The 144,179-nt window shown below is 43.8% G+C and overlaps 3 protein-coding genes across 3 annotated transcripts in view; 1 reads left to right on the top strand and 2 right to left on the bottom strand.

Moving 5' to 3' along the window:
- The first annotated feature begins 36,954 nt into the window (after window positions 1-36,954).
- LOC116860696 (mitochondrial fission regulator 1-like) lies at window positions 36,955-117,459 on the top strand. The gene is given in 4 exon segments (XM_032846868.1): window positions 36,955-37,002; window positions 41,859-41,960; window positions 116,372-116,446; window positions 116,533-117,459. Coding segments are annotated over 4 exon segments (1,035 nt in total). The 3' UTR covers window positions 117,343-117,459.
- Window positions 117,460-131,893: 14,434 nt separating this feature from the next.
- On the bottom strand, window positions 131,894-132,852 carry LOC116860677 (52 kDa repressor of the inhibitor of the protein kinase-like). The gene has a single exon (XM_032846828.1). It carries the CDS (start codon window positions 132,656-132,658, stop codon window positions 131,945-131,947), a length of 714 nt encoding a protein of 237 aa, XP_032702719.1. The 5' UTR covers window positions 132,659-132,852; the 3' UTR covers window positions 131,894-131,944.
- Window positions 132,853-141,943: 9,091 nt separating this feature from the next.
- The window catches only part of PROP1 (PROP paired-like homeobox 1), a 2,624-nt gene continuing 388 nt past the window's right edge, over window positions 141,944-144,179 (bottom strand). Inside the window, exons 2-3 of the mRNA XM_032846867.1 lie at window positions 143,052-143,284; window positions 141,944-142,304 (exon numbers count right to left, since the gene is read on the bottom strand). Of these exons, the coding sequence (XP_032702758.1) occupies window positions 141,966-142,304; window positions 143,052-143,284 (572 nt within the window). The 3' untranslated portion in view covers window positions 141,944-141,965. The remainder of the gene's footprint in view (window positions 142,305-143,051; window positions 143,285-144,179) is intronic.

Below are 144,179 nucleotides of genomic sequence, written 5' to 3'. Positions count from 1 at the left end.
TTGGAGTAGATACTTAAAACACAAGTTGGAGGGAGATGATTCTGTGAACCTGGAAGACATCTCATGGCAATGGCAATGGCACTGAGTGGTCCCTGCTCCCCTGGGGAGAGCAGTGTCTGAGGAAATTTGGGAAGAGGGATGAGCCTCTCTTTCGACATTCTCTGCAAGTTGTTTCAACTGCCTGTGAAGAGTTGGCCCCTAGTGGCTCATTAGTGCTACATGGAAGTTGCCTATGAGGAAGGGGGATGGTGTCTGTTGGGAGCCCCAGCTGCAGAGAGCAGACCCTGGAGGGTGAATTCCCAGACACAGTCCTGATTTCCTCGTTGCTCCCAGGGAGGACTCTGCCAGCCTGGCCCTGCATTTGTTTCCATCGGGGAGAGGTCCCTAGAGGTCCCCAGTGATGCTGAGTTTTAATTTATGATCCGTTCATGTCCTGTTGAGTGCTTCATGTGCAAGAAAACACAACCAGAAATGAGTCACCAGTTCTCACCATGGAGCCTGTAGCAAATCTCAACATGCCTGTTTGTTTCTTTAGTTCAGCTCATTATAAGTTATCATTATCCATAGGAGCCCAGAACCTCCATCTTTATTATCTGCTTCTGTGCCCAATTTGGGATACCTTGATTTTTTATTTTTTTGCTTCCCCTCCCCCCAATTTCTTTTATTGTGGTAAAATACACATGACATGAAATTTACATCTTGACCATTTTGAAGTATACATTTCAGTGGAATTAAATATATTAAATATATTCATTGTGTTGTGCAGCCGTCCACACCATCATCTCCACACTGCTTTTCATCTTGTATCATTGAAATTCCAACCATTAAACACTAACTGCATTTTCCCTCCCCCATCCCATTTCACTTTCGTCTCTATGATTTTGATTTCTTGAAGTCTTTCATAAAAGTGAAATCATACAGTGTTTGTTTTCTTATGACTGGTTTACTAGCATAATGTCCTAAAAGTTCATCCATGTTGTAGCATGCTGCAGAATTTTCTCCCATAAGTCTGAATGATATTCCATTGTATATGTATGTGCATAATTTTGCTTATGCATTCATCCTTTGATGGACACTTGCATTGCTTCCATGATTTAGCTGTTCTGAATGAGGTTGTTGCTGTGAACCCAGGTGTACAAATATCTCTCTGAGTCCTTATTTTTCAAATCTTTTGGGTAAACACCCAGAAGCAGAATTGCTGAATCATATGGTAGTTATGTTTTTAGTTCTGTACAGTGGCTGCACCATTTTACCTTCCCACCAATGGTGCCCAAGTGTTCCAGTATCTCCATATTCTTGCCAATGCTTATTTTTTTTAAAGATTTTGTTTATTCATTTGACAGAGAGAGATAACGAGAGCAGGAACAGAAGCAGGGGGAGTGAGAGAGGGAGAAGCAGGTTCCCCACTGAGTAGGGAGCCAAGGCAATGCAGGGCTCCATCCCAGGACCCTGGGATCATGACTGAGCTGAAGGCAGATGCCCAACCAACTGAGCCACCCAGGTGCCCCTATGCTATTGTTTTCTGTGTGTTTGTTTCTGTTTCGTTTTGTTATTTTGGATAGTAGCCATCCTAACTGGTATAAAGTGGTATCTTACGTTTTTTTTTTTCCCCTAATGATTAGGGATGTTGAACCTCTTTTCATGTGCTTATTAGCCATTTGTGTAAGCTCTTTGGAAAAATGTCTGTTCAAGTCACCTGTCCATTTTTGAATGGGCTTGTTTGGGCTGGTTTCTCCCAGAGCTTGCAGAGGGCCAGTCAGGGGGGGTCTGTGGTTCTTCCCTGCTCTGTAGCCCCTTAGAGTCAGTCCTCAACTCTTTGCACCTAATAGGAATTCAGACTGTCCCATTCCCCTCCTGGCCTTTTTACATAGCTGCTCTGTTTCCTTCTCTATGACCAGCATTAGAATAGCCTGTGAAGCCAACCATGAGGTTCTAGGGCAGCGCTCCCTGGTGCTGAACATCAGCAACCCTCCCATCCCCTGCTAAGCCTCTGGACTCCGTGCTGGGGTGCTGGGCGGCAGGAGGGGAGCCAGCTGCTGGGTGATGACTGTTGTGGGCAGCCGTATGTAAAGTCACATGCAGATGGCTTACCTCATTCCTTCCGGGTGGTGAAAGGATCTGATTATAATGGTGTTTATTGACTTGCATGGAGTAGGCTAGGATCAGTCTGTGTTGCTAGCCCAGCTTCTGATGATAAAGGTGTGGTGTTGTGATGTAGAGTAGGAAATATATGTTTGGTCTTCCTCCCAGTTTCTGGCAAAGAGCTCTTAAAATACTTGGAATTTCCTGTGAGGAGGGAGTTATGAACAGACGTTTCTGCAAAGAAGACATCCAGATGGCTAATAGACACATGAAAAAGTACTCAATATCACTCGGCATCAGGGAAATACAAATCAAAAGCACAGTGAGATATCACCTCACACCAGTCAGAATGGCTAAAATTAAGTCAGGAAATGACAGGTGTTGGAGAGGATGCGGAGAAAGGGGAACCCTCCTACACTGTTGGTGGGAACGAAAGCTGGTGCAGATACTTTGGAAAACAGCATGGAGGTTCCTCAAAGAGTTGTAAATAGAGCTACCCTATGACCCCGCAATCGCACTACCTGGGTATTTACCCTAAAGATACAAATGTAGGGATCCGAAGGGGCACGTGTACCTGAATGTTTATAGCAGCAATGTCCACAATAGCCAAACTATGGAAAGAGCCTAAATGTCCATCAACAGATGAATGGATAAAGAAGATGTGGTATATATATACAATGGAATACTATGCAGCCACCAAAAGAAATGAAATCTTGCCATTTGCAATGATGTGGATGGAACTAGAGGGTGTTATGATAAGTGAAATAAGTCAGAGAAAGAGAATTATCATATGATCTCACTGATAAGAGGAATTTGAGAAACAAGACAGAGGATCAAAGGGGACGGGAGGGAAATATGAAACAAGACAAAACCAGAGAGGGAGACAAACCGTAAGAGACTCTCAATCTCAGGAAACAAACTGAGGGTTTCAGGAGGGGAAAGGGGTGGAGGGATGGGGTAACTGGGTGATGGACACTGGGGAGGGTATGTGTTGTAATGTGTATATAAGACTGATGAATCACAGACCTGCACTTCTGAAACAAATAATATATGTTAATTAATTGAATTTAAATTAAAAAAATCCTTGGAATTTCCTGTGAGGAGGGAGCTATAAAGATGTCTTTTGTTATGTTAATGAATGGCTTTGGGATAGCACCTGAGGGTGGGGTGATGGGTACCTTTGGAGCCTAACAAGTGATTAAAGGGTTGGAAATTTTAGCCTCACCCTCTCCCTCTAACTGATCTGGGGAGGGGGAGCAGAGTGCTGGAGATTGAGTCCAGTCACTAATGGCCAGTGAGTTAATCAAACATGCCTATGTCACGAAACCTCCCTAAAAACCCCAAAAGGCGGGGCTTGGAGACCTTCCAGGCCAGCGAACACGTGGAGGTATGGGGAGAGTGCAGGAAAGGTCTATGCCTTTTTCCCATCTTGCCCCTACATCTGTCCACCAAATAAAGAGGTAAACCGAGACAAGCTCCAGAAATCGAGTTTGTTCAAGAACAGCAGAGGGACTGCAATTCAGGAAATGCAAGCCGCAGGTGAGTCTGCTGAGGGTTTGGGTGGGCGGTGTTTATGGGCAAGGAGCGCCAAGAAGGGGGAGACCTGTCAGAGTCCCACCAGGGAGTCCACTGGCTTGAGGATGGGGAGAGAGTCTTGGCAGAGAGTCATCCGTCAAGGAGGTAAGTTTCAGTCTTCTCTAAACCAGGCATTTACAGCAAATCAGTGTCTCGGTTAAGTTTTGTTATGCTGAGGGCACCTGTATGAGATTCTCCATTTCATACCTCCTTTTAGACTGAAATCCTTACACACCTGTCTTCCAGTTGGCACCACCTGAGTTCTATCCTATTACAATTAGCTGGTGATCTACTAAGTAAAATGTTCTCCGAGTTCTTCGAGCTGCTCTGGCAAATGAACAGAACCTGAGGAGGGCGTCCTCACAACCTCCAGTTTAAAGCTGATTAGTCAGGAGCATAGGGAGCAACCTGGATTTATCACTGGTGGCTCAAGGAGGGAGAGTCTTGTAGGACGAGGTCCTTACCCTGGGGGTTCTGATGCTACCTCCGGGTAGAAGGTGTCAGAATTGAGTTGAATTGTAGAAACATCCAGCCGGTGTTGGATTAAACCCTTGCATTGGCATTGGGTAGTGAGTTGGAAAGGGGCAGGCGCATTTGGCTGTGGCTCGGCCCAGTTGCTAATCACCACTGTTGAGGTAAAAGACTTGCCAGTTATTTGCTGAGTAATTTTGACATGTTGGGGCGTGAACACTGTGTAAACCTGGTGGAGAGGATGGATGGGCCTCCAGGATGGATGGGGAGGCCAGCAGAGAAGGGGTGGACATGGTAGTGATGGAAAGAGAGAGAACCCTGCTGTCTGCCGATGGTTATGCCTCTCCCTTAGACCCTCTCTGGCTGCGGGAGTGTCTTCCCAGCCCTCTGTATTTCCTCAATCTTTTCTTTTTTTCCTTTTTTTTTTTTTTAAGATTTATTTATTTGAGAGAGAGTGTGTGTGTGTGTGTGTGTGCGCGCACGTGCGCGTGCGGGGGAAAGGGCAGAGGGAGAGAATTTCAAGCCGACTCTCCACTGAGCATAGATTCCTGACATGGGGCTTGATCCCAAGACCCTGAGATCTTGACTTGAGCTGGAATCAAGAGTGGTACACTCAAGCAGCTGAGCCACCTATGCGCCCCTCCTCAATTTTCTGTCATTATAGTTTTAACTTGATATCTATACCTGTTGATTTAATATACCTATTAATGTATATGTTAATATATGTATTTCTCTAATATTTAATATATTTAATCATTACTTAATGAGTCAATAAATCAATATTTTATCTATTATATAACTTGTTATATAATAATTTTTAGTATTTTTATATTTATAAGTACTTATAATGGTCTTCATAGTTTATGTTCATATTTTAATGTAATTATAATTATATAATATGTTACATAATATATAAATATATAACTTATTTATTATTAAAAATGTTATAATAAGGGTGCCTGGGTGGCTCAGTGGGTTAAAGCCTCTGCCTTTGGCTCAGGTCATGATCCCAGGATCCTGGGATCGAGCACTGCATCAGGCTCTCTGCTCAGCGGGGAGCCTGCTTCCTCCTCTCTCTCTCTGCACCTGCCTCTCTGCCTACTTGTGATCTCTGTCTGTCAAATAAATAAATAAATAACTAATATTTTAAAAATGTTATAATAAATTATTATAAATATATTTATAAATTATGCTATATATTTATATTATGTAACAAATTATTAATAGTAATAAATCAATACAAATCAGTTAATAATAAATCAAATAAATATTATAAATATATTATAATTGACTTATAATAATAATAAACACATAAAATAAATTAATTATATGTATATAATTAATTAGTTCCCCTAATATTTATTGGAAAGCAGCATAGCTGAATGGTGAAGGCTGTGCATTCTACCCCCATCTTGCCTGGGTTCAACTCCTGTCTTTTGCGCTTATTCTGTAAATTACACTGCGTACCTCTTCATTACTGAACTTCCGTGCCTCCGTGTACTCGTCTGTAATGTGGAAATAATAATACTGCCCACTAGGAGTAGTTGCAAGGATTAAGGGTTTTATGTACACACAGGAACTTAGAACTATGTCTGGCGTGCGAATCCTCTGCAAGCGTTTGTTGTTTACGTCTACAGCATCCCCTCTCCAGGTACAATCTATGTGGTTAGAATTTTTAGCATTTTCATATTTTCTTCATCTTAACGAATTAGGATGGCAGTTCGGTTTGCAGCGTAACAGAGGGGAGGGAGAAACATGGGACTGCAGGCTCCTAGTCTCCTAGAACAGAAGGTGGGGGAGAAATGAGGAAAAAGATCTGGCGCCTAGGGCTAAGAGAGGCTTACGAGTCAAACCAACATGGTAAGGATTCTGGAACATAATTAGAGCCTGTGATCTAAGACAGTTCAAAACTTCTGGTAGGTTGATTACTCATTTTCTGGTCCAGGTGCCATTCTCAGGTATGGAAAAGGCAGAAGGAGGTTTCACAATTGACCTTGAACAAGTGCAAGAGCAAGTCACCCCAAAACACGTCACTGTGGCATATGGACTATTTTGGGCTGAAGATAGTTGAGACCCTGTGTGGTTAAGAGAAATTTTTGCCCCTCTCTTAACTACTTAGAAGAAAGTTAATGGGGTCCTTTGCAGAATTAGAGTTATTACAGGAGATAACTTTTATCTGAATGAATTGTCTATATGACAGGGCAAATATCTAATTACCAGACATCTGTTCTTCTTATTGCCCTGTGAATTGCTCTCTTCCCCTTTGAAGCCCCAGGCCCCAGTCCCATTCTTAGACCAGGATGGCATATACCTCATTTTAGCCTTTCTGCTTTGGAATTTCTCATGTATGTGGGGTTCCCATACATAGGAAATTAAATGCCAATTTATTTTTTTTATTTTTTAATCTAAATTCAATTAGCCAATATATAGTACATCATTAGTGTCAGATGTAGTATTCAACAGTTTATCAGTTGTGTATAACACCTAGCGCTCATTACATCAGATGCCCTCCTTAATGCTCATCATCCAATTACCCCCTCCCCCAACCCCCTCCCCTCCAGCAATCCTATTTGTTTCCTATAGTTAAGAATCTCTCATGGTTTTTCTCTCTCTGATGACTTCCCATTCAGTTTTCCCTCCCTTCCCCTATGATCCTATGTGCTGTTTCCTATATTCCACATATGAGTGAAACCATATGATAGTTGTCTTTCTCCAAATGACTTATTTCACTCAGCATAATCCCCTCCAGTTCCATGCACGTTGATGCAAAAGGTAAGTATTCATCCTTTCTAATGGCTGAGTAATATTCCATTGTATATATGGACCACATCTTCTTTATCCATTCATCGGTTGATAGATATCTTGGCTCTTTCCATAGTTTGCCTGTTGTGGACATTGCTGCTATGAACATTGTGGTGTAGGTGTTCTTTTGGATCACTATGTATATATCTCTGGGGTAAATACATAGTAGTGCAATTGCTGGGTCATAGAGTAGCTCTATTTTTAACGTCTTGAGGAACTTCCATACTATTTTCCAGAGTGACTGCACCAGCTTGCATTCCCACCAACAATGTAGGAGGGTTCCCCTGTCTCTGCATCCTCGCCAACATCTGTCGTTTCCTGACTTGTTAATTTTAGCCATTCTGACTGGTGTGAGGTGGCATCTCATTGTGGTTTTGATTTGTATTTCTCTGATGCCAAATGATGTTGAGCATCTTTTTTGTGTGTGTTGGCCATTTGTATGTCTTTGGAGAAAAGTCTGTTCATGTCTTCTGCCCATTTTTTGACTGGATTATTTGTTTTTTGAGTGTTGAGTTTGAGAAGTTCTTTATAGATCTTGGATACTAGCCCTTTATCTGATAGGTCATTTGAAAATATCTTCTCCCATTCCATAGGTTGCCTTCTAGTTTTGTTGACTATCTCTTTTGCTGTGCAGAAACTTTTTATTTTGACGAAGTCCCAATAGTTCATTTTTGCTTTTGTTCCCTTGCCTTTGGAGATGTGCCTAGCAAGAAGTTGTTGTGGCTGAGGTCCAGCAATTCTTTTCTTACATCTCAGGTTGAATTCATAGGTGTTTGGAATGCTTTGATAGTTATCTAGCTAAATTCAGAGCACCAGATGAAACAAGGTCCTCTACTCTTCTGCCATCTTGCTCCTGTCTCATGCCAATTTAATTCTTAAGACAGCCACAAGAACATTTTGAAAGACAGAGGAAAACTTTTCCTCCCCAACAACCTTGATTTGAAAGCACAAATAGAAAACCAGGACAATAGAAGATTTTACATGCCTGTGTTCCTCCCCCCACCCCATTCTCCTCCTCTCTCTTCTCTGTCAACATCCTGTTTCTCCATTCCCATCTTCCATATCTCTATCTATTATTAGGTTCCTGGAATCCCTATTTCAATGAGGACTCAGTCATTCAGCAAAAAATTTGTTTCCATTTTTTCCCGTGTTATGGACATGTGCAAGACTGTGATTAATCTATTATATGCTCCCAGATTTCCAAAAAGAAAAAAAGTGAAAAAGGGGGGCAGTAATTTCAGTTGGGTTGAGGTAGATTAAAAGTCTTATTTCAGTAGGGTTGAGAAAATGATAAGAGATCAGGTTATAGAGAAAGTGGAAATGATGATTTCTAAAAGTTTGGGTCTTCAGAGAATGAGAGCAGAGGCTCCTGGGTGACTTAGTCAGTTAATCATCTGCCTTCAGCTGAGGTAATAATCTCAGATCCCTGGGATCGAGGCCCACACTGGGCTCCCTTCTCAGTGGGGAGTCTGCTTCTCCCTCTGTCTCTCCTTGTGCTTGAGCTCTCTCTCTCTAGCAAAAATTAATTTAAAAAAACTTAAAAAAAGAATGAGAGCAAATATGATAGCAAATAGAATCTTATTATTTTCAAGATTGGAGAGTTGTGTCCATGTTTATAATAGTGAAATAATACTGAAGGGAGGAGGGCAGTGAGGAGAAAGAGGGAAGGTTATGGCTGGTGCAGCCAGGTCAGTGGGATATTGGGATAAAATGAGATGCAAAGTGTCCAGGGAGGAACAGCAGTGCTTCTGTCTTCAAACAGGCAAGATATTAGTTGAGAGCACAGCGAGGGAAGTCTGTGTGGATATGGAGTGAATTCTTTCTACCAGCCTGCATTTTCTTTTCCTTTTTTTTTTTTAAGATTTTATTTATTTGTCAGAGAGAGAGCACAATCAGGCAGAGGCAGAGAGAGAAGCAGGCTCCCTGCTGAGCAAGGAGCCTGATGTGGGGTTTGATCCCAGGACCCTGGGATCATGACCTGAGCTGAAGGCAGCAGCTTAACCACTGAGCCACCCAGGCATCCCCAGCCTGCTTGTTCTTAATGAAGCAAGGGGAAAGTGATATGCTAAGAGGGTGGGGATGCAGAAGGTACAGGGTCTAAAAAAGGTAATGAAGGTTTCAGAAAAAATGCCACTAAAGGAAGCGAAGCTTACCATGTGTCTGTGAAATGCAGTTACGAGGGCTGGCCTGATGCTAGGGAACTTGCATTTTGACAGTGTGGTGAATTGCTCCAGTAGCAGTGAGCATCTCAACATGATTGAATGAATGGAGGAGGAATACAGATGTCATCTAGACATCTAGAATCTGGGCAAGATTCAACAGGGATGTTGGGACATTTTTGAAGTTAGCGGGTAATCCTTCAGTTTTCTTCTGTGAGAGACTACCAATATAAACAGGAAGCAATAAAAAAATAAATAAGCAGGTAGGAATAAATAGATGAATGGCTTTTCTTTTTGTCAGTACTCCTCTAATCCATCCTCCTCTGCAATCACCTATGGCTCCATGATTGAATTAGTCTGTGCATTCATCAGCTGATTCATATTTCTTTTCACTTGAGTGTCCTGCTTTTAATGGCTTCCATCTCTTGTAACAAGCCTGTGGTATGTTTGGGGGTGTAAGGGAGGAAGAAGCAGTCTTTAGACCTAAGTCATATGCTCTATCCCAGTAGAAACCAGAGAGTTTCTTCATTATAGTTGGGAGTACAAATCTCCTGAACAGTAAAATGCTATTTTTTCTTCCCTTCGTCATTGTTCCTTCCTTGTATGTGATCTAGACCTTGAACTCTCCTCTCTTTACTCCACAGTCTTTACTCAGAAACTCTGTTGTGAGGCTGTATATGATCACTGCATTGAAGGGTGTTTCCATTTAAAACATTCCTTCTTTCATTCATTCAGACCTATTTACCGAGCATGGATGACATGCCAGCCTCTCACTGCATGCCAGATGCACAACAATGGGTGGAAGAAGCATGTTTCCTACTCACAAGTGCCTCCCATATTTGGGGTTCATAGGTGAGATAACACGGGTTCCTGGGTGGAGGTGATTGAGGATCTGAGTGAGAATTCTGCTCTCAGGTGAGCCTTATGTGGATGCCTCTCATGGTTCATCCATCAATGCTGGGCCAGTTACGTCATAAAGCACACCATCAGAAGCACAGATGAAGGTGTGTCCCAGTTCAGACAATAAGATTCCATCATCAGAAGAGACTCAAGCATATGAGTCTACTTAATTATGGCATATGGGTCCACTTAATTCTTAGAAGTCAGGGGTCATCACTACCCTGCAAGGATCAACAGATGAGCAGCAGGGGGAATAACTGGTTATTTCTTATCACCATGAACTAGACACTAACTCTTTTGAGAGTCTTACAAATATTAACTAATTTCATTCTCACCAAGTATTATTATTATTCCTGTTTTACAGATGAGGAAACAGAGAGGCACCCTGAAATTAGGAGGCTTGATAAGGACAGACATGTGAGCCACACAGCAGCAGAATGCTTCAAACCCATGTTCTTAACCACCACTGTCCTGCTTCTTTATTCCCTGCTTTCTACATTGTACCAGCATCTCTGACTCTCTGTAGAGTAGATTATGGCTCCAGATGAGTGCATGAAGGTAGTCCATGTGAGAAACATCACTACAATGATCTGTTTAAGAGGGAACCATTCTAAAACTCATTAAAAACACAGAACATACAATTCACCATTGTAACTAGTTTTATTTTATTTTATTTTAAAAAATTTTTAAAGAAATTTTTAAAAAGATTTTGTTTATTTATTTGACACACACACACACACAGAGATCACCAGTAGGCAGAGAGGCAGGCAGACAGAGCGGGGGAAGCAGGTTCCCTGCTGAGCAGAGAGCCTGATGTGGGGCTTGATCCCAGAACTCTGAGACCATAACCTGAGACGAAGGCAGAGGCTTAACCCACTGAGCCACCCAGGCACCCTGTAACTAGTTTTAAGTGTGATTCATGTTGTGTGGTCATCCCCACCATCCATCTCAGAACTCTCTTCATCTTGCAGACCAGAAACTCTATAGATCTGTTAAACAGTAACTCCCTGTTTCCCCTCCTCCAGCCTCTGGCGACCTACATTCTGCTTTCTGGCACTATGAATTTGACTACTTGAGTTATCGCATGTAAGTGGAATCATATAGTATTTGTCTGTGACTGGCTGATTTCACTTAGCAGATATCTTCAGGCTTCATCCATATTACAGCATGTGTCAGAATGTCCTTTAAAAAAAAAAAAGAAAAGATTTTATTTATTTCAGAGGGAGAAAGAATACTCACAAGCATGAGTGTGGGGAGAGGGAGAGGGAAAAGCAGACTCCCTGCTGAGCAGGGAGCCTGATGTGGGGCTTGATGCCAGTTACCCCAGAATGTTCTTCTTTTTAGGGTGAATAATGCTCCCTTGTATGTATTTACACATTTTGTTTATCCCTTCATCCACCTTTGGCCATTGTGAATAATGCTGCTATGAACATGGGTGTACAGATATCTCTTTGAGACCCTGCTCTCAATTCTTTTGAATATATACCCAGAAGTGGAATTGCTGAATTGTACGATAATTCTACACTTAATTTTTGAGGAATCACCATGCTGTTTCCATAGGGGCTGCACCACTCTGCATTCCCACCAACAATACTTAAGCATTCTAATAAATGGAGTTTTTAATTTCCCATTTGAATCACTGTGTAAGTTATCTCCATTGTCCTAATATTCACTGAAATCATAAAGGACCTTACCTAGTTCATGGTGGTCTGGCAGCTTACTGAGGACATATGAACACATGGAAGTGTGTTGCAGTAGCAAGAGAATTAAGTGGACCCATATGACCATAAGGGTACTGGGGAGGCTGTCGCTCACATTAGAGACCCCCTGAACTATGGCCAGAGATTTGGTCTAACTAGAAGTTACAGTCCCTTGAAAGTTCAGAGCGGATTTATGATTCTCTCCTCTTCCTGCAGGAGGCTCCACAGACAGTTCCAATAGGTCCTGGCTCTAGCCTTTGCTCTGGAGATCAACTGGGACCCTGTCTTTGCCCAACAATGTCTACCACAGGGATAAGACTCTGGAAAGCTCCGTGTTTGGAAGGGATAGGACTATGTCAAATCACAACTCTCAGAGGTGACCATGAGTCAGCATCTGTTATCAGAGGTGCCGTCTCACTCACATCTGTCCAGATGGGGTGCTTCTTGAGCTCTGAAGTTTTTCCCAGGTGATGCAGAGTTCATGGACCCGTTTGGCATGTGTTGCGGTAGAGATTCCAAGGATGCCGGAAGATTCTGTACCTCAGCATTTGACTTTCAAGAAAGGAAGGGTGGGTCCATGACCCTTAGGCTGATTATATTGCTCTCCTCTTTTGAACCCAGTAATATCGAATTTAAAATGAGTTTCACAGTATTTTAAATCTGTTTATAGGAAGATCCAAGAAGGGCTGTTTTATTTTTATTTATTTTTATTTTTATTTTTTTAAAAGATTTTATTTATTTATTTGACAGACAGAGATCACAAGTAGGCAGAGAAGCAGGCAGAGAGAAAGGAGGAAGCAGGCTCCCCGCTGAGCAGAGAGCACGATGTAGGGCTCCATTCCAGGACCCTGGTATCATGACCCGAGCTAAAGGCAGAGGCTTTAACCCACTGAGCCACCCAGGTGCCCCAGAAGGGCTGTTTTAATGTCATTGCAATAATTATTTCATTGCAATTACGTTCTACTTATTTAAAACCCAGCATGGCTTTTCTTTCTTTTCCATTCAGATCATATATGGCCCCCCTGAGCCCGTGCTCAATAAAGAAGTCCAATACGCATCCCTCTATCATATGGCCCCCAAAGATGACTCCTTGCCCCTGGCCATGGCCCAGATGATGCTCCATTTTAGATGGGCCTGGATGGAACTTGCCACCTCAGATGACATGAGAGATGAACAGTTTCTCTCAGCTTGGGGAGAAGAAATGGCCAGGAAAGTGATTGGGGTTGCCTTTTCAGAGACTGTATCTGTGAGTGCGAAAGGCCGTGAGGAGGCATTTGATAATTCATCAGTCGTAGCAACACAACCAGGAGCTCTGGTGGTTGTCATTCATGGAGGTACCACTACCCTGGCGATCGTGAGCTCTTCACAGCTCCTCATGCAAGAACAGCAAAGGTGTGGGTTGTCTGCCCTCACTGGGATGTTGCTCCGAGGCCCACATTCAGAGTGGATTTGGTTTTCATGGGACTCTGCTGTTTGCTCATCAGAGAGGAGGTATGCTGGAATCAGAAACATTGCTTGGGAGATTCCATTCTTCTAAATACCCAGAGAACATTTTTTCAGAAGAGTTTCCGGTATGCAGCTCTTAAGTCCTCGGAGGTGGTGGCACCCCTTGAGGAATATGAGTGCTCCCTGAATGATTCTTTGGACAGGATTCCAGTACAGTATTTTGAAGTGACCACATCTACGCATGGTTATATTGTCTACAGCACTGTGCATGCCATGGCCCAGGCCTGGCATCTTCCTGATCAGATCGGAAGTAAGATCAGTAGAAGACCAAGTGAAGGATCCAATCCCCGGAAAGTAAGATTGGCTCAGAAATGGTGGGCCAGGCACCAGACCTAGTTGGCTTACAACTGCATGAGTTCTTGTGGTTCATGATTTTTATTGTGGCAAAAGACATATAGCCTACATTGACCATGTGAACCATTTTAAAGCATGCAGTTCAGTAACATTAAATACATTTATGTTGATACGCAGGTCACGTGGCTCAGTGGTGTAAGTGCATTTATACTCTTGCATACACATCACCACCATCCGTCTCCAGAACTTTTTCATCTTCCCCAGCTGAAACACTAACTCTCCATTGCTCTTCCTCCAGTCCCTGGAAACCACCATTATACTTTTAATTCTTGGGGGGATATGCCCAGAAGTGAAATTGGTAGGCCATATAGTAGTCTTATATTTAATTTTTTGAGGACCCACTATACCATTTTCCATGGGAATCATACCATTTTCCCAAGGCATCTGCCCCGCTTTATGTTCTATCAGCAAAGGACAAGAGTTTTCGATGTCTACATAACTTCATCAACAATTGTTATATTCTGTTTTTTTGTTCCTGTTTTTGGTAATAGCCATCTCTATTGGCCAGTGTTGCCAGAGAGGCAGAATCAACAAACCATATCCATAAAGAAGGATGTACTGTATGTAAAAAGATTTATTAAAAGGATCAGATCCTACCATCTTAACCATCTATAAGATGGAGATCCGGGAAAGCCATTAGTGTAATTCTGAGAACAAGAGGGCTGATTCATGCATTCCCAAAAGACATAATTATTCACATCTACTATGTGCCAAGCACTGTGCTAAGTTCAGGGGACAATATGGGATGAAATGAGGTATGATGTCTAAGTTTAGGTACTTTCCCCTTTTGTAGAGATTGGTGTTTATCAAAGAACGCCACAGGTATGTAACCATAATGCTGTGATGAGGGACATGAAGTGAATTACTGTACAGGGTATGATGAGGCCATAAAATAACACAGGTAAAATCACATGGATGTGTCTCTCTTGGTAGGGAATGCTTTTCTTTTAGGAAGTAACATTAAAATGAACTAATGGGAGCTACCTAAGTGAACCTTCTAGCTTCCCCGGGAGTGTTCCCAGCACAGGGATTAGCAGGTGTAAAAATCTGAAGGGTAGGTGGTGCGACTCTTCCAAGGAACTAGAAGCCTCCTCTGCTGCAATAGAGGGAGGGCTGGAGAGTGGTACAGGGTGAGGCGGAAGAGACAGGCCCGTCCATGTCATTTAGGGCCCTGGAGGGCATTATTAAGGCTTGGGAACTTTTTTCTAAAAGTCTGAAAGCCTCAGCTTTTTCTTTATGTAATTGGGATAATGGCGTTTAATGTTAAAAAAAAAAAAAAAACTAGGTGTGAGGGTTCAGGGAGTTAGTAAGTGTTTGACTCAAAGCCTGTTAGAGAAGAGCTCGTATAAAACTCATCAGGTCATGAAGTTTAGGAAAGTTGGCAAATCGATGGATTCATCTCCCTATGGAAAGCCATAAGAACAAATCGTTTTTGTAATTATTATTTATTTATTTAGAGTGCATGAGTGGGGGGAGGGGCAGAGGCTAGGGAGAAGCAGACTCTATGCTGAGCAGGGAGCCCGATGCAGGACTTGATCCCATAACCCTGGAATTGTGACCTGAGCTGAAGGCAGACACCTAACCTACTGAGCCACCCAGGCGCCCTGAACCCATTCCTGCTGTACACCCTCCTGTCCCTTTCAGACTTGGACCAGTACCCAAACAGGGGGAGAGACGTCTGCTTCCCCTGGGCTACCACCTTCCTGGCCATGGCAGAACCCCTGGGAATGACCTGGGCCCGCACAGTTCTTTTCTTCTCTCTCCTCACAGCTCTGGTTCTGGGGGTCTTTGGTGAAAGCCAACCATCAGTCTCTCAGCTTTATTCTCCTCATCGTCCTGAACCTTGGCTTCCTCTTCTTGCTCCTTGCTCTTTGCTGGCTGTCCTTCCACAGTGACCTGCCTCCTCCGACAAACAGAGGACTATAATTGGAGTTGTGTTCACGGTAGCTCTTCCCATCATTTTGGCAAAGACCCTCACCATGGATCTGGCCTTCATGGCCACGGGGCCGGGGAGCAGGGCCAGGCAGTGCATGGGGCCTGGAGCCTCTAACTCCTTTCTCATCTGCTCGCTGGTCCCAGGGATGCTCTGTGGAGTGTGACTGGTGGACTCTCCTTGCTTCCCAGACACAGACCTGTACCCGAGCCTGGATTTGTCAGTGTAAAGTGTAACAAGGGCTCAGCCACCACCTTCTACTGGGTCCCAAGCTACATGAGCATCCTGACCTTGATCAGCTTTTCTATGTTTTGGCAGCCAGGGACCTCCCTGACACCTTCAGTGAGGCCAAGTCCTCACGTGCAGGACGCTGGTGTGTTACAGTATCTGGGTGTCCTTCCGAGTATTTTGGGTGTAGCTAGAGGGATGGGTTTCTGTGTCGCCCGGATCTAAGAGTGGACAGAATGTGGATTCCAGTTTGGAGATAGAATTTTGGTCGAGCACCAGAGTGTGCAGTACCACCAAAGGACACTAGGTGGAGCTCCAGTCCCAAGGCTTACGGCAGCAACGGGGAGGCCGCAGTATCGCGGACAGACACCAGGGGCGGGGGCCCTGAGCAGAGGCTGGCTATCCTCTTCAGGTAGCTTGCTGGTTAGGAGCCCAGAGAGGATGCGAAGGGAGAAAGGCTTGAGAGGGTTTCAGAATCTCTAGCTGGGCTGGTTGGAGAAAGCACTCACACCATGAAACAGTACCACAAAGACTGGGGGAGAGGTCTGATTTTTTTCAGATGCACAGTCTACCCTCCCACACTTCCAAGACACAGAAACATAGCCTATCCAAAGGAACAAATTAAAGCTCCAGAAACCAATCCCAAAGAAATGGAAATATATAAATCCCCAGAGAATTCAAAATAACAGTCCTAAGGAGGCTCAGTTCATGAAAAAGAGAGCAGAGATAAACAACTAAACAAAATTAGGAAAATTGTCTGTCCAGGTCAAATTATTTTACAAAATATTTGCAGAGTACTTTCTTTTTCCTTTTTCTTTTTTTTAGGAAAGAAAGTGAAGGCTAGGGTTGGATGCAGATGTTGGGATGTGAAGGTTCAGCTCTCTACCACAGACCCATTAATCTATCCACTCTTCAATTCATTTAACAAATGCTTGCGGAGGCCCTACTGTGTGCCAGGTACTGTGTTAGGCAGTGGATTACAGCATGGACTAGTTACCATTCCTGAGCACTCTCAGAGCTCCGTGTCCTCCATGTCTGTAATCTAGGTTTAGGTTAGACATCTTGGCTAGCAAGATATTTAGGATTTACAGGAGGAAGGGAAGGAATGTATTACAAACCTTTTTCCATGATCCACTTTACCTGGCACAGGGCAGCTCATGGGGACTTGCTCAAAAAGCACTTATGGGGGTGGAAGAACGCCTGGGTGGCTCAGTCAGTTAAGTGTCTGCCTTTGGCTCAGGTCATCATCCCAGGGTCTTGGGATCGAGCCCTGTTTTGGGCTCCCTGTTTGGTGGGGAGTCTGCTTCTGCTTTTGATCCTCCCCTCTGCTCGTGCTTTCTCCCTCTCTCTCTCAAATGCATCAATATTTTTAAAAAGCACTTATTGAATAGAAGTTACTGTAGTAATGGAGGCCAGCTAAATGGACCACTTATTTTGCTGGGGTGATTTAACTGCCTGGCTAGAATTTAGATTAGATTTGCTTGCTTCTGAAGGGCTTATACTGTCCATGTCCAGAAAAAACGAAGTGAGAGCTAAAATTGCAGACAGTCCAATGATCCGTGGCCATCTCTTGGGTTGTGGTCTTAATCTGTTTAATTCTTCCAATAGTGTGGAACTTTTTAAATGTTTAATGTCATCTGCCCACTGGGTTGTAGGTTATTTATATCTGGTGTTCAGTAAATGTGAGCTGGTTGCCTGAAAATGACTGATATTTCTGGTCCCAGCTCTCCTGCTCCATCTTTAAGGAGTGAGTTTATTTTGAACGAATTCTTCAGTTTTTTCCCCCCACCCTGACATTTTCCTCTTGATTGCATCACAGCTGTGCTTTTGTATTATGTATTAGTATTTCTGTGCCCATTATGGGAGGGAACCCTGTAGACTAAAAGAATCTCAAGGGACATGGGAACTGCATCACAGTATGTTGACGTTATTTGGATTCTCATCCCCACAGGCATGTGAAAATAAAACAAAACATATTTATGAGACCATGGAAAATGTGATCATTGATGTGATAATTGAGGAAATGAAGGACTTACTGTCCATTTCTTTTAGGTGTGACATGGTGTTGTGGTTAGGTTTCTTTTTTTAACATCACATTTAAGTATTGAAATACTTCAAATAGTCGATAAAAACAATACTGATAATACTCAATAATAGTCAATAATACAACACTGCATAAAAATAAAATAGTTGTGGTTAGGAAAAACTACCCAGTAGAGTCAAAAGATAACAGAGAAAAAATATTTTCAATTAAATTAAAAAAAAAACTGCTCCTCTCTAGATATAAAAAATTAAGAAAAGGACCAGCCTAATAGAAACCTAGACAAAGATTTGATCAGGAAGGTAAGTCTAACTGGCCCTGCAACATAGAAAAAGAAGCCAATGGTAATACAAATGCAAATTAGCTCTGCTCACAGGGGGATTCAGGGAAGATGACAGTTGTGGCATAACTTTTGAATTATTCCAATTTCCTACCTGAAAACAGCAACTAGAAAGTAAAGCCAAATAGGCGTGGTAACACACAACCCCATTAACCCAGAAGATCCTATCAATATTTGCAGAATACTTCAATCAACAATAGCAGAATCCACGTTCTTTTCAAGTCCTGACAGAACACAAACTAAGATAGACCAGCTCCTGGGCCATAAAACAAACTTCAACACACTTAAAGAACTGAATCATATATACATAGAGTGTGTTCTCTAACCTCAGTGAAATCAAACTACAGATCAGTAACAGACAACATAAGAATCGCCAACTCTTAGAAACTCAAAAACACGTTTCTAAATGCCCCATTGGTCACAGAACAAGTCTCAAGGAAAGTAGAACATACATGAAGTAAAATTAAAATGCAACATAAGAGAATTTTTGAAGCACAACCACAGCATTGGTGACAAGGAAATTTATAGCACTAAATTCATTCATTAGAAAAAGGGAAAATTCTCCAAATGATAATCTGCCACTTTAAGAATCTAGAATAAGAATAGCAGACTGAACCCAAAGGAAGCAGAAGAAATGGATAATAATGATAGGAGCAGAAATAGGGGCGCCTGAGTAACTCAGTCCATTGAGCATCTGCCTTTGGCTTAGATCATGATCTCCAGGTCCTGGGATCAAGCTCTGCATTGGGCTTCCTGCTCCATGGGAAGCCTGTTTCTCCCTCTCCCTCTGCTGCTCCCCCTGTTTGTGCTCTCTCCTCTCTTTCTCAACTAAGTAAATAAATAAAATATTTTTAACTTGAAGAGGCTGAAAAGACAAGCCGCAAAAAGGGGGAAAATATTTTCACAAGACATATCCTATAGTGGACTAGTATTTACAATACATAAAGAACTCTCAGCTTGTAAGAGTGAAAGCAAACACACCAGCTAGAAAATGGGCAAAAAACCTGAAGAGACATGTCACTGAAGAAGATATACACATGGCAAATTAGCACATGAACAGATGTTCAACATCATTAGCTGGTTAGGACTGCAAACTGAAACAGCCGTGAGCTCTCACTACTTTGGGCTGATGCACAGAGGAGACCTCCGGCCAGAGGCCAGACCTGTCATGCAAAGCTCTGCTCAGGGCACATGGTCATGGCCTGGGCCAGCTGATGGCACCCACTGAAAAACTATCAGAAGCACTAAACTACAGACAGAGACAGCACAAAATGCTGGTGAGGACTCCGAGAAAGAGATTCACTCACGTACTGCTGGTGGGAACATAAAATGTTACAGCCATCTGGAAAGCAGTTGGCAGTTTCTTTACAAAATTAAGCATGCAATTACCATACACTTAGGTGTTTCATTTCTGGGCATTTATCCTACATGACAACTTGTGTTTACACCAAAACCTGTAAGTGAATGTTTATAGCAGTTTTATTCATAAGAGCCCTAAGCTGCAAACAACCCAGATGTCCCAATGGGCAAAGTGTTGAACTGTGGCCCATCCATGCAGAAGAACAGTACTCAGCAATAAAAAGGAACAAATTAATGAGACACGCAAAAATCTCAGTGGCTCCTGAGATTAAGGCTAGCGAAAAAAGCCAGCCCCCAGAAACTACATTCTGTATGATTATATATATATATTTCATATATATGTATATATGCATATGTATATATGCATATGTATATGCATATGTATATGTGTGTATGTATATGTACATATATGTACATATATGCATATATATGTACGCATATATATGCATATATATGTACGCATATATATGCATATATATATATATATATATATAATATACTATTCTTGAAATGACAGAGAGAAATAGAGACTATCTCAGTGGTTGCCAGGGGTTAAGGAGATAGTGTGTGTGAGAGGGTCGTGCATATGCCCAGAAAAGGACAATACAAAGGATTCTAATGGTGATTCCAGATCCTGTTTGTAACCATGTCAACATCCCAGTTATGCTATTGTACTTTGGTTTTCTGAGATACTACCATTGTGGAAACCTGGATAAGGGCATGAAGGGTCTCTCTGGGACCCCTCTGTAGTAGTATTTGTCACAAGTACATGTGGAACTATAATAATCTCAAAGTTTCCCTCAAGAAAAAGGAACACAAGAAATGTGGGGAAACAAATTGCACATACACAGTGATTATGCTCTGTGTGTGTGTGTGTGTTTGTGATATCCTAAAAATATCTCCTGAAGTAAGGAACATCAGCCTCCATTTATAATGGGAGGAACTTAAAGCTTAGAAGCAAAGGAAAGTTCTGTGCTGAAAGTGTGATGGAGAGCATGGGGAGAGGATGATGGGTCCCAAGTCACTGGGCTGCCAACCTCCCTCCCTGCCCCTTGGCTTCTGTAATTCTGGGTCCCATCCAAGCCCCAAGCATAAGGCAGAGAGGGACAAGGTTCACAGTCATGCATTTAATTTGACATTTTATTTTTGTTACGTTGGTCTGGGAAAGGAAGGAGTCATGAATGTAGAGAGTTGTGCTATTCCATTGTCTTTCCAATAAAATTGGGATCCAGGTTCAATTATCTTTAATTTTGAATCTGAATCCATGTCAAGGGAGTCCAGCCACAGTTGCTGGGTGCTGGGGGCTGCAGGAAGAAAGGCAGGAAACAGGCATGGACTTGACCATGAAGGTTCATATTTTAGGGCTCCCATCTGGGTACCTGAGGGTCCTTGACCGGGATCCCTTGTATGGGGTGGAAGGACACAGCGTCCTCTCAGAGGGATCCAGGATGGCACAGGTGTTGGGCTGGTACTTGGAGGTGGGAGGTCAACCACATCAGCACAGGGAGGAGGACCAGGAAGAGAAAAAGGCACATGGAGAACTCATGAGGATATCATCTACCATCTCCCTGAATCTTTGCCTCTGACCTAGCCATGTCCAGAAGCCATGTCCACTCCGAACAAGTCTAGGAGAAAAGTCACCCAGGCCACAGCTTTAGGCACATTGTTGAGCAAATAGGAGAGAGAAGCAGGTGGACGCTCCAAGCATTGAGTCCTTTGTCCTGTGTATAGAGGGAACACATATGCGCAGGGCTGGTCTCCTTGTTCTGCCCTGCTCGGGACAGTGTGAGCGCTGAGCCAGCCGATTCCACTCATGAAAGGACCATGAAGATGCAAATAGAAGAGACAAACCTGGGAAGACATTGTCTTCCCTTCTGTGTCCTGGGATCCGGTGAAGGGGCTCTCCATCAGAGCAGGACAAAGATTGGCTCCGTGGACTCTGGTTGGCTTCACAAACGATCCAGTAGGACATCCCACATGCTTAGGAACATCTGGAGACCTCATCACCAGCTTTTCTCTGGGCCCCTGTGCTTGGTACACTAGACAGTTGCTATCCGTGCAACGTGATTCTTCCCCAACTCTTTGCATTCAAGGAATCCCTGTTCTTTTTTTTTTTTTAATGATTTTTAAAATTAATTATTTCTATTAACATATAATGTATTATTAGCCCCAGGGGTACAGGTCTGTGAATCGCCAGGTTTACACACTTCACAGCACTCACCATAGCACATACCCTCCCCAATGTCCATAACACAACCACCCTCTCCCTACTCCCCACTCCCCAGCAACCCTCAGTTTGTTTTGTGAGATTAAGAGTCTCTTATGGTTTGTCTCCCTCCTGATCCCATCTTGTTTCATTTTTTTCCTTCCTTACCCCCCAAGTCCCCTGCCCTGCCTCTCAAATTCCTCATATCAGAGAGATCATATGATAATTGTCTTTCTCTGATTGACTTATTTTGCTCAGCATAATACCCTCTAGTTCCATCCACATCATTGCAAATAGCAAGATTTCATTTCTTTTGAGGGCTGCATAGTAAGGGAATCCCCGTTCTTTTTTTTTTTTTTTTTAAGATTTTATTTATTTATTTGACACAGAGAGAGAGAGGAGAAGCAGGCTCCCTACTGAGCAGAGAGCCTGTTGCGGGCCTGATCCCAGGACCCTGAGATCATGACCTGAGCCGAAGGCAGAGGCTTAACCTGCTGAGCCACCCAGGCACCCCGGGAATCCCCATTCTTAAAGGAAAGTGAATCTCATGGTCAACTCCAGGATCTGGCAAGGAGAGAGGGATGTAGAGGCACTTGGGCACAGCTGGGATGCACTTTTGAGGGTTTCCCAAAGACCCTCCCTGTATACCGACAAGCCCAAACAGGACTTTGTTCAGTTAGAGGGAGATATAAAACCTTAGGTGAGAAGTTCAGGGATTCAGCATCTGCTGGCATATGAAGGACCAAGCCACACCATCCCAGAGTCAGGTCAGGGAGTTTCTGAGAATCTGGTGGTTATTCACTTCCATAAATCATATGTCAGAGAATACTGGCAGGGCTTCGATGGTTCATTTACTGTCTGTGAGGGCTCTGCCCATGTGGGGTTCACCTCCCACCCCTAATGGGGCCTCCCACCTCAAGATGCCTCCATCATTGCTGGAGCTGTCCCCATCTGGGGCTTGGGGTGAGCACAGCAGGCTGGGGAAGATGAAGGAGGTGGATAGAAGGTTTTCTCTAGGGGCTCCAGGGTGGCTCAGTCCGTTGAGCATCTGATTCTTGGTTTTGGCTCAGGTCATGATCTCCCAGCCGTGAGATCGAGCCCCATGTTGGGCTCAGCATGGAGCCTGCTTTTCCTTCTCCCTTCTGCTCCTCCCCCAGCTTATGCTCTTTTTCTGTCTCTAAAATCAATCAATCAATCAATCTCAAAAAAAAATGTTTTCTCTAAACGTGAACGAGAACATTGTAGCTGAGGGCTTTCCTGCTCTCTCAGTTTCTTTTTCATCCTTTACTTCCTGTTGTAATTTTCTAGTAAATTTTCTAGTAATTTCCATTGGAAGTCACTTTCCAGATAAAAACAAAAGAGGACTATTTACATAGTCAATCATCACTTAACGAATCAGGTGTTATTGATTCAATAATTAGCCAGTCACGGAATTAAAAATGAAAATCATTCTCAACTCCTAAGAACTGATCTAGAAAAAAATATATTCTACAATAATGAAGAATATCAGTTGCTATTAACCAAAACATTACTTCTAAACAAAGCAGAGTGCTCCCTTTTGTCACCCTTGCATTGAACACGTAAAAAGCCAGGGGAGTAGACCATGGACAACAGGACCATAGGACAGTGGTCTGGAAGGAGAAAAGTTCTACAATTACCCGGCTCAGAGCCTGTGGAGTTTCCAGACCTTAGAGCAAGGAGCAGGAATCCCAACAGAGTCTTGGGGTCCTGAGTTGAGAACTTGGCATGAAGATTCTGGAAATCAGTGGCACGTACAGGGTAAGAAAGCAACACAGAGAAAGGGAGAGAGAGCATGTGAGCTCTGGAGATCTACATGGAAGCCCCCCATGCAAGAACGGGTGAGCCCATGAGAGGGTGGGAAAAGCTTCGGCTCAAAAAGAACCAGGAAAGGAAGCAGGTTGGAAAATCCTGGGGTCACTCCAGACTTGGAAAAATCTGTGCTGATAGCAGCTAGAGTGGAAAGACCCCTAATCCCAGGGGATTGAAACAGAGTGCTCAGAAAGCTATTGCCTCAGCTGTGGGGCCAAATTATCCACAGCCCGAAGCCAATTCTGGTGTCAACAAAGATTTCAGAGCCATCCCCGAAAGGATCTGTACCTTTAGGGCACAGAACAAAGCCCGATCTTAGTTAAAGAAATACAGAATATCCAGCACCCACAAAACACGACAAAACAGAAATACAAATCACCACCAGCAGAAGAAAATCGGTTGGTAGACCCAGAAATGACACAGACAGTTGGATTAGTGGATAAAAAGTATAAAACAGGCATGAGAAATGGACCCCCTATGGTGGAGCACAGAGAGGAAGCGGAAACATAAATAGAGATAACAGGAAGACACACAAGTTGAATGGAACTTCTAGAGATCAACTCCCAAAGCCGATGCACGATCCCCTTAAAATCGGGAATTTGAGAGCAATGCCATCAGACAGGGAGAAGCACCGTTGAGGTCAGGAGCCACACTGCTGGGTTCTTACTCCCAGCTTAGAAAATAAGACCGTGGGTCCCTCCTCAAAGCGGTTACTGTACCATGGCTGGGGTGCCTTCTCTGTCAAAGGAGTAACATCGGCCTTCTGCTTTGCAATGAGATGAATTAGATTAATTAATACTTGCATAGAATGGAGAAGCAGGTGGGCAGACGTTTTAATGCTCAGGAAAGAAAATGAGGTCCAACAATCCAGCCCTCCTCCCAGAAACACACCAGACCTGGGGTCTGTCCCAACTTACCTCCACTTTTGTTCCTGAGTTCTGTGACTCATTTTGCTGTAGCCACACGACCTCATCCAGGGCTTGCTGACAACCAGCCCTTACCCTGTGCTGCTGGAATTCAGGAGAGCAGGAAGGCCCCGAGTATAGAAATGGGTGTGTTCCTCTAAGCTCCTGGGGGGCAGGCTCTGAACCCCATGGAGGTTCCGCCTTTACTGAAGGTCCTGGATGTGATCAAGTCAGATTCACCTGACCCACTCTTTTTAGATTAACGGAAGATTTCGTACTTCTTGGCATCTGCAGAAAAGGTCCTCCTTGGATCAGCTATACTGGGGTTTGATTGATTAACTGGGACCAGGCTTAACTAGAGATCAAGAGGGCTGTGATTCGAAGGATCTGTAGACCCTCATGACCCCAAATGCAAAGTGAGAAGCTGTGACATTGCCACAGATGAGCCACCCTCCCCTCCACGAGTCAGTATTAGGACTCAGCGAGGACCTTTGGGTTCGGCAGGAGGACTCTTGGGTTTGACTTTGGAGGGTGTTTGAATGGAGGGTTGGGGAGTCAGGCAGGCTTCAGCTGTTTGGGGGAGCACCAATTGTGGAGGCAGTGTGGGACCCACTTTGCAGATCTTTCAACCTTAGGTTGAAGAGCTTCTGGAGGCAAGGAGAAGGGGGTCAAAGCTTTTTTCTTTCTTTCTTTTTTTTTTTTAAAGATTTTATTTATTTGACAGACAGAGATCACAAGTAGGCAGAGAGGCAGGCAGAGAGAGAGGGAGGAAGCAGGCTCCCTGCTGAGCAGAGAGCCCGATGCGGGACTCGATCCTGGGACTCCAGGATCATGACCTGAGCCGAAGGCAGAGGCTTTAACCCACTGAGCCACCCAGGTGCCCCCAAAGCTTTTTTCTTAACAGGAGAACCGACTTGAGATTTGAACATGCCGCATGACGGACATAGTGGGGGAGAGAGTGAAAGGAGTGAAGAGATGCCCAGGGCTGGTGGGGAAGACACAGGATGGTCAGGAACACAAGCAGTATGATCCTGGCCTTGTCTTTCGACTTCAGGAACTCAGCTGCCTGGGAGGTTTCTGGACCCCACTCAGAATAAAAGTTGAGTCTTGGAGACCATCCACTCCAGTTGCCCATAGTCCTTCAGATTTCTGGCATCTATCTCAGGACGGCGTCTTGAGGAGGCAGGGAAGGGGGCTTTATAAGGAGGGGCAACTTCTTAAGTTCAGGGTTTTCCAGCTCAAGAGGAATCCTGAAAACATCACGGGCTCTTCATTTCCATAGACAGATTCCAGGTCACCCTTTCCTGATGCCCAGATGACCAGGGAATCCCCTAATGAGACACCGAGGCTCCCCCTCCAGGCCCGTCCTATCCACCCCACCCAGACTGCCGAAGGGACCATGTTAGACTAAACCCTGACCATGTTACCCCCAGCCCCTCCCCAGATGCTCCCAACAACCAAGTTTCCCTCTCCAGCTTAGCGCCCCTGTCATGCAGCAGGAAATCCAACTTTCAGGATCCCCTTGGGCTCCAAGCTCGGCGGGACCCCACTCCGAGTATCCTCCCCCGGCGTCACCCTCGTCCCCTGTGATAGAGCCGAACCCCTGTTCAGGGCCCCTCCCTTTGGGTCGATGGGGACCTTCTGGGCTGTTTCCAGAGCAGAAATGCAGAAACAGCTCCTGGATTCTTCTGACCACCACACTCACCACTCTTCTCAAGCAGAAACGACGGACATCCCATCTTCTACTACATGTGCCATTAACTGTTTTGTTTTCCGACATGGGAATGAAAACTGTCCAGGCGCCAAGAGGATTGCCACAACCGCAGGCATTACATCCCCAGGCGATCCTGCTTCTGTTTGCCCCCGTGGGCCGCCCACCGTTCTGTGACTTTTCAGAACACCCTTCATTCCTTGTGCACCGGACAGCTTCAGGTCAGGCTGTGTGTCTTAATGCCGCGGCTCCGGCCACATTTAACTTCCCTGTTACTCTGTCCATGACTACCACTCTGTTTAGCAGAACTTCCTCGTCCGGTCTAGCTCAGCCCCAGCTTCTACAAAGTCAGCAAACTCATGGATCTTTGTGGGCAAGTGAATTCACGTGTAAAACAGTGGCCCAGGCCTGATTCTGCAATGGAATCAACTGAAGGCATTTCAAAGTAGATCCCTGTGGTTAAAAGTTAATCATCCTGGGCTGGGTTCCAGGCCTTGGTGTTTGGGGAGAGCTGCCTGGGGGAGTCCCACCTGCGGCCTGGGCTTCGATTTGCTGCCCCCTAGAGGAACATCGTGCCCTTTGCCGTGAGCCGAACCTGAGTCCTTGGTCCTTCCCACCTACCCGTGCTCCAAGAGACGGAGACTCTCCTAAAGTCTCAGGTGCTTCTAAGGTACTAGAGGGCAGGGAAACTCTTCTTAAAAAGGGTCGGGTGGACGGGGCCTTGCTGTTTGTTGTCGGAAAGGGGGCTAGCTGTTAGACGCTCTCTGGGGCAGGAGACTTGCGCTTAGTCTAGGAAAAATTTTCTGAGATTTCACGCTTTGAGGGGGCGGTGGGTGCTTTTGGACTTCTGAGGCATTGATTTCATAGAACTTTAGGCTTGCTTGTCTTTCTAAGGATAGGGAATCCTGAGTGTTGAATCCTAAACCTCTTACACCTTAGGGAAAATCTAATTTAGAGAAAACGGTCTCCTTGATCATGAAACATTGACTTATGAGCTCCCTGGATATATTTTTGAAAGGGGAAGGGCAATGAGGGGAAATGGCAGGAGGGAAAGTAGCTGAGGGTAATGGAAGGGTGAAGAGGGTAGCGGGTGTTGGCGGGTGGAGGACGGCCTCACCGCCTTCACCAAGGAGGGCAGAGATCGGGATGGCCAAGTAGGGCAGTGGGAGATAGTGTACCAAAGAAGAGACTGCCAAGTATTTTCACCTCAGGGACAAAACGGAGCCTCCTCTGGTTTGAGTGACAGGGAAAGTGGAAAAAAGCTCCCACATAGGAAACTAAAGAGAGCTTCGGTGTCCTGTGAGAAGGGAGATTGGGCAGCTGAGAAAAACGTGGGAGAATCTGGCAATTCTTACCTGAACAGTATCTTGGAAGGGTGAAGCAGGTGAAAGAAGTGCAAGGAGAGGGGGGAGAAAACAGTGGTTCTCACTGTGCGGGGCAACCTATGCTTCTCAGACTGAAGGGTCAGTGGGGTTGCAGGTACCGACATAAGTTCAGTAGGGGCCTCCCCATAAACATGGGGCCGAGCCTCCTGCCCTGGCCCAACGAAAGGGTCAACAGGAGTCCTGGAGAGGGAAGTGAGTTTCCCCAAGACTTAGCACTGCTGGCCTCCTCAAGGATCTGAGAAGACACTGTTTAGGGATAGAAAGCCACTGATTTTAAAATTCAAGACCAACATGAAGTACAGCTGAGGAAAACCGAGCTAAATCTTGGAGCTCTAGGGAATGGAAGTAAGGGAGAGGAACATGAGTAAAAGTGATGGGGGTTTCAGCGGGGATGGGGGGACAGCAGTGTGCCTGGGTGGAAAGTGCTGCCAACCAAAAGAAGTTGGAGAGAAAAAGAAGGGAATCGTGGGTGTGCATGGGATCCACCGGGGGCTTCTGCCGAGCTCTGGGCTGGAATGAGCCAGGCATCAGAAGCTAACAGGGAGTCCTGGAAGGGTCTCTTAGAGACAAATACTTGAGGGAGGACATCAAGGTGTTGGAAGCAGAGAACGGCAGGCCAGGAGAGGGCATTTGTGATACTATTATTACCCAAAACATGAGGGGAGAGGCCGATGGAATAGGTGAGACAGGAGAGTGCAGGGCAGAGGGATCCTCAACATGGTGGAGGAGGGGACCCCAGGTCCTCAGGCAGAAACTGGCCAACACCCACAAGTGGCTCTAGGTATCAAGCTCTGGTTTTCTGCGCAAGTACTAAGTTCAAGCATTTCCACTGGCTCTGAACTTAGGCGTATCCTGCATTGAGTCCTGGTGTCTTCCATTGAAAATGGGGCAGGAGGGGGGCGGTGTTCTGGGTGGATCAATCGACTAAGCATCTGACTGTTTTCTTGACGTGGGCTCAGGTGGTGGGGTTGAGCTCCCCACTCAGCGAGGAGTCTGTTGGAGATTCTCCATCCTTTTCCTTCTGCCCCTCCCTGCAGCTCACTCCCAGCCTTTCTCTAAATCAATCTTTTAAAAAAAAAGTGGGGGTGGGGGCTAGGTAAAAGGGGCTTAAATCTTACCTGTGACTGAGACCGACTAGTCCAGCGTTCTCCTTGGAATTCATGTTAGGACTGGGACATGGATTACATCTGCCAGATCTCTTTGGCTTAACCTGAACTAGTATCTGATTGGATAACTGGGAGAAGGTGTGTCTGGCCTCCACTAGGGCAGTGATTAGAAAGGATTCTGGGCCTTAGACCCTCACCTGCACTATATTATCTCTTCACAAATGGCCACCCCTCACTTCTGGATCATTCTGTTTCCTTGAATGTCCTTGAGAGCTCCCATCAAACCATGAAACCATGGAATGACCTGGGTTTTCTTCCTTCTGGAATTAAAATAATCTGGCATTAAGGGCCTTTCCCATGGACCACAGCAAAAATGCATCCTCAGGGGGCCACCCTGTCTTGATTGTCCTTGGTGTTCAGATCAAACCTTACAGGGGTTAACTGGATAGAGAAAGTAGCTTGGGGTGGGGGGGAGGAATGGGCCTCTGATGCTAGGCTTGGTGGTGCTACAGTCCCTAGCAAGTCTGTATGTGTCCACAACGGTCTGACTGAGGTGGGCTGTCCACCTCAGTGAGTCCTAGCTCTATCCCCCGTGCCCAGGGCTTAACACACAAAAAATGACTCTGCACAGATCCTGCCCCCTGTAGTCTGCCCAGGGGTGAGATGATGGGGCTTGCTAGTTGACCCATTCATAGACTGAGTTCTCCTAAAGCTCATATTCTCCATGGGAAAGCAATATTAGGCTAGTGGCTGCTGTACTCATAAATTTGGCTTATTTTAGTCCTTAGCAGAGATGTGAAGAATAAGTTTGCATGTATGTTAACTGACAAGAACTGTTAAAGAGAAAGATGGGCGAGATTTGGGTCTACATGATAGAGCAGTCATGGTTTTATAAACTTGACCCAGGAAGTGTGGAGAAACAGGTTTGAGACCTGAGCCATTGGATCCTACTCACAAAAGGAAGTTCTGAAGGGAGGAGGGCAAGAGGCCCAGACACAAGTAATAGGATTCAGCTCACACAGCCAGGAATGCTGATGGCAAGATACCACTCCACTGACTCCAATCTGCAAGATTGCCTTGAGGGTTAATTATCCTCAGGCAGCAAGGTTGTTGGGGTGGGGGGTTTGGGGGGGAGGTGTGTGTGATTACTAATCCCAAGTCACTAGGAAGCTCTGCTCTGTCCCTGCCCCTTGATGCTCTCCGTATTTTTGAGTTCCAGTCAAGCCCTAGCCACGAGCCAGAGCTAGGGGACCCTCCAGTTTTACATTTTACTATCCTTCCACTGGGTTTTGGGAAAAGGAGTCTTGACATCCCTTGTCTTTCAAGTGGGAGTGAAATCCAGTTACAGTTCTGAATCTAGATCCAAGTCCGAGGTGGGCTGTGTTGCTTGGGGCAGGGACTGCTTGGAGAAAGGCAGGAATTGAGCATGGAGATGCCATGGAAGGCTCAGGACTCCCATCTAGGTCTTGACGAAGCTCCATGTAGACCACATGTTAGGGAGGCCAATGGTAGCAATTCCTGGATCCTCTCCCCTCCTTACTGATAGCAGACACAGCGGTAGAACCTCTTGAAATCCTAACAGCTAAATGGATTACAGGGAATTCTCTTCACGCTGGATCTCAAACAGTCCAGGCACGTGGGATCTCTTCCATGGACAGCAGCCAGGGCACCATAATGGGGTCCCTGATGTTGCTGTGCATGGTACAGATCAAATCCCTTCCTAGGTTCAGGGCAGACACCCTTCATCCAATGTCTACTTGACTGCTTCAGATCAAGAGGACTTTCTCTTGATATCAAGGCTTCAGCCACACCTACCTTTTCTCATTGCCTGACTACAGTGGGTACAATTCTTTCTTGGGGACTCGGTTCCTCTGTGTGAAGTGCTCACTTTCAGTCATCCCCAACTGCCGCTTCCAGTCGGTGAACAGGAGAAGAATGAGGCACAAACAAGTCAGCTACAAGAGAAAGGGAGCAGGGGACAACAGTAGAAAAGGCTGTTGCCAGTATGTGTTTTTCTTAAGGCTATATCTAAATGTGCTTGGTAACTAGTAAAATTTCCCATGGGTTATATTTTAAGTAATACATTGTTCTGAGGGGCAGTTGCATTTCCCTCTTTTTGTTTGTGAAGAAGTAGAAAAGCCGATTTTGCAGCTTCTTGATTCTTCAGTCGTTGGAGGGATTTTCGCGTGCATCTGAGGACTAAGCATAAAAAGATTATAGCAATAAAAAATAATCATTCCCCCTATAACGACGAGACCAGTTTGTTTGATCCAAGTAAAAGGGTTTAAGTTAGACAGAATATCGTTAATTCTTTGAGTAAAACTCACTTCTGGAACTGACTGTAATTGTGAGTGAGTAATACTTTGAATAGTATCTTGAACTTGCCTAATATCTAAAGTTAGATTATCACCATAATGATTAGTAATATGCTGGCGAATTTTGTTCCAAGATATTTCTGATTCATTATGGGCATGGGGAGTAACACAGAAAGAAGAAACATTCCAGTCACATAAAATATGAAGTCTAAGCTTTATATTTTGAAGATCATCTCCTATATATATCACAGCTTCTTTTTTCTTTAATATATATTTTTTTATTTCTTTTCAGCGTAACAGAATTCATTGTTTTTGTACCACAGCCAGTGCTACATGCAATATGTGCCCTCCTTAATACCCAACACCTGGCTCCCCCAACCTCCCACCCCCCGTCCCTTCAAAACCCTCAGGCTGTTTTTCAGAGTCCATAGCCTCTCATGGTTCACCTCCCCTTCCAATTTCCCTCAACTCCCTTCTCTCCATCTCCCTATGTCCTCCATGTTATTTGTTATGCTCCACAAATAAGTGAAACCATATGATAATTGACTCTCTCTGCTTGACTTACTTCACTCAGCATAATCTCTTCCAGTCCCATCCATGTTGATACAAAAGTTGGGTATTCATCCTTTCTGATGGAGGCATAATACGCCATAGTGTATGTGGGCCACATCTTCCTTATCCACTCATCCGTTGAAGGGCATCTTGGTTCTTTCCACAGTTTGGTGACCGTGGCCATTGCTGCTATGAACATTGGGGTACAGATGGCCCTTCTTTTCACTACATCTGTATCTTTGGGGTAAATACCCAGTAGTGCAATTGCAGGGTCATAGGGAAGCTCTATTTTTAATTTCTTGAAGAATCTCCACATTGTTCTCCAAAGTGGCTGCACCAACGTGCATTCCCACCAACAGTGGAAGAGAGTTCCCCTTTCTCCACATCCTCTCCAACACACGTTGTTTCCTGTCTTGCTAATTTTGGCCATTCTAACTGGTGTAAGTTGGTATCTCAATGTGATTTTAATTTGAATCTCCCTGATGGCTAGTGATGATGAACATTTTTTCGTGTCTGATAGCCATTTGTATGTCTTCATTGGAGAAGTGTCTTCATATCTTCCCATTTTTTGATATGATTATCTGTTTTGGGTGTGTTGAGTTTGAGGAGTTCTTTATAGATCCTGGATATCAGTCTTTTGTCTGTACTGTCATTTGCAAATATCTTCTCCCATTCTGTGGGTTGCCTCTTTGTTTTGTTGACTGTTTACTTTGCTGTGCAGAAGCTTTTGATCTTGACGAAGTCCCAAAAGTTCATTTTCGCTTTTGTTTCCTTTGCCTTTGGAGACATATCTTGAAAGTTGCTGTGGCTGATATCGAAGAGGTTACTGCCTATGTTCTCCTCTAGGATTCTGTTGGATTCCTGTCTCACATTGAGGTCTTTTATCCATTTCAAGTTTAACTTTTTGTATGGTGTAAGAGAATGGTCTAGTTTCATTCTTCTACATATAGCTGTCCAATTTTCCCAGCACCATTTATTGAAGAGACTGTCTTTTTTCCACTGTATACTTTTTCCTGTTTTGTCGAAGATTATTTGACTATAGAGTTGAGGGTCCATATCTGGGCTCTCTACTCTGTTCCACTGGTCTATGTGTCTGTTTTTATGCCAGTACCATGCTGTCTTGGTGATCACAGCTTTGTAGTAAAGCTTGAAATCCGGTAACATGATACCGATCATGGCTGCTTCTAAATTAGAAATACTTTCATCTAATTTTTGACCTATGATCATTTGTTGATTCCAAGCTTTGCTAGCATTCTCATGCCACTTTTGTACAAATTGTGTGGTTTGTACAGTTCGATGTAAGGCTCTTCCTGCAGAGGTAGCTGTAACAGTAATGGCTATAATTTCTAAAATAGTTGTTATAAGCAACCCAAGAAATCTTTTTGTTCTATGGACCCAGTTTTTTAAAACTAAAAGTACATGCTTATCTGGAGAGCTTTCCCGAACACAGTGGTGTTTCACCAGAAACCAAATGCCTATTCTTCTTCTAGCTATGGGAATGAAAGAATTGTCTGTATAAACATTCTCATCCACACAGGTGAACATTTTACATTTGAGACAGTTTATTTCTCTATTGCTATGATTAAAAGTCATTTTTCCAATAACAAAAACAGGGATCTCTAACACAAGCTTTTACCCATTCTTCATCCATTAGGAAAAAAGAGAATGCATAGTCATTAGATTGATGAATGTAAGAGCCGTTCCAAACTCTTATGTGATTTAAAGCGGTGGTGACCTTTCACAAATTCTTTTGTCTTTTATGATAATTAGCAAAAGGGGATGGCATTGAAAGTCCTTGCCCAAGCCAGACCAGAGGTGCATCTCCTGAGGTTAAGGTTTGTGGTGAAATGAGATCATCAAAAACTTGCCATTTTAAATTTCAATGAGAGGAGCAGGATCTCCCAGTGCAATTGGTGACTGCCACCCCACTAGGGGACCAGTCCCATACAATTCCATAGTAATCATTAAAAACAATACTGGGTTGAGAAGCTCGACAATCCTCCCATAAAGGGCGAATTCCCTCATCAGACCACATTTGTGTTAGTTTGCATTTGGGAATAGAGGGTGCTGCTGTGTTATGGTTAGAACCCCGATATTCCTTGGCAAGGAATCCTTTAGTGGAGAGTAAATGTAACTGAACTTTAGTCAGATAATTATCAGTAGGAAAGTCCACCAACCATCTTTGATCATCAGGGATAAGACAACTGGAATGATTGCCAATACATATTGGTCTATTTTCATATCCTAAGGTAAGATTAATATTTGTGCCCTCCTCTAAGGGCAATAGTGGCAATCTAGGATCCAAAATTCCAGGTACCCATTTTGAGGCATTTAAATAAATTGGTATTATATTTTTTTCCCCACTCTACTGGATGGAGCAGGGGAGGATTGGGTATATAAGCCCAGTAAGTAAAGTTATTTATTTGTGCATAACATCCAGGAAGACTTACGGTTACTGTGATGAGGGTCATCATATTACATCAGATGTAGAAACAGTAGTAGTTTTGATATGCTATAAAACACATACTATATACAAAGAATCAGATAACAGATTAAATGCAGAAGAAACATCTTGAAACAATGCAATAACCGCCATTAATTCTGAGTTTTGTGCTGAGAGACTGGTAGTAGATATGACCTTTGAAGTAGGACCATAATAACAAGCTTTACCTTTGACAGAGCCATCAGAAAAGTAAGTAGGGGCATCTGTTATTAGATTTTTAGAAGTAATTTTAGGAAGGACAAAAGCAGTATGTTTTAAAAAGGAAACAACAGGTAAAGAGGGATAATCAGAAGAAGTGTTTCCAGTAAAGTCACTAAGGGCAATTTGCCAATTTAAATTATTTTGGAATGTCATTTCAATTTGTGTCTTATTTAAAGGCAGAACAATAACCTGTGGATCATACCCCTGTATTTGGCGAGTATTTTTTTTTCTTCCTAATTGAATAATACTGCCAATATGGTCTATATAGGTAGTGAATGTTTTAATAGTATTATTTGGGAGAAAAATCCACTCTATAATTAATTTTTCCTGAATAATTAACCCAGTGGGTGTATGTGGGGTATGAAAAATAAGAAGATCTAATGGTTTCTCAGGTTGGACTCTATCCATTTGCATTGAATGAATCTGGCTTTCAACAAATTGTAATTCTTTTAAAGCCTCTTTTGATAGGGTCCTAGGGCTGTTTAAATTAGAATCTCCCTTTAAAGAGGCAACTAGATGCTGTAAAGCATAAGGGGGAATTCCAACTTTAGGTCTTATCCAATTATGTCTCCCAATAATTTTTGCAAATCATTCAAGGTTGTCATTTTATCTCTATGGATTTGGACTTTTTGGGGTTTAACTGAGGTCCTGTCCATAATGAACCCCAAATATGAGAAAGATGTGGTGACTTGTATTTTTTCTGGAGCTATACTTTGTATTTTTCAAATTGCAATTGAAGCATTATGAATGCATCTTGCAATTGTACGTTGTCAGAGGCTGCACATAATATATCATCCATATAATGGAAAAGATAAACTTGTGGAAATTGATTTTTTTTTTTTTTTAAAGATTTTATTTATTTATTTGACAGACAGAGATCACAAGTAGACGGAGAGTCAGGCAGAGAGAGAGAGGGAAGCAAGCAGGCTTCTTGCTGAGCAGAGAGCCCGATGCGGGACTCGATCCCAGGACCCTGAGATCATGACCTGAGCCGAAGGCAGCGGCTTAACCCACTGAGCCACCCAGGCGCCCCTGGAAATTGATTTCTAACTGGCTGTATAACTTTTGCCACATACTCCTGACAGATAGTGGGGTCTATTTAACATCCGTTGTGGAAGAACTTTCCATTGATATCCTTTGGCTGGTTCTTTTAAATTTACACTGGGAAGAGTGAAAGCAAAACGGGGACAGTCTTCCTTAGCAAGTGGTGTAGTATAAAAGCAATCCTGTAAATCTATGATAATTATTGGCCATCCGCATGGGACTAGATTAGGCAAAGGCAATACAGGTTGGAGAGACCCCATGAGTTGGATAGCAGAATTAACCATACATAGGTCTGTTAAAAGTCTCCATTTTCCTGATTTTTTCTTAATAACAAAAACTAGTGAATTCCAAGGACTGTGAGATTCTTCAATATGTCCTTTTTTTTTTTAATCTGTTCCTCTAGTAGGGTTTGCAAGGTAAGTAATTTCTCTTGTGTTAAGGGCCACTGCTCCACCCAAATGGGTTTGTCATTCTTCCAGTTTAACTTAGTGGGTTCAGGAGCAGTTGGCCCGCAGTGAAAAATCTGGGAGTCCTCCTTAGGGGAAGGTATAACCAGAGACGCTTCCCATTGACTTAGTAAATCTCGCCCCCAAAGGTTAATGGGTAAGTCTACAATATATGGCTGTAGATAACCCTTTTGACCCTCAGGTCCTTCACAGAAAAGAATACTGGAGCTTTGACGCACATTGCCAGCCTGTCTGAATCCGGTAATAGTAACAGAAGAGGAAATATATGGCTATTTTTTAGGCCAATGTAATGAGCTTATGATAGAGACATCAGCTCCACTATCAATTAGACCTGAAAATTCCTTTCCTTGTATTTTAAGATGACAAATTGGTCTATCTTGATAAATTTTCTCAGTTAAATATGCTCCAGTTTTTCCAGTACTTCGAAACCCATTGGAGTTTGTTTTTAGATTGACCCTGGAGATAGGGTAAAAGTAACAACTGGGCAATGCAGTCTCCTTTTTGAAAATGGTATGGAGCCATAGTAGTTAACATCACTGAAATTTCACCAGTATAATCTGAATCAATAATGCCAGTGTGAACTAGTACTCCCTTTGAAGTAAGGCTAGATCTCCCCAAAAGTAACCCAGTGGTCGCCTTTGGTAAAGGGCCATAAATATTAGTTGGAATTTCAGCGGGAAGCTTGGTAGGCATTAAAAGATAATCTTTGGGAATGGGGATATCTAATCTAGCACTATCAGGATCTCAAACAACAACACTGGAGCTGTTCAATAGCTTGATCATTCATTAGTACCTGGTCTTGTATCCGGACCCATGGCCCAATACCCATGAGCTGCTCCATGGAAATAGAAACATTACGAACTCTGTTATGGGCCGCTGCTGTTTCTGCACGATCGTGCCTCCATGTTTTAGATTGTAAGAACTCAACTTGGAGATAGAACTGTTTTTGTTAACAATGACCAATCAATCGGAATAAGTCAATTGTCTTCTGCGAGGTCTTGAATGATTCCCGTTGTAAATGGAGAATTAACTCCATAGTTTTGCTCTGTTTGTTTTAGTTCCTTCAGTAATTTGAAGGGAAATGGCTCATGCTTGGCCTCATAGATACCATTAGGGTTGTTAGGATCATGTCCCGGAGGGCCATGTTCTCTAATAATAACCGGGAAATTAAAATGTAACGCATCTAGGTCTCCTGCTCGCTGTGCTTCAAGGAGGCCTTTTTGAATGGCTGATAGCGTGTATTTTTCATCTTTTTCATTAAATGGTGCTTTCTTACAGAATGATGAAGCTGATGGCGGCACCTTTTGCTCTGCTATTGGAGGAGGAGGTGAGATTCCTCCTTTATATATTCCTTTACGACGGCCTTAGTCATTTCTTTCTCCTCCTGGATGGCACGTTCAGGTTCCTCTTTTTTAGTTTCTCCTGAACATTCATTACTGCTCTCCGAATCAGGGGTTTGTAAAGGCTCCAAAACAGAGCAAATGAGGGTCCAAGTAGGCCATATAGTAACTGGAATTGGCTTTTCTTTAGTATATGAAAGTTTTAACTCATGACCTACTTTTTCCCATGTTTGTAAATCTAAAGTCCCTAATATAGGGAACCAGGAGCAAGGTTCTTTAATCACCTTTAAAAGCTCCATAAGTTGGCCCTCGCTGACTTTTGCTCCTCCCGCCTTTAGGAGCCGTCTCAGTAGGCAATCCTAAGGGCGATAATCGTTCGTGCTCTCTAGATTACCCATACCCTGCGATAAGTACCCACAACTCACCAGCGGGAAAATGGCACGGCTGTGCAAAAACTCACGTTGGGGCTTCTTTTCCTATTTCGTTTCTGGTCTCTGTTCAGGCACCACTTGCTGCTTCCAGTCGGTGAACGGGAGAAGAATGAGGCACAAACAAGTCAGCTACAAGAGAAAGGGAGGAGGGGACAACAGTCGAAAAGACTGTTGCCAGTATGTGTTTTTCTTAAGGCTATATCTAGATGTGCTTGGTAACTAGTAAAATTTCCCATGGGTTATATTTTAAGTAATACATTGTTCCAAGGGGCAGTAGCCTCTCCAGGGCCATTCATCAGGGTGGTTCCTGCTTCCACTCAGGTCTGTTATCACCTGTGCACAGAGGTCTGAGAGGGTGGGGACACTCCCCAGAGGTGCTGCCTGTCCTTCTGATGAGGTTCTAGAACCTAGGTGAGGTTCGGTGGGCTGAGGTCTGGAGCCGATGACCAAGAACGAATTCTTGAGACATCTTTGGTGCAAAATGGTGGTTTATTAAAGCACGCGGACAGGACCTGTGGGCAGGAAGAGCTGCTGCCCCAGGTTGTGAGAGATGGCAGGTTGGGGGAAGGTGAGGGGAAGGGAGGTTTCAACAAAACTTTCATATGCTAAAGAGGGCTTATAGGTGCCAGGATACCCGAGGCCTACCTGAGGCCTTGCCCTTGTGGCTTGATCAATGTTGTCTTTAGGCCAGCCATTAACATCAAGATAGTTGGGAGATTTTTTTTTTTTTGTCTTTGTTAGTGAGATTTAGGTTTAGAAGAGATTTAACCATATTTACATTTCCTTCTACCTCAGCCTCCTTCAGTTTTGTTTATGGTGGGGAGGGAGACATTAGGGCTTGAGGAACTGAGTTATTTGCCTCTGGAAATTGTGCTATTGATAAGGTAACTTCTTTGTTGGTAGATCTCTAGGACATTTGTAAACCAAGGGAGACTCCTGTCTTGCAGGATTGTGATCTCTGCAAGTTAACTATTTGTTTATCGTTTATGGCAGTCAGGGGTGCCTGAGGAATGCTATACATATTACTGAGGGGGAGCTGATGGAGAGGGGGTGCAAGGTGCCAGCTTTTGCTTTGTCTTCAGTTAGCCTCCTGCTCCCTCATCACTTCAGTCCTGAAAATGGCCTCCTACTTCATGGACTTCATGTTAACTTCTTGGCCAAGTCTAGCCCTCCCACTGGTCTCTAAGCTCCGTGAAATTGTGGATTGTGCCTAGAAGCAAAGTAGGCTGTAGAGCAGCTTCCCAGGACTGATGCTACAGTGGAATCAGTGGGAGGCCTTTATCAGAGGTCAATGCCAGTGATTCGGAGTTAATTATTCTGGGCCAAGGTCTGCAACTTTGTGGAAAGTTCCTCCGTTGATGCCAACAAGCAGCCTGGGTACAGCTGTCCTCCTAGAGGAATATCTTGCATTTGGCCATGAGCTGCACCTGATAGCAGGGGCCTCCTTGGCCTTCCCTACCTCACTGTGCTCCAGCAAGGTGGGGACTCGAGTAATGGAGTCACTCCCAGGCTGTGGATTAGAACTCCAAGGTTTCACAGTGCTGAGGGGACACCCTTCAGTGATTCTCTAGGGACGATCGGCAGGGCGGGGGGGGGGTCCAGAGTGTCCCCAGTTCTGAGGGTCTTAGGTCATTCTAACACCATCAGGGTGGAGAAGCTGCGCTTCAAGAGGGTCCAAATGGCCAGGTTTTTCCTGGTTTTTCTTGCTTTTTAGCCCTTGAGAAATTAGCTTAATGAGGACCTTGCAGCTTGAGGCAGAGGACTCCAGCCTGACCTCGAAGCTCTTCCTGACATTGCCTCTGGAGGGGGCTGCAGATCCCATCACGGGTTTGTCACGTATTTTTAGAGCTATTCGTCTTCTTGAGGGTCTATGAGGAAATGCTGTACTCAGCTTTAAAGCTTGGGGAAATCCATTGCTGTAAGACAAAATTGTTTCTTTGAGTGTAAAACACTGTTTTTCAGTGAAAGTGCCTCAGTTAAAAATGCTTCCTGTGTAGGGGCACCTGGGTGGCTCAGTCAGTTAAGCATCAATTCTTGGTTTTTGGCTTAGGTCAAGATCTCAGGCTCCTGGGATTGAGGCCCGAGGTGGGCTCCCTGCTCAGCAAGGGGGTCTGCTTAAGATTCTTTTTCTCCCTCTTCCCCTGCCCCCATTCACATGTTTTAACACAAACAGTGTGTAAATATCTTGAAATTCTTGGCTGCATATCTGAATACAAGGGACACGGTGTTAAGTACCTTATAGGAAAAAGTACTGTAAGTGGATGAACCTACTAGGTCTTCCTGGAAGGTGTTTAAATGTCGAACTAATGGGTGCTTGGGTGAGCCGAATGAGTCCAGGACAGAGTTCCTGATGTGCCATGGAAGTTAGTCAAAAGTATTTACAGGGATGCTTGAATGGCTCAGTTGGTTAAGTGTCTGCCTTTGGCTCAGGTCGTGATCCCAGGGTCCTGGGATCGAGTCCTACGTTGAGTCCCTTGCTCACTGGGGAGCTTGCTGCTCCCCCACCGCCTGCTTGTGCGCTCACTCACTCTCTCCAACAATAAAATCTAAAAAAAACAAAAACAAAAACAAAAAAACCTATTTATAGAGACAGTCATTACAGGTTCCTGAATGACAGAAGGGAAGTTTAATTCTTAGACTGTCGGGAAAGTAGAAGGGAGCAGAGAGGGGAAAAACCGCGGTAATGCTTGAGGTCATTTTAAGCTGTTGGGTGTGATAAGTCTGCCCGAGGCTGGGGACAGGGGATCAGACATACACATATAGTGTCAACATCTGGCTCAGGGTGAGGCCCACCCTGATCCTCCCATCCGTGGCAGCCCTGCCGCCGCCACCCCCCCCCCCACCACTATCAGCCCTCCGGCCCTGTGATGTCTTGGCTGCTCCTTGGTGGTGGCTGGCACCTCCCACAGGACTCAGGAAATGATGGGGACCAGGTGGTTTGACTTTTGCGTCATCCAGGTCCTCCCTGGATTGAGCAACATGTTGAGTCTTGACTCCGTGGGTGCAATCAGAAATCTCAGGGCAGCGAGTTGTTTCGGAAGCCTAGGGGAGATGGGTAGATAGATGGGGGTATCCAGCCTGCAGTCAGTGCAAGAACCCTAACCTCCCCACTCCATGAGTCAAGACTGGGGAACTTGATCTGATGGGCCTGGGGCAGCTGCTCCACTCCACCTCCCCACTGCCTCAAACCCCTCCCTTGGCTCTATGCCCTGAAGGGCAGAGTCTTTGAAAGGCCTCCAAGGTGAGCACATAGAATCCAGGTGTAAGGAGGCTTATTTCAGGCACCAGTGTCTATCTCCACTGAGATGCCCCGGGGAGGGTCTCCTAGAAGGGGTGACAGCACTCAGACCCAACAGATGTGCCTGCAGCCACATCTGTCTGACGGATCTGGGGGTGCACTGCCCCCATAGTACTAGTAGGGTCCTTCTGCCTGGGCTCTGACAGCCGGAGACCGGGGTCTGGATTCCCTGGAAGGTTCAGTCTTAGATCCGTGGCAGCTCACCAGCGCCCTCTGGTGACCATGAAATCCTCTCCTTTCTCACAAAGATCCTGTTCAGAGCAGGAAGGCAGTATTTGTCAAAGGACTGAATCCTAATGTTCTTGACTAATCTTATTCGTAATAGGAACGTGAATTGTTTTTGAGTGTAATGATGGTTTTCAAGAGAAAGCCTAGAGAAGCTGGGATATATATTGGGAAGAAAGTTCATTTACAGTTCTTCAAGGAATGTAGAGAAGCACGTTAAGACCACGTGACCTTGAAATACATGTATATCCGACACAAATACTGAGCTCCAGCTGCTTCGGTAGTCAGTATTAATATCGTAGGAGGATGAGGCCCAGAACTTCTAAGTGAAAGGACGATGCTGGCCTTCTGGAAAATGCTGAAGGCAGGATTGAAGGGCTGTCCTCTCCGATTTTCAAGTAGTTCCTTGAAGGTCAATGAGCCTCTGGGCACCAAGAATGAACAGGAAAGCAGAGGGAGAAAGGCGGTTGGTCTCAAGGTCCTAGGAAGCTTACCTGCTCCCAGATCCTTGGCTGCTTTGTGTCTCTTTTCTAATCCTGGCTACAGAGAGAAAGGGATGAATGTTGCTTTGTCATTCCAAAGTTTAATCATGACCTTGGCCTTGGGCAGGGAAGGGGTCATGGGTACAGGGGGTTGTACTAATTCCTTATCTCCCCACTGGAGTCAGGATCCATATTCCCAAGAATCTCAGAGCCTCCAGATCAGGTTCAGAGTGAGGAGAATTTGCATCTTGCTTCTGAGGAGAGCTGGTAGCTTCTTCTGGGTGACTGTTCAGGAGATGGGCTGGAAGGTGACTAAGGAAGACTCAGGCTCTGGGTGCCTGGAGGTTCTCATCACACGTCACTTACTTGGCCCCCTGCACTTCTGATGGCCCTGGTCATGGTTGAAGTTGACACTCCTGAGCAGTGTCTGTGTCAGAGTGGTCTCAGAGCAGCACCTGCATCTACTAGAGCTGGCGGTCCATGAATGTGACCCACCCCACAGGCTTCAGGTACGTGGCAAAGCAGCTGGTTCCAAAGATGGAAACACAGCCTGCATAGGTGACAGGCTTCAGATCTTTCATGACCTTGTTTTAGTGCCCCTTTGGTTGTGTGCTGACAGCCTTCTGGTTGTGACACAACCCTGGGATGTAGTGGGATTTCTGATGATGGACCTTGAATATGGGCCAGAGAGCTTCTATTTGCCTTTTGCCTTAGTGAGGCTCTGGATCCATTTGCCAACTCTTCACACCCAAGTCTCCCAGTGCCAGCTGCTCAGCCCCAGCCATGGTGTGGGAGGGGGAGTGTCCAGGCTGCTTCTCACTGGCCACAGGGAGGCTGCTTATGTGGGACTGAGCCCCAAGGTCCTGGGACATAGCTATGACTCAGCTCCCTTGCCCCTCAGCTGACAGCTGTTTCTGGAGATCCTGGAAGTGTTCTGGTGGGAAGATTCCAGGGCTATCTGTGGACTGAGTCAGACCCAACAAGGCCACTGTCCCATTTGGCTCATTCCAGATTTTGGGCCTTCATTCTCTTCTGGTATCCTCCTGCACATGAGCTGGGCTCTGAGTGGAATCCTGGGAGGGGAGTGGGCATGCTCTGGTCTAGAGGGAAGATCGAAGTTCCCAGAGTCAGGGGTTCAAACACCTTTCAATGAAACAATTCACAAACCAAGTCGAAATTCCGTGTCTGTATATGTGAGGAACCAAGCACATAATCTACAAGTGTTCTTAGTTTGTTTCTAGCCTCTTCCTTTGGCCAGAATTGTCTCTAATGGGCATAGAAACCTCACCCATGATTGGTCGAGATGTGTAAGCCCAGTGATATCTCCTCTGTGGTTTTCAAAACCACCAGAGAACTTCTAACTGCCCCACCTGATTGAGTCAACCCAATCCACTGATGCTGTAGTTAACTCAAGGACTTAGGATTTGCGGGTACATGTCTTTAATCACCGGTGCCCCTAAATGAGGGTTTCACTTGGTCCCCAAGAGAAGGTGTGCCTGATCACAAGGTGGGCAGAGACTGCAGTTCATCCTTGGGCTCCATGCCCCCCACTGTAGAATGAAAGGATGGGGCATTGTCACAGATGGACACACCTGATTTCAGAATCCTTTCCTTGGTGAGGGTTTCCAGGCAAGTGGGAAGTGCAGAAACACCGGTGTGTATAGAACAGTGAGATTAGATGGTGGTTCTTCACTCTGGAATTAGTTCTGGCATGAGGGGCTTTTTCCATGGACACTGGCAGTAGCATCCTCAATGGCAATGCTGTGCGTCTTGTCCTTGGTGTTGAGACCAATGCTCCTTCAGTGGGTAACTGGTCACAGGAGCTTGTCTCTGGAGGGAGGGCCTCTGATTAGGGTGATGGTGCTCTAGCTCATGGCACATGTGCCTGTACCCAAGGCTGTTGATGACTGATGTGTGGTATGTTGCCCAGGGCAGCAGATCCCAGTATGACCCCCAGCCTAGGATTTAACATACAGGTCAGAGGTTCTCAGCCAAAACCTTTCCCCATGTGCAGATGTTCCTTCCTGCCCCAGGGGTGAGCAGATCAATGCCCCATACGACCCATCAGGCAACTGAGTCCTCACCAAGCTTCTGTTCTCCACAGGGAAGGAAATTCTTGTAGATACTCTCATCCCATTTGTTTTGTTTTAGGTATTTTTAGGAAAGAGAGAAAAGGTATGTGCATAAATGGTTGTACCTGACAAATTGTCAAAGACGAACTTAGAATATATATCCCCTTGAGTAGGATAACTTTGGTCAACTTGTTAAAGGAGAAAGAGGCCTAAAATATTAAAAATCATGAAACTGTGCTATGGACTTGTACTGTAATGCAAGAATTGCCTACTGAAGTGAGAAGCAGCAGCTGCACAGGAAATGGAAGGAATTAGGTCCAGAAACAGGACAGAAGAGCCATCTGATCCTGCAGGCAGGTAAGGCTGAAGGCAGGATTCCAACTCCTTCTTCTTGGATGTGAAGGCCACCATGTTTGGTGTGGGGTCTCTGTGCAAGATGATTAATGAGGAGAGAGGGGAGAATAAAGGGTCCTAAGGCACCAGGAAGCTGAGTTTTCTCCCTGTCCCTTGGTCTCTGCCAGGGTCTCAGGCACTAAAAATAACTAGATGTGCTGTCATTCAATTACACAGCTTATTTTTATTCTGTTGGGTTTGGGAACAAGAAGGAGCCATGACCTCTTGTGTCAGGTGCTGTAGGCATCCACATTCCAAATGCCTTAAAGTTCAGGTCTCAGCCTAGCCAGCAAGGGTGACTCATTGCCTCTGGGGTTGGGTATCTGGGGAAGGGACAGGAAGTATACTTCCTCCATACAGGAAGTATGGAGGGCTCAGGTGTTGGGGTCTCACTGGGGACTTGAGGATGTTCATGTAGATCACAAAGTGGGTGAATGTGTTGAGGGAGCAGAAGTCTGGCTGAGGACAAAGCAAAAGGCTGACACCTCGCAATCTCCCCTCACCCCCACCACTCCTGGGTGGGACAAATGTGAAATTCATTAGGAATTTCTCAACTATCTTGATGTTAATGACTTGCCAAAAGGGAAAAGACAACATTGATCAAGCCATAAGACCTCCGGTATCCCGGCACCTTGTAGGCCCTCTTTAGCATATGAAATCTCCATTGAAACCTCCCTTTCCCTCACCTTCCCCCAACCTCAGGGTACATAACCTGCCATCCCTCACAACCCGGGGCAGCAGCTCTCCCTGCCCACCGGTCCTGTCCCTGTGCTTTAATAAACCACCATTTTGCACCAAAAATGTCTCAAGAATTCTTTCTTGGTCATCGGCTCCAGACCTTACCCCACCGAACCTCACCTAGATTCTAGAACTTCATCAAATGGACAGTGTCTCCTCCTAGGGAACATTTCCTGAATTCCCTTTAACCTTCACTCACAGCTTCAACTTGAGCAGGAATCTTGAAATCCTATATCATACATGTGGGACATGAATTAGATGTTCTTTCCACAGTAGATGTCAAAAGTCCAGGCAGGGAAGGTGCCTCCCAGGGTCAACAGCCGCAGTATTCTGATGAGGATCTGACTCTCACTGCCCCTTGTGTGCAGATCAAGTCTCCTTGTTTGGCTATTCAGGACAGCGACTTTCTCTGTGTCTACTTCACTGATCAGGCTGAATTTCCTCTGTTGTCTGGGTTGCAGAGACACTGATCTTGTGCAATGTGCTGTGTCCATCAAGCATGATTGGTCTCCGGAGCTCTGCTCCTGCCATGTTGGGTGCATGTGGCCTTCAAATGCTCTTCATCTGGCTGGCTCCTACTCCTGCTTGAGGTGTCCGTTGCCTTGTGCATAAAGGCCTGCCAGAGAGTGACCCTGCGGTAGGTGCTCTCGCCTTAGTCTGTCCTGGACCTCAGCTAACATCTAGCAAATCCCAGTGTTGGTCCTTGGTCAAGGCCCCCTCTCCCACTGCTGTCTCAGCTCTATGAGTTCATGGGTTGTGTGTGCAAGTGAATTCAGCAGCAGGCAGCTTCCCAGTCCTGAAGCTTCAGTGGACTCCTCTTTTCAAAGGTCAGTCCCGGTGTTGGAGACCTCAGCACACGTGAATGGAGGTCCAGGGATTTACATTTTTGAAGCCTCTGTGTGACTTCAGCACGCAGCCTGCGTAGAGATCTGCCATGGGAACAGCATGCATTTTCATAAGCTCCCCCTGAGAACGGAGGCCTCCTTGGCCTTCTCCTACTTCCGCTTGCTCCAGGGAGCTGGGATGTTCGTGTTGAATTGCTGCTTCCAGTCGGCAAATGGGAGAAGAATGAGGCACAAACAAGTCAGTGACAAGAGAATGGGAGCAGGGGACAACAGTCAAAAAGACTGCTGCACTGAGCAACTCCACAGTCTCACTTTTATTAGATAGAAACAGTAGCCAACAGAGGAACCAATGAAGGTCAAACATTGTGGACAAACAAGGAGGGTAAAGTTTATAGTTAAGCAAGCACATTCAAAGGACTCATCTAACTAACAACGGGCGCTTCTGGGAAGAGAAAGGAGAGACAGTGGAAAAGGGAAGCAGACGGTATTTTGTTCTGCCCTAAATGAGCCGGGCATCCCCAGCTGCTCAGCTTCATGGTCATATATCATCCTTTCCCCCTGTTGGGTCCCCAGTGTTGGATCCCCCAATAATGGGTCCATGGTCAAAGGAGCGAGACTGATATAAAGCGAAGGTCAAGCAAAGCTTTATTTCCCGCCAAGCATCAAGAATCAGACCAACCGCCAAACAGACTGGTCGGGGCCACCCCTTACAGAGAGGACGATGACCTCTCTCTGTTTCACAGACTAACTTTTATAGAGCAAAGGCCATGTGGTTGGGCCTGGCCACACACAGGTGGCCAATGAAATTGTAACGCACAGAGAGAGCTGCATAGTCATGCTAGGTGACCAGTTGAATTACAATTTACCCTAGTAGACATTTGAACCAGCCTATCACCTTGGTCAGAATTGGCGCCCAAAAGGTGCCCAAAGGGCGGGGCCCATACTCCTTGGTAACTAGGGAGACAGTATGCACGCCCCACTGATTGAATACCTCCACCTGGCCTGACCCACCCTTGTATTTGGACTTTGTTACCTGGGGCTGGTTTCTGGGACTTTTTTTTTTTTTTAAATTAAATTTTTTTTTGAAGATTTTATTTATTTATTTATTTGACAGGCAGAGAGGCAGGCAGAGAGAGAGGCAGGCAGAGAGAGAGAGGAGGAAGCAGGCTCCCTGCTGAGCAGAGAGCCCGACGTGGGACTCGATCCCAGGACCCTGAGATCATGACCTGAGTGGAAGGCAGAGGCTTGGGTCTAGGCAGGGCCCAAGTAGCAGCAGTTCTGAAGGTCCTTGGTGGTTCTAATGTGCGCTCTGGGTGGAGAAGCCATTATGCATTTGGAGAGATGGAGTCTCTCCATCTGGATGGAGATGGGGATGGATGGCGTGGGTTAAATGATATTGTGAGACTCTAATGGGAAAAGAAATTGAAGCAGAGAGAAATGGAGGAATGTGCTGGTCGTGTAAACTCAAGCGTCTAAGAGGCTGCCGGTAGGTGAGGTGGGCTGTGGTGGGGGAGCTCAGACACAAGGACCACCTTTGTGCTCAGGGACCACCCTGCCCACCCCCTTAATTGGAGCCATGCCTTCCCCACTAGAGACTCTTCAGCCCTTTGGTGTCTGTGCTGCCCCCTCCTGGCAGCTGTCTCCTCCTGCAGGTCTCAGAGGGAAGCATGGGGACGAGGGGACTCTGAGTGGTCATCTTGGTCCTACCTTGGTCAGGCCAGCATCATGTTCACTCCTGACTCCTTCACACTTCATGATTTCTGATGGCATCAAGTTATCTCTTGGGGCCTGGAGGTAGGTGGGGAATCCACCCAACAGGCTGCATATAGACATCCCTGGTACTAAGAAAAGGGACCCCTGGCTCTGGTGCACCTGCAGTATCTGTCTCCTATGACCTGAAGGGGAGTCTTTGAAAGGCTTCCTAGATGAGCACCTAGTCCTGGTTTAAGGAGGCTTATTGAGCACCAGTATCTTCCTCCAGAGATGCCCCAGGGGGAGGGGCTCCCAGATGGGGTGACAGTACTTAAACCCAGCAGATGTGTCTGCAGCTGTCACCTTCGTGAGGTGGGGATCCTGGTGATCGGAGCTGAAATGATGGGGGGACTACCGACTGAGGATCAGTAGAGGTCTTTCTTTCTTACGATCACTTCTTTTATACCTTCCACAAGATCTGATTACAAACAGGATATAGATTTATGTGCAGGGTGTGGGCTACGTGTGAGCTGTGATTTACATGCAGACGATCAAGTGAGACAAGGGAACAACAACAATTATCTCTTAGCTTTGAATGACAATGTCTCTTAGCTTTAAATGACAAGAGCAAGTTAAGGATTCTCCACACTTAAGAGCTCTATCTAAAGGAGGACATGAAAACCCTCCAGGGATCCTCCCATGTTTATTGCGGGCATCAGCCCAGGAATACTCCTGCCCTCCATCTCTTGGAATTTTCTCACAGGATTCCACCTGACCCCAGTCATATTGGCGAGGTTCCAGGTTGTGTCCAACAGGAGTGGAAGGAGATTATAGATAAGCAAGATATGCCTGATCAAGCAGTACAGGGTTTGTTAAGTTTACTTAACGTACAGTTGAGTACACACTGTTAAGAGTGGGTTAGCATAAGTACAGCCATCTCAGGCCCAAAGGCTGAACTTTCCCCTACTTTACTTTAGTTCCAGGGACCCCCACCTGCAACACCCCGGAAGCAGCTAATCAGCTTAAACCGCCAGGGCGGCTAGGCAGTTGTGCCACGGGGACCAGATGTTAAAGAGAGCTTATCTTAGTAACCACCAGGGTGGCGCAAGCCAAAAGTATGTATGGTCTCTGAAACAATGGAAAATTACTGTGAGTTGGATGTTTTGAAAATACTATATAAACCCTTGGCTTTGAGTGCTCGGGGTCCTTGTTGAAACCCGCTGCACCGGGTTTCAACTTGGGTTTCATACTTGGACCCCAGCTAGCTGGAAATAAACTTCGATGTGTGACTTGCATTATTGTGAGTGTCCTCTGTCCATTTGAGGGGCAGTAGACTCCGGATATAACAACACATTTAAAGGAATCATCTAATTAACTGCAGTGATCTCTGGGGAAGGGGAGATAACAGAAAAAAGAAGCAGGCGGTGTTCCACCCTGAGTGGGCTGGGCGTTCCCAGCTGCTTGGATTCAAGGCCGTCTATCATGCTCTCCCCCAGAGGCCTGTTGCTGGTACATGTTCAAGCTTGTTTGGTTCAGTCCATTGTTCTGAGGGACCGTGACAGTCTTTCTACTACTGCAGTGTTTTCATCATCACGCTTCAAAAAATTAAGAGTAAATAAAAGTTGTGCTAATATTTCTTGAGGAGGACCTTGTATTCCCCTTTTTGTTTGTTACATTGTGATTGTATTATTTGATTAGCCCACTCTACAGTTCCTTGTCCTTGAGGATTATATGGGATGCCAGTAGAATGTTTAATATTCCATGACTTAAGGAAGGATTGTAGCTTATTGGAAACATAAGCGGGTGCCTTCTCGGTTTTTATAGCTTTGGGTATTCCCATGACTGCAAAGGCAGAGTGGAGATGTCTGATAACATGTGCAGCAGTTTCTCCTATTGGGACTGGGCCCATATGAAGTGAGAATGCGTATCTATAGTAACATGAACAAAAGACTGTTTCCCAGATAAAGGGATAGAGCGACATCCCCCTGGCATATTTCATTGGCTCTTTTGCTTCGTGGGTTGATGCCCGCTGGCTGTGTAGGCAGATTGATGGCAGCACAAGGGCAGGAGTGAAGGATAGAATTTGCTTGTTCTTTAGTGATAGGGAATTTATGTCTAAGTCCTTTTTGGTTTGTGTGTGTGTGTAAGAGTGAAAATCGGATGCTTCCTGAAAACCTGAGAAAATGAGAGAGTTGGCTATTTCATTTCTTCGGTTAATGGGCCAGGAAGGCCACTATGACTTTGGATGTACGTGGCATAAAAAGGGGCAGAACGTTGATGAATAAGGGATTATAAATTGTGAAATAGTGAGTGAAGGGAGACATCAGATGTAGAAATAGTAGCAGTTTCAATATGCTGTAAGACATACACTGTATATAAAGAATCAGATAACTAATTAAATGCAGAAGGAACATCTTGAAACAATGTAATAACTGCCATTAATTCTGATTTTTGTGCTGAGCGGCCTTCTGTAGATATAATTTTTGAGGTAGGACCATAATAACAAGCTTTTCCTTTGATGGAGCCATCAGAAAAGTAAATAGGGGGGCGCCTGGGTGGCTCAGTGGGTTAAGGCCTCTGCCTTTGGCTCAGGTCATGATCCCAGTGTCCTTGCATCGAGCCCCGCATCAGACTCTCTGCTCAGCTGGGAGTCTGCTTCTCCCTCTCTCTCTGCCTGCCTCTCTGCCTACTTGTGATCTCTCTCTATCAAATAAATAAATAAAATCTTAAAAAAGAAAGAAAAGTAAATAGGAACCTCCATTAGTGGGTTTTTAGAGGTAATTTTAGGTAGCACAAAAGCAGTGTGCTTTGGTATACCCTGTCTGTCCACGATTAAAGCACTGGCCTTTAAACTTGTCTACAGTTAAAGCAACCATTGCTTGGGCTAACTTCAGCTTTGTAAGTCCCTGTTCCCACTCCTTGACATAACTTAATAGAATCTGTTAATGTTCCTTTGTGCTTAAAGGTGCTATCAGTTTTTTGCAATCAGAATTGGCATTTTCATATGCCAAGAGCTGAAGAATGGTGTTGTTGTACCTGAGTTTTTGCGTCCGAGAGACCACCAAGAGGCCAACACCAATGCAATCACACGAGGATTTATTTAACAAGCTTAAGCTTGGGCCCAAGTATACCCGACACAATGGAGTAGGGACTTGGACCCCGAGCTTAGTTAAGGCAGGGGTATTTATGGGTTCCTGTTACTAAAGCAGGGTGGGGCTTCCTGTTACTAAAGCAGGGTGGGGGTCCTTAGAACTAAAGTAAAGTAGGGGAAAGTTCAGCCCTTGGGCACAGGGGTCTGAGATGGCTGCCGGAGCTAAGATGGCTATACTTATGCTAAGGCTAAACCTGAGGTGGGATGGCCTTAATTTTCCTGGGCCTCCACACTGCCTGTTTTGACTCTTTCAGTAATTTAAAGGGAAATGGCCATGTATGGCTTCATAAACACCATTGGGATTGTTTGGATCACGTCCTGGAGCTATATATTCCCTAATAGTAACTGGGAAATTAAAATATAAGAGATCTAGATCTCCTGCTCATCCTGCCCTAATGAGGCCTTTTTGAATGGCATTTTTCCCTCTTTTCATTACATGGCACTCTCTCACAAGATGGTGGAGTGGATGGCCGTGGCACAGTAACAATTGCTCCCTCCTTTTGCTCTGTTATTGGAGGAGGTAGAGGAGGGAATTCCTCTTCTATAACTTCCTTTACAATAACCTTAGTAATCTCTCTTCCCTCTGGAATGGCATACTCAGTTTCTTCCTTCTTAGTTCCTCCTGAACATTCATTATCACTGTCTGAATCAAGGGTTGGTAAGGGCTCCAGAATGGAGTGAATAAGGGTCCAAGTGGACCATATAGTAATTGGAATTGGTTTTCCTTTACCATGTAAAAGTTTCAACTCATGATCTACTTTTTCCCATGTTTGTAAGTCCAAACTCCCTAATGTAGGGAACCAGGAGCAGTGCTCTTTGATTACCTTTAAAAGCTCCAAAAGTTGGCTCTCGCTGACTTTTGCTCCTCCTGACTTTAGGAGATGTCTCAATAAACATATGTAAGGGCAATATTGGTCTGTGCTCTTTAGATTTCCCATACCCTGAGAAAAGTACCCACGACTCAACAGCAGGAGTAAGACATGGCTGTGCAAAAACTCGCATCAGGGCTTCTTCTCCAGTTTTTTTTGTTTTGTTTTGTTTTTAAAGATTTTATTTATTTATTTGATAGAGATCACAAGCAGGCAGAGAGACAGGCAGAGAGAGAGGAGGAAGCAGACTCCCTGCTGAGCAGAGAGCCCGATATGGGGCTCGATCCCAGGACCCTGAGATCATGATCTGAGCCGAAGGCAATGGCTGAGCCACCCAGGCGCCACTTCTCCAGTTTTGATTCAGGTCCCTGTTCAGGCACCACTTGCTGCTTCCTGATGGCGCATGGGAGAAGATTGAAGCACAAACAAGTCAGCAGCAAGAGAAAGGGGAGCAGGGGTCGAGCGTTGAGAAGACTGTCTCCAGGAACAATTCCTCAGTCTCCTATTTATTGGAAAATAGATAACAATTAACAAAGAAGCCAAAGTAGTTTGTACACTAACCATAAGTCTTGTAGAAAAGAAGAAAGGGGGAATATACATTAACCATAAGTGTTATACATAGGTAAGAAGAAAGGCAAGACTATGCCATGTCACATAGTGCATAACTTATAGTTGAGGAAGTACATTCAAAGGGATTATCTGATTAACTGCAGTGATCTCTGGGGAAGGGCAGATAACAGAAAAATGAAGCAGGCAGCGTTCTGCCCTGAGCCGGCCGGGGATTCCCAGCTGCTGGGCTTCCATGACGTCTATCATCCTCTCCCCCAGAGGCCTGTTGCTAGTATGTTTTTCTTTCTTTCTTTCTTTCTTTCTTTTTCTTTCTTTCTTTTATTTTATTTATTTTTTTAAAAGATTTTATTTTATTTATTTGACAGAGAGAGATCACAGTAGACAGAGGCAGGCAGAGAGAGAGAGAGAGAGAGAGAGAGAGAGGAAGGGAAGCAGGCTCCCCACTGAGCAGAGAGCCCAATGCGGGACTCGATCCCAGGATCCTGAGATCATGACCTGAGCCGAAGGCAGCGGCTTAACCCACTGAGCCACCCAGGCGTCCCACTAGTATGTTTTTCTTAAGGCTGTATTTAAGCATGCTTGCCTGACTAGTACAATTTCTCATGGGTTATATTTTAAGAAGTACATTGTTCTGAGGGACCCTCTTCTTAACTTCTCAAACCCTTTCCCAGCCTGTGGACCCAGGGAACTCCCTATTGGATGAAGACACTCTTTATCCCCTCCATGGACTCCTTGTCTACTTGTGTTCTGAAAGGAGCTGCACACCAGTGTCTTACTTCTTGGTCCAGCACTAAATCCAGGTCTAGCTCCCTTTCCTGACATGTTATGTTCCTTGTCCTGTGGTATACTAGTTGTGGATGGCACACCATCTTTAATGACTTCTAGAATAATCTGCTTCTGGAGGTTTCTTTGCCAGATCCTTATTATCCTCCATGTTGACTTTCACGGAGCTGGGATCCTGCCTCATTGAAAGAAGGAATGTGGGTGAGCTGGCTGATGATGGTGTCACCTGTGTTCAGTGTGGACTAGGCCTCTGTCTTGGGGCAATTAGCCTTGCTGTAGATAGGGGCACTGGGGATGGCTGAGGAAGCACTCTCCTCGTCCTGGTCCACCATATGGCCCAGCAGGACCAGCTCATTCCTGTCCCCAGTGTGGCTCCTGGAGAGTAAACTCTGGGGCCCAGAAATGCTTTAAATTCCACCTTCTGTTCAGGATCCATATCTTACTGCATTTGCTCCTGTGGATTTTCCATCAGGTTCTCCCCACCCCCTACGCTCCTCATTCACTTTCCTAGAAATCCTACCTTAGACCATTGGAAGCAAAGCAAAATAGAATATTTTGAATTAATTGTGAAATGGGTCTCATTCACAGTCCTTAACTTCACCACAGAAGAAAGCCAGTGTTACTTAAAAAAACTACAGTGTCCAAGTCCCAACAAGCAAAAGGATAGATGGTGATTGTATCTAAATGAGCAGGCACATAACCCACTACAAGCAGGCAATGGGAAATGACAGAGGAGGAAATCCGAGAAGGACTTGAAAGCATCTGATAAACAGACTATCAACAGACTGCTGTGGTGAAGCATTTAGGGAGAGTCTGAGCACAGAACATATGAGAACCATAATCAGGACCTAAATTCAATATTGGAGATGCAAAATAGAATGAGGGAGCTCACAGATCAGAGCAGACACAAAGGCCCCTTAACATCAGGAATGTTGCCAGAACAGCCCAGGAAGGCTTTCAGGAGCATCATGTAGCAGCCCCCTGCACTGGAGCCTGAGTGCTAAGTCTATTCCCAGCTCAGAAGAGCAGCTGGATCAAGGACGCCACCACTCTGCTCTGCCAATACTATCTAGAAGGCCTGTCTCAAGGATCCAATACTTCCCTATCTGTAAAATAGAAAACTGTATGGCATGTATTTCTCAGCTGGGAAAATGCTCGTGTAATGAAATGAAAGACCGTCTACTTTCCATTGAGGCTCAAGAAGCTGCCTCCTGGACTGGCCTCCTTTTTCATTCTTGAGTCTGCTTTTTAATCCATCTCTTGGCAGCAACTAGGCTGCATCTAGGACTCAGAGGTGGCAGTTCTCTGTTTTGCTGGAAGTTTGGGAGTAAGAAGGTCCCAAGTGTAGAAATGAGTTTATGGTCTTCTGTGTCTGGCTGTTTCTGATGCAAATGGATGTCTTGCCACTACTGAAGGGCTTGGGTATGATTTAGACTTGTCCCACACAGAGTGGCCAATCAGCTCACAGGAGGACGATTCTCTCCAGAACCAGTGTCTTGTCCTGGGCATCAAGACCTCCATTCCAGTGAGAGGGTCTGCGATGAGTCTCAGCACTCCCACTTGCCCTGATCTGGGCTCTTCTTTACATTCTCCTGAGTCCTGGCATCTTGCACTGCAAAGGAAGAACACTTCTGTCTCACCCCCTTGATAGGGCAATCCAGGAATCATGTGGTTAACTTAAGGACTGGGGACTTGAGTTACATCTGAGGAAGAGATAGGAAATGGGTGTGGAAGTACCATGGAGGGCTGGGGGTGCAAGGGTCCTATTGGAGACCATAGGATGTTCCATGTGGATCACATTTCTGGGGCCCACAGCATCTCCTCCTAGGGAACAATTCCTGAATTCCCTTTATTCCTCACACACAGTTTCAGCTTAAGCAGAAATCTTAATTCTGGATTACAAATACACGGAATGAATGGGATGTTCTTTTCACACTAGAACAAAAAGTCCGAGCATGAAAGGTCACTCCCATGGAAAACCACTGTAGCATTCTGATGGGGAATCTATTTACATTGTCCTAGATGTGCAGACCAAACCTATTTGGTCAGAACAGAGGTTTCTTCCATGTCTACTTAGTAGATCAGATCAGGCTGATGCTCTCCCCACCCTGCCCAATTCATGCTCCAGCCACATTTCTCTTCACCATCCTGAGTAATGGAGCATGATTTTCTTAGGAGGCTGATCCTTCTGTGATTGTTGCACATTTCCCTTCAGTGCTACTCATCCAGCTGGCTCCTACCCCTTACTAAAGTGTTAGTCACTTTGTGCGTGAAGCCCTTCCAGACTGTGCCCCTTATAGGTGCTGTCCCCTTGGTCTGTCTTTGCCCTCAGCCAACACATGGTAAAGCCTAGTGTAAGTCCTTGGTCAAGACCCCTCTCCAAGCTCCAGTGAACTCATCCAGCTCATGGATCATGTGTGCAAGTGAATTCAGTTGGCAGAACACTTTCCTAGCCCTGATGCTACACTAAGCTTCTCTCAAAGGTCAGTCCCAGTGTTTGAGCTCTCAGAACATTTGGACAGAGGTCCAGGTTTTTTTTTTTTTTTTTAAGATTTATTTATTTATGTCGCAGCCGGTGTGACAAATAGACCAGGAAACGTGAGGGTAAGAGGATGGTGAAAAGAAATTAAGAGACAAAGAGATGGGGGCAGGAGGGACACTGAGGATGATGTCCAACAGTGCCGATTTTATTCCACATCTTACAAGCATTTATAAGGCAGACCACAATAGAAGGAGTAATACATCAGTATCTAGTCAGATGACTGCAAGTTCCTATAACAAGTTTACATTAACTACAAGCAAATCTCGTGATGTCAGGTAGTGTCAGCTAATGCCATTAGCAAGACAATCAACCAGGGAGTGGGTTATGGGAGGTACAGGAACAACAAGGACCAACTAAGAATTCATGAACCTGACTACATTGTTCCCTTCTGTAGGGAGAGCGTGTGGGAAGTCACATAGGCGAGCACATGACACATAGCACAGACCCTTTCTCAGTGTTACTCAACTTTCCCGTCCTTAACCCCTTGTCAAGGTGTCCGGACTTTAAAGGAGACACAAGTCAGGGCCTAGTTTGATCCACAACTCCAACTGTGCCATGGCCTCCAACATATTTATTTGACAGAGAGAGAGAGAGAGAGAGAGAGAGAGAGAGAACACAAGCAGGGGCAGAGAGAGAGGGAGAAGCAGGCTCCCCACTGATCAGGGAGCCCGATGCAGGGCTCGATCCCAGGACCCTGGGACCATGACCTGAGCTGAAGGCAGAGACTTAACAACTGAGCCATCCAGGTGCCCCTGGGGTTTTATATTTTTGATGTCTCTGGGTGATTTCAGTATTCAGCCTGGGTAGAGATCTACTCCCTTAGAGTAATAGCATACACTATCATAAGCTGCACCTGAGAATGGGGGCCTCTTGTCCTGATCTGCTTTCATGATTTTCTCTTTGTCTTTGAGACTTCTGAGTTTTATCATTAGATGATGGGGTGTTGACCTATTTTTATTGATTTTTGAGGGGGGTTATCTGTGCTTCCTGGATTTTGAAGCCTGTTTCCTTCCCCAAATTAAGGAAGTTCTCCTCCATCATTTGCTGCTCTGTACCTTCTGTCCCTCTCTCTTTCTTCTTCTGGGATCCCAATTATTCTAATAGTTCATCTTATGGTATCATTTATCTCTCCTTCTCCCCTCGTGATCCAGTAGTTGTTTCTTTTTCTCAGCCTCTTTATTCTCCATCATTTGGTCTTCTATATCACTAATTCTCTCTTCTGCCTCACTTATCCTAGCAGTAAGAGCCTCCATATTTGATTTCACCTTACTAATAGCCTTTTTGATTTAGACTTGGTTAGATTTTAGTTCTTTTATTTCTCCAGAAAGGGATTCTCTAGTATCTTTTACTAAGATTTTATTTATTGGACAGAGTTACAGTGAGAGAGGGAGCACAAGCAGGGAGAGCAGAAGAGGGAAAAGCAGGCTTCCTGCTGAGCAGGGAGCCTGATGCAGGACCTGAACCCAGGACCCTGGGATCGTGACCTAAGCCAAAGGCAGACACTTAACGACTGAGCCACCCAGGCACCCCCCAGTTAGTATCTTGATAATTGTCATTCTGAACTCTAGTTCCAACCTCTTACTAATGTCCATGTTGATTGGGTCCCTGGCAGTCCATACTGCCTCTTTTTCTTTTTTCTTTTCTTTTTTTTTGGACACAAGTTTCCATTTTGTCATTCTGTCCAGAGAAGAATAGATGAATGAGAGAACATAATGTTAAAAGGGTAACAATGAGACCAGAAAAATATACAGTAAGCAAACCAGAAGAGACCTGAAACCAGGAGGAAAAGAAAGGGGAAAAAAAAAAAGAAAGAATATGATCAGGCTGGTGAGCAGAACAAAGTCACACACTAGATTTTGGGTGTATTTTGTTAGAAGTACACCCAAATAACAATAGGTTATCCTGTTAGAAGAAACTGCCTCCCAAAATTTTAAAGAAAGAAAGAAAAAAACATATATGTACACATACACAAAAATAAGGGTAACTACAATGAAGGGATGGAATATGACTGTAAAGATGAAAATTAAAAGATTTTTAAAAAGTAATTGATAAGATGTTGGTTGAAAAAGGAAAGAGGAAAAATGAGAAAAAATAAGAAAAAAATTTAAAAAATTTAACTTTGAAAGGCTAAAGAATCATGGGGAAAAAGCCATGAATTCTATGTGCTACATTCCCCTGTCTCTGGAGTTCTGCAGTACTTTGATCAGTCAACTTGGTCTTGGCTGGATGTTCTTGCTGATCTTCTGGGTGAGGGGCCTGATGCCATTTTTCTCAAATGTGTTTGCCTGGGTGGGAATTGCACCGCCCTTGCCAGGGGCTGGGCTAAGTAATCCACTTGGGTTTGCTCTTAGAGCTTTTGTTCCCTGAACGCTTTCTGTAGAGCTCTGGATTATGGGAATGAAGATGGTGGCTTCCCAATCTCCGGCCCAGAGGAGCCAAGAGCTCAGGGCGCCCACTCCTCAGTGCACCCTCCGAGAAAAGCTCTCAATCCCTCCCGTCTCTCTGGTCTCCGGCCATGCTCTGAGCTCACCCAGCCTGTGACTAAGTGTTTCTGTCTCTGGCACATGGCCCCGCCTGGAGTCTCCAAACCCAGCAGATCCCTGCCACGCGCTCCTGCCACTCCTCCTAGGAGGAAGGTGAGTCTCCCAGATCTGCCACTTGTAGGGTCCCTGCTCGAAGAGCAGTGGCCTGACTTGCCTTGGATCACGGTTTAAGGTTACCCCAAGCCGAAACCCCCCTCCTCAGCTCCGTCTCTGTAGCCAGCTTCCCTGCTCTGATTCCTGGGAGCTCTGCTGCACTCAGGCACCTCCCATCTTTCTGTGACCCCGCAGGTCCTGAGACCACACTGTCCCTGCGAGGGTTCCACCCCCCCCCCCCAACTTAGCCTCTGGAGTGACGTCCCTCGGTGGAGCAGACTTTTAAAAGTTCTGATTTTGTGCTCTGCTGCTCCACTGCTTGCAGGGAGCTGGCCCCTCCCCCCACGGCCTATCTTCCCGTAGCCTTGGATTCACTTCCTGCACGTCCTACCTTCCCGAAAGTGGTTGCTTTTCTGTTCCAAGAATTGCTGCTCCTGTCTTCAATCTCTTGTTCAGTTTGTAGGTGTGCAGAATGGTTTGATAACTATCTAGCTGAACTCCTGTGACCCAATATTTAGGTCCCTTCTCCTCTGCCATCTTTCTCCTCCCCCTGCCATGGCATTCTGATGGGGACCCTGCTTATGTGGTTGCTGCTATGTGGACCACACCTTCTTGTTTAACTCTTCAGAACAGTGGTTTCTCCCACATCCACTTGACTGATCATGCTGGTCTTTGTGCATTACTTTATGCATTATATGTCCAGCCTTACTGATGTCCTACACCGTTGTGAGTATGCCAAGCACCTTCCTGCTCTCCTCCTTCTGTTAGTTGCATGTCACCCTCCGGTTCTGTTAATCCAGCTGGCTCCCTCCCCTGACAGAGGTGCCAGTCACCTTGCACAGGAAGGCCTTCCAGATGGTGCCACTTGTAGGTGTTGCCCCCTTAGTCTGTCCTTGACCTCAACCAACATTTAGTAAATCCCAGTGTGACTCCTTGATCAAGCCCCTGTCTCACTGCTGTCTAAGCTCCATGAGCTCATGGATCATGTACACAAGTGAATTCACTTGGCAGAATAACTTCCTAGCCCTGATGCTACAGTAGACTCCTCTTGTCCAAGGTCTGTCCCAGTGCTTCAAACATAAGAATATTGGATGGAGGTCCAGGGATTTGTATTATTGAAAAGTCTCTGGGTGATTTCTACATGTAGCCTGGGTAGAGATTTGCTCCCTAGAAACATTGTGATCCTGTCATGAGGTGAACCTGAGAGCAGGGACCTTGTTGGTCCTTCCCCACCTCCCCTTGCTCCAGGGGACTGGGATTTTCACACTGATGTTGTAGATTAGAACTAGTTGGAGAGGGACCTTCCTGTGCATTGGGAAATCCTTCTTCAGTGAGTCCAATGACCTGGTCTAGGTGGGGCCAAAATAGCAGCAGGGCCTGAAGGTCCTGGGTGGTTGTCATGTGCACTCTGAAGAGCTCTTTATAAAATACCAGAGCAGCTCAGGGAAAAGGACAAGGGTCTGTTCTAGAATCTTCCTGAGATGGACTCTGGAGGTATGTTGCATTTGATGAAGTGACATTTCAGATGTCTCTAAGGCTGTCTGTCTGCTTGAAGACATGTGAGGAAATCCTTGTGTTCGCCTTTTAAAGCTTATGGCACTTCCTCACTGTAAGGGAAACTGTGTATCTGCAATGTAAAACATTTTCAGTAGAAATAAAATACTTCTGTGTAAATACATCTAAGCTCTTGACTTAATGCTTGAATACAGGGAGCGCTGGTGCTATCTTATAGGCAAAGTGCTTGCAGTGAATGAACATACTAGGTTTTAGTGAAAGAGGGTCTTCGTGGGTGAGAACTCTAGGTGCCTGGGTGAGCCCACGACAGTTTCTGAAGTCCCTGGAAGTGACTGGAAGTGTTTAGAGAGGTTGTCACCTCAGATTCCTGGGTGGCATAAGGAAAACTGTATTTCAACAGAGGCTACAGTTTAGGGGAAATGCGATGAGAGCCGAGAGAATGAAACTGGTGCGGGCTAAAATGGCCTCAAACAGTGTCTCAGAGTGTGGTGAGAGCCTGAATGTAGGTGAGATGGGGCTGGGGACGGGGGGCCAGCCACAGTGACCACACTGAGCTCAGGGGGAGTCCCATCGTGATCTTCCACTAGAGACAGCTCTGCCTCCTCCAGTATTGGCCCTCCAGCCAATGTCTCTACTGCCCCCTGGTGGTGGCTGGTGCTTCCCACAGGTCTCTGGGAGAAGGGTGAGGAAGAACAGTCTGACATCTGGGTCACCCAGCTGTGAACTTGGGTCAGAGCTGCAGCATGTTCAGTCTTGACTCCTCGGATGCTTCCCAAAATCTAAGGGCAGCCAGTTGTCCCTGGAAGCTTCTGGGTGGGTGGTGGGTTGGGGACGGGTATCAGCCTGGAGCCACTGTAGGTACAAGACCTACCTATCAGCTAAGATAGAGGAATCTCTGTCCTAGTGTACCTGGGGCTGATGGTTCTTTTCTGTGCCATGGAGGAAAGTCTTTGAACAGCTTGGCAGGGCAAAAACTTGGCGCTCAGGGCTAGTCAGGTTAAGCCACCAATGCCTCCCCCTGTGTAGAGATGGTTCCATGTATCTGAGCCTGTGCTGATTGCTAACTGATCTGTGGGTGGGCTGCCCACTCTGGGTCCTAGAAGAGCCCTTCTCTGGCTTTGACACACAAGACCAAGGGGCCAAGTCCATGAGGATGTTCAGTTTTGGATCCTGGCCATTCAGAGGTGCCCTATAGCAACCACAGAGCCAGTTCGGTTCTCATGAAGCTTCTATTCTTGGCAGGAAGGCAATGCTTGTCAAAAGGCTGAATCCTGATAACTTTGACTAAGCTCCTTAATAACATGGGCAGCTTTTCAAGAGAAAGATTGGGGCAAGTCAGGATCTAAAATGGGAAAAAAGCTCATTCACTTATTGCCAGAAATTGTAGAAACTGATGCAAGACGCAGCATGACCCCGACCTATCCAAATTACAGGTATACATACATGACACAGAAATGTCCTAATAAGAGATTATTTATGAAACTTCAGCTCAATGTTAATGAGCCAGGAAAGTGTAATACTAGTAAATGAATTTATGATGCTGGCCAGCTGGGAAATGCCAAAGGCAGGATGTAAGAGCTGTCCCCTCTGACATGCAAGTTGTTCCTTGAAGGTCAGTGAGCCTCTGAGTGCTAATAATGAAAGAGAAAGCAGGGGAGAAGGGGGATAATCTCAAGGCCCCAGGATGTTGAGGCCCCTCCCAGGTCCTTGGTTTCCATGTCCCTCTCCTCCAATCATGGCCATCAAGGTGGAAATGTAAGGGCCTACTTAGCTGGAGCAGCCCCCCCTCGGTAGAACAGCCATTTTGTTGTTTATGCAGTGAACTTAGATTGACCCTGCCCCCCAGAGAAACTCACTTAGAAACGCGTCTGGGAAACCGGTAAAATATGGCCGACCAGCCCCTGATAAAGAGCCCATATCCCAGGACGTGTCAGGTCAGGGAGAGATAACAGAGCCCAGAATGCAAGGACGAGTCAGGCCAGGTGGAGACATCCAATCAGTAAAGCGCACATACTATCTCCCTGACTACCAAAGAATGTGGGCCCTGCCTTTTGGACACCAATTCTGACCAAGGTGATAGGCTAGTTCAAAAAGCTACTATAGGGTGAATTGCAATTCAATTGGCCACCTGTGTGTGACCTAGCATGACTGTGCAACTTTCTCTATGTGTTGCAATCTCATTGGCCACCTGTGTGTGGCCAGGCTCAACCACATGGCCTTTGCTCTATAAAAGTTAGTCTGGGGCGCCTGGGTGGCTCAGTGGGTTAAAGCCTCTGCTCAGGTCATGATCCCAGGGTTCTGGGTTGGAGCCCCACATCAGGCTCTCTGCTCAGCGGGGAGCCTGCTTCCTCCTCTCTCTGCCTGCCTCTCTGCCTACTTGTGATCTCTGTCTGTCCAATAAATAAATAAAAAATCTTAAAAAAAAAAAGTTAGTCTGTGAGGCTGGGAGGGTTCGCCTTCTCTGTAAGAGGCAGCCCCTGCCGGTCGGTTTGGTTCTCGATGCTTGGTGTGAAATAAAGCTTTGCTTTACCTTCGCTTTGTATCAATCTCGTCCTTTTGTCCACAGACCCTTCAGAAATGAAAGTAGTCTGCTTCCATTCCAGACTATCTTATGACACTGGCTTGGGGAAGGAATGCTTCGTGATGACAAAGGACTATGCTAAGGCCTTGTCTCTCTAGTGGAATTAGGGTCAGTATTCCAAGATTCTCAAAGCCTCTAGATCTGGTTCACAGGAGAATTTGGCTCCTGCTCCTGAGAGCTGGGAGCCTCTCTTGGGGGCAAACTTGGGAGATGGACCCGGGGAAGACTCAGGCCCTGGGTGCCTGGCTGGATCCTGGAGGTTCTCACCACACATCAATTGCCGGGTCCCCCTGAGCCCCTGAAGGGCCCTAGTCATGTCTGACGTTCATAGCCCAGAGCAAAGTACGAGCCAGGGCCAGAGTGCCCTCAGCCAGAGCAGCCCCTGCAGCCACAGGGCAAGGAATGCGACCCACCCCACTCACTTGGGGGAACTTGGAAAAGACAGCTGGTTTCAAAGTTGAAGTCTGGAATCTGAATACACTGCAGGTGACGTGCTAATAATCTTGTTTTTTCCATTTGGAAATCAGGTGTTACCTGCCCAACGTGTTTCCAGGCAGTGTTCATGGAGTTGTCTGCTAACGGCCTTCTGGGTGTGACAGAACTCTGGGATGTAGTGGGATTTCTGATGATGGACCTTGAACATGGGCCAGAGAGCTTCCACTTGCCTCTTAACCTTACTGAAGTTCTGGATCCCCTTGCTTCTTCAGCCTCAAGTCACCCAGTGTCAGCTCATCAGCTCCCAACCATGTGGGGAGAGGTTGGTAGTTTCCAGGCTGCTACTCACTTTCCAAAGGGAGGCTGCTTGCTTGAAGCTGAAATCAAAGGTTCTGGAATGCAGCCATGGCTTTCAGCCTCCCTTCCCCTCTGCTGAGAGCTATCTCTGGACCTCAGGGATGTGTCCTGGTAGGTTTCCATGGCTGCCTGTAGATTGAGTGCAGCCCAGCCAGGCCACTCTCCCTCTTGATTCACTCCAGGATGTGGACCGTTGTTCTCTGCAAGTCCTTGACCACCTGTATCTGAACGAGGCTTTGACTGGAATACTGGGAGTGCGTGTGCTGTGGCCCAAGAGGAAGATGGGGGAGTCCAGATTCACATGTTCAAACAACTTTCAATTAAATCATTTATAATCTTGCTTGAAACTCCATGTCTATATATTGGATGAAATAAGCACACTTTTGGAAAGTGTTTTCTTTTTTTTTTTTTTTTTAAGATTTTTAAAATTTATTTATTTGAGAGAGATCACAAGTAGACAGAGAGGCAGGCAGAGAGAGAGAGGGACGCAGTCTCCCTGCTGAGCAGAGAGCCTGATGTGGGACTCGATCCCAGGACCCCGAGATCATGACCTGAGCCGAAGGCAGCAGCCCAACCCACTGAGCCACCCAGGCACCCCTTGGAAAGTGTTTTCAAAGCTTGTTTATAGCCTCTTCCTTGGCCAGAGGAGTATCCTATTTTCTCTAATAGGATAGAAAGCTCACTCATGATTGGTCTAGCATGGGTGATCCCAGTGAGATATCTGTATTTATTTTTAAAGACTGGTCCTGTCGGCTTCCTGACCTTCTTGGGCGTTGCCCCTTCCAGAAGGTCCTCTAGTGTTTGTTCAGTAGGCCCCCCCCACCCTGATTGGGGAAGTAGGGTACCACACTGTGCATATGGTTTCGAAGAGCCCAGTTGGCATCCGCTCAGCCCCAGTGAGGGCTCATTTGCCAGGTCCACTGCCCTGGGATATCACATACATCCTGGCTGGTTTCGAGAAGAAGGTGGGTGAGAGGGTGTCACTGACTCTGACTCATCATGGAACACAGCACCATGGTGAACCTGTGATACTGTGGGCATGTTCCATGCTATTATACATGGTGCATAATTGTCCCTGGGGTCCAGTGGCAGGTAGAAGGAAAAAAGTAGTTCAGTGTCTCTCTGGATCCTAAACCCCACCCAGGATGCCCCAACATGCACAGGGGAACAGTTCTCGGGGAGGCGGTACCTGGATCCCCTGGTGGTGCCTGGATCCTCCGGTGGTGCCTGGGGCTGCTCCTTCTGTACAGCTTCTGCAGGAGAGTTTCAGACAGCTGCTCATGTTTGGGTACCTGGAGTCTGTGGGTATCTGCCCACAATGCCCCAGCCAGCCTGGATCCTGACTTCCCAGGAACCAGCCTCTAAGTCTAGGTCTAGTCTCACCAATTAAGGTGAAAGATGCCAAGCACGTTGTGGTCTGTAGCTAACCAGTAGGCCACCTTATCTATGTGGTTCTCTTTGGTAACTTATCTTTCAAGGAGCAAGAAGGATGGGGACAGGAATGGGAGAAGTATGACCCCAAGTCTGCCAGAGCCTGAGTTCCAAGTTGTACCTTGACCTTTGTCTTTTTAGAGATTCCTTGAACCTCAGGGTCCAAGTAGAGAGGAAGGTGATTCAAGTTCAAATCTTGTTTTCCCTGCACTGGGTTTGGGCGAGGAGTGGTGAGTTCATAACTCTGATATTTGTTTCTCTCTCAAGCTGAATCAAAGTCCTGTTTCCAGTGATAAATGCTTGATCAGGTTCTGGGTGGTGAAGGTTGCTGATGATTGTAAAGGAAGCTCTGTGCCAGAAGCATATGGACAGATAATGACAAGGTGATAGTGCCAAGGTCCCTCCATGTCTCTTGTCTTTATTTTTTGAATCCAAACTAAGCCCCTGCTACCACAGAACGAAAAGATAATCTAGTTACATTTCATTTTCTGTCATTTTACTGTTTTGAGGAAGAATGTGTTCATGGAAATCTTGCAAATGGAATTGGGATCTTGGTTCTAATTTTAAGTCCAAGATCTGGATGATGGACAGGGGAGGTGGACCATGCTGGACCTTGGCAGCTGCTGGGAGAAAGGCAGGACACAGGCACAGTGAGAACCATGCAGGGCTCCAGAACCAGGCTTTTCCTAAGAATTAGTGAGATTTTGGTTGGTGGCATCTGCATGGGAGGACCAGAGAAGATAGAGAGGCCTAGGGAAACCTCATGAAGACCTCACATATCTTCTTGCTGAATCTTTGCCTGAAGCCCAGGGCTGTATCCACTCTGAACAAGTCCAGGGGGAAAGTCCTTAAGGCTAATGCTTAATGGGCTGCTTACCCCATTTTAATGGAACTAAAATATAGTAAAATAAAATATTTATGCATGTTTACAAAACAACCCTAGCAACCTTTTAGGAATTGCAGAGAAAGTAGTGGGAACATTTTCTTGTGTAAACTGTTTTTGGACTTGGAACTCAAAACAAGCTATTTGGGCTTTTGACTTTAATTCCATCAGGTTCCTGGTCTCGACTTGCTTTAGTAGCCTTCCACCAGGGATCAAACATGGCCTTTTCCTTGAAGTGCCTGGTTCTCAGCCCTCCAGACATCTGGATGTCATACTGGCAATGCAGCCTTGGGCAAATTCCCTTGGTTGTTCATATACAGGCTGTACTCACCATGGGTATCCAATTCAGCAGCCGATGGGGTGCTTCCTGCGCTTCTGATTCACTCTACTATAATCCTCCTCCTTGTCACTCTCCATAGCCCAGTTCTCCATGGTGTCTGGCAGCATGCTGCTCAGCTGTTGGGCAGGCCAAAGAAATCTCTCAGCTGCTTCTCATCTTCTGGCTTCATCAGATAATTAGTGCCTTCTGTTGGTCCCAACCTACTTGGAATTTTACGGGTGTAATCTGAAGCAGTTCTCATATTTAGAGGGCAGAGAGAGATGGAGGAGGAGGCAGACCACTCCAGAAAGTAGGTGGCTGGTTTAATAAGACAAGCTTCATATATATGTATCTTTATTTAGATGGCCACAAGACAAAGATCTCCATACCCACTGACGAGTCCTGGAAGTTTATGGAATGGTCTTAACTTGGCTCAGACACACATGCCATTTAAGTGTTCTTGACACCTTATACTCCCAAAAATATGTCCTTAGAGCAGCCCCCACAGTGGGGACACTAGGCAGGCCAGACATTCGAAGGACAGGGGAGGAAGTGAGGACGATCTAACTGCCTGGGTGCTGGTGGAGGGTCAGCAGGGGGCCACCTCTCTAGATTATCTTCTCCATCTCATTCCCACTCAGGAGGCCCAGCCAACTTTTTTTGGATGGAATTGTTCAACTCCCTGGCAGACCATGGACTCTTGTCCATGGGCTCCTTGTCCACTTCATGCTTCCCGAAGGAGTTGTACCACCTATTTCCTCTTTTCTTTCTTGGTCCAGTTCTGGGTCTAGGTCTAGCTCCCTTTCCTCTGCTCTGTTCCACTCCAGTCCCAAGTCCTGTTGATCACAGAGGGCACATCATTTTCAATGACTTTGAAAATCTGTCAGCTTCTGGAGGTTTCTTCTTTTCCAGCTCTTCTTTACTCTTCATCTTGACTTTTTTTTCCCCTCGCTTGGTCCTAGGATCCTGTCTCAGGTAGTAAGAGATCTCTGTGAGCTTGCGGATTAGTGTGCCCTGTGTTCTGTGTGGACTGGGCTTCCATAGTGGGTCAGTCTGCCTTGCTGTGGCTCATGTGGCCCTGTGGGACCAACTCATTCCTGTCTTGAGTGTGGCTCCTAAAGAGTATATGGTAAACACTGGGGAGCTTTAAACTTAAATTCCACCTTCTATTCAAGATCCTTGTCTTTCTGCATTTGCTTCTATGGGTTTTCCATCAGTTCTTCCAGCTCTTTCACTGGAGATCCTAGCTCAGACCATCTGAAGCAAAGCAAAATATATAGTATTATATAAAAAAAGTATTATATATAAAAAATATACAGTTTTTAAAAATTGTGAAATCAGTCTCATTCACAGTCTTCACCTTCACCACAGAATGAAACCAGTATTTAAGGAGACCAAATTATCCAAGTTCCAGCAAGGAAAATGTCTGATTCTGACATATCTAAAATCAGCAGCCACAAAACCCACTACAAGCAGACAATGGGAAATGACAAGAGGGGGGAAATCAGAAGGATTTGAGAGCATCTCTGATAAACCGACTGCTGTGGTGAAGCATTTAGGGTGAGCCTGAGCACAGGACATAAGATAAGAACCATAATTAGGACCTAAATTCAACATTGGAGATGCACAACAGAATGAGGGAGCTCACAGATCAGAGCAGACACACAGTCTCCTTAACATCAGGAATGTTGCCGGAACAGCCCAGGAAGGCTTTCTGGAGGAGCATGTAGCAGCCCCCTGCACTGGAGCCTGAGTGCTGAGTCTATTCCCAGCTGAGAAGAGCAGTTGGATCAAGGAGGTCACCACCCTGCTCTGCCAAGGAGGGTAGTAATAGCACCACCCACCAGACATGCCTTGAGGATTGAAAATTTCCACACTTGTAAAATACATAACTGTGCATAGCACAGTTCAATGTAAAAATGCTTGCTTGATGAAGTGAGACAATCCTGCTATCTTCCCATAAACTCAAAGAACACTGCCTCCCTGGACTGACTTCCATTTTTATTTGAGTTTTTCCTGTGTTGCATCTCTGGGCAGCAACAGGGCTGCATTTAGGGCCCTTGCAGCTAGCACTTCTCCTGATTTTTTTCTGGAATTTGGGTAGTCAAGAATTCCCAAGTGTGGAAATGTGTTGTTGTCCTCAACATCTGGCTGTCCCTGTTCCAGGGGGAGCCCCAACCGGTGGCAAAGGACGTGGATGAGATTGAGCTTAATGCATCCCACATGCAGGCAGAGTAGCTGGTCAGCCCACAGTAGGACAGTTCCCTTCAGAGCTTGTGTCCTGGCCAGGGAGTGAGCCCTGGGCCTCAAGACCTCTGTTCCAGTGAGAAGGTCTGCGATAAGTCACGGCATTCCCTTGTGCCCTGATCTGGGTCCGTCTTCTGTTTTTCTGAGTCCTGGCATCTTGCACTGTGAAGAACTTCTGTCTCACCCACCTGATTGAGTCAGGCCAATCAGTGAATCCTGTGGTTAATTTAAGGATTTGGGGCTTGGGTTACATCTCCCAAATCACAGGAGCCCATAAACTAGCATCTGATTGGGTAACTGGGAGAGAGGGTGTACATGACCACGACGAAGGCAGTGATAGCATATCACTGGGCCCCATGTGCCAACTGCAAATATTTCTGAGGCAAAAGTGTGCTCAATGTACTTGGGAAGGCACCGCCTCAGAAACTTTGTTCCTTCTATGTTGTTCATCACTCCCCAATGCCGGTCATTGAGCTGGCTGCTCCTCCTGGCTCGGGTCACAGCTCCCTGTGCATAGAGACTCTCTCAGATGAGGACATCCTCTGAGGCACTGTGCCCTTAGTCCTTAACCTCAGCTAACTCTTAGCAAATTCCAGTGTTAGCCCTTTGGTCAAGTCCACCTCTCGCACTGGTTTCCAAGCTTGGTGAGATCGATCGTGTGTGTAAGTGAAACCAGCTGTAGAACAGCTCCCCAGCCTGATGCTTCAGTAGACTTCTCTATTTTAAAAGTTCATTCCAGTGATTCAGACGTAATTATCCTGGGCCTGAGGCCCAGGAATTTGTGTTTATAAAAAAGTGGGTGACCCAACACACAGTCTGGCTAAAGGTATACTCCTTTAGATCCACATTCCTTTTAGAGGAACATGGCATACCATGTCATGAGCCTACCCTGATGGAGGGCCCTCCTGGGTCCTTTCTGTCTCACTGTGTGGCAGGGGCTGGGGAATCTAGTAATGGAGTCCCATCCAGGCTGGAGACTAGAGATGCCTGGAGAGGCTTTCACAGCACCTTCTTCTTTTTTTAAATATAATTTTTATTTTTTATTAACATATATTCTTAGCCCCAGGGGTACAGGTCTGTGAATCGCCAGGTTTACACACTTCACAGCACTCACCATAGCACATACTTTCCCCAATGTCCATAACCCAGCCACCGTCTCCATATCCCCCTCCCTGCCAGCAACCCTCAGTTTGTTTTGTGAGATTAAGAGTCTCTTATGATTTGTTTCCCTCCCGATCCCATCTTGTTTCACTTATTCCTTTCTTCCCCCCTAAACCCCCCTGCCATGTTGCCTCTCAACTTCCTCATATCAGGGAGATCATATTGACAGTTGTCTTTCTCTGATTGACTTATTTCACTCAGCATAATACCCTCTAGTTCCATGTCATCACAAATGGCAAGATTTCATTTCTTTTGATGGCTGCATAGTTTCCATCGTGTATATATATACCACTTCTTCTTTATCCATTCATCTGTTGATGGACATCTAGGTTCCTTCCATAGTTTGGTTATTGTGGGCATTGTCACAGCATCTTCTTAAGTGATTCTGATGTGATGATCCAGGTGGGATCTGAAGGTCCCAAGTGGTTCCAGTCCACAATCAGGGTGGGAGAGTTCAGCTTAAAAGGGGTTCAGTTGGTCAGGTTTTTCTGTTTTTGTTTTTTTTCCCTTGAGAAATAGAAGAGGTTTAAGAATCTATGCAACTCGGGGCAGAGGACTAGGGCCTGACCTTAACTCAAGAGATTGAGAATGAACTGTCCCACCAGGAGGAGGAGCTCCAGCAGGTGGCTGCTCTCAGGTCCCAGCAGATGTGCCTACAGCCATGCCAGTCACTGACTAATCTGTGGGTGAACTGCCCACCTCATTAGTTTCTAGCAGAGAGTCTCTGTCTGGCCTTAGATACACTACACAGAGTGTCCTGTCCCCAAGGATGTTCCTTTGAAATGTTGCCATTCATGGGTACCCTCTAGCAACTCTTTGAAAGCTTATCATCTTCACGGAAAAGTGTATTTGTCAAAGGATTATAGTTTTAATTCATCTTCACTGACTTTTTAACTGGTAATAGAAGTGTGATGGGTTGTGTACAAGTTTTTCAACAGAAAGACTAGGTAAGCTGAGACCTATATAGGGGAAAAAGACATTCATTTTGATATGCTTCAAACAAGATAGGAGGGAGACAAGAATGGTAGATCTCAAGGCACCTGGAATCTGCACTCCGTCTATGTCCCTTGGTCTCTATCATTTTTTCTCAATATAATTCTGGGTTCCATCCAAGCCGCCATCACCAGGATGAAAGAAATGAGGGCCATCTTGTTCAATTTCACTTTTTTTTTTTTTATGACATTGGGTTATGGAAGGGAAGGAATCCTGTGTATATGGAACTGTGATTTTTCCACTGTCTTGAGTGCAGAAGAGATCACACTTAAATGGTCTCTAAATTCAAGACCAGAGTCAGCAGGGATCCACATCTTCTGCTGGGGCCTGAGGTTTGCCAGCAGAAGTACAGGAAATGGGTGCAGGGATGACCAGGCAGAACTCAAAGTTCATGAAACCCTTCTTAGTACTTGAGTGTCTTCAATACAGTTTACTTGTGGGGAGGACCCAGGGCTTGACCCTTGGGAACATGGATGGGCCAGTCCTGGAGCCAGTTCTGGGAAGTGGGAGGTGACTGTGTGCTCATGGAATTTCTGAGTGGAACAGACCCCTTCAGGACTGGCTTAAGTGGCCCAAACCCTCTCCCTGGATCACTGCCTCTGGACTTGCCTTCCGTGGGGGTCATGGCGCCTCTGAATAGGTTGGCAGCAAAGGTCCTCAGCACCATAGCTTTGGGCAAGCTCAGTGGGTTAAGTCCTGTCCAGTTTCCTGAAGACTGGACCATGGGCAATCTCTGGTCTCATAATTCTCCACTACTTAGGGCACAGTGTGGTGGCTGGGCCAGCCCTTGTTGGTCACTTAAAGTTGAATATAGAAGAGACCTACCTGAGGCCCAGAGTCTGCTGCAAGGCTTCTCCACAGGGATGGGCTAGGGTTTACTGTTGGCTGTGCGTATTGTCCAGAGTAAGTTCTGTAAAGTCATCAGCATCTGGGAACATTGTTCCCAGCTCTTTATGGCCCCGGGCTCAGGAGGGCAACTCTCCTTGTCAGGATGTGATGTTCTTCAAGATGAAACTCATTTCCAAGCATTCCCCAGTCTTGTAGGAAACTCTAGATTCCCTAGTCTCTTCCAAGGACTGGCCTGGAAAGGATAGAGAAATGTGGATACACCCTGGCATATCACCCTGTATATGTGAGTGGTTTTCAGAGACTCCTACACTGATAAGGCCCACATATGCCTTTATGTCTGCTGGTGGAAGATGAGAAATGCTTAAATAGGAAGACTGGAACCAGCATCACTAGAAGTAACATCCAATGTCTCTACTGCCTTGGTATTGTTTGTTCAATAATGAATGAATAGAATCTGAAAACCTTCAGAACAGTTTAAAGGATTTTAACTGATTACTGTTCAGGAAGGGATCTTCCTTGGTTTCAGGGAATATTAACAGTCCTTATGAGGGGCCTTGTTCACCTTTAGGTCACCAGGACTTTGTGTACCTGGAGCTCTGACTCTGCCCACAGTCACAGACTTGTCGTCCTCAGAGCTTCCCTGTGGGCTGGAAAGGGAACTTGGGGCTGCTGAAGGCCCAGAGGCTGGGACCGGAAATACTGAGAAAACCAAAAGTAGCTGCTAGTTTGTTGTAACCAGAAGGATCTTGGTTTTTTTTTTTTTTTCCCTTCCCTTCTGTTTTAGGTGACTCTTGACAGAAATATAAAAATTCTAACTTAAACATAATTTTGCACAAAATACCCTGTAATGCCTTGCCTATGAATCTGTTAAAATATAATACTGAGAATAATCTACCTTATGGATGCTAAGAACTAAGTGAGAAATGTATCATTTTAAAGTAGAAAAGAATCTAAGTCAAGTTAGGAATCAAGAATTGACCTCAAATTTTTTTCTGAGCATCCCCTTCTGCCTACGATGGAATAACAAGATCTAGACCCCCTCCAGCATCAAGTAAAAAGCCAGATGAATGTCTTAGACACTGGACAAAAGGAGGACAGACAGTGTCTGGAGGCAGGAAGCAGGCTGGGGTCCCTGCGACTGCCCGGCTCAGTCTGCAGAGCTTCCAGGATTCAGTGAGGTGGGGATCCAGGCAGAGAGTGGGGGTCCCCCTGAAGTAAGGAAACTGAGATGAGAACACAAGGAGTGGAAGTCAGCTGGGAGTCCTAGATCGGACTTTCAGAGAGGAGGAAAGCATGGCTGAATTGGGTGGGGTTTAATATTGAAGAGGAACTGGCAGAGGGGGGTCATTGAATCATCTTCAGGACTAAGGGTTAGCGCAGATTGAAAAATTAATTTTTTTCTGGTGTTAAAAGAAAAAGACACTACCTCTCCTTTTTCTTTCAGAGCATCTTTGTATCTTCAAATTGTTTGCCCATTGGCATATAATCTTTTTAAAAGCTAAATAACCTGTCAGTTTTTCGTAGATAGGTCTTTCTCTAGTGCCTGGGAACCATCTTTGTGAAATTGCTTTTCACACAGTGTCTAATTTCAAATACTCCATTGAGAAATTTTATAAATTATTCACACAGAACATCTCTTTAATTGTAATCAAGGAAGGTGAAACCCCTATGTCACAATCACTCTGGGAGGGTGGAGCTCCAGCAGGTGCTGGGCTGTAAGATACAAACCTACCTCCTTGTTTTAGAATATTAGGGATTATTTTTTTTCAGGAGAGGAAGATGGTGGTGAAGTTAGGAGGTCCCTAGGCTGGTCTTATCCCATGAACACAACTAGATAACTATCAAATCCTCCCAAATACCCCATTTGGCCTGAAAGTGGCCTGAAGACTGACAGAACAAACTCCATAACTAAAGGGAGAAAAGAGGCCACCTTGAAGGAGGCAGGGACGTAGACAAAAAGCCAAGATGGAGGAATTCATCTCAAATGAAAGAACAAGATAAAGCCATGACTGGAGATCTAAGCAAACAAGATATAGGAAACATGCTTGATGGAGAACTTAAAACAACAATCATAAGGATACTTGCTGGGCTTGAAAAAAGACATGAGTGAGACCCTTATCACAGATTTTTTAAAAAAAGATTTGAGATAGTGAGTACAAGCAGGGAGGAGGGGCAGAGGGAGAGGGAGAAGCAGACTCCCCACTGAGCAGGGAGCCCAGTATGGGGCTGGATCCCAGGACCTGAAGATCATGAACTGAGCTGAAAGCCGACACTTAACTGAGCCACCCGGGTGCCCCAGAAGATTGTGTGTGTGTGTGTGGCAAAAGTAATATGTTTTATAATGGATATCAAAACATGAAGTTCATTATGACCAGTGAACTTAAAGAATCTTACAAGATTCTTTATGGAACTCAAGTGCTGACAGAATGCCCTGATGTTACTAGTATTTGCTCAGGTCAACTTAATATCTTGGTTTCCTCCTTGTATTTTTATGTTTAATCTTCTCCACACTCTTCATCAAAAAGACTTATGATTATAGTCATGTCTTAACCATGCCATTGAATGGGGAATGTACCAATTCGATTTCTTTCTTTCACAGGCTGGAGACTCTGAACTGTTATTACCTGTGGGAACTTGTAGAGCTTAAATAGTGCTCCCATCTGGACAATAAGGGCAATGTGTCCCCTCCCATGACTGCTGCCAGTTTGGCCTGCCTTTGGCAGCTGTAATTGGGGATGGTTGGATTTCCCAGGGAAAACACCTGGGAGCTCTTCAAGGTCCTGCCAGCACTTCAGTAGACCTCATAAAATATGGAATCTCATAAATGTTGGGCAAAATATAAGGGTCTCTGTTGATGTCTTCCACAGCAAATTCTAGAACTAGAGCCCTGCTGGCAACATTTGTAAAGCTACCTTCAGGGAAAGAAAGGAGTCATCAATTCTCTCTGGACTTTCATGGGACTGTTGATTCCCACCACCCGCCCCCCCCACCCCAGAGCAGTTCTAGGTTTACAGCAAAGTTGAGTGGAAGGTACAGAGTTCCCATATGGCTTCTGTCCCCACACATGCAGAGCCTCCCCCAACTACCAACATCCCACACCAGAGTAGAACATTTGTTTATAATGAATGAACCTACAATCACATGCTTCTGTCACCCCAAGTCCAGAGTTTACATTAGGTGGTCACTCTTGGTGTTCCATTTGCTGGGTTTTGACAAATGTCTAATGACCTGTTTCCATCATTGTAGTATCATAGAGAATAATTACACTGCCTTAAAATTCCTCCATGCTCCACTATTCATTTCCCTGTCCTCCCAACCACTGATCATTTCTACTCTCTCCACAGTTTTACCTTTTTGAGAATGTCCTGTCCTTGGGAAAATACAGTATGTAGCTTTTTCAGGTTGGCTTCTTTAACTGAGGAATATGCACTGAAGCTTCTCCTGTCTCTGTTCGTGGCTTGATAGCTTGTTTCTTGTTAGTGCTGAAGAATATTCTGTTGTCTGGATATGCTACAGTTTATCCATTCACCTGCTGAAGGACATCTCTTATGCTTCCAAGCATAAGTCGGTGGTCTGGATTTTGGCCATCCTAATAGGTGTGTAGTGGTATCTCATTGTTTTGATTTGCAATTCCCTAAAGATGTGTGGAGCATCTTTTCAAATGCCCACGTGCCATCTGTGTGTCTTCTTTGGTGAGAGGTCTCTTCAGAGCTGCCAATTTTTGAATTGGATTGTTTTATTTTCTGGGGGCACTGTTGAGTTTTAAGCGTCTTTCATGCATTTTGGATAAAAGTGCTTTATCAGGTATATCTTTTGAAAATATTTTCTCCCAGTCTGTGGCTGTCTTCTATTATCTTGACAATGTATTTTGTAAGCATAAGTTTTTAATTTAAATGCAGCCCAGGGTATAGGTTATACCTACCTATATAGGTATAGGGTATAGGTGCTTTGGTGTTGTATCTTAAAAAGTCAAGACCACAGCCAAGGTCATCTAGATTTTCTCTGGTATTTTCTAGGTGTGTTACAGTTTGGCATTGTACATTTGGTCTAGATTTTACTTATTTGAGATAGAGAGCCCATGAGCATGGGGGGCAGGGCAGAGAGAGAGGGAGAAACAGACTCCCCACTGAGCAGGGAGTCTGACATGGGGCTAGATCCCAGGACTCGGGGATCATGACCTGAGCTGAAAGCAGACACTTAGCTGACTGAGCCACCTGGGTGCCCCAAGACCATCTTTTTTCTTTTGTCCTATTTTGTTGAAATTCAGTTAACATCTAGTATACCATTAGTTTCAGATATAGAGTTTAATTATTCATCAATTCAATTGTTTTTAACACCCAGTGCTCATAATATCATGTGTCTTCTTTAATGCCCATCATGCAGATACCCCATTCCCCCAACCCACCTTGCCTCCAGAAACCCTGTTTCCCAAGATTAAGAATCTCTTACGGTTTGTCTCCCTGATTTTGTCTTTTGTTTTTCCCTCCCTTCCCCTATGATCCTGTTTTGTTTCTTAAATTCCACAAAGGAGTGAAACCCTATAATTGTCTTTCTCTGACTTATTTTGCTTTGCATAATCCCCTCCAGTTCCATCCATGTCATTCCAAATAGTAAGATTTCATCCTTTTTGATGGCTGAGTAATACTCTATTTTGTATATCTACCACATCTTTATCCACTCATCTATCAATGGACATCTGGGTTCTTTCATAGTTTGGCTATTGTGGACATTACTGCTATAAATGCTGGGGTGCAGATGCCCCTTCAGATCACAATGTTTGTATCCTTTGGCTAAATGCCTACTAGTGCAATTGCTGGACCATAGGCTATCTCTATTCTTAACTTCTTGAGGAACCTCTGTACTGTTTTCCAGAGTGGCTAAACAAGTTTGCATTCCCACCAGCAATGTAAGAGTGTTCCTTTTTCTCTGCATCCTTGCCAACATTTGTTGTTTCCTGACTTGTTAATTTTAGCCATTCCGACTGGTGTGAGGTGGTATCTCCTTCCTTTTTTTTTTGTATTTTTGCTCCCATCTCAAATACAAATTCACTGTATTAGTGTAGATCTATTTCTGGACTGTTCTGTTTCATTGATGTATTTGTCTGCTCTTTTGCTAATACCAGTGTCCTGATAACTTTATAGTAAGTCTTGAAATCAGGTAGTGTCAGTTCAACTTTTCTCTTTTAATTGGTCTCAGCTATTGTAGATCTGTTTCCTCTCTGTATAAACCCTTCGAATAAGTTTGTTGATTTCCACAAAATAGTTTGCTGAAAACTTTATTGGGATTGCACTCAATCTATAGGTCAAGCTGGGAAGAGCTGGCCTCTTGACACTACTGAGTCCTCCTGTCCGTGAACAAGGGTTATCTCTCCATTTATTTAGTTCACTGATTTCTTTCATCAGAGTTTTACAGTTTTCCTCATGTAGATCTTCACACATACTTTGTTTTATAGCTAAGTATTTCACTTTGGGGGTTGCTAATGCAAGTGGTATTGTTTCTAATTTCAGAATCCATTTGTTCATTGCCGGGACATAAGGAAGTAATTGATTTTTGTGTATTAACCTTATATCCAGTAACCTTGCTTATTTAGTCCCAGGAGGTTTTGTTTGGGGAGGGTGAATTTTCTTCATATAGTCATGTCATCTGTGAACAAAGACAATTTTATTCATTCCCGATCTGTATTCGTTTCACTTCCTTTTCTTGTCCTATTGAATTATCTAGGACTGCTGGGATGATGTGGGAAGAGAGTGATGAGAAGATGAATCCATCTTCTTCCTGAGCTTAACAGGAAAACCTCTCATTTATCACTGTTTCAGTATGATGTGAGCTGTACTTTCTCTGTAGGTTTTCTTTGTCAAGTTGAAGTTCCTCTCTATTAGTATACTAAGTTTTTAAAAAAGACTTTATTTATTTATTTGACAGAGATCACAAGTAGGCAGAGAGGCAGGCAGAGAGAGAGAGGGAAGCAGGCTCCCCACTGAGCAGAGGGCCCGACACAGGGCTCGATCCCAGGACCCTGAGATCATGACCTGAGCTGAAGGCAGAGGCTTAACCCAGGTGCCCCAGGAATATCTTTACTGTAAGAAAAACATTTGATTATAAAACAAAAGGAATAAAAACTTAATATTAGAATTGATTTTTAAAATCACAACATGAACTTATGATTCCTTTTTCTTATTAAAAAAAAAAAAAGACATAGCCTAACTTTCTAATCTGAAAAGGCATGGAGACAATGATAGTTCAATATCAACAAGGACTCCTAGCATAGATTAAATCTTCTAAATATTATTCACTACTCAAAAGAGCCAAGGGTCCTTGGAGAAAAACAATCTAAGTATGAGGGAGCACATGTACAAGAAAAGGTCATACTAAAATTCTTGGGGATGACCTGGCATGTCAGCAAATTTACTTTAAAATACATCAGCAATGGGGGTGGGGGGATACCTGGGTGGGTCAGTGGGTTAAGCTTCTGCCTTCATTCAGCTCAAGTCATGATCCCAGGGTCCTGGGATAGAGCCCCTGAGCAGGGAACCTACTTCTCCCACTCCTTTCACCCGCTGCTCCCCCTCTCTTGTGTTCTCTGTCAAATAAATAAAATCTTTATATATATATATCTATATATCTATATCTATCTATCTATATAGAAAGATCTATATATAGATATGTATATATCTACATATATATAGATATGTATATATATATACATATATATACATATATATAGATATATATAGATATATGTATATATATGTACATATATATGCATATGTAGATATATACATATCTATAAATATATAGATATATATATGTAGATAGATATCTATCTATATATAGATACGTATATATGTAGATAATATATGTATGTAGATATGTAGTATATGTATGTATGTAGATAATATATATGTAGATAATCAGCAATGGAACATCTGGTTGGCTCAGTCAGTTAAGCATCTTAATTGTGGCTCAGGTCATTCTCTCTGGGTCATGAGACTGAACCCTTTGTCTGGGTCCCCACTCACTGGGGAGTCTGTTCTCTCATTCTCCCTCTACCCTTCTCCCTGCTCTCTCTCTCAAATTAAAAATAATAAAACACATTAGCAAAAAGAAAAGATAGGTGGGGATAATGGTGGCAAATGTTAATTGCTAAACTATGTGATAGGTCAATGAATTATGCCAGACAGATACATGGAGTACATCCAATTCTTTTGCTGTTTGAAAACTTTTTTAAAAATTAGTTTCAGAGGTGGAATTTAGTGACTTATCAGTTGCATGTAACACTCAGTTCTCATTACATCAAGTGCCCTCCTTTAATGTCCATCACCCAAGTACCCCATTCCCCACCACCTCCCCTCCAGCAACCCCCAGTTTATTTCCTATCGTTAAGAATCTCTTATGGTGGGGCACCTGTGTGGCTCAGTGGGTTAAAGCCTCTGCCTTTGGCTCCGGTCATGATCTTGGGGTCCTGGGATTGAGCCCTGAGTCGGGCTCCCTTCTCAGCCGGGAGCCTGCTTCCCCCTCTCTCTGCCTGCCTCTCTGCCTACTTGTGATCTCTGTCAAATAAATAAATAAAATCTTAAAAAAAATCTTATGGTTTGCCTCTCTTTCAATTTTCATTTTTCCTTCCCTTCCCCTATGTTCATCTGTTTTGTGCCTTAAATTCCATGTTATCAGTGAAATCATGTATTTCTTTCTCTGATTGACTTCTCTTAGCATAATACCTTCTAGTTCTATCCACAGTGTTGTAAATGGCAAGATTTCTTTCTTCTTGATGGCTGAGTAATATTCCAGCATGTGTAGACACCACATCTTCTTAATTCATTCACCTGTTGATGGACGTCTGTTCTCCTTCTATAGTTTGGCTATTGTGGACATCGCTGCTATGAACACAGTACAGGTGCCCCTTCAATCAGTATCTTTGCATCCTTCAGGTAGATGTACTCTACACCTGGTAGAGTAATTGCTGGGTTGTATGGTAGCTCTATTTTTAACTTTTTGAGGAATCTCCATACTGTTTTGAAACTTTTGTAATAAAATTTAAAATGAAAGATATTTCTCTAATTTGACTAGGAGTATCTGCAAAATCCTACTAAAAACATACCAAATGGTGAAATTTTGACTCCTTTTGAGATCTGAAGTGATACTTGGCTATTTGCTATGATAATTTCTGTTAAAAATTGGGGTAGGGGTTCTACTTCATCACGCAAGGCACTGTTGATCCTCTGTTTTTTCTTTTATTTCCTTATTCTATTTTTTAAAAAAAGATTTTTATTTATTTGACAGAGATCACAAGTAGGCAGAGAGGCAGGTGGGGGGCGGGGGGAAGCAGGCTCCCTGCTGAGCAGAGAGCCTGATGCGGGGCTCAATCCCAGGACCCTGAGATGATGACCTGAGCTGAAGGCAGAGGCTTAACCCACTGAGTGACCCAGGCACCCTTCCTTATTCTATTTTGAATTAAGTTCTTAATTTGGACACTTGACTAATATTCAACTTTTCAGTTATTTAAATACCATCATTTATTTCTAAATGCCTTTTATTTCCATTGATATCTTGTACCCATGCTACATATATATATACATGTATATATATATATAAATGTTTTACACACACACACACACACACACACACACACACAATTTGCTTATTTAACCTTTGTTTTTAGGAACTGCAGGACTGTTTACCAAAGCAGCTGTACCATTTCACATTCCCTCCAGAAATGTCTGAGGGTTCCAATCTCTCTACCTCTTCACCAACACTCTTTTTTTAAAAAAATATTTTGTGTGTCAGGAGAGAGAGAGAGACAGTAGTATGAGCACACAAACAGGGGGAGCAGCAGGCAGAGGGAGAAGCAAGCTCCCCACTCTGCTGGGAGCCAGATGCAGGGCTCCATCCCAGGACCCTGGGATTGTGACCTGAGCTGAAGGCAGATGTTTAACTGACGGAGCCACTCAGGTGTCCCGCCATCACTCATTGTGTCAGTCTTTTTAATTACACGCATCCTAGTGGGTGTGAAGGACATACCATTTTGGTCTTTCAGACCTTTAAAACTGCTCGTGGTTTGTGTCTTTGACCAAGAGGTATTGGTGCCCATCTTTCCGTAGCTTCCATCTTTGTCTCAGGTGACTAAGATTGAGTCCCAATTTTAGCTTTAGCTCTTATTCTTTTAACAGCCTGCCATTTCCAAAGCTCATTTTCATTATAGGGGCCAGGTACTCTGCAAACACACTACAGCTAATGTAATGCATTGGTCAGGCCATTTACATCAGCACATCCTTACACAAGCATTGCTTCACTAAGTCACGTAACATTCCTACGGATCAGCAAGAACTCTGCTCCCCATTTTCTCTGGGTGGATAAACTGAGACCCAAGGAAGATAATGTGCGTGCCCAAGGTCTTCAAAGTGAATCAAAATTTTTATAACCATTTTCTAAGTAGGGTGTGGTCAGAGAACACGGTATGTAGGCTAATTTTTTTTTTAAGGATTTTATTTATTTATTTGACAGAGGGAGATCACAAGTAGGCAGAGCAGCAGGCAGAGAGAGAGGAGGAAGTGGGCTCCCTGCTGAGCAGAGAGCCCAGTGTGGGGCTCGATCCCAGGACCCTGAGATCATGACCTGAGCCGAAGGCAGAGGCTTTAACCCACTGCGCCACCCAGGTGCCCCTGTAGGCTAATTTTTATACATATCCCAAATGGCCTTCTCAAGACTGTGTATTCTAATTGTTGATGGCCCAATTCTGTGTACTCATTTGCTCAAAGGTATTACCTGGGCTGTTTAAATGTTCTGTATCTTTGCTGATAATATTTGTGTGTTTGGCCAATCAGTAACAATGTTCAAAGATCCCAGTATGATAGATGATTTGTCACTTTCTTGTCAAAGTTCTATCAACTTCTGCTTTGTAGAATCCATGAACAGGAGGATGGTTAAAATAACTGAGGTTTTCATATCCTAATATGTAGCCAAAAAAATTGAACAAGACAACCTGTGTGAATATTAAAACCTAATACTGAACAAAAGCCAGATTTATAAAATGCCTCTGGTATGACTTAATAAAGTTTGGACAAATACAAGCTGTTATTAGATGCATACAGGTATAGAATTTTTATATCTTTAAATTCTTATATCTTTAATGCACATTTTTATTATACTGGAAGACCCTTAACTATTTAAGTCTTAAAAGTCTATTTCATCTGATAGCAGTATAAGTATACCAGATTTTTTTGGCTAGCATCTGCCTGATCTTTACATAGACTTTGAAACCTTCTATGCCCTTACATTTTAAATTTCTTTTTAAATGCATACAGCTGGATTGTTATCAATATTATCATTACTCAATCTGACAATCTTTTTACCTCTTATGTTTAGTGAATTAGCAATTGATTTTCATATATTTGGACTTTTTTTTTTATCTTAATTCTCTATGTGATTTTTTTTGCATATTTTTCCTTTCTTTCCTTTTTTTATATTCAGTTCACTATTTTTCCTGCTTCTGATTTTTTTCCCTCTAGTTTGGAATTTACATACTCTTAGTGGTTAACCATGATGTTTTAGCATGTACAGGTAATTACCAAAGAAAAATTAAACAAAAATGCAACAATAAGCTTTTAGCTTTAAAGTTTCATATCTATTTCTATGGCTCAATATTTCAAATACTTTTTGGCTTCACTAGACAAACACTATATTACAACTTAGGATACTTATTCATTTATTGTACCTTTCTATAAGCCACGCCGTGCTTCTGGGATCACTTGTCTTCTGCAGTACGGTTCCTGGAGTATTTTGATATTATGGTCTGCACTGGGCATTTTATGTTCTATAAGGACAATTGTAAAAACTACATATTGCTGAAACCTACAGGTACTTTCCTATCCATACCTTGTTTTATGTCTTTTGGACACCTTAAAAGTCACTCCAATTGTGGGAATCCACAAATATTTGGAATTAAACAGCACCTCTATAAATAATCCATGGGTCAGAAAGGAAATAACTAGGAAAGAATATTATGAATGACTCCAACACATTTGACAATGTAGATAAACTGGGTGAGTCACCGATTACCAACACCGACTTAAGCAAAATTCAATTTCTTGTTATAGGTCTACTCAGGTTATTAAATTTTTCTGCAAATTTTAAGAAAATTGAATAATTAAGCCCTTTGCCCACCACACAAAAATATTTGGAATAAAAATGTAGACTAACAATAAATGGGCATGAGGGATCTTATTAGGACATGAAAATGTTCTAGGGGTGCCTGGGTGGCTCAGTGGGTTAGGCGTCTGCCTTCCGCTCAGGTCATGATCGAGTCCCGCGTGGGGCTCCCTGCTCAGTGGGGCATCTGCTTCCCCCCTCTCCACTCATGCTCTCACAGTCTCTCTCCCTCTCTCAAACAAATAAAATCTTAAATGTTCTAAAATTGAGTTGTGGTCACACCACTTCATGAAGTTACTAAAACCCAGGGAGAGAGGGAGGCTGCCGGCCGGTGCTCTGCACCTGCTGTCTCCCGGCGCAGGCACCGAGGACCGCAAGTGCACCAGCACATTGGGTATGGACTTCTGCTCAGTCATGAGCAAGATGCTGCAGCAGCCCCCAGGAAGCCCATGACTTTTCTCCCTGTCTGGTGGCAGCCTATGGAAGCCGGGGCGCTGCCTGTCCACATCCCCAGGTGGTTGGTCTAAAAGCGCTGTGTCTGAGTGCCCAGGAGGTTTATGGCCTGCTGTTTATCCTCCCGCTCTGCTGTCCCCGCAGCAGAAGGCCGGGGCCCTGTGCCCTCTGATTCTTCTACCAGGTGCTCCTCCCAGGTAGCACGTGCAGTTGCCAGCTCAGCCTCACCCCAAATGTCCCCGGTGCCTCCTGTGCCCTCCACCTGTGCTATGGTCTGGCAGTGCCCACACCCCCTCAGAGAGAATGCTGAGCCTCACTGCTGGGTGCAGGAGGAGAGATTTCGCCGCCTCTGGGAGGAGGAACCTCTACTCTTTGATGCACATGCATGGAGTGTGTTTATCTGAAAATGGGTTTACCTTGCAAGAAGCAGAGATCACTTCTCCCACACTGGTCAAGATCATGAAGGCCAGGGAGGGTCACCAAGATGCAGCAGATCACGACTCTTCAGCAAGTGTCTCAGGTCGCTCATGTGAAATGGGAGAGGACTGTTGGGTAGAAAAGTGAAATTGTGGCCTTCAGAGCAGAAGATGACAAAACTTCAACTACCTCAGTTAAAATGAGAAAGAGTGAAGTGACCGAGGTCCAAACAGGTACCACATTTTAGATTTAATCCAGAAAAGAGTAAAATAGTCATCGAATAACTGTATTCATTGAAAATAACTGTACTCACGGAATCCATGGAAGTTGCTGGAAATGAGGACAGAAAAACAGTGCTGCTCGCCCAGCAAGCTCAGGCCCCCACCCAGGGAGACACCAAGGTTGCCCACCTCCAAACCGTGCTCTGGTCTCATAAGCCTGATAATATGAAATGTTAAGCAGGGTCTGTATTTCATGGGCCTAACAGCAACTCTGGAGTTTTATCTGTATGGATATAATAAACTATTTAAAGAAGAAAAAGAGGGACACCTGGGTGGCTCAGTTGGTTGGACGACTGCCTTCGGCTCGGGTCATGATCCCGGAGTCCCGGGATCGAGTCCCGCATCGGGCTCCCAGCTCCATGGGGAGTCCGTTTCTCCCTCTGACCTTCTCCTCGCTCATGCTCTCTCTCACTGCCTCTCTCTCAAATAAATAAATAAAATCTTTAAAAAAAAAAAAATAAAGAAGAAAAAGAAAGTTACTAAAAACCACTGATAAGAAAAAAGAAGTCACAATGAAAAACTTAACTCCATCCTCTGAATCACAGCTCCCAAGGGATTTTCTTCTGACTCCTCTGGTCACTCCTGAGTCTCCTACCCAGGTCCCTCTGTGCCCGTTGTTCCATAGATGTAAGGTTTTATAAAGCTCTATTCTGAGCCTTCTGTTCTTTACACTTAGCAAAGAGTAGTCTTTTTGTTCTCAAAAAATATCCATGACTTTACATATGGGTTTTATACTGAAAAACTGAAAATTTCATTGCCAGCCTAAATGTCTTGACTAAGGTCTAAAATGTTATTTGCAGCTAGCTATTGGACATATGTGTGATGCTGTATTGCTAATACAACAGATCTGCAAATAAAATGCTCATTTTAAACATACAAATAGAGAAGTCCTGGGGAAGATGCACAAACCTTCCCAGATTGCTTCTTGCCCTCCCACTGCTACTCCGCCCACCACCTGTGTGATAACCACTCAGATTCAGAGCCCGGTCTCTAGGCTTCACGCAAACTCATCTAAACCACTCAGGAACGGACTAACGAGTGGCTTCATAACCTTGGCCACTTTCTGGCTGTACAGTGATTGGCATCTCAGCCGGGATTCTCCGAAAGTGCAGCCCAACTGAGTGGTCCCACAGCTTGTGAACAGGAGGCAAGGGTCCCAGTCAGCATCTTCCTGTGAATAATGGGGTATCAAAAGAATTATTTTTATATCCTTAATAAGCCTGATGAAAATACCACATTCCAGCCATCTCCCTTTTGTGTTTTTAGCCACAGGAGGATTTTTTTGTTTGTTTAAACTGTAAGACTGACACTCCCTGACTCTATCCCAGAGAATTCAGGGCCAAGGAGAGCAACCAGATAGGGCACTCTAAAAGGGCCTCTTCTTAGAAGTTGGCTCTGATCCCAGGCCTCTCATCCTTGACCCTCCATGGAGAGGAGCACTGAGACTCTGGAAAGAGAAGGACCAGGCCTGCAGGTCATAGTTACGGGTTCAGGGCAGCCCAGATCCCTCCAGATAACCCCATCTCCCAGCAGTGCCCTGAGCCCAACTCAGTGGGTAGAGCCAGGGAAAAGCCTGAGAGGAGAAGTTGAAGAAGGTCCCCTGCCTGTGGCTTTGTTGACTGTCACTGTGACCACCCAGATCCTGCCTCTGCTTCTGAACTCAGGGCAGGACTGACCTTCAGTGCCCTGAAGTGCTGAGTTCACGGACTCGCAGCTCTTACCTCACAGCATCCCTCCCCTGATCTCCTTGGGAAGGCCCCGGAGGAGCTGGGATGGTTTGTACCTTCAGCTTTGTATCTCAGGGTCATGCAAAGATGGCTGTCACAGCCTACTGGGTACAGATGAAAGCAGTGTCCTGGATGCTTCTCCTACAAGCCCTAGGGAAAAAGCCAGTCCAGTCAGTAAAAATCCGAGACACACACTTAAAGTACACACACAGTGTCTGAACAATTCCCAGTCAGTGAAGCTGCTCACTTCAACAGTAAGACGGGGGAAATCCCACAATCACTAGGTGTCCATCCATGGAGAATCCAGGGCTGAGTTGCTGGAAGCAGGAGGGCTTCTCCCTTGCATACTCCGTGAGAGGGACCCACGGGCACAGTGACAAGAGGAACAGAGAGACCATCACGGCAGCTTCCTTTCCTTCCCAGATCCTGGCCTCCAGCTAGAAAATCAGGAGGGACTGACAGTAGCTCCAGCTGCCCCCGAGGAGAGAGCCTCCACTGGTGCTGGTCCCACTGGGCTCGTTACACTCAACTCTGTGATGTTGAACACAGCTGAGGAAATGGGGGCTTGCATTAGGCCCATGGGACTTAGACAGTGGTCAAGGGACAGAGGGCGGTTGTAAGACTCTGCTTGTGCTTACGGAACACTTCCAGGGGGGCGCTCAGTGGCTTAAGCCTCTGCCTTTGCTCAGGTCGTGATCTCAGGGTCCTGGGATCGAGTTCCGCATCGGGCTCTCTGCTCCGCGGGAAGCCAGCTTCTCCCTCTCTCTGTGCCTGCCTCTCTGCCTACTTGTGATTTCTCTGTCAAATAAATAAATAAAATCTTAAAAAAAAAAACCCCACCACTTCCAGGGCACTTGCTCTGGGGAGTAGGCGAGCCTGGTTCCCTCTGCCACCCACCGCTTAGTGCTTCTGTCTGGCCTGGGCAGAGCCACTCCTGGCTCTGGGATCGTCCTGCAAGAGCACTGCACCTGCAAGACATGCTCAGGAGTTCCTGGGAATCTCCTTTCTCCAGCCTGATCCTGGGGACGGAGGGGCAGGATGCTCCGTGCTCCCCACCCCACCCAAAGGAGGAACACCCTCACCCTTGCCTTCTTCAGCTTCAATGACTTTAGAGGTTATAAGAAACACCTATGGGGGTGACAAAGCCAAAGAGATTTCAGGGTGGCCTAGTCTGCCCCGATGGGACCCCCGAACATGGTGGACCACAGTCCTGCCCTTGGAGGCTAAACCATACGGGAACCCTCTGTCTTCCAAGACCACTTAGAAACACAAACCCAGGAAACCTCCAACCTGATGTGGACATCGTGACAAAGCCCTTCCTGAAGATTCTTCTAAGAGACCCAGCTGAGTTAGCAAAAGAGAACACAAGTTGTTTTTCCCAGTCTTAACGTGTCCCTTTCAGCCTAACATTCTTTTTTCTCTCCGCAATAGGACAGTTCCCTCACGGGATTGTGCAGCACCATCTTGAGCCTCAGCGCTTCTGGGTGACCACGGAGAAGTCTGTCAGCCCCTTCTGCCCAGCCCAGCTCTGCAACTTGGGAAGACACTCCAGAGACCATGAACCTGTTCTTATGGGAGACTGAGAGGTACATCCAGTATTCAAGATGTTTGTCTCATTCCCATAGCCTTTGAAAACAAAGTGTGCAACCATTTTATGCATTTTAATACTTACTAGTCAAGAGTTCAGTGGAAGGGATGAGGAAAAAAATCGTGAAATGTTTTCCCCAGTATCAAACACCATAATTTGGTTCAGGGTTTGTGACTGCTGAGTCCCCACACACAGCCCTGCAGTAATCTCAGGCCCTTCTCCAGCATGCAGGCTCCCTCTCTGAGATTTTGGGGCCGGGCTTTCTGATGCTCCACAGTGGTCACATCCTAGGGAACCCTGAGGATGAGCTCCTTTCCACTTGTTGTCTACTACTTGCTTTTTCCCGTGTTTTAAGGTAATAATACATTTGGGTTTTAGAAATTTAAGTTCATTAAATAATAATTTAAAACATCTTTTTAGAAAGGATAGAGTAGGATATAGCTAAATGGTAGGATTAGTATCACTGCTAATACAAAACATAGATACCAATGAACAATAAGCACAATCTGCAAGGTCAACATCATACTTGAAGTCAAACACCGAATGCTTTTCCCCTTGCCTCCCCCTAAGAACAGGAACAAAAAAAGTTAAGGGTATCCCCTTACTGCTTCTCATTAATATTATACTTAAGTTTCTGGCTAGAAAAAGGGGCAGGGAGGACATATAAAGAGAGGGAAAGGGTAGCATGGTGGGGAGAGAGAAAGAAAAAACAAAAAATCCAAGGCATTCAGGTTAGAAAGAAGTAAAATTATTTCTATTTGCAGATGGCATAATCTTGTGTAAAGTAAATCCAAAGGAATTTACTAAACGACTATGGGAACAGACGATTTCAAGCAAGGTTGGAAGATACAAGACTGTGTATAAAAATCAGTTGCATTTCTTTAACAGTAAGCAATATGCAAATGAAATTAAGAAAACATCTTGTTGACAGCAGCATTGAAAAGAACAAAATACTTAGGAATAAATTAACAAAAGTGTAAAACTTGTATATTATGAACTACAAAATGAAGCTAAAAAAATTAAAGAAAAAAATGATCTTAAAAGAACGAAGTTGGAGGACTCGTGCTTCCTGATCTCAAACTTACTATAAAACTATAATCATCAGGACAGTGTGGTGCTGGCATGAAGACAGATCACCGAAATAGTATTGAGAGTCTCCAAATAGACTCTTACAGTTACAGTCACTTGATTTTGGTGCCATGAAAATTCATTGAAGGAAAGAATTCTCTTTTCAACAAATGGTTCTAAAATAGAACCAGATATCCACATGCGGAAGAATGAAGTTGGACCCCTACCTCCTACCACCAGTGAGAATGAACTCAAAATAGGTTCTAGACTAGGGGCACCTGGCTGGCTCAGTTGGAAGAGCATGCGACTCTTGATCTTGAGGTTGTGAGTTCAAGCCCCACGTTGGGTGTAGGGATTACGTGAATAAACTTTAAAAATATGTCATAAACTTAAATGTTAAAGCTAAAGCTCTAGAATTCTTATAAGGAAACACAGAAGTAAATCTTTGTATCCTTTAGTCAATGGTTAACAGTTTCTTAGACATGACATTGAACCAAGTAAAAAGAGAGATGGGGGAAGAGAGGATAAACAAAATCTGATATATCCATATAATAGATTATTTACTAATAAAAAGAAATGAAATGCTGATTTATTTCATAACCACAGATGAACTGTGAAAACATTACAGTAAGAAGCCAGAAAATAAAAAAGACCACGTATTAGAATTGGGAAGATGGGGGAGTAGGACCCTAAGCTCACCTCATCCTATGGATACAACTAGAGAACACCCATATTAGCATAAATAACCCAGAAAAAGACCCGAAGACTGGAAGAACAAGCTCCATTACTAAAGGCAGGGCAGAGGCCACACTGAAGAAGGCAGGAAGGCAGAGATGCAGCCTGGGAGCCAAATGGACCATAGCTATCTGAGCTGCAGAGGGAGCCAGTGGCCTGGAGGAGGATGGAAAACAGACTCACTGGGGAGCCCACAAATAAGGACTGATTCTCTACAGTATTTGCTTGGAAAGTGAGTTCTAAAATCCGGCAGGACTTAAAACCTGGAATTTTTATTGTTGTTGTTCATACGTTTTTTTAATTATGTTCAGTTAGCATCATTAGTTTTAGATGTGGTGTTCAATGATTCAGTGGTTGCATATAACACCCAGTGCTCATCACAACGCTGCCCTCCTTAATGCCCGTGATCCAGCCTAGAATTTTAAATGCCAGCAGGCTCAGCTTCTGGAGAGCCCTGACAGCATTCAGAAGTGGAGCCCCCACTCTTAAAGAGACAGCACAACAGACAGCCCCTGCAGATACAGCTTAGAAAGAGCACTTTGAAAAATGCTAGGGGCAGACAGGAGAGTGATTTGCTCCACTCGGAGTGCTGCCTGGAGAGACAGAGATCATGGGTAGACCCCTCTAGGGAAAAAAAAAAAAAACAAAAAAAAACAGCTGCCAGGCACCCTTTCTCTCCCCTGCCTCACACCCCCATCCCCAGCATACACAAGAGCCACCCGCAGAAACCAGGGGAATGCTGGACACTCACTACCTAACTTGCTTGCACCAAGCCCCACCTCCCATGATTCAGTGGATCCCCCCTTCCCAGTCACATTCCCCTCCGTGAATGTGAGTGAATGTGAGCCCCTCCTTCTGGAACCCAGCGCAAGCCCTGCCACCACATCTCTTGACCCAGGTGTTCTGTAGGATGTTGGTTCTGGCAGTGGTGGGGGCAGGTCTCATTTTGCCGGCAGACCACCTCACACTTCACTGCCCGAATAGGCAAGCAGAGCCTTTGCATACGACTGCACTGAACAAAAAAGGGACCGAGACTCAAGAGCAGAGCATGTGCAACACACACAGGAGACACGCTCTGAAGACCAGGCCCTGGGGAACAGGGCACACTACACTTCAGAACAATACAGAGCCTCTTCTTCCTAAGGGCATTAAGAGCAAGAGAAGCAGCTGATTTGCCTAACACAGAGAGACACAGAAAGTCAGACAAAATGAGGAGACCGAGAAACATCTCCCAAGTGAAAGAACAGAACCAAACCACAGCAAGAGACCAAAGTGAAACAAACGTATGTAATAGGCGTGATAGAGAATTTAAAGTAATGATCATAAGCACACTCCTTGGACTTGAGAAAAGGGTAGACCTCATCAGTGAGACCCTTAGCAAAAAGATTTTAAAAAACCAATCTGAGATGAAGAACACAATTAATGAAATTAAAAATACACTGGATGGAATCAATTGCAGGCTAGAAGAAGCACAGAAATGAATTAATGACCTAGAAGACAGAGTAATGGAAAATAATTAACCTGAGCAAATGAGAGGGAAAAATTATGCAAATTGAGAATAGTCTTGGAGAACTCAGTGACTCCATCAAGCATAACAACATTCACATTAGAGGAATCCTGAAAAAAGAAAGGGGGGTGCAGGAAAATTGAAGGCATAATAGCCAAAAACTTTCCTAATGTGGGGAAGGAAACAGATATCGGGATCCAGGAGGCACAGAGATCCCCCACCCTCTCCCTCTCTCAGCCCAAGGAGGTCCACACCAAGACATACAGTAATTAAAATGGCAAAAGGTAGTGATAAAGATTTTTTTAAAAAAAGATTTTATTTCTTTGTCAGAGATCACAAGTAGACAGAGAGCCAGGTAGGGAGAGAAGGAAGCAGGCTCCCCGCTGAGCAGAGAGCCTGATGTGGGGCTCGATCCCAGGACCCTGGGATCATGACCTGAGCTGAAGTCAGAGGCTTTAACCCACTGAGCCACCCAGGCGCCCTGATAAAGAATTTTAAAAGCAGCAAAAGACGACTGTTACATACAAGGCAAACCCCAGTAAGGCTATCACTGGATTTTTCAGCAGAAACTTTGCAGAGTGAAAGAAAGTGGTATGATATATTCAAAGTGCTAAAAGGAAAAGAGATCTACAGACAAGAAAACTCTATCCAGCAAGGCTATCATTCAGAATAGAAGGAGAGCTATAGTTTCTCAGATGAAAGTAAAGGAATTCATGATCACTGAATCAGTCCTACAAGAAATATTAAAGGGGATTCTCTGAGTGGAAAGGAAAGACCATAAGCTAGAGTATGAAAAGTAAAAAAACACAAAGGCAGTAAAAATATTTCTATAAAAATCAGTCATGGGATTATAAAATAGAAGAATGAAAAAATAGGACACCCTACACCTAGAATGTGAGGAAGAGAGAAGAATGGGTGTAAAGTTAGGTGACCATCAATTTCATACAGACTGCTAGATGCAGAAGACATTACACACAAAACTAATGGTAACCACAAATCAAAAACCAGAAACAGATACATTTAGATCCTTCTGTTTTCTTTGCATATATCACTAAAGAAAGCCAATGAACCGTCAAAGAGAGCAAGAGAAGAAAGAATCATAGAAAATTTATAGAAACCACAAAACAAGTAAGAAAATGATCATGAACATATCTATTGAACATAAACGTCCTCACCACAGTCATCAAAAGACAGTGACAGCGTGGATTAAAAAACAAGAGCCATCTACATGCTGCCTGTAAGAGACTCTGCAGATTGAAAGTGAGGGGATGGAGAAGTACTTAGCATGCAAATAAATGCCAAAAGAAATCCACCCAAGTAATACTTACATTAGACAAAATACTTTTTAAAAAAGGACTGTAACAAGAACTAAAGCGGAACATTACATAATAACAAAGGGGACAATTCCACAAGAGGATATAACAACTTAAATACACATGCACCCAACATGGGAAAACCTAAATACAGAAAATAGTTAATAACAAATATAAAGAAACTAATCAATAGTAATACAGTAATAGTAGGGGGGTCTCACACCTCATCTACATTGACAAACAGATCAGCCAAACACAAAACACAAACAGTGGCTTTGAATGACACACGGGAACAGATGGATTTACCTGAAATAAAGCAGAGAAAGATAAATACCATCTAATCTCATCCATATGTGGGATTCAAGGAACAAATGAGCAAATGGAAGAGACAGAGAAACCAACAGACTCAACTCTAGAGAAAAACTGATGGTTACCAGATGGGAGGTGGGGGAGGGGTGGGTGAAATAGGCGAGGGAGGGGGTTAAAGAATACACTTAGCATGATGAATAAAATGCCTGAAATAAAATAAAAATAAATACCAAGAATTGTGAGGACTCACTGAGAGTGTCTGATCTGGAGAAGGCTACTCCTTGCTGACCTAAATAGCTCCCCAGAGATCTTGAGACCCGTGCCCCAGTGTTGGCCAGGCCATTCCCAGTGGGCAGTGCTGTTAAGCCACACAGAGTTTCAGAGGGAGAAGGGTACCTGTTCCTGCCCTGGCAAGGCTTCTCATGGGCCGTGGTGCAAGCCATGTAAGGGTCCCTGGAACACTAACCCTCAGAGCAGCCCTGCGTTCCTGTCACACTCATGCCGTCATCCCCTAGCTACTCACCCCAGCATCAAGGGACCCAAGCTCTCAGCTGATACCCAGCTTTCACTTGGAAGGACGGACTCCATGGAGAACCAACTTGTAGAAAGGTCCACCTCAACTAAATTTGTACTTTATTCTTATCAACCCTTTGCCTAGACAACAGTATACTTGATCATTGGTTTGTAGTAGGTAATTTCTTTAATTAGTGGGCTAATTAAGAGACATTCTCTTACATCCTATTGGCTTGTGAGATGTTACAGTTATAATTTATAATTCCTGCAGTGAACCTGTGTTAAATAAACTCTTGGCAAAGACAAAAAAAAAGAAGACCATGTGTTATGTAATTCCGTTTATACGAAATGCCAATAGACAAGTTTACAGAAGCAGGAAATAGATTAGTGACTACCTAGGCCTGGCAGGGGTGGTGAGTGGGATGAGAGTTCTGCTAATTGGTATAGGGTTTCTTTCTGAATATAAAAATATTCTGAAAATATTTTTTAAAGAAGATTGTGATCATAGTCAAATAACTCTGAATAGGGGTGCCAGGGTGGCTCAGTCCGTTTAATCCATCTGCCCCTCTCCCCACTCATTCTCTTTCTCTCAAATAAAATCTTTTAAAAAATTTAAACTTAAAAACTCAGAATATATGAAATTCCATTGAATTTTACATTTCAATGAGTTCATTTTATGGCATATGAATTATATCTTAAAGCTTTTTATTTATTATTTATTTATTTATTTTTGGGAAAGAGAAAATGGAAGGCCAAAGGGAAGGGCAGGGGACTGGGGGAAAGAGACTATTAAGCGTGGAGCCCAATGCACGGCTTGATCTCAGAATGCTGAGCTCATGACCTGAGCTGAAATCAAGAGTTGGATACTTTACCAGCTCAGTCACTCAGGTGCCCCATCGTAAAGCTTTTTAAGAAACACATAATTGCTTTTAAAATGTTCACCTAATTCAAAAGATGGCTTACAAGTTTCTATTAATATAAAATTGGGGGTAAATGGTAGAGAAGTAGGGGGACACTGGGCTTGCCTCATCCCTCAAACACAGCTAGATGAACATACAATCACTTGGAGCACCTAGGAAATCGACCTGAGGATTAGGAGAATGATACGCACAACTAGGGTGAGAGCATGAGTTCCTGGGGAGGAGGAGGGCAGAGGCCCAGGAGCTGACAGGGTGGTTCATTCTCTGGGTACACCCACTGGGAGAGAACGTTCCCTTTCCTGGAGTACATTTGGAAGAGGGTATATTGCTTCTTGAAGCGGCTGTTCATCGGCCAGGGACAGAGGCACACGGAGGGCAGGGAACCCGGATGCTGCTTTTCATGGTGCTTCACCATTGACTCTGGGCACCTGTGCAAGCATGCCACTGTTTTTCTGGGACAAAACACCACCAGACACAGCACAACCGGCTCTGCTCCAGAGGAGGGGAATGGGTCTGCACCATGCCAGGTCCTTTAAGATCTGGAGTTTTGAATACCAGCTGCATACATTCTTGCAGAAGAGGGGTGGCACCAGCGGTGCCGACGGCCCTGGGTACTGACAGGGTGAAGGCAGGGACCCGAGAGAGGCCTGGGACACATGAGCAAAGGTTGCTTGCTTTTCTGTGAGGGCTTCCCAAGCAGTAGTGGGTGGGAGATTCCCCCGTCTGGAGATGAGAGAGTGGAGCAGAGCTATTTTCCCTGCCACCAACGGGGCTGGACTTTGGTGAGCAACACAGCACACTAGTGGAGGCTGGAACCGCTTGCACAGAAACCCTCCCCCACTCACCAACGCACCCTGCCCCCATGCCCTGCAGGTGCATCTTTACTAGGGCCATGTCTGACTGTGAACCAGCGCAGAGCCTCTCCCCCAGAAGAGCCGTACAGGCACCTCACATGCACCAAGTCTACTGATCACAGAATGCTCCAAAGCATCTGCTTCAGTTCTGGTGGAAATAGGACCAGGATTTCTCACTCGCTCTCTTTTTTTTTTTTCTTTTTTTCCTCTTTCTTTCTTTTTCTTTTTAATAAGCCTTATAGTTTTTTATCGGTTTTCTTTTCTCTCTCTTTGGATCAGGTAGCTTCCTTTTTTTCTTTTCTTTTTCTATGGAGTCAGAATTATAGTTGTTTGTCTCTTTGTTACTGTTTCTTTTCCTTTTTTCTCTCTCTCTTTTTTAAAAACAGGCTTATTTTAACAAATCAAAGCACACCTAAAGGCCCAGACACTCTCCATTGCAAGCAAGGAGGAACTCTGCAGAGGACTGACCTGTGGGGAAGAGCAGCCAAACACCAGAACACAACAACACCAGAAACACTTCCTGAAGCACCAGACACTGGACAGTGCATGACCCCTTCTTAATATAGCATTACTCTCAGGAGCAAGAAACATAAAATGAGAAGACAGAGGAACTCCTGCCAAAAGAAAGATCAAGAAGAAATCATGACGAGGGATTTACTCAAAACATAAAAGCAATATATCTGACCAAGAATTTATTTTATATTTTTACTTTTTTTTTTTTTTTTTTAAAGAGAGAGCACATGCAAGCATGAGCCAGGAGAGAGATGGAGGGGGAAGGAGAGGGACAGTCAGACTCGAAACTGAACACAGAGCCAGATGTCTTTCCAGCAGAATTCTACCAAACATTTACAGAAGAGTTAATACCTATCCTTCTGAAAATGTTGCAAAAAAATAGAAAAGGAAGGAATACTTCCAAACTCATTCAATGAGGCCACATTACCTCAATCCTAAAACCAAAGACTCCACTAAAACTGAGAATTACAGACCAATATCCCTGATGAACATGGATGCAGAAATTCTCAACAAGATACTAGCAAATCGAATCCAATAGTACATTAAAGTAATTATTCACCACAATTAAGCAGGATTTATTCCTGGGCTTTAGGAGTGGTTCGACATCCACAGATCAATCAGTGTGATACACATTAATAAAAGAAGAGACGAGAACCATATGATCCTTTCAATAGATGCAGAAAAAGCATTTGACAAAATACAGTATCCTTTTTTTTTTTTTTAAAGATTTTATTTATTTATTTATCACAAGCAGGCAGAGAGGCAGGCAGAGAAAGAGAGGGAAGCAGGCTCCCCGCTGAGCAGAGAGCCTGATTCGGGGCTTGATCCCAGGACCCTGAGATCATGACCCGAGCCGAAGGCAGAGGCTTAACCCACTGAGCTACCCAGGTGCCCCTACAGTATCCTTTCTTGATAAAAACCCTCCACCACGTAGGGATACAGGGGATATACCTCAACATCATAAAAGCCATATACAAAAGACCCTCACCGAATACCATCCTCAATGAGGAAAAACAGCTCTTCCCCTAAGGTCAGGAACATGCATGTTCACTCTCACCAGTGTTGGTCAACATGGAACTAGAAGTCCTAGCCTCAATCAGACAACAAAAAGAAATAAAAGGCATCCAAATTGGAAATTGGAAAAGAAGAAATCAAACTTTCACTCTTTGCAGAAGACATGATATTCTGTAGAAAAAACAGAAAGACTTCAAAAAATTGCTAGAGCTGATACAGGAATTCAGCAAAGTGGCAGCATATAAAAATCAATGCACAAAAGTCAGCAGCTGCATTGCTACGCACTAACAATGAAGCAGAAGAAAAAGAAATCAATGACTCAATCCCATTTATGATTGCACCAAAAACCACAAGATACCTAGGAATAAGCCTAACCAGAGGCAAAGAATCTGTACTCTGAAAACTATTGAATACTTTTGAAAGAAATTGAAGAAGACACAAAGAAATGGAAAAACCTTCCATGCTCATGGATAGGAAGAACAAGTGTTGTTAAAATGTTGATACTACTGGAAGCAGTCTACACATTCAATGCAATATCTCTCAAAATTATATCAACATTTTTCAGAGTTAGAACAAACAATCCTAAAATTTACATGGAACCACAAAAGACCCAGAATAGCCAAAGTAATGTTGAAAAAGGAAAGCAAAGCTAGAGGCATCATGATTTCAGACTTCAAGCTCTATTTCAAAGCTGCAGCCATTAAGACAGGATGGTACTGGCACAAAAACAGACACATAGGCATGGAACAGAATAAAGAATCCAGAAAGGGACCCATAACAGAAATGGACTATAACACGGTCAACTAATCTGTGACAAAGCAGGAAAGACTAACCAATGACAAAAGGACAACCTCTTCAATAAATGGTACTGGGAAAGTTGGACAGCCAGATGTAGGAGAATGAAACTGGACCATTTTTTTTACACCACACACAAAAAATAAATTCAAAATGGATGAAAGACCTAAATGTAAGACAGGAGTCCATCAGAATTCTAGAGGAGAATACAGGCAGCAACCTTTTCAATTCTGGCCACAGTAACTTCTTGCTAGACACATCTCCAAAGGCAAGGGGAACAAAGCAAAATCAACTCTTGGGACTTCATCAAGATAAAAAGCTTTGGCACAGCAAAGGAAACAACAAAACTAAAAACAACCTACAGAATGGGAGAAGATATTTGCAAATGACTTATCAGATAAAGGACTACTACCCACAATCTATAAGGAATTTATCACACTCAGTACCCAAAAACCCAATAATCCAGTCAAGAAATGGGCAGAAGACATGAACGGACAACATACAAATTGTCAACAGACTCATGAAAAAAAAGGTCCACATTATTGGCATGAGGGAAATACAGATCAAAACCACAATGAGATATTAAATGGCTACAAGTAAGTTAGAAAACAACAAATCTTGGCAAGGATATGGAAAAAGGGGAACCCTCTTACACTGCTGGTAGCAATGTAAACTGGTGCAGCCACTCTGGAAAACAGTATGGAGGTTCCTCAAAAAGTTAAAAAGAGAGCTACCCTATGACCCAGCAATTGTCCTACTGGGTATTTACCCAGAGGATACAAACACTATGATCCGAAAGGGCACCTGCACCACAGTATTTATAGCAGCAATGTCCACAATAGCCAAACTATGGAAAGAGCCCAGATATCCACTGACAGATGAATGGATAAAGAAGATGTGGTGTGGGGGCACCTGGGTGGCTCAGTGGGTTAAAGCCTCTGCCTTCAGCTCAGGTCATGATCCCAGAGTCCTGGGATCGAGCCCCACATCAGACTCTCTGCTCAGCAGGGAGCCTGCTTCCTTTCCTCTCTCTGCCTGCCTCTCTGCCTACTTGTGATCTCTCTCTCTCTGTCAAATAAATAAAATCTTAAAAAAAAAGATGTGGTGTGTGTGTATGTATGTGTATGTGTGTGTGTATGTGTGTGTATATATATATATGTGTGTGTGTATATATATATAATGGAATATTATGTAGCCATCAAAAAGAATGAAATCTTACCGTTTGCAATGATGTGGATGGAACTACAGGGTATTATGCTGAGCGAACTAAGTCAATCAGAGAAAGTCCTATGATTTCACTCACGTGAAATTTAAGAAACAAAAAACAGAGGCTCATAGGGGAAGGGAGGGGAAAAATAAGACGAAATCAGAGAGGGAGACAAACCATAGAGACTTAATTCTAGGAAACAAACTGAGGGTGGCTGGAGGGGAGGAGGCAGGTGATGGGATGGGTGATGGGCATTAAGGAGGGCACTTAACGGAATAAGCACTGGGTGTTGTATGCAACTGACAAATCACTAAACTCTCCCTCTGAAATGGATTATACACTACATGTTAATTAATTGAATTTAAATACAATAAAAAAGAAAGAAGCACCTGCCATAGACAAACTCTTGCTCAATAAAGTGTTGCTGTTATTATTAAGGGCAGGGGTCCTGCTTAATTCGTTTTGTATTACTCCCTGCACTCTTGATAATTTTGTCACTCACTTGATATTCATCAGAAGCTAATTTCTTTGAGGGCACCCAGGAAACATAGAGTCATTCTTCGCTTTGATGGTGAGGTTGCTGAGGATCAGAGGCATGGGGTTGCTGACACTGCTCCTAACTCACCAAGCTCTGCTCAGAACCCAGGCACTTTGACCCTTAGTCCAGAGCTCTTTCACTGCCCTGTACTCAGTATTAGGGAAATCAAGAGGTAGTTGGGACCAGAGAATTGTTCAGGAGAATGTATAGAGTGGTTCACGCTCATCCCTTCTGGTGCTTCCATGACCCAGGAAGGGGAAGTGAGGACAGGGTTTCAGTGGGAAAACTGGGAGGTGGGGAGGTATACAAATGAGAAATGATGTGGTAAGAGCACGGGGTGGTAGGTACAGCCATTATACGACTGGCTACAAGTAGTTTATGAAATGCTCTTTTTAACCAAAAACAAATTATCAGTTACCAATATAAACGTTGTCTAAGAGACACAGTTTAAGTGTGTATATCTTAGGAAAAAAAAGATTTTATTTTAGAGCATGCGCCAAGTGGTGGGGGGGCAGTGGAGAGGGAAAGAATTTCCAGCAGACTCCCCACCTTGGGGCTCGATTCCACAACCCAGGAGCTTATGACCTGAGCTGAAACCAGAGCTCAGAGGCTTACCTAACAGAGCCACTCAGGTGCCCCATAAGTGGGTATTTCTCTGTAATATGATTATAGCATTTAGTGAATCATTTTTTTTCTTTCCAGGTTTACTGAGGTATAATTGACAAATTTAAAAAGCTGTATATATGTGGTGTACAGTATGATTTAATATATGTACACACTGCGGAAGGATTACTACTATCAAGTTAAATATCACATCCATTACTCACATAGTTACCATTGTGTGTGTGTGTGTGTGTGTGTGTGTGTGGTGAGAGCCCTTAGGATCTACTTTCTGAACAACTTCCATGTTTACAATACAGCATTATTAAGTAAGGTTACCCTGCTAAATGTTAGATCCCTAGAACTGATTCATCTCCCAAGCCATGTCTGCATAAATGTGCATGAATTCAAATCCAACTATAGTTAATTAACCATTCCCTTGAAAATTTCCATTTTTAGTGAATTACATCCCATCTTCATGGGGCCACAGGGAGGTGATGAGGTCAGGAGGGGGAAGTTCTCATGAATGGGAGTAGTGCCTTATGAAATATCACCCAGAGAGGTTATGTGAGGACACAGTGAAAAAAACAGTGGTCGATGAGGAAGTAGCCCTTCACAGATCAAAATAGTGTGGTTCCATGATCTTGGACTTCCCAGCTTCCAAAACTGTGAGAAATAAATGTAAGTTAAAAAAAAAAATCTTCAATGAACACTCAAACTATTTCATTGTTGTTACTTGACTTGCATTCCCCACCTTATGACAGGTTCCTTGAAGTGTAATTATTCCATGAAAGAACATGAATATTTATGACTATTGGTACATATAGCCAAGTGACTTTTCCAAAGAGTTGTGTTAATTAACATGATCAGCAATACAGGCAGGAAAATAAGCTTCACAGCATCACTGTACATATTGCATACTGTCACTAAAATCTATCTTGCAAAACAATAAAAAAAGTAAGTCAATTTTGCTACAAAAAAAAGACAAAAGAGTACCTCATGGATTCCCTTTAAACTCTTCTGATGATTAGTGAACTTCAACATGTTCCTGCATGGTTTTTTTTCTTCATTATGAATTGTTTTTCATTATGTAGAGAAATCCTATGCATGAAAAGACACTTAGCATTTCTGGCTTCTGGGCAAGAGATAACAACACAACCTTTTAAGTGTTGGTCAGTGTGACAACCAAACCTCCCCCACATATTTTCACATACACGTTTATGAGATACTGACTACTGGCTACTGATCTAGTTTAAGGCCTGGACCAAACACAGGCCTAAGTATCTATTCCAAGCCTTCTTTTTCTTGACTTTTATCCTGGTTCCAGTATGGCCTTCATGGGCAAGAGGAAGCTTCTTGCCAACAAAGAGTTAATAAGGCACCCCCAAGAAAAGGTGTTGTCTTTGTAACCTCACTGACAGGTTTCTCCTGACACCTGGAACAGAGTTTATCCTTGGTCTTCACCTACATTAGAACTCCTCTTGTCAAAAATAAGCACATAGATCAATGGAACAGAATAGGAAACCCAGAAAAAAAACCCATATTTATATGGTCAATTAATCTTTGACAAAGGAGGAAAGAATATCCAATGGGAAAAGGACAGTCTCTCCAATAAATGGTGTTGGGAAGACTGAACAGCTACATGCAAAAGAATGAAACTAGACCACTGTCTTACACCACACACAAAAATAAACTCAACATGGATTAAAGCTCTAAATGTGAGACCTGAAACCATAAAAATTCTAGAAGAGAGCACAGGTCGTAATTTCTCTGACATCAGTGGTAGCAACTCTTTCCTAGATATGTCTCCTAAGGCAAGGAAATCAAAAGCAAAAATAAACTACTGGGACTCCACCAAAATAAAAGGCTTCTGCAGACTGAAGGAAACAATCAACAAAACTAAAAGGCAACCTATGGAATGGAAGAAGATATATGCAAGTGACATGTCAGATAAAGGGTAAGTATCCAAAGTTTATAAAGAACTTACACGAAAAAAAAAAAACTTACACGATGCAACACCGAAAAACCAAATAATCCAATTAAAAAGTGGACAGAAGAATAGATATTTCTCCAAAGAAGACATCCAGATGACCAACAGACACATGAAAAGATGTTCAACATCACTCGGCATCAGGGATAATGCAAATCAAAATCAGAGTGAGATATCGCCTCGCACTTGTAAGAATGGCTAAAATCAGTAACACCAGAAACAAGTGTTGGTTAGGATGTGCAGGAAAGGGAACCCTCTTGCACCACTGATGGGAATGCAAATTGGTGCAACCCCTGTGGAAGCAGTACAGAGGCTCCGCAGAAAATGAACTGGATTACCATATGATCCAGTAATTGCACTACTATTTACCCCCAAACTACAGAAATACCAATTCAAAGGGATACATGAACCCATATGTTTATTTCAGCCTAACTGAAATAGTCAAATTAGAAAAGCAGCCTAAGTGTCCACTGATAGATGAACGGATAAAGACGATGTGGTGTATACACCATAATGGAATATTATTCTGCCATTAAAAAGAATGAGATCTTGCCATTTGCAATGACATGGATGGAGCCATAGAGTATTATGCTAAGCAAAATTAGTAGCCAGAGAAAGATAAATACTATAAGATCTCACCTCTTATGGGGAATTTAGGAAACAAAACAAATGAGCAAAGAAAAAAAAGAGGGAGAGACAGAGAAAAACCAAGAAACAGACTCTGAACTCTAGAGAACAAACTGATGGTTATCAGAGGGAAGGTGGGTAGGGGATGCATGAAATAGGGGTTGAGGATTAAAGAATACAGTTACCATGATGAGCACTGAGTAATGGACAGAATTGTGGAATCACTATATTGTACACCTGAAACTAATCTAACACTTTATGTTAACCACAGTGGAATTAAAATTTAAAACTTAAAAAATAAAAAAAAAGTTTTTAAACATTTATTTATTTGACAGAGATCACAAGTAGGCAGAGAAGCAGGTGGCGATGGGGTGGGGCAAGAAGCAGGCTCCCTGCTGAGCAGAGAGCCCGATGTGGGACTTGATCCCAGGACCCTGGAATCATGACCTGAGCTGAAGGCAGAGGCTTTAACCCACTGGTTAAAGGCACCCCTGCCCCAAATAAAAAATTTTAAAAAGGAACTTCTTTTCCTTGGATGAAGCTTTGAGCCTCCCAGAGGATGACTGGGTTCGGCCAGAACCTGTCTCTCACTTTTGGCCAAACCATGGTAGCAGAAGACGGAGACTCCAGGAGAGGAGGCCGGGAAGGAGAACAGGGTGGGAGACTGGAGTTCAGGTGCCAACCCACACTTTACCTCTAGGCAAAGAATTGCTTAGGCCACCCTGATCTCCAATATGAATGTAATCCTGCTATTTCCAAACCAAACACACTAGCGTCTTCATTACAGTCTTTCCATAGTATACAAACCATTTTGATAATAAGCCATAAAATTCCTTTGTTGGCTTATGCTAACCATTTTTGGGGGCCCTTTTTTCAAGAATCCAAGATTCTTTCATAGGATGTCTATCCACTCACATCTACCCTCTTCATCAGGGTTCTCAGGTTGGCCGAACACAGCAAAGGCACTTCAGGAAAGCACAGATTTTTGTTTCAGTGACTGGAGGTCTAGAATTCTTGGATTACAAAAGATTCCATGGCAATGAATTTTAAATTCCGAAATAAACAATCAGAAATGATTTATAAAAAAAATCTACCAGGATTCCTCTTTCAACTTCAGCTTCCATCCTTACATCAGGAAAAAAGCTGAATACGCTGAAATTCGATGACTTTCCTTAGGTTTATCAGAAAATTAAGGTCACAGGGCAGACCGCCACCCCCAAATCTGGACAGTCGTGCACACACAGGGAATCCTAGCCAAGCTGGGTCTGCCTGATCTTGTGCTGTATGCACGGTACGGACAGTACGGCCAGTTCCGATGGGCACACTTACAGGGCACCTGATGAATCAGGCTGTGTGGACTAGACAGAGTGTTAAAAGCTCCTGGGAATCAGTCCTTGGGGGGGGCCTCAGACTTCCACGGATTTTACTTCCTGGACACCCACCAGGTTCTCCTAGGGAAAAGAGAAAAATCCACTCATGTTTGGGGCATTGGAAGGGGAGAAAGTAACTTTTGAAATATGCTATGGGCTTTCTCCATAACAAAAGCCTACACTGTCAGGGAATTTACTCTACCAGAACTATATATTTTTTTAAGGTTTTACTTAAATTCCAGTTATTGAACACAGTGTAACATTAGTTTCAGATGTACAGTATAGTGAGTCAACACTTCCATACAACACCTGGCGCTCATCACAAACATGCCCCAATCTCCATCACCTGTTTCCAGCATCCACCCACCCACCTTCCTACCTGAACTTCATTTGATCTGACCAAAGGGAAATAAGACAACTCCAAACACCTCTAGCTCTCTTGCTTCGTGTAAGGGGAGGATAAAAAGCTAAGAAATGCTTCTGAAAGGTCAGAGCAAGAGGACAGTGGAGGGAAAAAAAAAACAGAAAACTGAAGCCTTTAGCACTTACAGCTATAGTAAACAGTAAACGTAGCCGCCATGACCCCTCAAGTTGCTATGACCTGAAACATCATGTCTGTCTTTCAACACAAACCTATAAGGCTACTGGCAAAGGAAACAAAGTCTGAAAAGACAAAGAAAGCATCCCAGCCAGACTGAGATAGGACATATTTTGGTATTCTCAGGACTTTAAAATAACTATGACTAACAGGTTAAGGATTCTGATGGAAAAAGTAGGTAACAAGAAAGAACAGATGGCTAATACAAGCAGAGAGATGGAAACAGGAAGAATTAAAAGGAGACGCTAGAAATAAAAAACCCTGTAAGAGAGATGAACAGAGCTGAAGAAAATAATCAGTGAGCTTAAAGGTAAGTCAGTAGAGAGGTTTCAAACTGAAATGCAAAGAGAAACAAAAATTTTTTAAAGATGTTATTTATTTATTTGACAGAAAGAGACACAGCGAGAGAGGGAACACAGGCAGGGGGAGTGGGAGAGGGAGAAGCAGGCTTCCCACCACCCCGACCCAGAGCAGGGAGCCTGATTCGGGGCTTGATCCCAGAGCACTGGGATCATGACCTGAGCGGAAGGCAGACACTTAATGACTGATACACACAGGTGCCCTGAGGAAAAAAAAAATTTAACTGAATAGCTATCCAAAAAATGTTGGACAAATACAAAAATTATAACACTTAGGGGTGCCTGGGTGGTTCAGTGGGTTAAGTGGCTACCTTTGGCTCAGGGCATGATCCCAGGGTCCTGGGATTGAATCCCAGGTCAGGATCCCTGCTCAGTGGGGAACCTGCTTCTCTCTCTGCCTGCCCCTCCTCTTCCCTTCCCTCTCCTCCTGCTCATGCTCAGGTGTTCTCTCTCTCTCTCAAATAAATAAATAAAATCTAAAAAAAAAAAAAAGTATAACATTCACACAATGCTCCAATTGAGATACGAGGTAACCCAATGGATAAAAAAAACAAGAAACATCTTTTTGTTGCCAGAAAGAGTCTTAGTTCAAACCTAAAGACATGTATATGCTAAATGTGGCATACCTAAAAAGATATGCCATGTAAATGAAAAGGAAAAAAAAAAGTTGGGGTAGCAATACTCGTATCAGAAAAAAAGGACTTTAAAACAAAAACTGTAACGAGACAAAAAAAAAAGGACTTTAAAACAAAAACTGTAACGAGACATCATTTTCATAATGAAAAAAGGAATCTATCCAACAAGAGGACGTAACAATTGCAAGTATCTATGCACCTAACATAGGAGCGCCTAAATAACACATTAGACCTGGTAGACTGAACAGATTATATAGACAGAACATTCCATCCCAAAAGAGCAGAGTACGCATTCCTTTCAAGTGCACATGGAACATTCTCCAGGGGAGATCACATATTAGACCGCCTCAGTAAATTTAAGAAGACTGAAATCATATCAAGCATCCTCTCCAACCACAACTGTAAGAAACGAGAAATTACAAGAAAGAGTGGAAAAACAAACACAAATAGATGCAGGCTAACCAACATGCTTCCAAATGGGTCAAAGAAGAAATCAAAGAGGAAATTTTAAGAAAAAGAGAAAAACGAACATGGAAAAACAATGGTCCCAAGTTTTGAGACACAGCAAAAGCCGTTCTAGAAAGAAAGGTTATAGTGGATGGGGAGAAGCAAGATGGAGGAGAAGTAGGAGACCTAAATTTCATCTGGTCCCAGGAGTTCAGCTAGATCAAACTATTCTGAACACCTACAAACTCAACAGGAGATTGAAGAAAAGAAGAGCAGCAACTCTAGGGACAGAAAAGCGACCACTTTCCGGAAGGTAGGATGTGCGGAAAAGCGAATCTGAAGTGATGGGAAGATAGACCATGGGGGGAGGGGCCGGCTCCCGGCAAGCAGTGGAACACAAAATTGGAACTTTTAAAAGTCTGCTCCACTGAGGGACGTTGCTCCCGAGGCTAAGTGGGGGTGGAGCCCTTGCAGGGACAGTGTGGTCTCAGGACCGGCGGGATCACAGAAAGACAGGGTGTCTGAGTGTGGCAGAGCTCCCAGGTATCAGAGCGGGGAATCCGACTACAGAGAGCCAAGAAGAGGCTCTCAGTTTGGGGTTACGTTAAACCGTGATCCCCAGCACAGTCAGGCCACTGCTCTTGGAGCAGGGACTCCATAAGCGGCAGATCTGGGAGACTCACCTTCCTCTCTGGGAGCACGCAGCAGGGATCTGCAGGGTTTGGAGACTCCAGACGGGGCTATGTGCCAGAGACAGAGACGCTTGGTCACAGGCTGGGTGAGCTCAGTGCGCCGCCAGTCGGAGACCAGGGAGACAGGAGTGACTGAGCACTTTCCTACGAGGGCGCACTGAGGAGTGGGGCCCTGAGCTCTCAGCTCCTCCAACCGGTGATTGGGAGGCCGCCATCTTCATTCCCGTCCTCCAGAGCTCTACGGACAGTGTTCAGGGAACAAAAGCTCCTGAGAGTGAACTAGAGCAGATTGCTTAGCCCCGCCCCTGGCAAGGGCGGTGCAGTTCCTCCTCAGGCAAAGACATTTGAGAATCAGGGCAACAGAAGATCAGCAAGAACATCCAGCCAAGATCAAGTTCATCTATCAAAGAAAACTGGAAAACTCAAGAGATACAGGAATACTGCACACAGAATTCATGGCTTTTCCCCCCAGGATTCTTTAGTCTTTCGAAGTTAAATTATTAAATTTTTTTTTTAAATTTTTCCCTCTTTCCTATTTTAATATTTTGTCTTATGAATACCTTTTTAAAATTTTTTTAATTTTCACTTTTATATTCTTTTTAAAAAATATTTTATTTATTTCTCAGAGAGAGACAGCGAGCACACAAGCAGGCAGAATGGCAGGCGTAGGTGGAGAGAGAAGCTGACTCCCTGCCAAGCAAGGAGCCCGATGCAGGACTTGATCCCAGGACTTTGGGATCATGACCTGAGCTGAAGGCAGTGGCTTAACCGACTGAGCCACCCAGGTATCCCTACAGTCATATTCTATCCCTTAGTTGTATTTAACCTTATTGTGTGTGTGCACGCACGTGGGTGTGCGTGTATGTATGTATATGCATATGTTTGTGTGTGTGTGTGTATATATATATTTTTTTTCTTTCTTTAAAATTTTGCGATAGTTTCTTCTAACAGACCAAAATATACCTTAAATCTAGTGCCTAACTTTGTTCTAGTCTTCTGCCTGATTACATTCTCTTTTTTTTCTTTTTAAAAATTTTTTTTTTCAACCAACTTCTCAATTCACTTTTTAAAAATCTTTTTAAATTTTCAACTTTATAGTCATATTCCATCTCTTCATTGTATTTACCCTTATTTTTGTATATATATATATGGGTTTTTTTTTTTTAAATTTTGGGAGGCAGTTTCTTCTAACAGGCCAAAAGACACTCCAAATCAAGTGTGTGGCTCTGTTCTATTCACCAGCTTGATCGTAATATATATTTTTTCCTTTCTTTTCCCCCAAGTTTCAGGTCTCTTGATTTGTTGAGTGTGTATTTTTCTGGGGTCCTTGTTACCCTTTTAGGATTTTGTTCTCTCATTCATCTATTCATCTCTAGACAAAATGACAAAGTGGAAAAACTCCCCGCAAAAAACAAGAGGCAGTACCAACTGCTAGCACCTAATCAATACAGATGTTAAATGAAAGAATTCATGGAAACAAATGAAAATGGAAACCCAACTGTTCAAAATCTTTGGGATGCAGCAAGGTGGTCCTAAGAGGAAAGTATATAGCCATACAAGCCTTTCTCAAGAAATAAGAAAGGTCTCAAATACACAACCTAACCCTAACCTAAAGGAGCTGAAGAAAGAACGCAAAGAAAGACTAAACCCAGTAGGAGAAGAGAAACAGTAAAGATCACAGCAGAAATCAATGAAATAGAAACCAAAAGAACAATAGAACAAATCCATGAAACTAGGAGCTGGTTCTTTGAAAGAATTAATCAGATTGATAAACCCTCGACCAGACGTATCAAAAAGAAAAGAGAAAGGACCCAAATTAATAAAATCATGAATGAAAGAGGAGAGATCACAACCAACACCAAAGAAAAACAAACAATTATAAGAACATATTATGAGTCACTATATGCCAGCAAATTAGACAAACTGGAAGAGATGGATGCATTCCTAGAGACATATAAACTACCAAAACGGAACCAGGAAGAAATAGAAAACCTAAAGAGACCCATAACCAGCAAGGAGATTGAAGCAGTCATCAAAAATCTCCCAACAGGAGCGCCAGGGTGGCTCAGTGGGTTAAGGCCTCTGCCTTCAGCTCAGGTCATGATTCAAGGGTCCTGGGATTGAGTCCCACATTGGGCTCTCTGCTCAGCAGGGAGCCTGCTTCTCCCTCTCTTTCTGCCTGTCTCTCTGCCTTGTGATCTCTGTCAAATAAATAAATAAAATCTTAAAAAAAAAAATCTCCCAACAAACAAGAGCTGAGGGCCAGACAGCTTCCCATGGGAATTCTAAACATTTAAAGAAGAATTAATTCCTACTCTCCTGAAACTGTTCAAAAAAATAGAAATGGAAGGAAAACTTCCAAACTAATATTATTAGGCCAGCATTACCTTGATTCCAAAACCAGATGAAGATCCCATCAAAGAGAATTACAGATGGATGCAAAAATTCTCACCAAAATACTAGCCAATAGGATCCAACAGTACATTAAAAGGATTATTCACCATGATCAAGTGGGATTTATTCCTGGGCTGGAAGTTTGGTTCAATATCCTCAAATCAATCAGTGTAAGGCAATACATTAATAAAAGAAAGAACAAGAACCATATGATACTCTTAATAGATGCAGAAAAAGCATTTGACAAAGTACAGCATCCTTTCTTGATCAAAAGTCTTCAAAGTGTAGGGATAGAGGGGACATACCTCAATATCAAAGCCATCTATGAAAAACCCACAGCAAATATCATTCTTATCATTCAAAAACTGAAAGCTTTTCCCCTAAGGTCAGGAACAAGGCAGGGCTGTCCACTATCACCACTGCTATTCAACAGAGTACTAGAAGTCCTAGCCTCAGCAATCAGACAACAGAAAGAAATTAAAGGCATCCAAATCGGCAAAGAAGTTGTCAAACTCTCACTCTTTGAAGATGATATGATACTTTATGTGGAAAACCCAAAAGATTCCCCTCCAAAACTGCTAGAACTCATACAGGAATTCAGTAAAGTGTCAGGATATAAAACCAATGCACAGAAATCAGTTCCATTTTTATATACCAACAACAAGACAGAAGAAAGAGAAATTAAGGAGTTGATTCCATTTACAATTACACCCCAAACCATTACATACCTAGGAGTAAAGCCAACCAAAGAGACAAAAAATCTGTACTCAGGAAACAATAGAATACTCACGAAAGAAATTGAGGAAGACACCAAGAAATGGAAAAATGTTCCGTGCTCATGGATTAGAAGAAAAAATATTGTGAAAATGTCTATGCTACCTAAAGCAATCTACACATTTAATCCAATTCCTATCAAAATACCATCAACTTTTTTCAAAGAAATGGAATAATCCTAAAATTTATATGCAACCAGAAAAGACCCCAAATAGCCAGAGGAATGTAGAAAAAGAAAACCAACGTTGGTGGCATCACAATTCCAGACTTCAAGCTCTATTACAAACCTGTAATCATCAAGACAGTATGGTACTGGCACAAAAACAGACACATAGATCAATGGAACAGAATAGAGAGTCCAGAAATGGGCCCTCAATTCTATGGTCAACTAATCTTCAACAAAGCAGGAAAGAATGTCCAATGGTATTAGGAAAACTGGACAGCCACATGCAGAAGAATGAAACTGGACCATTTTCTGACACCACACACAGAAATAGACTCAAAATGGATTAAACACCTCCATGTGAGACAGGAATCCATCAAAATCCTTGAGGAGAACACAGGCAGCAACCTCTTTGACCTCAGCTGCAGCAACTTCTTCCTAGAAATATGGCTGAAGACAAGGGAAGCAAGGGCAAAAATGAACTATTGGGACTTCATCAAAATCAAAAGCTTTTGCACAGCAAAGGAAACAGTCAACAAAACCAAAAGACAACATACAGAATGGGAGAAGATATATGCAAATGACATATCAGATAAAGGGCTAGTATCCAAAATCTGTGAAGAATTTACCAAACTCAACACCCAAAGAACAAATAATCTAATCAAGAAATGGGCAGAGGACATTAACAGACATTTATGCAAAGAAGACATCCAAATGGCCAACAGACACATGAAAAAGTACTCAACATCACTTGGCATCAGGGAGATACAAATCAAAACCACAATTAGATACCACCTCATACCAGTCAGAATGGCTAAAATTAACCAGTCAGGAAACAACAGGTGTTGGTGAGGATGCAGAGAAAGGGGAACCTCCTATACTGTTGGTGGGAATGCAAGCTGGTGCAGCCACTCTGGAAAACAGTATGGAGGTTCCTCAAATAGTTGAAAATAAAGCTACCCTGTGACCCAGCAACTGCACTATTGGGTATTTACCCCAAGGATACAAATGTAGTGATCTGAAGGGGCACGTGAACCCCAATGTTTATAGCAGCTATGTCCACAATAGCCAAACTATGGAAAGAGCCTAGATGTCCATTGACAGATAAATGGGTAGAGAAGAAGTGGTACAAAATGGGCAGAAGACATGAACAGACACTTCTCCAATGAAGACATACAAATGGCTATCAGACACTTGAAAAAATGTTCATCATCACTAGCTATCAGGGAGATTCAAATTAAAACCACATTGAGATACCACCTTACACCAGTTAAAATGGCCAAAATTAACAAGACAGGAAACAACGTGTGTTGGATGGGATGTGGAGAAAGGGAAACCCTCTTACACTGTTGGTGGGAATGCAAGTTGGTGCAGCCACTTTGGAGAACAGTGTGGAGATTCCTCAAGAAATTAAAAATAGAACTTCCCTGTGACCCTGCAATTGCACTACTGGGTATTTACCCCAAAGATACAGATGTAGTGAAAAGAAGGGCCATCTGTACCCCAACGTTCATAGCAGCAATGGCCACAGTCATCAAACTGTGGAAAGAACAAAGATGCCCTTCAATGGACGAATGGATAAGGAAGATGTGGTCCATATACACTATGGAATATTGTGCCTCCATCAGAAAGGATGAATACCCAACTTTTGTATCAAAAGGATAGGACTGGAAGAGATTATGCTGAGTAGTCAAGCAGAGAGAGTCAATTATCATATGGTTTCACTTATTGTGGAGCATAAGAAACAACACAGAGGACATGGAGAGATGGATAGGAGAAGGGAGTTGAGGGAGATTGGAGGGGCAGATAAACCATGAGAGACTATGGACTCTGAAAAACAATCTGAGGGTTTTGAAGGGGTGGGGGGTGGTAAGTTGGGTGAGCCTGGTGGTGGGTATTATGGAGGGCATATATTGCATGGAGCACTGGGTGTGGTGCATAAACAATGAATTCTGATACACTGAAAAGAAATTTAAAAAAAAAGAAGAAGTGGTGCATATATACAATGGAATACTATGCAGCCATCAAAAAACCAAAATCTTAACATTTGCATTGACATGGATGGAACTACAGGGTAATAAACTAAATGAAAGTAGTCAAGCAAAGAAAGACAATTATCATATGATCTCACTGATATGAGGAATTTGAGAAACAAGACAGAGAATCATAGGGGAAGGAAGGGAAAAATGAAACAAGATGAAACCAGAGAGGGAGAAAAACGATAAGAGACTCTTAATCTCAGGAAACAAACTGAGGGTTTCTAGAGGGGAAGGCCTGGAAGGGGTGGGGTGGCTGGGTGATGGACATTGGGGAGGGTATGTGCTATGGTGAGTACTGTGAGTTGTGTAAGACTGATGAATCACAGAGCTATACCCTGAAACAAATAATACATTATATGTTAATAAAAAAAGAAAGTTTATAGTGATACAGGTCTACCTGAATAAAATAGATCTCAAATTAGCCATCTAACCTTACAAATAAAGGAACCATAAAAATAAGAACAAAGCTCAAGGTTAATAGAAGATAGGAAATAATAAAGATCAGAGACCAAATAAATGAAAGAGACTTTAAAAAAATAGAAAAGGTCTATGAAACCAAGAGCCGGTTCTTTGCAAAAATAGACAAATTTGATAAACTTTTAGCCAGACTGCTCAAGGCAAAAAGGGAGAGGACCAAATAATTAAAATCAGAAACAAAAAAGAGATAACCACCAATACCACAGAAATATAGAAGATTATAAGAGACTACTACTAAAAATTATATGCCAACAAAGTGGAAAATTGATAAATTTGTAGACACATACAATCCTACAAAACTGAATCAAGTAGCAATAGAAAATCTGGACAGACCAATTACTAGTAACAAAACAGAATCAGGAATAAAAAACTTCCAACAAACTAAAGACCAGGACCAGACTGCTTCACAGGTGAGTGAATTATACTAAACATTTTATTTTATTTTATTTCGTACTAAACATTTAAAGAAGAGTAATACCTATGCTTCTCAAATCATCCCTGCAAAGTAAAAGATAAATTCCAAATTCAGCATCACCCTAATACCAAACCAAAGACGCTACAAAAAAGTAAAACTACAGGCCAATACCCTTGATGAACCTAGATGAAAATATCTTCAAAGAAATATTAACAAAATGAATTCAAAGATACATGAAAGGATTAGTTCATGGATTGCAACATCTATAAATGTAATCTATCAATGTAATATATCCAATTGACAAAAGGAAGGATAAAAAATCGTAAGATCATGAAATAGATGCAGAAAAAACATTTTATGAAATTCAACATGTGTTTATGATATAAATGCTCAACAAAAGTGGGTGTAGAGGGAACACACCCCAACATAATAAAGGGTCATAAATCACAGACTCACAGCTACCACCATACTCAATGGTGAAAACCTGATTTTTCTTTAAAATCAGGAAGAAGGATGTTCATTCTTGCCACTTCTATTCAGTGTAGGACTGGAAGTTGTAGCCAGGGCAATCAGACAAGAAAAAGAAACAAAAGGCATGCAAATTGGTAAAGAAGAAGTCAAACCATCATTATTTGTAACTGATACTATATATAGAAAATCATAAAGACCCCAGCAAAAACTATTAGAAGCAATAAATGAATTCAATAATGACTATACAAAATTAATATACAGAAACCTGTTGTGTTTTCATATACTAATAACAAAGTTGCAGAAAGAGATATAAAGAAAACAATTCTATTTATGACTACACCAAAAAAGAATAAAATACTGAGGAATAAATTTAACCAAAGAGGTAAAAGACTTATATTCTGAAAACTGTAAGACATTGATGAAAAAAGTGAAGTCAGCACAAATGCAAACGTATACCATGCTCACGGAAGACTTGATATGTTAAAATGTCCACATTATCCCCAAACAATCCAAGGATTCGATGGAACCCCCCTCAAAATTCCAACTATATTTTTCATGTAACTAGAACAAATAATTCTAAAATACACCACAAAGAACCCTGAATAGCCAAAGCAGTCCTGAGAGATAACAAAGCTGGAGGTATCACAAACTGATTTCAAACTACACTACAAAGCTACAGTAAACAAAACACCATGGTACTGGCACAAATATAGACACACACACCAATAGAACAGAGAGCTCAGAAATAAATCCATACTTATACGGTCAATTAATCTATGACAAAAAAGATAAGAACATACAATGGGAAAAGACAGTCTCTTCAATAAATGGTGTTGAGAAAACTGGACAGCTACTTCAAAAGAATGAAACTGGACCCCTTTCTTACACCATACAAACAATTAAACTCAAAGTGGATTAAAGACATAAATGTGAGACCTGAATCCATAAAAGTTCTAAAAGAAAACACAGAGAAATAATTTCTTTGACATCAGCCTTAGCAACATCTTTCTGGATAAGTCTCCTAGGCAAGAGAAACAAAGCAGAAATAAACTATTGAAACTACACCAAACTAAAAAACTTTTACACAGTGAAAGAAACTAAATAAAATGACAAGGCAACATACTGAATGTGAGAAAACATTTGTAAATGATATAAGCAGTAGGAGATTAATATCCAAAATATATAAAGAATTTATGCAACACCCAAAAAACCCACAAATAATCAGATTAAAAAATGAGCAGAGCACCTGAATGGACACTCTTCCAGAGGAGACATAGAGATGGCCAACTAACACATGGAAAGATGCTCAACATCATTAATCATCAGGGAAATCCAAATCTTAGCCACAATGAGGTATCAGCTCCCACCTGTCAGAATGGCTAGTGTCAGAAAGACAAGAAATAACAAGTGCTGGCAAGGATGTTGAGAAAAGGGAAGCTTTGTGCACTGTTAGTGGGAATATAAAGATTCCACCACTGTAGTAAAGAGTATGAAGTTTCCTCAAAATTTAAAAATACCATAGAATCCAGTAATTCCATTACTCGGTATTTACCTCAAAGAAACAAAAACAGTAGTTCAGAAATAAATAAATAAATATATATATATATATATTTATATATTTATATATATACACATATATACTGAAGCATTATTTGCAATGGCCAAGATAGGAACCAAACTAAATGTCCATTGATAAATAAGTGGATACAAGTAGATGTAGGTGTATACAGACACACACATAATCGAATATTACTCAGCCATAAAAAAGAATGAGACCTTGACATTAATGACAACGTGGGTGGACCTAGAGGGTATTATGCTAAGTGAAATAAGTCAGACAGAAAGACAAACACTGTATGATTTTACATATATTTGGAATCTAAAAATCAAATAAACAACAAGCACAAAACCCCAGAGAAGAGGGGCGTGGAACATGAGCAAAATAGGTAAAGAGGATTAAGAGGTACAAACTTCCAGTTACAAAATACATAAGTCACAGTGATGAAAAAGTATAGAGAATATAGTCTATAATATTATAATACGGTCTGGCGACAGATTGTAACTACACTTATAATGGTGAGTACTGCATAATGTATAGAATTGTCAAAACATGACATTGTACACCTGGAACTAATATAGCATTGTATAGCAACTATATTTCAATAATAATAACTTAACTGAAAAAAATCTGGGGGACTACTGTTTGTTCAAAGTAATGAAAGTAACAATGTATTACAAGATTATAGTATATGGATAAGTTAAAGGAATGATAAAAATGTCATAAGGAAAGGATATGGAATTGGGAATATTCTTATAAAGTAACTGCAAAACCCATGAAACAGCCTAGTATTAGATGAAAGTAGACAGAGATGACATGAAAATGTATATAGCAAACTTTAGGGCAACCAATAAAAATTTTAAAGGAGTATAATATGCTAAGAAAGGAGGAAAAAATGGAATCATATAAAATGCTCAATTAAAACCAGAGAAAGCAGAAAAAGAGGAGAAGGTTGTTTTTTTTTTTAAAGAACAGACATAATCGATGAGAAAAACTTATAACCATGTTAAATATTAATCCAAATAAATCGATCACTTTCACTGTGAGTGGCCTAAGTATACCAATTAAAAGAGACCATCAGAGTAGAGTAAAATATTAAAAGACTCACTATATGCTGTCTATAAGAAACCCACTTTAAATACAAAGACACCTATAGATTAACAGTAAAGGGATAGAGAAAGATATACCATGCTAACTCTAATCAAAAGAAAGATGGAGAAGCTATATTAATTCCAGACAAAGCTAATTTCAAAAGTAGAAAAGTTATGAGACAAAGAGAGACGTTACATCATGATAAAGGAATCAATTCTCTAAGAAGACATAATAATCCTTAATATGTATGCACTTAAGACAGGGCATCAAAATATGTGAGACAAGAACTGATAGAACTGCACAAATATTATATTTGGAGATTAAAATGTGTCTTTATCAATAACTGACCCATCCAGTTGGCAGAAAATCAGGAAGGACAGGGTTTAACTAGATAACACTATCAATCGGTTGGACCTAATAGACAGTCTATAGAATATTTGAGCCAACCACAGCAGAATACACATGTTTCTCAAGCTCACATGGAACATTCACCAAGATATTCTACATTCTGGGCCATAAAAACACCTTAACAATTTTTTTTTAAAGAAAGTGTGCGCGTTCGTGGGGTGGGGGTAAGTGAGGAGAGAGCGAGAGAGGATCTTAAGTCGGCTCCACCCCCAGCACAGAGCCCGATGTGGCGCTTAATCTCACGACCCTGAGGTCATGACCTGAGCCGAAATCAAGAGTTGACAACCAACCCACTGAGCCACCCCAGTGAACCAACAATTTTCTTTTAATGAAAATCATACAAATTGTGCTCTCAGATCACAATGGAATTGAACTGGAACTCAATAACTTAAAGGTAGCTGGAAAATAACAAAAAATTTAGAGATTAAATAACACACTTTTAATAACACTTGGGTCAAAGAGGAAAGCAAAAGACGTTTAAAAATATTTTTACCTAAATGAAAATGAAAATACAGCATATTAAAATATGGAAGATGTAATAAAAACAAGGCTTATAGGGAAATTTATAGCAATTAATGTATATATTAGAAAATTAGAAGTTTCTAAAATCAATAACCTAGGCTTCCACCTTAGGAAACCAGAGAAAAATGAGCTCTATAAACTCAAACCAACAGAAGAAAAGAAATAATAAAAATTAGAACAGAAATCAGCGAATTTGAAAACAGAAAATCATTAGAGAAAAATCAATGATCACCAAACATTAACTTTTTGATATAACTCTATCAGGGCTAACCAAGAAAAAAAAAGAGAGAGAAATCACAAATTACAAATACACAAATATCAGAAATGAAAGAGGGATCACCACTATTGATCCCACAGACATTAAAAAGAGATATTACAAACAATTCTATGCACCCAAATTTAATAGATTCAATAAAATTCTCTGAAAGACACAAAACTTACACAATGAGAAATCCATACTCTGAACAGAGCTGTATCTATTAAAGAAACTAAAATAATAACTTTCTAAAAAGTACCAAGCACAGATGTTTTCACCAGTAAATTCTGCCACACAATTGAGAATGAAATAATACCAATTCTCTACAATATCTTCCAGAAAATAGAAGCAGAGAGAACTCTTGCAAACGCATTCTACAAGGCCAGAATTACCCTAATACACAAACCAGATGAAGACTTTACAAGTAAACTATAGACCACTACCTTTCATGAACATAGTTGCAAAAATTCTCAACAAAATGTTAGCAAATGGATCAAAAAATGTATTAAAAAATTATACACCATGAGCAACTAGGGTTTATCCCAGGCATGCAAGGCCAGTACAACATTTGAAAATCAACTAATTAGGGATGCCTGAGTGGCTCAGTGGGTTAAGCCTCTGCCTTCAGCTCAGGTCATGATCTCAGGGTCCTGGGATTGAGCCCCACATCAGGCTCTCCATTTGGTGGGGAGCCTGCTTCCTCCTCTCTCTCTGCCTGCCTCTCTGCCTACTTGTGATCTCTCTCTCTCTCTGTTGAATAAATAAATAAAATAAAAAAGAATATCAACTAATGTAATTCATCGTACTGATAGGCTAAAGAAGAAAAATCATACAAAGCATGTAAATAAATGCATAAAGTCATTGAAAAAATCCAACACTTATTCGTGATTAAAACCAACAAGCTAAGAATAGAGGGGGACGTCTTCAACATGATAAAGAAAATCTATAGAAACCTATAGCAAACCACACATATCTAGTGATGAGAAATTAGATCCTTTTCCAAAGACTGGGTAGAAGAGAAAGATGTCCACTCTTCATCGACTCCTATTTAACCTTGTTCAGGAATAAAATCAGGGGATAACCAAGCTGGAAGCTGGAGAAATTCAAAGTACCTGGGTTTTTCAACAGCTTGGAGGAAGCATGCATTCGGCAATCCACATGGTTCATCTCAAAATATCGTAAGGAAAATTGGTACTAATTTATCACTGATTCAGTGCCTAAACATTCAGTTCCAGCTCACCAGCCCTACAACAAAACGGAGCCCGAGCCATCCTGGAGAGGATGCAGTGGTGTCTTTTGCTGATGGAGGATGGGTAGCCAAAGAAGAAGGAAAGTGTTCAGCAAGACAAAGGACAGAGGTCAGATCAAGGGAGTCTCTTCAGAATGACCTTCCTTTCTTTGAGAAGCTGCCAAGCAGGCAGTGTTCCTTACCAAACCTGTCTCCAGAAGAGCTTCCACAGAAGACAGCACTAGCAAATGAGGAGGCATTGCAGAAGATCTGTGCCCTTGAAAATGAACTTGCTGCTCTCAGAGCTCAGATTGCCAAAACTGTGACCCAGCAAGAACAGCAACATGTCATTCCAGGTGACTTAGATCCTACCACATCTGTTACTACACCACCATCCTGTCCCTCTCCCGCCCCCACCTCCCCCAACCCTCCCCCATCGGGGCTCCCAACCTGATGAAAGAGCGAAGAGAGAAAAAAAACCTGTGCTGGAAAGACCTTGGTTAAGAACAGTCCAAAGAAACCTGATATGACAAATACGTTAGAGATCCTTAAAGATATGAACAGTGTAAAATGTCAGTCAGTGAAAAGTTCAGAACAGGAAATAAAGCCCAAACCGGTGAATGCTACGGACACTGCTGCCCTCCTACCAGGGGCTCTGAAAAAGGCATTTGCCTATCGATATCGAAGCCATAGTCAAGGTGAAATCCAAAACCTGCATCAGAGGCCACCTCAGAACAGAGTGCTATTGGGGCCACACATGTCGAAGTCTACAGGAAAAATGAAGGCTTTAATTGAAAATGTTTCAACTTCCTACTAGACAGTGAGCAGAGAAAAACTATCCTTGTTCCAGCTGTTGGTTTGTTAGGGCTGTTTGACGAGTGGAAATCAACACAATTTAGTAAATACCTGAATTTAGTATTCAGTGGTCTCCTTTACATCTCAACAGACTCAGAAATAACAAAAGTACTCTAAGTTTGTGGGTTTTTTTTTTTTTAAAGATTTTATTTATTTGACAGAGATCACAAGCAGGCAGAGAAGCAGGCAGAGAGGAAGCAGGCTCCCTGCTGAGCAGAGAGCCCAATGTGGGGCTTGATCCCAGGACCCTGAGATCATGACCTGAGCCGAAGGCAGAGGCTTTAACCCACTGAGCCACCCAGGCGCCCCCCCACCTTTTTTTTTAATGAGAATATTAGTTCTGAACTTTCCCATAATGTATATTCAGACATGTGTTTTCTTGTTTTCCAGACATGTGTTTTTAATGTAGTCAGGATATTTAGGTTTCTAGTCTTGAAAGTAATTATATAGATTTCAGAAGAAAGGACATTTGTAGAGGTGTTTTTAATTCTTTTTTTTTAAGATTTTATTTATCTATTTGACAGAGAGAGATCACAAGTAGACAGAGAGGCAGGCAGAGAGAGAGAGAGAGAGAGGGAAGCAGGCTCCCTGCTGAGCAGAGAGCCCGATGACGGACTCAATCCCAGGACCCTGAGATCATGACCTGAGCCGAAGGCAGCGGCTTAACCCACTGAGCCACCCAGGCGCCCGAGGGGTTTTTAATTCTTAATACTAACTTATCTCTGCAGATATTTTATATGCATATTTTGGATATAAAATAGTATGTAAAAATTTTTTTTAAGTTGTGATTAGCCCATTTTTATTATTATTTTTAATTTAATTTTTTTTCCAGCATAACAGTATTTCTTGTTTTTGCACCACACCCAGTGCTCCATGCAATCCGTGCCCTCTCCAATACCCACCACCTGGATCCCCCAACCTCCCACCCCCCGCCGCTTCAAATCCCTCAGATTGTTTTTCAGAGTCCATAGTCTCTCATGGTTCACCTCCCCTTCCAATTTCCCCCAGCTCCCTTCTCCTAACTCCCCTTGTCCTCCATGCTATTTGTTATGCTCCACAAATAAATGAAACCATATGATAATTGACTCTCTCTGCTTGACTTATTTCACTCAGCATAATCTCTTCCAGTCCTATCCTTTTGATACAAAAGTTGGGTATTCATCCTTTCTGATGGAGGCATAATACTCCATAGTGTATATGGACTACATCTTCCTTATCCATTTGTCCGTTGAAGGGCATCTTGGTTCTTTCCACAGTTTGGCAACCGTGGCCATTGCTGCTATAAACATTGGCAATTCAGTAACGTGGCAGGATACAAAGTCAATGTACAGAAATCAGTGGCTTTCTTATACACTAACAATGAAAATACAGAAAGGGAAATTAGAGAATCGATTCCATTTACTATAGCACCAAGAAACATAAGATACCTGGGAATAAACCTAACCAAAGAGGTAAAGGATCTGTACTCGAGGAACTACAGAACACTCATGAAAGAAATTGAAGAAGACCCAAAAAGATGGAAGACCATTCCATGCTCTTGGATCAGAAGAATAAACATTGTTAAAATGCCTATAGTGCCTAGAGCCATCTATACTTTTAATGCCATTCTGATGAAAATTCCACCGGTATTTTTCAAAGAGCTGGAGCAAATAATCCAGAAATTTGTATGGAACCAGAGGAGACCCCAAATCGCTAAGGAAATGTTGAAAAACAAAAATAAAATGGGGGGCATCACATTACCTGATTTCAAGCTTTACTACAAAGCTGTGATTACCAAGACAGCATGGTACTGGCATAAAAACAGACACATAGACCAGTGGAACAGAGTAGAGAGCCCAGATATGGACCCTCAACTCTATGGTCAAATAATCTTCGACAAAACAGGAAAAAATATACAGTGGAAAAAAGACAGTCTTTTCAATAAATGGTGCTGGGAAAACTGGACAGCTATATGTAGAAGAATGAAACTCGACCATTCTCTTACACCGTACACAAAAATAAACTCAAAATGGATAAAAGACCTCAACATGAGACAAGAAGCCATCAGAATCCTAGAGGAGAACATAGGCAGTAATCTCTTCGATATCAGCCACAGCAACTTCTTTCAAGATATGTCTCCAAAGGCAAAGGAAACAAAAGCCAAAATAAACTTTTGGGACTTCATCAAAATCAAAAGCTTCTGCACAGCAAAGGAAACAGTCAACAAAACAAAGAGGCAACCCACGGAATGGGAGAAGATATTTGCAAAATGACCGTTCAGACAAAAGGTTGATATCCAGGATCTATAAAGAACTCCTCAAACTCAACACACACAAAACAGACAATCATATCAAAAAATGGGCACAAGATATGAACAGGCACTTCTCCAATGATGACATACAAATGGCTATCAGACACATGAAAAAATGTTCATCATCACTAGCCATCAGGGAGATTCAAATTAAAACCACATTGAGATACCACCTTACACCAGTTAGAATGGCCAAAATTAGCAAGACAGGAAACAACATGTGTTGGAGGGGATGTGGAGAAAGGGGAACCCTCTTACACTGTTGGTGGGAATGCAAGTTGGTGCAGCCTCTTTGGAGAACAGTGTGGAGATTCCTCGAGAAATTAAAAATAGAACTTCCCTATGACCCTGCAATTGCACTACTGGGTATTTACCCCAAAGATACAGATGTAGTGAAAAGAAGGGCCATCTGTACCCTAATGTTTATAGTATGTAAAATTTAATAATGACATCAGTGAGGGTACTGTTACCATCATTAGTGGTCATTGATCATTTACTACTCAGTGACAGAACAAGGTTGTTGTAGTGAAATATTTAGGATTGGAACCTCTTTGCCTTGAATAGGACTTTCACTTTAGATTCTCTCATTTCCTTGGAGATGGGGTTCAGGTAGGAACCAGATAATGTTCACTGCTGAAAATTCCATAATGCTTTCATTTAAAGTAAAGTCAAAGACTATGAAAGCTGCTTTCACTTCAGTGCTATCCAGTGCTGAGGGAAAAAAATGTGGTTTTCACATAGTTAGAAATCAAATTATTGAATTAAATCTGTATCAGGAGGGCGCCTGGGTGGCTCAGCGGGTTAAAGCCTCTGCCTTCGGCTCAGGTCATGATCTCAGGGTCCTGGGATCGAGGCCCACATCGGGCTCTCTGCTCAGTAGGGAGCCTGCTTCCCCCCACACCCTGCCTCTCTGCCTACTTATGATTTCTGTCAAATAAAAAAAAAAATCTAACAGGAGAAAACCAGAACGTACCATCTTTTTTTTTTTCCAGTTGAATAAATGGCATCAAAAAGATGACTTGTTGCTAAGTTAATATATAATGGAAATAACAATATAACGGAGTTTTAAGATTTTTAATATGGTCAAATATAGTAGCTTTATAATGAAACCTTGAATAGGTGAAAGAATTTCCTATTAAGTTGTTCATCATTGGTCAGAGTGCTGTCCTGTTGAATTACATTAAGCAGCAAACCTTAGGTGTTATTGGAATTGTTGTAAGTGATCATTTGTGAATGCTTGGTACATCTTCATGGTTTTCTGTATTTCTGTTAAACTCAGCTATAGTTAATGCCAGAATCTCCTACCATGAGTAAATATTTGATTTACTTAAATCTAGTAAAAGGAAGTAGAGATAGGAAGAGTAGACACTTACTTTTAAGTTACTGAAAATATGTGCAATAAGTTACTGAAAATATGTGCAATGTTCTCAATATCAGCAAAGGTTATTCAGCTTAAATCTGAACTGTGACTGGGTGCCTGGGTGACTCAGTGGGTTAAATCCTCTGCCTTCGGCTCAGGTCATGGTCCCAGGGTCCTGGGATGGAGCCCCACACTGGGCTCCCTGCTCAGCAGGGAGACTGCTTCCTCCTCTCTGTCTCTGCCCGCCTCTCTGCCTACTTGTGACCTCTCTCTCTGTGTCAAATAAATTAATAAAATCTTAAAAAAATAAATCAGTGGTATTTATATGAACTGTGAAACACCTGAAAAAGAAATAAACAATCCTGTTGACAATAGCATCAAAACCAATAAAAACTTAGGAATACATTTAACCAAAGAAATGAAAGAGCTGTGGGAAAAAAAAATATAAAACTTTCATGAAAGAAACTGGGAAGGAATGAACGAAAATCTATTCTGTGTGCTGGGTTCAGAATTAATATTAATAAAATGTCCATACTACCCAAGGCCATCTATAGATTTAACGCAGTCACTATCACCATTCCAATAGCATTTGTCACAGAAACACAAGAAACAATCCTAAAATGTGTAGGGAACCACAGAAGACCCTGAACAGCCAAGCAATCATAAAAAAGAAAAACAAAGTTGGAGGCATCACATTTCCGGATTTCAAACTATACTACAAAGTTACAGTACTTAAAACAGTAGGATACTGGCATAAAAATAGATGCAATGGCCAAGAGAACAGACTAGAGAGCCCAGAAATAAATCCTCACAGTTAATGGTAAACTAATATTTGACAAGAGAACCAAGAGTCCTCCACGCGGAAAGGCAGTCCTTCCACAGAGGGTACTGAAGAACTGAATGCCACATGCAGAAAAATGAAATTGGACACTTACCTTACACCCCTCACAAAAATAAACTTAAGAGGATCAAGGACGTAAGCTTAACACTTGAAATTATAAAAATCTTAGAAGAAAGCATTCACGAAATAAGTCAGAGAAAGACAAATATATGATTTCGTTCATGTGTGGAATTTAGGAAACTAAACAGAAGAACACAGGGAAGGAAGGAAAAATATGATGAAATCAGAGAGGGAGACAAACCATAAGAAACTCTCAACTCTGGGAAACAAACACGGCTGCTGGAGGGGTGGTGGGTGGGGGTAATATTCCACTGTGTACACTGGGTGACGGGCATTGAGGAGGGCACGTGATGTGATGAGCACTGGGTGTTAGAGGCAATTGATGATTCACTAAATTCTACCCCTGAAACTAATATACAGTATGTGTTAAAATGAATTTTAAATAAATTTTTTTTTTTTAAACAGAGAAGAAAGCATTCAAAAGAAGCTCCTTGATATTGGTCTGGGCAGCATATTCCCTGGATAGGACACCAAAGCATAAGAAGGGAAAGGAAAAGTTAATACGGGGACTACACCCAAGTAAAAAGTTCCTGTTCAGCCCGAAAGCAACAAACCACAAGATGAAAAGGTAACCTACTGAATGGGAGAAAATACCTGTAAATCATATACATGATAAGGGGCTAATAGCTAAAATACACAAAGAACTGATAAAAATATATAAAGAACTCAACAGTAAAACAAAATCCTATTAAAAAATGATCAGAGGAACTGAGTAGAGGTTTTATTTTCAAAGAACACCCATTAATGGCCAACAGAAATGAAAAGATGCTCACCACCACTGTCAGCAGGGAAATGCAAGTCCAAACCACAATGAGCTATCACCTCCCAACAGAATGGCTATTAACAAGAAGACAAGAATGACAAGCGTTGGCGAAGATGTAGAGAAAGGGAACCCTTGTGCATGGCTGGGGGGAATGTAAATTGGTGCGACCACTACCAAGAACAGTATGGAGGGTCTTCAAAAAATTAAAACTGGAAATACCATATGACCCAATAGTCCTACCTCTGTTGTATATATGTTAAGGAGAGGAAATCAGGGTTTCAGTGAGATTATTTCCACTCCTGTGTTCACTGCAGCATTACTCACAAAAGCCGCAAAATGGGAACAACCTAAGAGTCCTTCAGTGGACAAATGAAAAAGACACGGTATGTGTGTGTGTGTGTGTGTGTGTACACAATGGAATATTATTCAGCTACAAGAAAGGAGGAAATCCCACCATTTGTACAGTATGGATGGAATTTGAGGGCATTTCGCTAAGTAAAAAAGACAGAGTCCATCAGAAAAGTCAAAAGACAAATACTGTGTGATGTCACTTAGATGTGGAATCCCCCAAAAAAGGAACCTGAACTCAGAGTAGAATAGTGGTGACCACGGGCCATGGGGTGGGGGGAAATGGGGAGAGGTTGATCAAAGCATACAAATTTCTGGTTATAAAATGGGCGCCTGGGTGGCTCAGTGTCACCTTTCTCTCTCTGTCAAATAAATTAAAAAAAAAAAAAAAAAAAGAAATGGGGGGTGACTGGATGGCTCAGTGGGTTGAAGCCTCTGCTTTTGGCTCGGATCATGATCCCAGTGTCCTGGGATCAAGCCCTGCATCGGGCTCTTTGCTCGGCGGGGAGCCTGCTTCCTCCTCTCTCTCTGCCTGCTTTTCCGCCTACGTGTGATCTCTGTCTGTCAAATAAATAAATAAAAAATTAAAAAAAAAGAAAAAAAGAAATGGGAATTATGTGAGGTAGTAGGGTGTTAGCTAAGGCTTCAGTGGTAATCACTGCACAATATGTGTGCAGCAAATGAACACGTAATACTCCTTAAACTTACACACGTTTATTTCAATCACATCTCAATAAAGCTGAAAACAAAGGCTTACTGACATGCCAATGATCTTGAACCTGAATCCAAACAGAAGGTAAGGTCTGAATTCCTTTAAGAAGTCAGCAAGTCTAGAGGCCCAACCAAATATCACTTAGTGATAACAACATGCATGCATGTTCCCAGAATATACTATTTTTCCTGATGATATTGCAAGCTACTGCATCCCTAGAGAGGCATGAAAATATAGGGCCTTGTAAAATTACCATACTCTATGGAAATTTTAGCTAGGTATAGAAATTAGAATTTAAAAAATAGGCAGTATTGAGGCAATAGAATTCAATTTATAGAAGTAGCTCTTTTTATTTTTTTTTTTAAGATTTTATTTATTTGAAACAGAGAGAGAGAGAGATCACAAGCATGCAGAGAGGCAGGCATAGAGAGAGAGAGGAGAAAACAGGCTCCCTGCTGAGCAGAGAGCCCGATGCGGGCCTCGATCCCAGGACCCTGAGATCATGACCTGAGCCGAAGGCAGAGGCTTAACCCACTGAGCCACCCAGGCGCCCTAGAAGTAGCTCTTTTTAGTTGATTTTGGTCAAAAGTAAAAAAATCATTTATGTATTTACTGTTGTCTGCTTTTTGAAGAGGTTAAACACTCAAGAGATTAAGATCTATTAGGTTGGTAATGGAATTAAACTTTTTTTTTTTTTAAAGATTTTACTTTTATTTATTAAGCAGGCCCCCCGCTGAGTGGAGAGCCTGATGCAGGGCCATCCCAGGAACCTGAAACCATGACCCGAGCCAAAGGCAGAAGCTCAACCCCCTGAGCCACCCAGGCACCCTGGAATTGAACTTTTAAAAGTAATTTGTCAGATAAGCTTGCAAAAGGAAGACATCTTATTTTAAATCCATACATTTTGATTTGTTATTAAAGAAGTATGTGAATATTTAAAGAAATGATGATTAATACTCAGAATATTTGGTAAATTCACAAAATGAATAAAGTTATGGGGGTTCAACTCCAGGCATAAAAGTTCTTGGACATTAAAGAATCAAATGGTAGATATTAAAAATTATAAAAAATTATATTAAGATATAATTAATATATTAAGATATTAAATTATTTAAAAATTATTTTAAAATAAAAATATCCTATTAAAAATAGGATGATGGGGAGGGAGAAATCCATGAAAGATTTGGTAAAGAAAAAATGTAATCAGCAAGTATAACAAAAAGACAAAGAAACAGGCAATAGGAGGAAAAGCCTAGAAGCCTAGAGGACAGATCCAAGAGAGCCAATGCCACTGAAAGAAATTCCAGAAATAGAGAACAAAGAAAGCCAAAAGAGACACAATTTTATGCAAATGTTTCAGAATTTAAGAATAGAGAGTCACTGGAATGAAAGGGCCCAGTACCAGTACATGGCAGATGGGGTAAAGAGAGGTGTTTTCATAGCCACATGGGAAATACAAAAACCCCAGAAAGGAAGAGAAGATCTGGAAGCCTTTAGGGGAGGTATGAATCAATGCATAGGATAGCAGTCTCCAGAAAAACAAATAAGACAGGATCTAACTGATTATGTGATTGATTTGAAAGTTCAGAAAATAATCTTAGTTAGGCATTTTGTGTTCTTTCAGAACAATTGGGAGAACAATTAGAAAAGCAAGGGAAGAGGAAAACATGAGGTAATTAGATGATCCAGAAAAAAATCCAAATGTTACAGGAGATGAAATGCGATAGTAATACACAATTTCTGGCTGTGCTAAATAAGGTTTACAGTTGTAAGGGCCTATTTAGCCAGAGTGACTCCATCTTGGTTAAAAGCCATTTTATTGTTTGTGCAGTAAAACTTAAACCAACCCTGCCCCCCCCCCCCCCCCCCGCGAGAAACTTACTTGGAAGCAAGTCTGGGAAGCCAGTAAAATATGGTCAGCCAGTTCCTGATAACAGAGCCCAGAATACAAGGACGAGTCAGGCCAGGTAGAGACATCCAATCAGTAAGAAGCACACATACTCTTTCCGTAACCACCAAAGAATGTAAACCCTGCCGTTTGGGCGCCAAACTTGAGCACCAATTCTGACCAGAGTAATAGGTTAGGTCAAACAGCTACTACAGGGTAAATTGTAATTCAATTGGCCACCTGCACGTGGCCTAACAGGACTATACAATGTTACAATCTCATTGGCTACCTATATGTGGCCCGGGTTTTGCTCTATAAAAATTAGCCTGTGAGGCTGGGAGGGGTCGTTCTCTTCCGGGGCGACCCTGGCCGTTCAGTCTGATTCCTAATGCTTGACATAGTTTAAAGCTTTGCATAACTTTAACTTTGTTTACTTCTAATGGTTGGCATAGAATAAAGTTTTAAATAACTTTCATTTTGTCTCAGTCTCGTTTCATTTAATAACGGACCCTAACACAGTGTTACAGAATTATTAACACTAACTACCAACCTAATCAAAATTTTCCTGTAACTATACTGGGAAGAGGATAGCAGGAACATGGGTAGAGAGGAGTTAAATCTTCATCTACAATTATGGAAAGTCTGTATTTTATATTACTGGGGATGGGACTAGTAGCAGGTTGTTTTTTGTTATAAGCCCAAGAGTAGCCTTATAAAAATAGTAAAAGCTGCTTCTAAATGCCATTTTAAAAACCTGTGATACAAAGCTATTACTTCGGGCGCCTGGGTGGCTCAGTGGGTTAAGCCTCTGCCTTCGGCTCGGGTCGTGGTCTCGGGGTCCTGGGATCGAGGCCTGCATCGGGCTCTCTGCTCAGCGGGGAGCCTGCTTCCTCCTCTTTCTCTCTATGCCTGCCTCTCTGCATACTTGTGATCTCTCTCTGTTTCAAATAAATAAATAAAATCTTAAAAAAAAAAAAAACAAAGCTATTACTTCAATCACAATAAAAGTAATTTTAAGATAATTGTTGAAGAAATGAACAGATTCAAAAAGAGGTGGTGTGGAATCCAGATCATGGGATGGAATGGCTGGGACAGACTCCGTACTGGCTCAGCTGGAAGAAGATATGACTCAAGATCTCTAAGGTTGTAAACAAAAAAAAAAAAAAAATCTCTAAGGTCGTGAGTTCGAGCCCCGTGTTGGGTGTAGAGATTACTGGGGAGGGGGGAAGGGGGGAACACTTAAGAAAGACCCTGAAATTCGGACAGTCCTCTTGAATAAGGTAGAGGAAGCACAGCCCAGCAAGAAATGGAGAAAAATCTCTTCTGATGGCTGCCCCTCTGTGTGTCTGACATCCTGAATTTCCACTGGGTGGTTCATCCTTCCTCTAAGAGTAGAGAGCAAATAAATAGGAAAATATTCAAGTTTCTCATATGAAGAAGGAAGAGGGGTAGGGTTAAAGAAGAAATAAAGATGGTACATAAGAATGGTATACCTAACAGTAGTCAAAGAAAATGTAAACAAGAAAAAAAAATACTCTTGCTTCTTGTTCACTCATAAAATTGAGACTTCCAATGAAATTGGCAATATGGAAGAAAACACAGGAAGAAGCAAAATTAAACAGACCAAACAAATGGAACAAAGAAGAATACCTCGGAGGCCTTGGATCTAGATGGTTTTACATTTTAGAGAAGACGATTTCCATTTCATAGATTTTTTTTTTAAGGAAAGAAGAAAAGATGTATAATGATCCAGCTTATTATGCAAAGGGAATCTATGATACCTACAGGTGAGTGACAGGAACAATTATCCCAATAAATGAAGCCAGATAACCAAACAGAATCTAAGGTACAGTAAGAGAATGACCAATATAATCACGCTGGACTTATCCCAGGGAGTCACAGTAGGTCCACTGTGACAGATCCTATATGGGGTTCTCTATGGGGGGAGAAAGATCATTTCAATTTAAGTCTTCGTGAAGCCTCGCACAGTTCCCTACTTTAGGTATAAATGAGCATGTGTCCATACACACATGCCTAATAAGACTAGGATGACGGTTCCTTCCACGTCAAACTATCTAAATCAAAGCAACGTTCCAGCACGGGAGACACCTCCACACCACCTGGGCAGAATCACAGGGCTCCGCTAGCACCTGTGCGCCACACGGTTCAAGGCGTGTTAGCCAAGGCAGCTGAACTTGAAGCTCCAGAAGACGTAAATATCTTGAACTTTTCCAACAGTGTGGAACAAGGAACAAATAAAAATAAGGTAAGAATTCAGAAAATGGTTCAGCAAGGGGACTGATAGAGGAACAACAAGCAGAAGGTTTCCTATCCATGGCTAATACAACAATCAAGAAATGGGGGCGCCTTTGTGGCTCAGCTGGTTAAGCGACTGCCTTTGGCTCAGGTCATGATCCTGGAGTCCCAGGATGGAGTCCCCACTGTGCTCCCTGCTAGGCAGGGAGTCTGCTTCCCCTTCCACCCTCCCTCCTTTCATGCTCGCGCTCTCTCATTCTCTCTCAAATACATAAATAAATCTTAAAAAAAAAAAAAAGTGGGGTGGAGGACGGGAGGTGGGGATCCCTACTCACGGAGCAACGAAGGTGAGTCCGTGGAAGTAATTCCAATAAGCTGCGTGAAAAAAAGATGACAACTCCAAGCGTTTCCTGAAAATTAGAAACCACGAACCTGAGAAGCAGGTGTTCCACGACGGCGGGGCTCCGAAATGAGACAGGCAGCGTCAAGGTCAGGAAAGGACCGAGGGAAGGCAGAAGGGCGCTCAGGAGGTCCTGTTTGGAGGCCGTCTCGGAAGGGGGTCTCTCCCCTGCTGCTCCGGCCCGCGCTGCTGCCTGGAATCCGCGGGGGAATCCAAGCCGACCGCCCTCTTACCAGGACCGCCGCCGAACCGAACTCAGCCAACCAACTGCTTTCCAAGTCCGAGGCAGCTCCTTGGGGCGATCCCAGCAAGCGCGTGCGCGTGGAAACGCCGCGGCGCTGACTAGGGATTGCAGTCCCTTTGCGCTCTGCGCGCATGGACGCGCACCGGGTCTGCAGAAGTAGTCGGCGCGGGGCGGAGCTAGTCCGGCCCAAACCCCTCCAGCTGGGGAGCGGGGGAAGGGCGTGAAACCCAGGCATTCGGAACGGTTCTCAAGGCTGAGATGGAAAGCACAGGAGACGCGCAGACCCCCAAACCTCAAAGTGCAGGTTCACTGTTTCCAGGGTCTGCTCTCAGAAGGACACGGCTGTTCTGGCCCTCGTTTGTCTGTGGGTGTGGTGTGTGGTCTGCGCGTGTGTAAGACAAACCCACAAAGTATGTTGAGAAAAAGTAAAATTTGTTTACCAGCCAGTCAGTCCTCGCTTTTCTAGACCTAGGGTTCTCAGAGTGCTGTTTGCAGTTCGTACTCAGCTTGTCAATATCTACAAAGGAAGGGGGGGAAAAAAAGCCTGCGGGGATTTTGATTGGAATTGCATTGGATCTCTGGATCAAATTAGGAATAACTGACCTAAGAATATTGAGGCTTCTGAGTAGTGAAAACGGTGTATCTTATTTATTTATTTATTTTTTAAAATTTTATGTTTTATAAACATGTATTTTTATCCCCAGGGGTACAGGTCTGTGAATCGCCAGGTTTACACACTTCACAGCACTCACCATAGCATATACCCTCCCCAATGTCCATAACCCCACCCCACCCCCAACCCCCCTCCCCCCAGCAACCCTCAGTTTGTTTTGTGAGGTTAAGAGTTATTTATGGTTTGTCTCCCTCCCAATCCCATCTTGTTTTATTGAAGTTTTATCTATTTGTGTTCATCAGAATTTTATAGTTTTCAGCATACAAATCCTGCCCCTATTTTATTAAACGTATACCTACTTAATTTTGTTACTATTTTAAATGTTTTTATTATTCATATTAAAATTGGTGTATAACACGGTCTGCAAACCTTGGGCCAAACCTGATCTCCCACCTGTTGTTATTTTAAAATAAAATAAAATAACAAAAAACTAAAAAAACAAAATAAACATGATGACCTCAAACTTTTTTTTTTTTTTTGGTTGCTGTTTCTCACGATCTCTTTCCAATTATTTACTTTTATCCCAAAGTTTTTCAACCTCAACACTGCTGAAATTTTGAGATAATTCTTTGTAGCAGGATTGTTCTGTCCAGGGTAAGATGTTTAGCAGTGTCCCTGGCCTCTCTACGCACCAGCACCTCCTAGTTCTGAAAACCAAAATGCCTCCAAACATTGCCAGCTGTATGCTGGTAAGCAAAATTACCCTTCTCCTCCTTTATAACTACTGTTTTAACCTACCCATGTCTTTCTATTTAAAGTAGGCTTCTTGGGGCACCTGAGTGGCTCAGTGGGTTAAGCCTCTGCCTTCAGCTCAGGTCATGATTTCAGGGTCTTGGGATCGAGCCCCCCCCATCAGGCTCTCTGCTCAGCAAGGAGCCTGCTTCCCCCCTCTCTCTGCCTGCCTCTCTGCCTACTTGTGATCTCTCTCTCCCTCAAATGAATTTAAAAAATAAATAAATAAAGTAGGTTTCTTGCCGACCACCTACAGTTGGGTCTTTCTTTTTTTCTTTTAACCAATCTGACAATCTCTTGTCTTCACCCGGTAACATTTAGGCCATTAATATTAATGGTGTTCATTGGCATGGTTGGATTAAAATCTATGTGCTTGCTAAGTGTTTTTTTATTTGTTTTCTCCTCTTCTCTTGCCTTTATGGATTTAGTTTTATTATTTCTTTTCACCTCCTCAATTGACTTTTTTTTTTTTTTTTAAGATTTTATTTATTTTATTTGATAGAGATCACAAGTAGGCAGAGAGGCAGGCAGAGAGAGAGAGGAAGGGAAGCAGGCTCCCTGCTGAGCAGAGAGCCCGATGCGGGGCTCGATCCCAGGACCCTGAGATCATGACCTGAGCCGAAGGCAGAGGCTTTAACCCACTGAGCCACCCAGGCGCCCCCTCAATTGACTTATTATTGATTCCTTTTTTAAATACTTCATTTGTAGTGTAAGTACCTTTAAGTGCTTATTCCCAATTCCTCCCTTCCATTTCTTTGTCATTGGGTCACACACCTCACTTTAAAATACGCTACACATACAGAAGACATTGTTACAATTTTTGCTTTAAGCAGGTAGCTTTTAGAGTGATAAAAATCAGAAAAATATTTTACTTTGTCTTCATTTCTTCTATTTCTAATGTGTGTCATTTCTTGGCGTAGATCTAAATTTCCAACCTATTTTTTTTAACTTTAAACAAAATTCACATTTTATTTAAGTTGAAATAAGCTATACAAAATTGATCTTCTTCACCAAAAATAACAGCAATATTTTCTGTATTATTCCTAGATAAACCACAAAACACTTATTTTTGTAGGTTTTCCAGGTTTTGTTTATAAATCAAGATGAGGCAGTAGATAGAGTCATGGAAAAAGAGGAAAACAGACAAATCAGTTGTCAGTATCCATGGCCTCTGATCCTGCCTTGACCATGAACAGAGGTGTTCAACATATACCTGCTAAAAAGCTTATAAAGTCGTTGGTGTTTCAACATAACAGGTGCTAAAGAGCTTATGAAGATGTAGGCTCAACAAAAGAATGTAAACAGCAACAACCCAATGAGGAACAATGGCAGGCTCTCCCATTCAAACTTTAACTGTAACCTGTTCTGTTAAGTTCATTTGATAAAGACAAAATCTCTACTGCAATCCTTGCTTGGCAAGCTCACGTGTTTCTGTCTGGTAAATCCCTGAACTGTCCATTACAGATTTTTAACATACTAACACTCCCACTACTCAAGGGTCACTCATGAGCTTCTTGTAACATTTTCTAAAATGTATCCCTTCCCCCCATACCTCTTCAAAATCTTTATCTTCTAAGAAGTGATAACTCAATACCCGACAATTGGATCCAGTGATAATAAATGTTATGTCTAAAATGACTTAACTAAAACAATTCCCAAGTGCCACTAGCAGAAATCCCATAGAAGTGTAATGTGGCACTTTCAATGCTATCTTCTGGAAGAACAGGTATGTCTCCAAAGCATGAGAGTTTAAACAGGGGCCATTTAAATAGGCAGATTATCAATGGCTAATACGCTCAATGAGAGGTCAATATGTCAAGATATTCAGTGATTAAGTGGCCTGCATATACCTGACAGCTTTTCTGTAAGATGTTTTCAAATTTCTTACAGATTTTTCCAAACACCAAACATAAGAGAAAGCCTACTTTAAACGTTTCTTAGGTATTTTCAATGGTTTCTGAGTTATCTGTAGGAAGCTCTGACTTAGTTGTATAGAGTTTGATATATGTGTCCACCATTAAATCGAGATCATGTTTTATGTCAAAATTTATGTTAAGCAAAGCCAAGTTACTTGACCTTTGGTCTGTCAAAGTGTTCCTCAGGTATGCTTTGAGATGCTTTCGCCCATTTTCATAGCGTTCATTCTCAACCTTCATCACAGGAAGAATACACAGGACTTTCAGCAATGCATAAACATTAGGAAAAAACTTGATGTCTGGTAGATGGAGGGCTTCATAAATGGTAGATGGAAGTTCTATATCTTTCCCTCTGTGTTTCCATTTGATTCTCCAGCAATGCAGCTTAGCTGAGAGTGTGTCAGGATTGGGCAAGTCACTTCTGTACATGTCAGCATGGTGCTCCTCTGATGTATTAAATTTGAGCTGTCCCATGACAGAGGGTACAAAAGATAAGCATTTAAGAGCTTTGAGGTGCTGTTCTGAGAATATATCTTTCAGTTCCTGAATAATGTGTTCCACTGTTGGAACACTTAGAGTTTCTTTATAGTAACTCTCAGAGGTGAGCTGAGATTCCAGGTTACCGTGCTGGCCTCTGCGGAATTTCCCGGGGAGTTTCATCTGAATATCAAGTTTAGTTGCCAAATTTGTGGCTTCTTCGAACCAAAATTCATGATAAACTTCAATATTTTCCATCACTTCATTTAGTGAATGCAGCGCTGCAGTCAAGCTACTGGCTGCAAAGAAGACGTCAGAGGTCTGCCCTTGGAGATTTTTCCCAAAGGCTCTTGTAAAAGATAGAACATTTTTAAGAACAACAATGGTAACGATGAAATCAAAATCTGTTACTGCACTGCAGAGTACAAAAACTGGACCAGCTATATAGTTATTCCACCTAATATTTGTATCACTATTTATACCATCTAAACATAAAACAAGTGCTTCTAGGAAGTCCACTAAAATTTCAAAAGCATCATGCCTGATTGTTTTTTGTTTCTTTTAAAGATTTTATTTGTCAGAGAGAGAAAGAGAGAGCACGCACGTGTGAGTACCAGCAGAGGGAGGCGCAAAGGGATAATCAGGCTCCAGGAGCAAGGAACCAGATGCTGAACTGGATCCTGAAGCTCTTGATCCCAGGATCCTGGGATCATGACCTGAGCCGAAGGCAGACACTTAATGGACTGAGTCTCCCAGGTGTCCCTGTTTATTTTTGTTTTTGCCTGAATCACTTACTTTCACGTTTCTTGTAGAGTAGGTCTGCTGGCAGTGACTTTCCTCAGTTATTGCTAGTTGTGAAATTATTTCTTCTTCACTTCTGAGGGATATTTTCACTAAGTAAAAATTCTGGGTTGACAGTTTTGTTTTTCAGCACTGTAGAGATGATACTACCATCTTCTCGCTTGTACGTATTCTGATGAGAAGCTGCTGTGCTTCATAGCCTCGTCCATCTGTAGCTAATGGGTCTTTTTTCCCCCTCTGGCTGCCTTCAAAGATTTTGTTTTTTGTTTTTAGCAGTTTGAATATGATGAGTAAATGTGACTTTGGGTGGTGGGAGAGCTTTCTATCCTTCTTGGAATTTGTTTTCATCAAAATTTATTAACAAAGATGTCAAAAGTCCAGAAATAAAAGAAGACCAATAATCAAAGAGTACTTGGTAAAAGTTTATTGGTACACACCGAAGATGTTTTGCAAACTGGGAGCACTCAAAGGAAAATATGGAATGTGGCTCAGGGATATGTTGTAATAAAACAGCTTAGATAGTGAGAAAGCAGTGACTGGTTATTCTTCACAGTGATTGGTTATAATGGAATTTTCTTAAGTGATAGGGAATTGATCAGTGATTGGTTTTGCTTATGATTTCCAGAGGTATTAGCAAGAAACAACCCATGTCAAGTTAGACTTGCAAAATAGGCTAAATTAAGCTTTGCTTGTGTGACTAAACTGGTTTTGCTGGCTCAGGAAATTTCCCAGGTTGGTCTCTTTGTTTTTTATTTTAACAAGGGTATGGTAAGGCCAAACACAAATCAGAAGGAGAGAATGACCATGAAATTATAAAATTATTGTATTCTAATTTCTTGGGAAGAACACTGCACTCCACAGACCTGCTCAGGGGAAGCTCTGGGGTCAGTCATAAGACAGAGGGAGAGGGAGGAAATGTGGACTAGTGTCTTTTTTGTGGTTTCTTCCAGAAGGAGGAGGGAAGAAGGAGGATCCAGGATTGGCTAGCTGTATTTAAAAGTGGCACCCTGGGGCACCTGGGTGGCTTAGTGGGTTAAGCCTCTGCCTTCGGCTCAGGTCATGATCTCAGGGTTCTGGGATCGAGCCCCACACCAGGCTTCTGCTCAGCAGGGAGCCTGCTTCCCACTCTCTCTCTGCCTGCCTCTCTTCCTACTTGTGATGTCTCCCTGTCAAATAAATAAATAAAAATATTTAAATAAAAAAATAATTTTAAAAGTGGCACCCTTGTGACCTCATGCTGTGCTAGGAATGTAGGGATGTTAAATGGTTATCTTCCCTCCCTAGTAGTTTACCTAAAGTAATTGACATCCATCTTGATGATATTAATGCATCAAGTTACAGAAATGATAATACACGATTGATACAAAGTTCATCGAGCTTGTGGGATTGGTGGTTTTGTGTCTGTCACTAATATGGAAAAAAATCTCAGCCATTATTTCTTCAAATATTATCTCTGCCCCATTTTCTCTTTCTTCTTTTTCTGGGATTCCAATTATGCATATGTTAAACTGTTCCATATTGGTCCACAGCCCACTTTTTAAGGCTTGTTGTGATGAACACCCAGTGAGGTTAATGGAAGAAAGTGTCTCCAAGAGGGTGTGTACTTTTCCTTTTTTTTTTTTTTTTTTTTAAATGGTTTCCAGGGGATTCATATAATGCTGTTAGGGTATACTCACTCTTAACCAATTTGTCTACTATCCTAACCAACCTCTTCTTTCTCCTGTCCTATCCCAGGCACTGGCTCTCAGATTTCAGGCTAGTGGGTTACTCTATGACCCAGCTTCCAGTAGGTTCAAGCAAAGTAAAAAAACCCCGATGTTACAGCAGCTCTTTTTTATAGCAAGAATGAGAGCTACCCTTCTTCCAGCTCTCCACAGTCAGGTGGAGGTCAGAATTCTGACCACTGATTTTTTTTTTTTTTAAGATTTTATTTATTTATTTGACAGACAGAGATCACAAGTAGGCAGAGAGGCAGGCAGAGGCTGTGGGGAGGGGGGGGGAGTAGGCTCCCTGCTGAGCAGAAGCCTGATGTGGGGCTCGATCCCAGGACCCTGAGATCATGACCTGAGCCGAAGGCAGAGGCTTAACCCACTGAGCCACCCAGGAGCCCCTGGAGAATTTCCTTTTAAATGAAAAAGTTGTAAGCCCTATTATCCCCACTATCTCTCTTGGGGCTCCCATTGCAGCCCTGTCCTACAAGGAGGGGGCTTCAGCCCTGGTGGAGACCCCAACAGCCAAAGGGAAGCTACAGTCTGGAGCCCCATACGGGGGCCCTCAACTCAATGGGCCTGGCCTTAGAGCAGAAGGAACCTCTATTGCACCCCTCCTCCTCAGCACCTGGGGTCCGAGGTCACTAACTCTGGTCTACCAAGGTTGGAGCAAAGGGGAAGCCTGCCCTGCCTAGTCTGGAGTGGGCAGGAGAGAAGGGCTTCCCCCAGGGCTATCCCAGGAGTCCACAGCTGCTGGGAATCCTGGCACCCAGCTACTCCCTGTTGGGTCTCACCCCATCTCAAGGTCCAGGAAGCAGCTGCCCTAGAATTCTGGGGAGAGCGATGAGGTAAGGCTACAACCTGTAAGCAGGACCTTACCATGAGCCGCTGGGGACTAGACAGCAAGGAACAGCCAGGTGGTATTCCGTTCTCCCCTCAGGAGAGGTGGCCTGGTGGTGGGGACAAACACTGATTGCCAAGCAGTGACCAACCCTCACAGTCCCCAAGGAGGACAGCCTGTTAGCAGCAAGGAAAGGCGATCAATGCTGAGGCTGGTGCCCAGGTCCATTTCCTGTGCCCTGCCCCACCCTGGCATGTTATGTAGTAGGCACAAGTCAGGTGGCCTTCCGCCCGCCCCCCCCCCCCCCCCCCCCCCCCACCAGGGGCTGAAAGGGTACCGGGGCTCTGAGCACAGGAAGTAGATCCCCTCCCCAAAGGCAGCTGCCTCTATGAATAGGAGGCTAAGTGCCCCCCCCCCCCACACCTTCTGTCGGGACCCGGTGGCGGGGGAGGGGGGGGTGGGGGGGCGGCATTCCCACAACTCAACAGACCTGGAGTAAGGAACAGCACTGCCTTCCTTCCCTGGCTACACCCGCCGCCCCAGACGCCATCTTCCCCTAAGGACTATTTTTCCCCTTTAAAAGAATCACTGTCTACCTCCCAAGTCACCCTGCAGTCAAGGACGCACGGCCTCGCAGCAGCCGGGAGACGCGAGCGCAGACCGGGGCTCCGTGAGTTAAAGGCTCTGCGGAGACAGGACCGCGGCGGTGGGGGAGGTGGTCCTGGGCCGCCACCCCGGAGGGCCGGGAGTGTTCTGTCGCGAGTCCCCGGCTCACAGCCCCCCCTTCCCCGTTCCCTTCCCCGGGCTGCCTGCGACAGGCAGGGATGGGGGCACCGAGCTCAGCCAGGAAGCCGCCCTGGGAAGCGGGGACGATTACACCGAAGGGTGGCAGCCGCGGGAGAAGAGCAAGACAATCTCCCGCCAAGGCCCGTGTTCAGAGCGGGTGGCCCCCAAGAGCTTTGGCCAAGGGCTTCTGCGGGTGCCTGTCTTGAGCTGGCGCTGCCGGGACGCTCCAGGCCTGTAGGGGCGCTGGGAGCAGGGACGAGGTCGCCGAGGTGGGGATGGGGTGGGGAGGAAGAATCCCCCTTCGGTGCCTTCTATTTTTTTTTCTCTCTGTCTGAGGCTGGGCTCATGTGGTCCTCCCCGTCCTGGTATGTCCTGGCATCCGGCAGGATTTCTTGGATTCAAGAGGACTCCCGGCATCTGACCCCCATCTTGACACTAAGGTAGGCGGCTCACAAATGTTTGCACAGAACTAGCTTTCTAGTTGCCTTATCTGAGAAGTCTTTTTTTTTTTTTTAATTTATTTATTTGACAGAGATCACAAGTAGGCAGAGAGGCAGGCAGAGAGAGAGGAGGAAGCAGGCTCCCCGCCGAGCAGAGAGCCCGATGCGGGGCTCGATCCCAGGACCCCGGGACCATGACCCCAGCCGAAGGCAGAGGCTTTAACCCACTGAGCCACCCAGGCGCCCCTTATCTGAGAAGTCTTAACAAGAAGCGGAAGTGTTTATAACGGTGCAGCGGGGGAGGTGGTGGTGGGAGGCGCCGGCACTGAGCAGGTAGCTGGCTCTTCCCCCACTGCTCTCAAGGTAGATGGCTTGGTCAGGGGTCAGTTCTGTCTTTTGGAGATGGGCAAGAGGACCTGACCTCTTTGACTTTAGGGTCCCTGTCCCTGTGACGGAAGGGCCTATGTGGTGGAGGCAGCTGTCTACACCCATGTGTCCCCCCTTCACCTCCCTCACCTGGCCCGGGATCTTGAGGGATCCCTGTTCCCCTGACCCTGGAGTGCATGGGCCCATCTCACCCTAGAAGATGCCGAAATCTCCCAGAGGTGTTCTGGCTGTTAGTTGGGATACCCTACACCAGCTCTCTGGGTCCCATTTGCTGGTATGAGGACACCAGGGCTCAGATGGATCCAGGTGTCCCGCAAATAAATTGATAAGTGCATGGTTTGAATACCCTAAACCCCAAAGCCTTCGGCCATGTGGCTTCCTATACTTATCCAGACACTTGCCCCAAACACACACACACTCTCTCTCTCTCTCCCTCTCTCTGAGTCACCCTGTGGAGCTGACCTCTACTTTTATTCCACTTTGGGCTTCTTAGTTGGGTGCTAATAGAGAAGTAAAGGACCGCATAGGCCTTTAGATGCCAAGTGTTAAGGGGGCATAACTCAGAGGCTGGTGGGAGGGAAGAGAGGAGGGACCTCAGTGGAGCAGGAACTTGGAAAACTGAAGCTAACTGCCCAAATACAAACAGGGCAAATTCTCAAGAACCCCTCTTGCTGTTGGAACTTCAGCCTCACCGTTTGCACCTAACTCAGAAAAGAGAGAGTGGGGGTACTGGGAAACCGGGAAAATAATAAGAGGTCTGATAAGCCCCTGGGGGGGCGCTTAGAGACTGGCACCTGGGCCCCTAGTGTGGGCCCAGCACTTGGAGGGCCCTGTCTGGTCCCCCTCTACCTGGTGAGAAGTTCTCAGGGCCCCAGCCCATGCCCCATTTCCCAGTTAGGTCTCATACCCAAGTCCCCAGTACAGTGATTCCCTGTCTGAATGGCCCTGATCCCCTTTCTAGGGTCTGCAAGATATAGTCCCCAGTTCCATCTTCCTGAAGGCTGAGCCTTGGTCCCCAGGGAACCAAAGGGGGGCGCTGTTTGCATGGGTGAGTAGTGTAGACGGCACCTTGATGAGCAGTCTGAGTACACCTCGAACTGGAGAGGTCTTTCTGGGCACAGCAAGTAGGGGCTGGTAGAGATGTCAGGCAAGCAGTGGACCGGGGTCTACACTTGTCCTCTTGCCAATCTCGGGAGCCAGGCGTCCCCATTCTGAAGGAAGACTGAAAATGCGCGTGGAAGTCAAGTCTTCTCAAGAGTTGCTGTCATGGGTGGCATGCTGGCCACGTTTCGGGGACAGTGAGCTGCGAGCCGGAGAGCTGCATCTTGCAAGGCGGCCAGGTTCGGTGTGCACTGGCCAGACAGCCCGCAGGCCAGAGATGCGCCAGACTCCTTGGGAGAAATGGACGCACTGCCTTCCAGCTCCCGGGTAAGGTGAGGCCGGTGGAGCCAGAAGCCGCCCCGACCTGGAGTCTTGCGGGTTCCCTCTGGTCCCTCCATGAAATGCTCCTGGCAACTGAAGCTTCTCTCGGCAGCTGAGTGTGCTACAACCTCTGCTTTCTTAGGCCTGGTTGGTAAATCGGGATAGCCGGTCGCCTCCGTTGCGCAGAAAGGTACCTGCCGCCAGCAGAGGCTACCTTGGACCAGGCACGCGCACTGCCTGCGCCCTCCCTGCGCGCTCGCAGGACCCACCTGCAGGGTCTTCTCCACCTGCATTCATTTCCCAGCGCGAAGACGAATTCCTAACCTTTTCTCCCTCGAGTGGCTGCTTTCCCCTTTGGTTGGCGGGGAGGTGGAAGGAGATGCTGCTTGTAGGACTGGTTTTTTTCTTTTTTAAAGTTTTTAAATCTATTTTTTAGGTAGTCTCTACACCCAACATGGGGCTCGAACTCATGACCCTGAGATCGAGCCGCATGCCCTACTGACTGAGCCAGCTGAGCTCCCCCTTTTTCTTTCGTTTTTATTCCCAACTGGGGTGCAGATTCCAACCCTCTGCCAGTTTTAAGAGTATCTCTTCTCCCAAGAAGGAAGGACAGGGAAATGAGGAGAGTTGAGGTGCACCCTGCCCTTCCATTGGGCTTTACAAGAAAACCTGCCAGGACTCCGTGATGCCATGTTAACCCTTAAGGCTCCAACGTGCCAGGTCATTCTCGGGCACTGGAGGCACTGGGGATCCCAGGTGAGCCGAGAGAAGGGGCCCATAGGGAGCAAACGCCCTCCAGAAACTGCTGGTCTGCGATTTTTACTTAATCTATATGCATCCTAACATGCATTTAAATTTTCATCACTTTTCAAGTTGTTTTGCACAGTTAAAACTTTATATGGTATGATATAGTGAAAGTACTTTCCTGGGAAAAAATGCTTTTTGCTTAACATAAGGCTTTTGGAATTAATCCAGGTTAATACACACATAAATATACTGTCCTATATGTATATGTGTGTATATATATATATATATATATATATACACACACATATATAATATTTTGAATAGACTTGTTACAAAGAGTACTTTTGTAATTTATAAAACTCCTATTGAGATTTTAGATATATGTGTGTGTGTATATATAAAGAACTTTCCTGAATGACGTAAGAGGAGTCTGGAAAAAAATGACAGGACACATCTGTACTTGGATAAGACGACTTAACATTTTAAAAGATATCAATAATCCTTAAATTTTCACCTAGTGCGGTGGTGCCAGAAGGGACAAGCTAACTGAGGGAAAGAACCAGGCGTCAACAACTGTCTTGCATGTAAAGGAGAAATTAGTGTGTGTGAAAAAGCAGGGCTTCACAAATCAGTGTCAGACGACCAGATACATTTGACTGGTAAGACTGGCTGGCTGGTCAGGAGGAAATTACATGAAAACTGTGCATGACAAAGTTCAGATGATTCACAGCGAAGTGTTTTGATCCAAATCGCGGAGGGAATGTGGCTGGAGCTGATAAAAACAAGGGGAGAGGTCTCGGCAGGGGTTCCTCAGCCAAACCACCCCATGCAGAGAATGACCCGTGGGAATATTTCTCGGGTTCTACCAATTCTGCATAACTGGTAGCATTCCAGGGGCTGAAAACAGAAGTTACATAGGATACGTACCGACAGCATTAGGGCTTAATTCTCTCAGGAAAACCTTGCTCAGAAATGCTAGAACACAAGTAACAAATAGCGAAGGACAGCCACCACACATCTAAAAAGCGACTTCTATCCCTACTGCACAAGGTGCCCTCGATCACTAAAGAAAGATGACTCTACCAATACACAAATCCAGAAATACCTCAAAGAAGCCAGACAGGAAACATACAAGTTGCCAGTAAACTTGACACTGTTTCCCCTCTCACTAGCAGTGGTGTAAATGAAAACTGACAAATAAGCAGCAAGGAGACATCGCCCTCAGGGGACAAGAAGGTCAAAATGGTGCAGGTCAACAAGGACGTGCTGAAACCAACACTGGGGGAGTTTTGGAGGCTGGCGGCATGTTTCTGGAAGGCAGTCTGGCCCAAGCAGATAAATCCACGGGAGGGCAAAGGCACAGTACAGAGGTTTTGACTCCAGACTTTTATATATATAAAATTTTATAAATAACATGACTTTCCATTCCTAGGGGCTTATTTAAGGATTTTTCTATGGGCCTGCCAATAAGTGAGGTAAGTATGCACATTATGAGTAAAATACCTTATAAGCCATAGGATATATAAATGGGGCCACCAATGAGGCCGCGCCAGGTTTCTGTGAGGAGGGCTCAGACAAAGGGACTTCCCAGTGGGTTCTTTCCTGGGAATGACCTCTTGCGAGCCTTAAGACTCCTGGCTGGCGTTTGGAAAAGTCAGCCCTGAATCTCATTGTTTCTTCTCTATCAGAAAACATATATGTTATGACTTGCAATCGATTTCAAAGTCAGGTTGAAGGTAATACTGAAGACTCAGATCTTATTTTTCTATTGTTTATGAGATATTGGAGAGCTGTTCTGTGATGATCAGATTTTCAGGGTCCTGTTGGTAAGGGGAAAGTCTGGAGCTAAGGGAGCCACTGAGGAGGACCAGTTAGAAGATATGTGGCCAGAAAAGGCAAAGTGTCTGCCGGAATAGAAAAGAGAGGAAAAAATTCAAGAGGTATTCCTAGAACATTAATGAACAAAAGTGAATGACCGATTTGGGTGGCGAGTGGGTGATGGAGAGAGGATGAACAGGTAGACTTTGAATCGAAAGCCTTATTAAAAGCAGCTAGAAACTGCTGCGTGAAGATCTTCAACTGTGATCTTAATCCACATAGCCCCGAAAGTTCTGTCATGTTCAATCACTTCCATTCACCAGCAGCAACAACTGCTTCCGTCAATACCCACCCTTCCACCGGTCACCTCCCCGGAGGCTTTTTACTTCTATCTTCTAGTAGGTTCACCTCCCTAAATTCCCTCAACTAATGAATGACCTGTGGGCCTTCTTCAGCATGACCTCCCATCTCTAAATTCCCAGTCTCTGAGCTGCCCCTCACTAAATTTCTACTTGAACCTTGGAAGTAAGGGAAGCCACCCAACTTTCTGTGCATTTCACCAGGGCCACGGGCTGGGGGTGGTGGTGGATTTCCTTATCAGTACCTGTCTGACCTTAGTTCCAGGACTTTGGGGGCTCAAGGCTGAGGGGAAGCATGGTAGGGGGTGGGGGACAGGGCAGATGGCCAGTGGGCGTTGGAGGCAAGGTGGGATACCAGTCTTCAGGCTGGTGGGGTCGAGCAAAGGAACTGCCCATGGAGGGCTGAGAGGGAAGGGTGTGGTTGTAGGGGTGAGGGAAGCAGGTCATGGGTGGAGGCGGTGTGGGGTAGGAGTAGGGGCAAGCAGGGGACTCGGGCAAGAAACCAGAGAATGTGGCAGGAGACAGATGGGCCAGTGGCTGGAGGAGTGACCGCTCTTGCTTCCTCTGCTTAGCTCTGCGGTTCTGGAACCAGACCTGAGGGAGGGGGAGAACAGCCACATCAGAGCCTCTCTCAAGTAGGGACACTCTCCCTGTCAATGACAGAAGCTTCAGGTACTGAGCATAAGCCTCTCCCGCACCGCAGAGGAAGGAGAGCTCTTCCCAGAGGCACAGCTGAGCTGGGCCTTCACACAAAACAAGACGCAGACCGTCACCCCCAACCTGTGTCGAGATTTGCTCTACTGCAAATCTGGGAGAGTCTGAAGTGTCAGCTTCCCATGAGAAAGAGATAAACCATGACACCAAATGATATTTTCCCTCCATGGAAAATAGGAAACCTCCCGGAGGGTTATTAGAGATTAAGACTGTGGATGAGTTTAACTGTTAGAGATGGGGCTGGATTTCGGGTAGGGTTTGTACCTAAGATTAACTACCTCGATGGTTCAGATGGAAGGAACATCAGTCAGGCTGGATTTCAAGGCCATGGTTAGGGACAAGGCTACATGGGCATGCAAACGGTTAAGACTGTATTTCTGTTGGAATTCACATCCTGTTAAGGCTGTGGGTAGGATGCTGAAATTCAAGTTAGATCAGGTTAGAGCCTGAGTTCAATTCGAGGGACATTCCGGAAGTAGGTGAGGCGGTGTGGACCATGGGTCAAGGCTGTGTTCTGGGGAACGCTCAGGGGAAGTTCTAATGCCTAGGAGAATTGAGAGCCCAGCAGTTCCCAGGCACCAGATCTGCATCTCTTCCCAGAAGAGGAGGGGGATCCTGGGGCCTCACCTGGATTCTGGCCTCACTGAGGCCTGTGTCCCGGGCCAGGCCCTCTCGGGCCCAAATGTCAGGGTACTGATTCCTCCCAAAGGCTGCCTCCAGCTGCTCCAGCTGTGCGGGACTGAAGGTGGTACGGTGGCGGCGTCGGGAGTGTGGGCGGCCCCTCTGTCCTCCGTGGGGGGACAGCCTTGGTCTCCGCACTCCTACACCAGAGAGGCTCCTGTAGGGCCGAGGGCCGATGTCTGAGGAGGGAGGGGAGGCAGAGGTTGTGTGGAGTGGACCCACCTGCCCCCCTCCCCAGTTTCTCCTCAGTGCCCCACTGCTGCTCGCACACTCTGCCCTGACCAGAAACCCTTCAGCTCTGAACGTAGCTCAGCCTCGTCCTGGCCTCACCTCGGGGTGCCCTGACCTGCGCCCTGCTCTCCATACACGCTGTACAGATAGACTCGCTTCAACCTGGGGCCCCGCCCGCTTCCCCTCACTGTATGCCCACGCCCATGGAACATTCCCGTGCAGCAGGCGCCCCTCCTGTGCCTTTCACCTCTCTGAGCACATGTACCACCCTCCAGGGTCTCAGCCCACGGGGCTCGGCTCCTCTTTGCTCTGAGCCACTAACAGACTGTCCTTGTCTCTAAGGCCCCGGGTCCCCACTCCCCAGGCTCACACTGAGCACACAGCCTCTCGAGAGACTGCTCCCATCCTCCCAGGCCCTTCACCTGGGCAGATGCAACATTCCTCACTCTTGTGCTCAGGCCCACCCTCCCCTCACATGCATTTCATCTTCTCTCCTACCCTGGCCCTGGCCTGGGCCGCCGGGCTGCGGAACCTGAGCTCGTGGGAAAGGCTTGCCTCTCCTCCACACAGGCTCACTAAGCCCCCACACTAATTAGTCTGAGAGCCAGCCGGGGAAGGGAGAACACGGAGCGAAAGGAAACACCTGGAAGGGACACACTGTGAAAAGGAGATGTCTGGAGCTGAGGCACCCGTCCCCATGGGGACCAAGGGTGTGGCTCCCACCCAGGGCTCCTGGTCCACCTGGGGGACACACATGCATCGAGCTGCTGGTCACAGGGGATCCCAAGCCCCGGCCCCTCCAGCTGCCCATCTCAGAGGAGGCTGTGCAGTGGGTGACCCGGG

Source organism: Lontra canadensis, unplaced genomic scaffold (genome assembly GCF_010015895.1).
Source record: "Lontra canadensis isolate GAN:19392208 unplaced genomic scaffold, GSC_riverotter_1.0 scaffold181, whole genome shotgun sequence".
Taxonomy (NCBI): domain Eukaryota; kingdom Metazoa; phylum Chordata; class Mammalia; order Carnivora; family Mustelidae; genus Lontra; species Lontra canadensis.
Note: the sequence above shows the minus strand (reverse complement) of the source record. Positions and strands in the feature narration are given on the sequence as shown.

What these genes read in the sequence shown, in the direction of transcription:
- LOC116860677 (XM_032846828.1), bottom strand. Translation starts at nt 132,658, where the DNA reads ATGGAAAATATTGAAGTTTATCATGAATTTTGGTTCGAAGAAGCCACA.